Source organism: Pantherophis guttatus, chromosome 5, assembly GCF_059756535.1.
Source record: "Pantherophis guttatus breed Tessera chromosome 5, ASM5975653v1, whole genome shotgun sequence".
Lineage (NCBI taxonomy): Eukaryota > Metazoa > Chordata > Lepidosauria > Squamata > Colubridae > Pantherophis > Pantherophis guttatus.
Genome location: NC_142067.1, coordinates 31841303 through 31945985, shown reverse-complemented (window position 1 = coordinate 31945985; position 104683 = coordinate 31841303). Strand labels below are relative to the sequence as shown.

At 36.8% G+C, this 104683-nt stretch overlaps 5 protein-coding genes across 9 annotated transcripts; 3 read left to right on the top strand and 2 right to left on the bottom strand.

The window, feature by feature from the left end:
- Positions 1-31457: 31457 nt before the first annotated feature.
- Positions 31458-46811, bottom strand: CD200R1 (CD200 receptor 1). The gene is made up of 6 exons (XM_034411924.3): positions 46281-46811; positions 42899-43201; positions 39037-39279; positions 37702-37816; positions 36850-36907; positions 31458-33007 (listed from the first exon to the last, which is right to left on the bottom strand). Exons 1-6 carry the CDS (start codon positions 46363-46365, stop codon positions 32924-32926), a joined length of 888 nt encoding a protein of 295 aa, XP_034267815.1. The 5' UTR covers positions 46366-46811; the 3' UTR covers positions 31458-32923.
- A 5253-nt stretch (positions 46812-52064) lies between these two features.
- GTPBP8 (GTP binding protein 8) lies at positions 52065-62054 on the top strand. 4 transcript variants are annotated; one of them, XM_060686286.2, is made up of 8 exons: positions 52065-52186; positions 52736-53001; positions 53715-54125; positions 56045-56143; positions 58660-58790; positions 59278-59377; positions 61439-61557; positions 61881-62054. In XM_060686286.2, exons 3-8 carry the CDS (start codon positions 53775-53777, stop codon positions 61960-61962), a joined length of 882 nt encoding a protein of 293 aa, XP_060542269.2. In that variant the 5' UTR covers positions 52065-52186; positions 52736-53001; positions 53715-53774; the 3' UTR covers positions 61963-62054. The 4 variants fall into 4 exon arrangements, with proteins under 4 accessions (XP_060542269.2, XP_087750953.1, XP_087750954.1 ...); XM_087894828.1 differs by having other exon boundaries at positions 52117-52186; positions 52736-52773; XM_087894827.1 differs by lacking the exon at positions 52736-53001 and having other exon boundaries at positions 52074-52186.
- A 1880-nt stretch (positions 62055-63934) lies between these two features.
- Positions 63935-69542, top strand: TAF13 (TATA-box binding protein associated factor 13). Its single transcript, XM_034411912.2, has 4 exons — positions 63935-64079; positions 66100-66178; positions 67368-67465; positions 68085-69542. The coding sequence occupies exons 1-4, from the start codon at positions 64053-64055 to the stop codon at positions 68253-68255; spliced, it is 375 nt and encodes a 124-aa protein (XP_034267803.1). The 5' UTR covers positions 63935-64052; the 3' UTR covers positions 68256-69542.
- Positions 69543-70015: 473 nt separating this feature from the next.
- Positions 70016-80939, bottom strand: RMP64 (ribonuclease MRP subunit p64). 2 transcript variants are annotated; one of them, XM_034411891.3, is made up of 9 exons: positions 80795-80939; positions 79581-79735; positions 78897-78973; positions 77244-77375; positions 76858-76935; positions 75459-75682; positions 74673-74740; positions 73317-73570; positions 70016-71843 (listed from the first exon to the last, which is right to left on the bottom strand). In XM_034411891.3, the coding sequence occupies exons 1-9, from the start codon at positions 80892-80894 to the stop codon at positions 71471-71473; spliced, it is 1461 nt and encodes a 486-aa protein (XP_034267782.1). In that variant the 5' UTR covers positions 80895-80939; the 3' UTR covers positions 70016-71470. The 2 variants fall into 2 exon arrangements, with proteins under 2 accessions (XP_034267782.1, XP_034267777.1); XM_034411886.3 differs by having other exon boundaries at positions 75459-75829; positions 80795-80938.
- Positions 80940-84989: 4050 nt separating this feature from the next.
- Positions 84990-103565, top strand: LOC117664011 (protein spire homolog 1-like). Its single transcript, XM_087895656.1, has 12 exons — positions 84990-85094; positions 86869-87033; positions 87524-87649; positions 88303-88359; positions 89445-89591; positions 90239-90368; positions 92228-92403; positions 93379-93510; positions 94560-94621; positions 98110-98137; positions 101873-102009; positions 103176-103565. The coding sequence occupies exons 1-12, from the start codon at positions 84990-84992 to the stop codon at positions 103351-103353; spliced, it is 1443 nt and encodes a 480-aa protein (XP_087751782.1). The 3' UTR covers positions 103354-103565.
- Positions 103566-104683: the final 1118 nt, after the last annotated feature.

Below are 104683 nucleotides of genomic sequence, written 5' to 3'. Positions count from 1 at the left end.
ATCAGCTGCCATCCTCTCAGAGTATGTTAGTTCATAGACATACTTTCTTCACCTGCATTTCCAATAATACCAGTGTAGTCAAAAGTATCACAAAGTTGCTCCATATGCTGATCCTACCCACTGCTGAGCCACAATCATGTAGCGCCCATAGCACAATATCACAGAGCTAGCAGAGAACTCAGAGAGCACCAAGTGTCCCACAAAAAGTCATTTGATATGGCAAACCTATTCCCATACAAATATGCCTTATCATTGTTTTTGGCATGTCTCAGGCCATGTCAGTTATGGACATGCAAAGCTTGCAGGTATGTTGTCTTTGATTGTACTGATATTTAACTCCTTAAGCAAATAGAATCCATAGATAGTTACTAGCTATAAAAAAGTATCTTGAGCTTCAGCACATCAGGGTAAAGCAACATGGACAGTAGCAGATGAGGCCAGAGAGGCTATTATGGTCCACTTCAGACCAATGCTAGCTCCTACCTCTCCCATCCAGTATGTAGTCTGCCTTGTCTGATGCTATTGTGCTGCTGTCTCCAAGCATTATGGAAAAATGTAATGAAAACTGAAAGTCTATGGAGATTCTCAGTCATCCAGGTCATGGTTGTCCCAAAAGTGTTTTTAAAGGAGGCAACTGGGCTTCTTTTTCAAAAGAAAAAAACTCAAAAAAAGTATAGTTGCCTCCTGAAAAAGCCCTTTTGGGACAACCATAACCTGGACAACTGAGAATCTCCATAGACTTTTAGCTATGCACTTTGGGATGAACGCCCTTCAAATGGTATGAGAGTATGAACAGATTTCGAGAAAAATTGCAGACTATATGAACAATCTGCACTTCAGTTTGAGATGCAGACTATACAGACTCATCCCCAACAGCCTATGCCTCTCTTCAACAGTGAAGGGACATAGGGCAGAAAATATCCTGCAGCCAAGAAGGCTCCACACCCATTTGCACTACTCGGGTGACCCTGAGGACACAGATAAACCTGCAAATGGCCTCAACAATTCTCTGAAAGAATGCAAATGACCAGCTGTCTGCAGTGAATATATATCCTTCCATTCCCCACCATCCAATCAGAGCTGAAGAAGCTTCTTGGATGAGAAGTGAAATCTCTTCAAAAGAAAAAACAAAGTCCAATTGCCTCCTGAAAAAGCACTTTTGGGGGTAATGAAAACCGCTTGCCAGGGTTTGAAATTGTGTAATACAGATAGTGGTGAATGCCTTATTTAGCGATTGTTCAGTTACAATACTGTTTAAAAAAGTAACTTTATGACTAATCTTTACACAACATTTTTACACGTATGTAAAACAACGGAAAGCTGATGTAACATCGTAAGCACAGTTGCAGTTTCATTTAGCGGTCGCTTTACTTAATGACCAAATTGCTGGTCCCAATTGTGGCAGCTAAATGAGGCCATTAAAATCAAGCCAACTTTGCCTGTTTTGTCAAAACTGAAGCTATTCATAAACATATTTACCTTTGTTTAATTTTTTCCCCTTTCCATCCCCTCCTTTTTCTATTACAGTGTTTTGGTTCTTCTATGCTGTTAAAAGCAAACGTTACTGGAATGCTGAGACTATTTATAGATGTTCATGATCTATTTTTCAAATGCCTGGAGAAGAAAGTGTGATGTGAACATAGTATTTAAGCAACATCTGCAAGAAAAATTATCCCAGCCTCTAGAATACCTTTTTATTTTCATTTTCTAGCTATGGGCAAGAAATGAAGTACACCCTAAACAACAATGTTCTGCTAATTATCTTTAAAAAAAAAAAAAAAAAAGATCTTACAGCATTTGTATTTTTAAGTGCCTTTGGAGTGTTGGATGGCTGTTGCTATTCAGCTCCTTTATTGTTTGGCCTCAGACTCCAAGTCATGCATTTCTTTTTTGTCTATCCACAATAATGTTCTCTAGTTTTTAAAAAACCCTATGATTTAGTGTGGAATCCGTAACCTGTTATCCCTTCACTTGTGTAGAAAAGTTACCTCAAGGCATTAAAAATGGGATACTATTTGTGTTAAGATTCTACAAATGTTAGTGTTTTGGGAACTTTGCATAGAATTAAAAGAATTATCACAGCCCTAAGTATATTGCAATCTTATTTTTGTAATAATCTCTATTCAGGCACAAGGTCACAATGTTACCTTAGATTTTGGAAAGAACAAAAATAACCTTAAATTCAATTATTATTGAAATCTTGTAAAATATTTCATATATCATCAGCAGATATCTTTTTCATTCTTGAAATGTTTATACTGCTTACCCAAGTGTTCAACTTTTCATCCCAATCATGTATGTCTCACCCTTCCAAAAAACTCATACGATGCACAGCACAATACGAGAATTCACAGAAATTCCTCTGTGTTAATCGTACATATTTATGACTGCAGCCTTAGAATTGCATCCACAGTTTCACTGTTGGGAGGACATTATATGGTCATCATGCCATGTTAATACGTCTCTTCCTTTACATATTATCTACCGAGCTACCGATGAGTTTAGCTGTAAAGAAGCACCACCAAATATGATTACCCAAATTGACCTGGTTTCATTTAAACCCAATAGCCCCCTCCTTTTATTCTCAAAATATGAATTATTAACTAAGCCAGTGCAACTGAAGTATTAAAAACACTTCTACATGCTTCTCTGCCAGTTTAAATTCATATCTGGACTGCCACGAACCTGCAACGTTAGCACTATTTAAGGGTGGAGTGCATTTATTCCTGGCTCAGCTGCAGGTTTTTGTATTTTTTTGGAAACCACAGTAAAAAGCTATTTTTGCACAGATTGGGGTAAGACAATTTTATTTTTCCATGACTTACTACAGTGAGCAGTGATTCCATGCTTCTTGTTTTCAAGGCTATGAGGTTGGTGGAAGAAAAGACAATCACAGAGCATCTTCAGGCTGCTCATATTATGGTACAGTTCTTTCCTTCATCCCAACAAGAGCTGGGTTTCATCAACGTTTATAGGAAAGTTCTGCAAGTACCTTATAAAATCTTAGTGAGCTTCCAGTTATTGAGTTGTCAGTGCTATCTTTTCAAATGCAAAAATGCAACTAGTCTGAATTTTTCATAATTAATAGATTGTATTTAAATGTCCTCCAAGTGGCCTCAACGATTCTCAGAATGAGTGCTAATGATGCCCAGATGACTGCAAGAATATAAATCCTTCCATCCTCCACTATTCAGTCAGAACTGAAGAAGCTTTTTGGATGAGAAGCAAATCATTTTCAAGGAAAAACAAAGTCTAGTTGCCTTTTGGAAAAGCACCTTTGAGAAAATTATGACCTGGATAACTGAGAATCTCCACAGACATTGTATTTAATACATTGTATGTATGCTCTAAAGGACTCAGGTAACAATATAATAAATAAATAAATAAATAAATAAATAAATAAATAAATAAATAAACAAATAAACAAATAAATAAATAAATAAATAAATTTATTTCTATACCGCCCTTCTCCCGAAGGACTCAGGGCGGTGTACAGCCTATTAAAAACACAAAGACAGACATCAGTTAAAAATAATTAAAATTATTACATAATTTCAGCTCAGATTTAAAACCCCAAAAATTTAAAACACCCCATTTAAAAAATCATTACATTGATAGCCCGGCTTGGCGGAACAGCAGGGTCTTGAGGGCACAGTGAAATACACGGAGGTCGGAGATCTTACACATTTCCGGGGGCAGTTCATTCCACAGGGCAGGGGCTCCCACAGAGAAGGCCCTCCCCCTGGGTGTCGCCAGCCGACATAACTTGGCTGATGGCACCCTGAGGAGACCCTCTCTGTGGGAGCGAACTGGCCGGTGGGAGGCTGTTGGTGGCAGAAGTCGGTCTCGAAGGTACCCGGGTCCTATGCTATGGAGCGCTTTAAAGGTGGTGACCAACACCTTAACATATGAGAGAGTTATCATAAATTAATTCAGAACTACAATTCCCAAGTTCAGCCTCCCCCAATCTAATCCTTGTAGATGCTATGCTAGTCAGAAATTCTGGAAATTGACATAGACACATTTTGAGGGAAGACTGCATTAGCTGATCTTTAATGTGATCAGCTAGCAGGGCCATGAATAGTTGGCCATAATTTGTAACATAGTATGAACTATTGGCACACTTCCCTCATTAGCTTGCTTAGAAACTTTCTTAGGTTAATTGTATATGTTGAAGATGGGGTAGTGTGGTATTTGTTGTTGTTAGTTGTGAAGTTGTGTCCGACCCATCATGACCCCATGGACGTTCCTCCAGGCCTTCCTGTCCTCTACCATCCTCTGCTATGCTCACACGTACTGCTTCAGTGACTCCATCCAGCCACCTCATTCTCTGTCGTCCTCTTGTTCTTTTGCCCTCAATCTTTTCCAGCATTAGGCTCTTCTCCAGTGAGTCCAGTGAGTGTGGTATTAGGAAGAGGAAAAAGAAGATGACTGGCCATAACTCAAATTCCATATGTTGATCTTCCTTATGCAAGACACACTACCTACTACTTTTCAAATCTTTACCTTTCTTTGATATATTTGTTTTTACTGGGTCTTAGAATACCATCAAAACCATGCGGTTTTTAACAAGAATACAGATAGTGGCTGGTAACACTAAGTCAAAAGTGGAAAACCAGGCTACACTTACAACAATGTGCAAATTTGTGTCTTTTCAAAATGAATTAATAAACAACCTACTTGAGACATTTAAAACTTTTAAAGCCATTTCAAGTCTTCAAAGTCCCAGGGTCGCTTAGCTGAAAGTAAGAAAAACAGGCACAAAACATTTATTTTAGAATGTCAGCATTTAAAAGTTCTCTGCCTTAAGAGGTATTTGAACTAAAATTAATGCAACATTCTTTATTGCAGTCATATTTCATAACAGCCAAGCAGAATCAAAGCAGCATTTCAAGCCTGAAACAAGAGGTGCTTTTTCCTGCTGTTTATTTTTTTCAGGAAGTATTTGCTTTCAGTATTAGGCTAAAATTATACCTACTCACCCAGCCCAAATTCTGGAACCACCTAAGAAAGAAGTGAAGATTTCTAATAGCCAACAACTGAGAATGCCAAGCCTCAGAGTAAAATTAAATCAGTGAGCTCAGAAGATCCTGCTAAAGAATAACAAGCCAGCAAAATTACAATTTGCCCATCTGGAGGATAAGCACAGCTACCTTATTTATTTATTACATTTCTTTATGTGCTTTTTTTTTTTAACTCTTGAGTTGCTAAGAAATAGGGATACTGTGACACTCTTTACTGTTGACCTAGAAGGGAAAGGATAAAATAAACCTAAGTTTAAACAGTAGATGTATTTATTATTTTGACCATGAAGTCACTCTCCCTGGTTAGTACTCATTCTCACATCCTGCGTGACCTGACTTGAAAATGCTCCACCATTGTTTGTCAGTGACATGAATGCACAACATCATGTTCACCCCACCCTGGCCCACCATAAGACTGGCCACCACCCATGAGGGGTTCCACATCAAAATTATTTTTTTTTCCAAATTTCTGCTAGCAAAAGTGGTCTTTCTGTGACACTTTATCTGGTTATGGTGGGATAATAATAGGAGTTTGCCAAGAGTTTTCCTATGTGGTATATCTATGTGGTATAGATATCATAGAGTAATGCCAGATAAGGTGTCATATGTTGTTATTACCTATCAGATATGACATATTACATAATCCTACTAAGGAAGCTTGCTTGCCAGCCTCAAATTTAATGGATCTCCAGCTCTCTACATTCATTGCAAAACATAGAAGATTAGAAGGTAAACATTTCTGATGTATTTTGTTCAACTGAAAAAAGGCTTAAGGAATCAGGTATGTAAATGTATGAGCAGAATAGTTCATTCTTTTCTATTAGGAGGCATGGGATGATTTAAATGCTGATGAGTTTTTGAACCATATTGAAGGCTTGTCACAGAGCACTTTGGATATGTTTAGGGTGTTACAGTTAATTGTGACCATTGTTAAAAATGGTCATAGGAAACTAAACTCCACACAGTTCAGCCAAATTGGCCTCTTTGATTAGAGAAAGGTCATTGTTCATATTCATCCATGAATGGCCTTTTTGTGTAAAAAAAGAAAATTATTTTATGATTTATGGCTTTGATATTTAGAAAGAGTGGGATATAGAAAAAGGGAATTATGATGTAATCTTTAGAGAGAGAGATTTGGTTGGGGTTACATGTCAGTGGTGGGATTCAAATAATTTAAGAACCAGTTCACCCAGGGTTAGGTTGGCTGCTGTGGGAGGCATGGTCCAACCTGACCCTGAGCAAACCAGTTGTTAAATTACCCCCTCCCCCATTATCAAAGTGGATCCTGGGCTCTGAGCTGCACTGCAATGGAGAAACAGGCAATGGAGTGGCCAGCATGAGGGAAGGAGAAGGGGTAGGGAAAAGAAAGAGGGAAAGCGGCTTCTCCTTCCCTCACAATGGATGCTCTGTTGCCTGTTTCTCCATTGCAGCGCAGCTCAGCACCCAGGATCCATTTCAGTGGTGGGTTTCAAAAAATTTTACTATCGCTTCTGTGGGTGAGGTTTGTTGGGCGTGGCATGGCTTGGTGGGCGTGGCTTGGTGGGCATGGCAGGGGAAGGATACCGTAAAATCTCCATTCCCACCCCACTCCAGGGGAAGAAAACTGCAAAATCCCCATTTCCTCCCAATCAGCTGGGAATTGAGAGGCAGAGAATAGATGGGGGCAGGGCCAGTTGGAATTTTTACTACCGGTTCTCCGAACTCAAAATTTCTGCTACCGGTTCTCCAGAACCTGACAGAACCTGCTGGATTTCACCCCTGGAAGGAGGGCAAAAATAGCTAACTAGTTCTGAAAAATCTTGCCAAGAAACTGCAGGGACTCAGGCTAAAGATTTATATTATCTGAAGAGAAATCATAGTTTGATTTACATTACAATAAAAGAAGAAAACTGCAGGGACTTGTAGCAGTTCCCAGGAGCCAAAAACTGACTTGAAGGCTAAAAAATAAGATTAAACATGTTTCATTTTTTTAATTGCAGAGGAGAACATATGTCTAAGTAAGGTTAAGATTAAATAAAGGGCAAACACGGGATCTTCCCTCTTAATATTGAACATGCATTCTTAAGAAAAGAGCTAAAGCTGAAGCAAAGATGGATTAGTGAAGTTTCAGGATTCAGCAGAAACTGAAGCAAATGGAAGATGATAGCTGGGCCCAAATATTTGCATGGTTTATATTGTAGAGCAAACAGCAGCAAAATATTTTTTCAGGCTGTCCCATTTGTTTTTCTGCTCCAACTGGACAGGCAGATTCAGTGCACTGAGAATAGTCATGTTATTCAAGGTTATATTGGTGACAAACCATTATGGCTAGGTGAAGAATCCAGTTATGGGTCAGGTCTCCTATATTCCAGATTTATAGCTTAACTGTGCCAACTCATATAGTTTGCAGTGTTCCAACCTGTCATCTCTTCCAGCATCTTTATAAAAAAAACAAACAAATGAGATTTCATGAGAATAAAGGAAGGGGAGGAACTGAGAGGAGCAAATGGGAACAGTTTTAATGTAGAAGAAAGCTGGCCTGCTTTCCACATCACTAGGCAGAGTTTTGATTTATGTGTCATTTCATTTTTACTGTTATGTAATTATTTCATTCTTACTCAGGAGGGTTTCATTTCAACAGTTACCAGGGAAAGTGGATTTAGTTTACAGAAGTCTATTCTCAAACATGAAAACATTTTGGCAGGTTCATAATCCCAAATGTACGGCCTTTTTAGAGTATAATACATTCCAGTAGCATGAAATATATTGCCGAGAACGTGGTCTGCTAACCATGAGAGATTGCCAGCCACGTTTATCTAAAATCCTTGATTAATTGTAAGGAGAATTTAGTTAAACTATGTATGTACAATTTAAATTATCCATACTGTTTGTAATAGTAATCAGAGTTGTATTGCTGCATGCAAGGGGCTAATTAATATTTGAGTGATTGAGCAATTAAGTCATAAGGTAATTTACTTCTTCATCCTCAGCCCTACTAGATAGATCACACTAGGAAATCAATTTTATAGGAAGGCTAAAACTATTTCTATTAAGATTGGCTATAATAACAATCTTACAAGTCTGTGCTTTTCTCTCCCAGCTCCTCCTCCTTTTCTTCCTTTTTCTCCTCCCGTGAATTTGAAGTGTATGATTAAGTAGTTTATGAATTTTTCTTGTTCTGGATTTTAAGAATATTTTGGCCCCTTTTTTGCCTAGGTAGCAATTCCTACATATTTTTAATTGTCTCAGAATTGCTGGTCCAATGACATCCACATTGGGATAGACTTTTTAAAATTGTTTTACATTGTTTGGTGTAATATTATTAAATGTTCCAATATCTAAGGGGTTTCCACAAAGAAGAGGGAGTCAACTTATTCTCCAAAGCACCTGAAGGCAAGACAAGAAACAATGGATCAAGGAGAGAAGCAACCTAGAGAAATTTCCTGACAGTTAGAACAATAATCAGTGAAACAACTTGCCTCCAGAAGTTGTGGGTGTTCCAACATTGGAAGTTTTTAAGAAGAGATTGGACAACTGTTTGTCTGAAATGGCATAGGGTTTCCTGCCTGAGCAGAGAGTTGGACTAGAAGATCTCCAAGATCCCTTCCAACTCTATTATTCTGTTAGAAGTATAATTTTGATTCATGTACTCTTTGAAAAAATGTTTTAATCAAATGGTGACATCAGGTTAATAAAAATATATTTTAATCTATGGTATCTTTATGTTCCAGGTAGCTATGGATAGTTAAGGAAAAGGAGAATTTAAATCAACTATCAATTCTTTCTGTATTTCACTTTTGTGTAGCTATCTATATATGCCAAACTGCCTTGTCAACTTGGGCTCTTCTGTATAATTTTGCTTTGCAGTCACAGCTACTATGGTTACAAAGCTGACTTCACTGGCTAAGAATTATACAACACTGTAATCTCTTGACATTTACAGGCATTTAAGGCAATTGCTCTGGAAGAGTACTATATTGGGGGTTTGGAGGAATAGGTAAAAAGGCAGAAAAACTCTTCTAAATCTATTTTAGCTTTTGCTAAAAAGTTATTACTGTGTGAAGTCAGTTCCATGAATGGTGAAAAAACTGCAAACTTCTTCCTTAATATATCTGAAATAATCACGGCTGTTAGCTAAGAGATTGGAATATTCTCACAAAATGAGTAGAATATAAATGTAGATTGCCTAGTATAAGTTAAAGCTTTTAACTGAGGATATATTAATGAAAAACAATATAGGTTTATAAAAGTTAAAGCAAAAAGTCTCTATCATGTTTACTTTATGTGTCTTATATTTATTTACACAAAACCAGCAAAGTTAGGTATAGAGGTAAAGAGTTATGAATGAATCAATAATAATTACAGAATCCCATATCTATAGTAGTTTTCACTACTATCATCTACTGTTGTTTTGTACAGAGTATTCAAAAATAAGGAATCAATAGTTTTCTGGTGCTTTTTATTCCTTCATTGATTTTTTCATTATTGTGTATTCACAATTTCTAATCTTCTGAATGCAATCTTATTCAGAAGAAAATTATGCTTGCTAATATAGTAAATTCTTCTTCCTAAATAAATATTCATAGAATTGCAGTGCCCTCCCCAAACATATATTATAATGTATAATATAGCTCTGATCACCGGAAAACACCTTGGTTATGAATTATGAATTATAATATAGTTAACAATGTATATAGAGACCACCAGAGTATTGGTTTTTAAGTTAAGATGACTAGCAGAGTCCACCAATTTGTCAAACTGTGAATAAATCAAAGATATTATCAGGGGGAATGCCTCAATATATTTCTATGCTTTGGACATAAAATAAAATTCTTACAAGCTGAACAAAAAGGGGAAAAAATCTACAGAGTGCCTATTGAATTTTTATTTCTAAAGACTCACACTGCAGTTGGCAGAATTCCTTCTGGTTTAATTACCTCATACCACAGAAATCTGACTAAATCCATCTGTGAGCTTAACTTTTCTTCTTTGGGGGAATAATATATTATAATTACAACAGACACCAGTTTTACAACTTATACCCTACCACATATCTATGGCAAAAAAAAAAGAAAAAAAAAAGAGCTTATCTCTAAATAAGCTGACCCAGGCATACTTAAGTTGAAATAGCAAAAATGTGTTAAAATTTCAGGAGCAGCTGAGATAGATAGCTAAAAAGAATAACATTTGGACAAAATGGCCTTCTCTGTAAAACATGCATATGCTTTTAGCACAAGAATGACTAAGAAAAGTTATTTGCTGTTGCCTTCCTCCCATTTTTTTGAATTCGCACTCATTTTGCATCCAAATCCAAATCCAGATCCAAATCCAAATCCAGATCCAATTCTGCTTAGTATCTCAACTCAGATGCTACCATTTGCAGAAAGTGTTATGGTCCTTATAAGGACATCCACTGGGGATTGGCTAATCTTCCGGCGGGAAATTCAAAATGCTGTCTCTGGGCGGTGCGACTTGCCGGGAGCGCTTAAAAGGAGAGCTCCGGCAGCGCAGCAGCCAGTCTTGTTCTCACTAAATAAAAGTGCTGAATGGACCACGCTGGTCGCGTCTTCTTTTTCTGCGCCTGATCTAACACTGGCGACGAAGGACACAAAAGGAACCACAGCGACGATTTCAGGGCACAGCGCCAACCGATTAGAGAGCTGATCTTGAGCTGGAGTCACTGAACCGAAGCCGACAGAAGCATGGCATCGCCGCAAGCTCTGCTCATATCGCTTGCCCCATTCAACCCCGGGAAGGAGAAATGGAGATCCTACATGGTCCGGTTTTACCAATTCCTGAGGGGCAACAATTACCAGGACCGGAACGACGACCGTAAAAGAGCCCTGTTCCTGGCTCACTGCGGCTCCGAGGTACTGGAGATGGCCATCGACCTCGTGGCCCCAAGGGACATTGAGGAAATGTCTTGGACTGACCTGCAAGAAGTACTCCAAGAACACTATGCCCCAACGGGCACCCCAATCGCCAACCGCTTCACCTTTCAAGAAAGGGACCAGCGGGACGGAGAACCGATCAAAGATTTTGTGGCAGCCCTACGCCAAATCGCAGCCAATTGCAAATTTGACAATGTGGACAATGCCATCAGGGACCGCATTGTATTTGGCATGAAAGACGTGGCTCTGCAAAAGAAGTTTCTGAGCTGAAAGAAGATAATGCTCAAAGAAATCGTTGAGGAAGCCATGGCTGCGGAGACTTCAGAAAAAGTGGCGGCCACAATGATGAAGGCTAAAGCAGTCCACATGATACAGAAGGCTGCCCAAAGTTCCACTGATGACTACACCGCTGCATCTGAGTCCGATGAGGAAATGGCCGTCCACAAGGTCTCCAGACCCCCAAGGCGGGAAACTGCACAAAATGATGAGCGGGGAGAGCGCTGCGGCAGCTGCAGAGGAGACCATGCAAGGGCCACTTGCCGATGGAGAGATGCCACCTGCAGACACTGCCTGAAGAGGGGGCACATCGCAGAGGCCTGCAGAGCCGCAGAACCGGCCCCAGAGCCGCCCAAGCACCAGAACCGCGAAATTCAGAAAGATCACCAAAGGTCATCCAAACGGTCCTCTTTCCAACCCAGACGCGGTGAAGATGAATTCTTCAGGAGCGGGGCAGTCCATCAGACGACTATCGCTCACACCAACGACGACAGCGCCACCAAATTCCATGTGACCGTGCACATGGAAGGGAAAGTGCACATGGAAAGAATTGACAACTTTCTCCTCACTCAGCACATCACGCCGCATGCCACCACCCGCAAGAGCCCAACAGAACTATTGATGGGCAGAAGACTACGGTCATCCCTGGACCGGCTGCACCCCCAGTACAACCCAGAGGTGCCAACAACCGCCAGCTGCCCGCTTCGCGCCTTCGCCATAGGAGATCCGGTATTTGCCCTCAACTTTCACGGTTCTCCGAAATGGCTGAAGGGGAAGATAGAAAGCATAACTGGCCCAAAGTCCTACAGAGTGGAGCTGGAAGACGGACAGGTCTGTAGACATCACATCGACCAGCTCCGGAAAAGATGGGGGGAAATAGGACAAAACCAACCCGACGAGGCAGACCTGCAACACCCCGGTGAGGTAGACCTGCAACACCCTGGCGAGGTAGACCTGCAACACCCCGGCGAGGTAGGACTGCAACACCCCGACGAGGTAGGACTGCAACACCCCGACGAGGCAGGACTGCAACACCCCGTCGAGGTAGACCAACAACGATCCAGCGAGACGAGCCAGCGGCGTTCCCTGGAGATAGACTGGTGACATCCTGAAGGGGGTGAACCGCAACACCCCCGCGAGACTGGCCGGCGACCCCCCAGCGAGGAAGACCATCATCACAACAAGGCAGTAGACCGGGGACATCCGGAAGAGGGAGTCCCGCAATGTTCCGGCGAGGTTGGCCTGCGCCACCCCGGCAAGGGAGACCTCCACCACCGCCTGACAGTAGACCGGGGACACCCGGAGGAGGGAATCCTGCAACACTCTGGTGAGGTTGGCCTGCGCCACCCCAGCGAGGGAGACCTCCACCACTCCATTGAGGCAGGCCCGCTACACCCCAGCAAGGGCAGTCACCACCACCCCAGCAAGGTAGGCCGACGCCACCCCGGTGAGGAGGGCCTCCACCACCCAGGCGAGGGAGTCCTGTACCACCCCGGTGAGGTCGGCCAACAACAACAACGACCTGACAAGAGTCAACAATAACAACGACCGCAAACAACCGAGAACCAACGACATCAAAAACAGTCACAGCAACGGCAACGGGAACAGGGAACCCAACCGGACCCCACCACCTCGAAAGCTGTCAAGCTGAAAGGAAACACCAGAGACTTACTGGGGTTCAGCAGTTCCCCACCGATCAGCGCCGATAGCCAGCAGTGAGACACCCGACATCCAGGTCAGGAAGAAGACCAGCATCACCAGCGGACAGAGGTCCAAGACCCAACTGGAGGTGCTGGGACGAAGCCCACACACTCGATGGCCGAGTCCGGTCCGGTTCCAGGGAGGGAACCGGGAGACACAGGAGCTCCACCTATCCTGGACGGTGGCGAAGCTCAATTGGGACTGCACAGGTCAACCAGGACTACTAGACGTCCAGCATACCTGCGTGAGTATGTGATGCTAATTAACATTGATGGACAGTTTACTAACTAGGAGGGGAGGGGTGTTATGTTCTTATAAGGACATCCGCCGGGGATTGGCTAATCCTCTGGCGGGAAATTCAAAATGCTGTCTCTGGACGCTGCGACTTGCCGGGAGCGCTTAAAAGGAGAGCTCTGGCAGCACAGCAGCCAGTCTTGTTCTCACTAAATAAAAGTGCTGAATGGACCACGCTGGTCGCGTCTTCTTTTTCTGCGCCTGATCTAACACAAACAGTAAAAAAGGATCAAAATATTTCACAAGTAAAGACACTGTGTACTATGCACAAGGTAGTGTTTTCTTAGGTACTCATAGTGAACTAAACCAAATCCAGCTCCATTCACTTATTTTTTTTATTTGGTAATTAGATTCATATCCTATTTTCATTCAGGAGCTAAAGGCAATGTACATAACTCTTTATTTGGAATGCAGAGCCTTAAAATCAAATATTGTCTGGTTTTTAAAGTGTCTTGTTTAGTTTTTGTCTTGGACTGTCTTCACAACAGCAGTCATTCAAATGGTTGTGTAAATTGTAAATTGCCTGCTTCTTTGTGCCCCTTATCCATTGACAAACAGCTAGATTTAACTTATTTATTTCCTGATTTTGGCAATTGACTTCAATCCAAGCCCTTTAAATCTATGATCCTTAGGAATCAAAAAAACCAAAACATCGTCTCCAGGAACCAACCCGTAGATAAACAGGATTAATACCAGATAAACAATCAATCAGAAAACAATACCCAATCAAGGAACTATTCAAGGACAAAACAACACTCCAACAACCCTGGCAGAGCAAGCTACTGTACAGTATATAAACAGGAAGCAAACTCCATATTCATAACACTGCTGAAGTTATGTAGTTGGATAATTAAATATCTGCAAGCAAACAACCAAGCTCAAAGAGCACCAAAAAATCCAAAGGGAAAAAAAGCAACACCAATATAAAGCAAGGAATAATGGTGGTTGGAAATGCATTGTTTTATTATTGTTCTTCATATCCTCCTCTTCTCTGAAGACAAAAGGAATCCACTACATCATACTTAGTGGCCCATCTTCGTGAGAGTGGAATAGAACAAGGTGTTCTACTAGCTGTCAAATTATTCTGGAAGGTCTATATACAATAGTTTTCCCCTGTATAACAAGCCCCAGATACCATACTATTTGGCAATGCATGCTTGAGAAGGGAAGCTATAATTCCCTGTTGTATTATTGCTCGGGAAGTAATATGTACAGACTTGCTGTTTGCTTTTTAAAAAAGGCTTATTCAGTTCTGTTTAGCATTCATGTAGAGTCTAAGAGTCAGTCCAATTTTGGATTCCAAGAAGAACAGAAAATATAAAGCATCTGGAATAACTTGAGATGTGAAGGAAATACTAAGTTCATTTCATTTGGTAAAAAATTTTTCTTAAATAGTGAGATCATAAGTGTTCCTTATTTTTCACAATTCAAAGTTTTTTCTACTGACATTACAAAATAATGTAGCTATCATGTAGATTGTTCTTTTCAGTAAGCTATACACTTCCTATATACTTATCAAATTTGTGGATGCAGCAAATTAAGGCAATGTAGAATTATTTAGTACCGATGGATTCTCCTTCAGATGACGTAGCAATAGCTCACCTATTATGCTGCAAGAACTAAAGTCTAGGGATACTGAACTGTATCTCCCAAAAGCCACAGCATGAACAACAGTGAGGTACAGGGATGGCAATATCTGAGAGCCACTGATTCCCTCTCCAGCAACATGACAGTTTATCCTGAACCTCCCAAACTTGCATTAATACAAGGGGTGCCTCTGAGTAGGAAAACTCTTCTTTCTTCCTATTTAGTTAGTTAATTAGTTAATTAGTCAGACCGTCAGTCAGCTATTCCATGCCTAAAATCCAGGAAGACTCTTCTTTTATTTCCATGTTGTGGGGTTAAGTAATGCATTTCTGAAAAATGTTCATTGACCTGATCAATTTTCAGCTGCCTTTGCATTACAGAGCCTTCATTATTGTACAGTAACTGTTTCAGTTAAAGGCTTCTGAAATTTATGTTCATCTGTTTTTGCTTATAGCCACTCCGTGGTCATACTCTCATATTCATGTTTTACCCACAGAAAGGGAGATGATCTGGACTCTGGCATGAACATTTGAAAGAGAATGAGAATACAGATGGTTTGGCTGTCAGGCACGCATGTTTTAACCACAGAAATGAAATCATAAATCATATTAAATTTTTGAAAATACAGATGGCTTTATATAATTTTTTTAAACTTGCGAGAATGGAGATGCTCTATCATAAAAATACTTGAAGAATGAAGTTATGGGCAAAATACACATTTAATATTTTCCAAAATGCCTGCCAAAATGCTATTGCTATATTTCAGAAGTAGTAAAATCAATAACCTTGAACCAAAAATTCACCTCTCTTTCTCCCTGAATTTTGAGAAGTCTGATTTATTTTTTTTGCTACTTAAAGAAGGAAAATAAAAATACTTAAAAGGAATTTGTTGTTAGTTACGAAGTCATGTCCGACCCATTGTGACCCCATGGACAATGTTCCTCCAGGCCTTCCTGTCCTCTACCATTCTCTGGAGTCTATTTAAGCTCATGCCTACTGCTTCAGTGACTCCATCCAGCCACCTCATTCTCTGTTGTCCCCTTCTTCTTTTGCCAACAATCGTTCCCAGCATTAGGCTTTTTTCCAGTGAGTCCTTCCTTCTCATTAGGTGGCCAAAGTATTTGAGTTTGATGATCTGGCCTTCTAAAGAGTAGTCAGGATTGATCTCCTCTAGGACTGACCGGTTTGTTCGCCTTGCAGTCCAAGGGACTCACAGGAGTCTTCTCCAGCACCATAGTTCAAAGGCCTCAGTTCTTTGGCGCTCAGCCTTTCTTATGGCCATACATTGCAACTGGGAACACCATAGCCTTGACTATACACATTTTGTTGGCAGGGTGATGTCTCTGCTTTTTAGTATGCTGTCTAGATTTGTCATAGCTTTCCTCCCCAGGAACAAGCGTCTTTTAATTTCTTGGCTGCAGTCCCCATCTGCGGTGATCTTGGAGCCCCGGGAAAATAAAATCTTTCACTACCTCCATTTCTTCCCCATCTATTTGCCAGGAATTGAGAGAGCCGGATGCCATGATCTTAGTTTTCTTAAAGTTGAGTTTCAACCCATCTTTGCACTCTCCTTCTTCACCCGCATCAAGAGGCCTCTTCACTTTTTGCCATTAGAGTGATATCATCTGCATATCTGATGATACCTGAGGTTGTTGATATTTCTCCCGGCAATCTTAATTCCAACTTTTGATTCATCTAGCCCCACCTTTCTCATGATGTGGTCTGCATATAAGTTAAATAGGCAGGACAACAGTATACAGCCTTGCCGGCCTCCTTTCCCAATTTTGAACCAATCAGTGGTTCCATGTCCAGTTCTCACTGTTGCTTTTTGACCCGCATATGTTTTTCAAAAGACAAATAAGATGATCTCTTTAAGAACTTGTCACAATTTGTTATGATCCACACAATCAAAGCATAGTCAATGAAGCAGAAGTAGATGTTTTTCTGGAACTCCCTAGCTTTTTCCATGATCTAGCATATGTTGGTAATTTGATCTCTAGTTCCTCTGCCTCTTCGAAATCCTGCCTGTACTTCTGGTAGTTCTTGATCCATATACTGCTGGAGTCTAGCTTGTAGGATTTTGAGCATAACTTTTCCAGCATGTGATATGAGTGCAATGGTGTGATAGTTTGAACATTCTTTGACATTGCCTTTCTTTGGAATTGGAATGTAAACTGACCTTTTCCAATCCTGTAGCCACTGTTGAGTTTTCTAAATTTGCTGGCAAATTGAGTGTAGCACTTTTACTGCATCGTCTTTTAAGATTTCGAATAGCTCAGCTGGAATACTGTCACCTCCACTAGCTTTGTTATTGCTCAGATTTCCTAAGGCCCATTTGACTTCACATTCTAGGATGTCTGGCTCGAGGTCAGTAGATTTCTCACTTTTGAATCTAATTTTTATGACATATTGTACAATTGTACAAATGTGTGTCCACAAATTCCTCTTCTCTTTAACTTAAAGAAGCCACATGTATTTTCTACATGTATTTCTTCATTCATCACTTTATTTAGGAAGAAGAACCATTCTAGTAGATAGATTTTTAAAAATAAATATTTTGGAGTGTTGGAGTGGGTTTAGAGTAGCAAAAAAGCTAACAAGCTGCTATGACAGATCATCTCCAAATTCTGGCTTTCCTCTGCATAACCATCTAAACCATATTTTTATTAATTTTTCTGAGTTTTAGATTCAACGGGGAATAAAGCCATTTTTCAACTGAAAAAAAACCATAGTAATAAAATATATATAGAGAACAGAGATATGTCACATAGCTCTGCAACTAGCCTTGAAATATGAAAAAGCCCCCCTATCATGTCTATATATACTGCAGAAATACCTGTAAATTGAGTTATTTGCATAGCCAGCTATATGATAGACAGTATATGTAGCAAAACCAGGTGACACATTAGAGAGCAAAGGTAATGCAAAGAACAAAACTGAAGGATATCTTGTTATGTAAATTACTGCCATGAAGTATATGAGGTGGTCTTTGAAGACCACTCAAAAGCTACAGCTGATCAGAAATGCAATAGTGCAGGTTTTGTTGGGTACATCATAGTTACCTGCACTGGGGTGCAGTTTAAGGTGTTGGTCATTGTCTACAAAGCCCTTAATGGATCAGGGCATGAATATCTATGGAACCACTCCTCTCCAATTATTTCTGACTATCCTGTAAGATCTGGAAGGATTAGTAGATCCTGTCCAGATCCTGTCAATAAAGCAATGCTTTTTCATGACATCTCAGAGTAGCATCTTCTCTGTCCCTGACTATATCTAGAATTTCCCACAAAGTCTGCAGATCCCCAACCCATTAATTTTTCAGAATGCTCTAATAACCTAAAATTTCTAGCAAACCCATATGAAATGTATGATGTTTTAATTGTTTGTATTTCTTGACATGATATATTGTTCTTTCTTTATATTTACATTTAAAAAAAAATGTTGCATGGACTTGCTTTGTAATTTGTTGCTTTATAAATTGAATAAAATAAATAATGTATGGTCACACTCATGTGTCAAGGAGGTCAGACAAGCTTGGTTAAATTTTATGACACTTCCATCACACTAGGAACTTTACTTCCTGTGCACAGTCTGAAGCCAACCTTCAATCTCTCATCATCTTTATTTCCATAGGCCTCAAAATGCTGAGAAGAGATAGAGAGCATTAAAAGCCAATTGGGACTCTTTCAGCTGACTAATAGGAGAGGCAGAGAAAGTGATTCAATCAGTGCCATAATCTAAGTTTCATTGGAATAACAACTCCACATTCCCATTCTATGTAGGAATTATTATATCTCATTTTGGGAGATGAGTTTTAAAAAATCCTGACTCCTATAAATGGAGCTTTCTAGTTTCAGAGCCAAAATACCTCTTGCATTCAAAAATCTGTGATGGTGAAATTACAGTTTGTCAGCAGTCATTTTTGTGATGGCATGTTATCTGGGTTCCAGGAGGAAGGGAGTGCATTTCAGAGGAGTAACAGTGCAATTTAGATAGTTCATGCAGGAGACAGAGGTGAAGATGGCTCCTCCTCCCTAATAGTATCCCAAAGTATATGCTTGGGAAAGTACAAGTAGTCTGTTTTAGTTTGGTACGGTTTCTGTCTATAGGTGAGGAAAAACCAAGGAAATTGCTAAGAAGAATCTCAGTGTGTTTTTCTTGGTTTTGGAGCCTGACAATTCTGTAATCACTGTAGCCATAGTTGATTAAATATTACTCAGTGGATGGAGTAAGGAAGGAAAAGATAAATTCTAAAAATACCTTCAAATTGGCTTTTTGTATACAATGTTCTGAATCCAAGGAAGGGAAAGCTGAATGAGACAAGAGTTCCAGCCAAAGGAAATAGACTACCTGGTAGAAGTCTGAGAGCCAAGCCTTCAAAGAACAAAAAAACCCTAGTTTTGGTTTCAAATGCATGATGAGCCAGAAATAAATTCATCCAGTTTTCAAAAGCAGCTGAAAACTTGTGATCTGCCTAAAACTAATTCTATATTAGAGCAGGGGTGAAATCTACTTACCTTCCCAACCAGTTCGGAAGTGCACACGCCGTGCGTGCGCACTTTGCTTCATGCATGTGCGCATCACGTGCACACTTGGACCTTCTGCACATGCGCAGAAGGTTAAAAAACAGGTAACTTCCTGGTTAAAACCAGGAAGTAATGACAATCAGGTGGATGGGCGGAGCCTCATGCTGCCATCTCTACCAGTTCTCCGAACCACTGGCCGCTTTCGCTACTGGTTTGGCTGAACCAGTCCGAACCAGGAGCATTTCACCCCTGCATTAGAGTAAAGAAGTCATAATGTAGAAGTATCCTTTGAGAAACTACTGGTAGTCCTTGACTTATGACCACAATTGAGCCCAACATTTCTGTTGTTAAGTGAAATATTTGTTAATTTGAGTTTTGCTCCATTTTACAACTTTTCTTGCCACAGTTGTTAAATGAATCACTGAAATGGTTAAGTTAGTGACAAAGTTGTTAAAGTGAATCTGGCTTCCCCGTTGACTTTGCTTGTCAGAAGATCACAGAAGGTGATCAGGTGATCCCAGGACACTGCAACTGTCATAAATATGAATCAGCTCTGAAGCATCTGAAGTTTGATTATGTGACATGGGGTTGCTACAATGGTCATAAGTATGAAAAACGATCATTTTTTTCAATCCCATTGTAACTTCAGACAGTCACTAAATGAACTGTTGTAAGTCGAGAACTACTTGCATGAGAAGCTCTCTCTTTGTTTGAATATAATTGATATAACCATACTGTTCACATTTTCCTTGTGTTAATCTTTTGATACTTTGCATGGATCCATTGATATTGATGAGGAAATAAATGATTATCAAGTTCCAATGAGATCTATTTCCAAGGTATATTCATAATGATAAATTTATCTACATGGTTATGAAAACAAGACTTCTCGGTTTCTAAGATAAAATTGAATTCTCTAAACTCTCATCAAGAAATGTTTCTATCTTGTGAAAATTGAATGGGAACTCAAACATTCTCTGTATCTAGCTCTCGAAATAATTTAACAAATACTTCAGTCTACATCTCACTTAAGCTACCAGGATTTAACAGAAAAATGCATTAATCCTCAACCACTAGATTGGGATTGTTTGTCTGGCTCTTCTAAAAGGCTTTCCAAAATTTAGCATGAAGCATTAAATAAAGTTCTTTGGTTTTTCTTTCAAGCAGAACGAAAGTATAAGCATTATTCTTTCTTGGCCAGAAAAATGAAAATCTCTCACACATCTGTTTTCTAGACACCTTCTTTCATGCTGGATTTGAATGAAGCTTTTAGTTTATTTAGTTATCATCATCTAGGCTATACTGGACTGGGTTTTTCTGTCAAGCCTTCTTTAGTTTATTCAGATATTGTGTGAGCCTCAGCATGATTTGTTTGTTACCAGTACATTTTGAATCTGTGATCTTATAAGTCTCTGCACTGAATTTGCACTGCATAACAGTTCCTGTTTATGGAGGCTTCCAAATGAGCTGCCCTCCTTTTATACACAGTTGGAGGGGGAGGGGACCAAACAATAAAATGTCACCTTTCATTACTGTATATTTTATTTCCATACAAAAAATCTTAAGGAGTAAATGGCTGAGTAGTTGCTAATAAATAAATGCATACTACAATATATTTTGAGTTGCCATATCAAGGCTCATAACTCATTTGAGTTATCCCTCTTAAAGCACCCTAAGATCTTCAGTCTTCCCATTTTGATAGTATCATCTTTATTATGTTGTCCCAGTTTCAATCAGCATTCCATGAATATGGGAAGATCATAGGTCCTTTTGGTAGAGTTTTTTCTTCTGTCATCTTTGGATTTACCAGATTATATTCTTCAACATAATGAGCATTTCCATCAGTAGTGGGTTTCTATTAGTTCGCCCCGGTTCAGGCAAACCGGTAGTGGCGGCGGCTTGAGGCTCTGCCCACCCCCCCTGGACGTCATCATGGATGTTCTGTGCATGCGCAAAAGTGCCACGCGTGAGCGAAGCAAGCACACACGCACTCACAGTTCTGAACTGGTAGCGAAAGTAAGTGAAACCCACTACTGATTTCCATGTATGTGAAGCCATTTCTCCTCAGGATTTTTGTGAAATTTGTAGATACTTGGCCATTCCAGTTTCCTATTATTTATTTCAATACAGCAGAGACATGAAATTGGAGTAAGTTTCAGAATAGTTAAGAAGTAGGATGAAAGTTAAAGGGGCTCCACAATTTTTTTTATTTTTGTACATTCCTATATTTATTTTTATTAATTTTCAAATTTTAAACTTGCAAAATGTACATATTGGATATACTTACAGGAACTATTCATACTTCAAAAATGAGTCATAATTTTTTTTGGGAATGTGTGGGAGTGGAATGCTTCTGTAAAATAGACACATACTTTCCAGGTCCCTGTATGTACCTGGAAAAAAAAAAAGTCCTAAACACTTGAATGAAACATGTAGCTGCTTTAATGAGTCATAGGATGCTTAGCTCACATTTTACTTACTCAGTTCTCAGAAGGTGACAGTACAGAAGGCGTTAAAATATTTAAATATTCTGATTATCCACTATCTCAGAGGATAAATGAGAATATAGATTCATTAGTATATAGGTCCATTCACAAAGGAAAGATGTATTTTTATTTGTCCTTAAACTATTAGCTATAATAGTTATGTAGACTTATTTAGAAGTATGAAAACAATAAATTTAATACAGTTCAGTCAGTTACAATAAAGCAAAGCCATCTATTATTAAAGTTATTTATAAGACAGCAAAAACTAGATTTAAAAAATAATGTTTTCTCTGTTGGCCCATTAAAATGTAGAAACATAAAGCTAAACTATGGTCTCAACTTTGATAAAAACAAAATATTTTTACCTCAGTGATGCAACAGAAGATGAATAAACAAGCTAAATTTGATATCCTCTATTCTCTTTTGGAAAATAATGAAATGACAAACATATTTTATGCTAAAAGTGTTCTGGTGATTTCAGATAATATCACTGAGCAAAAAATTGTTAGAACTTCCTCTATATTGTTTACTATATTTTTTTATAATTAAAAAATCTAGGATGATGAACACATCTGCTGAAATGAAATACTTTAAAAAATAAGGAAACACAACAATATTACTTAAATACAAACTAATAAGATTTGAAAAAAAAAATCCGTTTACTAAAGAGTGATTTTTAGAATTTTTAGTTACCAATGTTTACATTTGTTTCAGAAAAAAACATGTATATGTAATACAAAATTGTGAAATAAAACCATATTGTGGTTATAAAATAAACACTAGCAGTTTTTTTCTTTACATACGAGGCATTTTTATTTTATTTTATTTGTCTTCCCCACAAATCTTCCACAACTTTCCACTTTTCCTTCTTTCCCTGAGACGAGGATGTGACCTGCTTCAGACAGTAGTCTGTATACGGGTGTTAATGGTGCAGAGGAAAACAAGACTTAATGCAAAAAAAAATGTTTAAAGCATTAGCCCTACTCAGCATGATACAGGAAATGTTCTCAGCAGGATGGGTTTTTGAGACCAGTCTACCATAAATTTTATGCCTCTCATAGGTAGCCTAAATGGGCTATACTCTTTAATTCAGATTTTTGTTTAGTATAGATTTGGAATATTCTAGAAATTTTTGATAACCTATATTAAAAATTTTGCCTTTCCGTCTAAAAGATGTGGGAAGTTTATTGTTCTCAGTAAATTTTGGGATACCTAAAAAAGGAATGGCTAATGAATAACTATTTTGGATATATAATACTGTAAGATTTATTAATTACATCATCAAATAGAAATTCAAGATGTAGATCTTCCTAGTCTGTTATAGAAGTTTCAAAACCCCTTTTACATTGGATATTCTAACAAAGTTATATCTACCAAGTAATGTTGCATACTATTTAGGGCAGTGATGCAATTCAAATTTTTTTACTACCGGTTCTGTGGGCGTGGCTTGGTGGGTGTGGTTTGGTTTGGTGGGCATGGCAGGAGAAGGATACTGCAAAATCCTCATTTTCTCCCCACTCCTGGGGGAAGGATATTGCAAAATCTCCATTCCCACCCCACTCTGGGCCAGCCAGAGGTGGTATTTGCCAGTTCTCTGAACTACTCAAATTTTCCGCTACCGATTCTCTAAACTGTTCAAAATTTCCGCTACCGGTTCTCCAGAACCTGTCAGAACCTGCTGGATTTCACCCCTGATTTAGGGCCATGGGTTGCTTAATGAATGAAATAATTTCTGTGCAAGACATTTTTAAAAATTCTGGATATACTTCCCTGAATAAACTGCTGAGAATTATGAGAATAAGCAACATCCAATATACAAGTGACTATACAGTATATAAATAAATAAGTGTAATCAGATATATTAATACCAAGGCAAGACAAGAATGAAACAGTGAACCCTATGAAATAGATCCTTGTATAACTTGTCGACTTTGGGATTATGGAGAAAAAGGATAAGATATAATTTTTCAGTTTTATATGAAATGCAAACTTTTTAACTAAGCAATCTCTACTGAAGACTACCTTAGATTTACAGACATGAACAGACATACTAGCTAGTGTTCTAGGTAAGTACTTGCTAAATTTGGTGGGGGTGTCCATCTTTGAGAAGAATATTTTAGTGCATCTGAAATTTGATCCAGAAATAGACATTCTTGTATGTGTGTGTATGTGTATGTGTGTATTTCAACATTATTCTTTTTTTTTCAACAAGGTGCCTTTTAAAAAAAATTAAATTATAATATAATTTACACATTTGAATTAGGACCTTTTGAGTTCAATTTAATTTATAAACCTTGAAATTGGAAAGCTTCATCTTTAGATAAACCAGAACTCAACTCTGCTTATAAAATGGCAATAATATTGGTTTCCTTTACAGAATGATTTTAAGAATGGCCGAAAAACATTTTAGTGGATTTTTTTGCTAGAACACAAAGTGAGTCAAACTCCCTTTCTTTTGCTCCTTATAACTAAAAAATAGACATATATACATATTCTATGCTTTGGTTAGTTAGCTCTTGATATATACAGATACAGTATTTTAATTATTTTAATTATCAAATGTATATAGCCTATGGGCTCGGCCATGCATTCAACTGTATTTTTGTTACATTTTGTTATAAAATGTGCTAGAAACATTTTAAACAACTGTCTTTAAGAGTAGATCTCATCCAACATGATGGTATCTATGCTTTTAGGCCTATCATCTTTAAAAAACCTATTTATTTTGTACCCTTGTAATCTTATTTGATGCATTTAGTGAAAAAAGTTACTTTTATAAGGGGATTCAAGACTGTTCGTGTCACATTTTAATGGTCAAACGTGACATAATTACACTGTTGGAAATTGCTATTACACTTCATCCCATTCATCTTTCAAAATGGGGGGACAGAGTTTTGGTTTTCTGAGGATGAAACTGGGTTTTCCTTGAGAAATATATTGTCTAAAATGTAGAAAACATATTTCTGTGCAGTGCTCAAAATGAGTTGCTTTCATTTGAAAGGAAGTCAGGCTGTGTTATTACTGTTGAAATGAAATGGGTGGTATGAGGTTCCCTTGAAAAAATAAGTGCAATACTCCAATACACCCAACATTATTTCCAGCACTGCTCTATTTCTTTCTACTGCTAGCTTATATACTCGCAAACCAGTAAATTTTCCAGAAGTGTCATCAATTGCCTCAAGAATAAAAGAGTGAATGTCTTCCAACCCTTCTGGTTAATAACATTAATTACGTGTTTCACCTTGACTTATACACAAGCTCATATTAACTGAAATAACTCTTTAAAGAAAAATAAACTTTTCTTCTAAAATTGTAGATTTTTCCCCCCTGAAGAAATGCGATTAGGCATCAAATATTACCTCAGCATGTATTCAGATACTGTTAAAATAAATTGTTCTCTTTCAAGTAAGACTAAGGCTTATTCATCCCCAAATGATGATGGAGGATGGAGAGCTATCCCAAAAGATTTGGGGAAGAATTAGCCTATTGTAAGTTCAAACACTAACTTAATTTAAAATTGATTTATTTGACAAACATGGCAAACTAACCTCCAGGAGGATATAAAAGAAATGGATCAACATGGATTTCACTTTCAGATATTTCTTTAGAAGAAGCAGTTGTGTTTCTAATCTGGTGATGAGAATAATAAACTGTTCAGGGAATAGCCTTATTATACGGTTTGCATATTTTGTATAAACAGAGATGGGGAACTTGTGGCTTTACAGAGGCAGTTTTATCACCTCAGGCCATTATCCATGCTCTTTTGGATTAATGAAATTGGATATCCAACGACATCTGGAGGACGAAATTTCTGCCTTTTCTTGAGCTAACAGAACTGTAGGAAAAAGTCAAAAATATGTATTGCTGGCTAAACTTGCCAAAAATGTTTCGTCCTTTTTCCCCCCTGTTATTTGTGGTAGATACAATAGTACTACTATTGTAGTACTATAGACAAGAAATGTAGACTTTGTTTAATACTGGACATAGATGATATGTAAACATCTCTCTCTAAAATGCAAAAGAGTCTGCTGTTTAAAATTATTTTGTTTGTTGGGTAGATTACTTGTTTCAGAGTGAAATTCTGATTGTTGTTATACTACATTTTATTGTGAAGTGCTTCTAACCACCCAAGTGCAAATAATGATACTTACCGAGGAGCATAGATTGATGTGGAATGTTGCGAGCACACCAATCACTTAAAGAAATAAAAAAGGCATTGGAAGAATATCTGAAGGAAAATGAAGAATATGCAATTAAGTAGTATACCATGAAAGACTACTGAATATCAAAGAGACCAGAACGATCTACAAGAAAGACCAAATAAAGAGTAGAAAAGAGATATGGCAAAGCAAAGCGTTACATGGCCACTACATTAAAAAGAAACCTAGCAGGCCAATAACAACAAAACCTGGTAACGGCTAAAAGGAAGAAAATTGAAGAAAGTGATGGAGAAAGGGAAGGGAGAGGGATGTGATGGTGGTGATGGAGAGAGAGGGGGTAGTGAAAGGAATGATTGGTGTGGAGGAATTGAGGGATGAGAAAGACGATTTAGAGCATGAGCCTGATCAGAATTGTGAAGTTGGATTGCATTTTGGAACTCAGACTCTTCAAGGGTTTGCTTTTCTTTTAGCTTTATTAGTTTATTTCTGTGCTTGGTTGCACTCATGTTGGCAGGCATTGTACGAATGAGTGTTCTCACAGCAGTGGTTTGTTATAGACTGATAAATTATCAGTCCCTTCCGATTAAATAATTCCTGGATCTGTACTTCATGTGAGTAGCTCTCTCAATCTGAATGTTATTCTGTGGCAATACATCTTAAGACATTCACTCCTTGCCTTCCTTCAACAAAGAATCCTGCTTTCCGGCAGCTGGCCTTCCGAAATTCTTTTCAGCATCTGCATAGGTTTTTCCCAGCCAGGAATGGACCGGGAATTTTCTTCCAACAATAGTAACAAGGGCAGTTAACTGCAATTAATCTCCTTGTAATGTATTCACTGAGAGCTAAGAGGCTCCAGTAAGACATTGCTAATGAGCAGAAATTACTCATCCTTTCTTCTCCCACTAGACAGGGGAAAGAGTGAATCCTTTTTTTGTAGCAAAAAGTCACCCTCTTAGGGATGGTGACTCAGAAAAGGAGAAAGAAAGCTGACTTTGTTGAAAAGGCAGTAATGGTTTTTTTAAAAAATACAATCAGGAATCTGTTGAAATATTAATTGTGAGAACATCCCTCACATAGTCAGTCACCTTGTTCAATACACATGCTATAAAAACACCAGGATTGTAATCCAAATTCACCAAACTATTACCTAACCACACAGATTAGGTTCATAAAAAAATACAAAGCTGAAATATAATTGGCTAATTTGTGATTCAATATGTCTTGCGAACCAGCCACCATATCTCCAAAGATGAAAAAATGAACCTCAGATTAGGATTTGTAAATCTGAATATTTTTCTATTCAGTTATGAGGTATATACCATAGGAGGGATTACAATTTTTAAAACAGTTTCAGGGAAGTCTCTTTTCACTGTTGTTCAAACCAAAAATTGCATACAAAACATTATATTAAGATGTAGACAAGACTTTATATAAGTATTAAATAAACTTTCAGATTTGGTCTTTGAGTGGGAATTGGTGATCACATATTTGTATAATAGCACAAAGAGAAGCATAAAAGTGGCAAATACCATTTGGAATTAGTCTTAAAAAGCAAATAGATTTCTGCAATTATAAACATTATCAATAGATATAACACTTATAGGCTAAAATGTTAGGAGAAAGTATATCAAATGCAGCTTTATTAAATTAATATTAAGCACAGATCTCTGAGTGAGTCTTAAAGTTACTATTGTTCTATTTCTTCCAGACAGTATTTTCTGTTTGTTACTTTGTTTGTTTATTTGTTTGTTTGTTTGTTTGTTTGTGGTATTTTTACAAGGAGGATATGTTATTCTTTTATGTGTAGTTTATCTTAATCACTTTCACTGATCCTACAAATTTTCACAACTCTGTACAAAATCAATTTTTTCAAAAATTGCATGAAATAATTGAAGAAAAAAAAAAAACACCTTTGCTTAAACTTTAAAAAGCCTAGCATGTTTGTGGTATAGCTGTATTAAATACTTTGCAGGCTGGCTTCAACCTTCTCTGGCATCTACTGGACTAGTCATCTGAATTTTACTTATTCATACTGTAAATCCAGAAGGCAGGAAAGCAAGCTGTGTTAAGAGTTTCTGCAGCTGTGCACTTAAAAATATGTAATGGCAACACTCAGGCAAGAAAAGGGGAGTACCATCTTTGCTCACATTCAGATTTATACAGCCATAAATTCCACTAGGGTAAAATGTCCGTGTCCAGAATAATTCATGATGACATTTTTTTTACATCTTGTGTGTACTTAGGTCTATGTGTTACCTCTGTGTTCAAACAATTTCATAAAAACGGTTAATCTTTGCAAGGATTAAATTTAGTGTTCTGTTTTTCAAAAGGGCAACAGTCTTACTGAGATTTCACAAGGTTCTGGATAGACTGCCTAAATAAACTCATTTGAGCTAAGGAAGAGTTTGGCGTCAGTGAATTACTTACAGCTTTCTAAAGATTTCTTTTCATGCTTTGCCAGAGCCCAGAGTACAACAAATACACATTGCTACCTTTAAAAACAACTTGACAACATGCAATAGACTCCGGGGGATTTGATGCACAAAGTCTTAAGGAACAAGCAAGCATAATGGCATCTATGTATAAGCCAAAAAGCAGAAGGAAGGCAAAACTCCCAATAATTTCTGAAGTGCTCTAGTAGGTTATCCTAGATTTCAGTAATTGGAAGGCTATGGCTAATTACACACTACATGCAAATTAGTCAGAGGCCACTTTTTAATAAAGAAGATATCAGATATATATTGATGGTCGTGTTCATTTGGTTCTATGAGGAAGTCATTTGGTCAATACAGCTTCAGGTTCAAAAAGTTGTTTTTATTATTTACAAATATATACATGCATACGATAATGAACAGGATGCCCTGTTACATTTTTACCCTAACTGCATGACTCAGATGTTGAGAGGAGAGAGAAGTCCAAGTGTTGTCTCACTGAGAGATAGATGAGAGAGAGAGAGAGAAAGGGGAAGATGTCCAAGTGGTTTCTAGGTAAGAGTCCAATAAGAGAGTTCATTGGTTGATATAGTCACATGTGATGTCTTTAAAGACTTAACCCCTTCTAGTCTCTGGTGCATCATATGCAGGCAATATCTGACAGAAGATCTGTTTTGAAAGGGAACCTTTGAGGCATAGAGTTGTAGAAAAGGATACAGTGGAGATACTAATCTTTTAGGTTATAGGGTTGTGTTTTTTATTGTCCTTAAACGTGAATTTATTCTAATTCTACAGTTTCAAAATATGTAATTTCCTCTTTAAAATTCACAGAAAATTGCCATGCAGTTCTCCAATTTAAAAGGAAACAAAGTACTAGACAAAGTACAGGGAATCCTCGACTTACCACCACAATTGAACCCAAAATTTTTATTGCTAAGCGAGACAGTTGTTAAGTGAGTTTTGTCCCATTTTACAACCTTTCTTGCCCCGATTGTTAAATGAATCACTGTGGTTGTTAAGTTAGTACCATGGTTATTAAGTGAATCTGGCTTCCCCATTGACTTAGCTTGTCAGAAAATCACAAGAAGTGACCACATGACCAGGGGACACTGCAACCTTCATAAACATGAGTCAGTTGCCAAGTGTCTGAATTTTGAATATGTGACCATGGGGCTTCTGCAATAGTCATAAAAATGAAACACTTTTTTTCAATGCTGTTGTAACTTTGAATGGTCACCAAATAAACTGTTGTAAGTCGAGGAGTATCTGTACTGAAATTTACAGAAAATTGATGGGTTTCAAATCACAAAGAGCCCCAGGTTGCATTTAGTTTCATGTTTCATTAGGCAATGGGATCTTTTCCATGTGCTAAGTCTGAAGGATGATCTTTTTTTCTTCAAAATAATTATATGTAGATGATTGGGAGGGGTGTCTAATTAAGAATGATACTGTTGAAAGTGCCTGAATGGGCAGGAAACATAAAGTGGCTAAGATAAGGCAGAGAAAGTGGAGAAACTGCTCATTGCTTCAATGGGCATGACATTTACCTAGAAATCTGATGGGAAAGAGAGTACAGGTAGTCCTTGACTTACAACAGTGCATTTAGTGACGGTTGAAAGTTACAACGAAAAAAGTGACATGACCATTTTTCACACTTACAACCACTGCAGCATTACCCTGGTCCCATGATTTACATTCAGATGCTTGACAAGTGGTTCCTGTTTATGACAGTTGCAGCGTCCCAGGGCCATGTGATCATCTTTTACGATCTTCTGACAAGCAAAGTCGATGGGGAAGCCAGATTCACATAACAACCATGTTACTAATTTAACAACTGCAGTGATTCACTTAACAAATGTAGCGAGAAAAGTTGTAAAATGGGAAAAAACTCACTTAATAAATTTTTCAGCAACATAAATTCTGGGCTCAATTGTGTTACTATTCAGAAATGGGGTACATGCTTGTAATATCCTACCTTTTGTTTCACAAAAAAATCTTCAAACTAACAAGGCAATGAATGGATTACAGTGTAAATGATCTGGACACCTTTGGCTGTCACTTATAGTATCTCTTACTATTGGTTACTCTGTTAAAACCTTAAGCTCTGTTTAAGGTTAAAACCCTTAAAATATCTTTCAGGTTCTAATGAATATTTGGGTATCTATAGGCCCTGGTTCTTCCAAAGATATTTGTCTGAGTTTAGGAAAACCACTCGTCATTTATTTCATTTCCTCTAAAAAGTAAAAACAAGAAAAAAAGTTCAATGTCAATTTGCGGTCACACATTCTTCTATAAAGCATAATGCTTAGTAATTTTGCAACTGCAAGATATTAATTTTTTAAAAAATCAACTCAATTTGAAACACTTTGGTTTCCATGAAAAACATATAGCCATTCACTGATTATAGCGATAATGTGAATGATCACTGCTGTAATCTTCCTACATCACATAGGAGAGGTTTATGGATTTGCTAACTAATACCATCAAAGAAATGTTGCAATGTACTAATAACCAACATCACCATGACTAAAACAAAGCTACTTTCTAAGTTCTGCTTTCATAGCCTAATGTGTCTAGGACGCCATGGAAGGAAATGATGGTGAAGGGGACAAATGTTGTAATTCCTTTTCAAAAGTTCTTTAGGAAACATTTTTCCCAGGCTTTCTACATGGAGAAGTTCCCACAATTTAATTGAGCTTTAGGCTAATATGCCATCTAGTGGCTCCTAATAATTTGAAGAAAGGAAGGGAGGGAGGGAGGGAGGGAGCGAAAGAATTCAGATTATTTGTGGATAGAAAAAATAATCTCCTTTTCAGTCAAATATGATATACAGTGTTGTAGAAAGTCAAATTTGAATCCAACCACAGCAACAGTGTTTTGGCAAATAATGTATTTCCATTATTGTTTATATAACAATATTCTGGCATCTCAAAGGGCTGTTTTTCTCTTACTGACTTCTAACTTCACTGAACTCTAACTTCACTGAATTTTGTATATTGTTCTTTTCATGCGCCACATATTCTGCCACTCTCCTTCCCAGAATTCAAATCTGTATCTATCCAGAAGGGCTTCAGAAGAGAGCAAGCCAGTGGCCAGTAGTCATTTGTGGAACCATTTTGAACAGTTTATTTGAACAGTGGAGGGAGAAAAGTACGGGTGGGTGAATCTACATGCTTTGTTTTCTTTTGATTTTTAATTTTTCCTCCTATAAATTTAGATCATAGATAGCTGCACATTTATCATGTGGATTGTATGTGCAATTTTCCTTAATGTGTGCACTTTTTGCAAGCAAATTAACTGATTCCATTTTTATACTGATTGCATTTTTATACTTCTTTTATAGTTATGCATCTGTTTGTGAAAATGTTTTTCTAATAGACTTTCCTTTCAAATTGGTGAGCTACTTTGAAAAAAATCATTTAAATTCCAAATCCAAACAAATCTCATTGTATATCCTCCCTTAGAGCTCTCTGTATAAACTTTCTGTACATTCAAAATCACATTCTGTCAAAACTGATCTCACTTACAAAAGGTGGCAATTAAGGTTTATTTATATGTGTTTGCATATAATGAGTAATTGGCCCAAGCCTTCCTGTTAACCTAATTTAGTTTTGTGTAATTATGTACACTTCAAAAATGCCAGAAGAAGACCAAACATCAAGGAAAATATTTTGACCAAATTCTGCTTTCTTTCCACTATCTTCACTTATTCTGACTGTAAATGTCAAGTCATTTAGAGGAGTATACTGTGTGCTTCTTGAATCACTTAAAATAATAGCAATCTCACCCACTGTAAAAACAACAACAGGCAGTCTGTCAAAAAGTCTACAAAATCTCGGTAAGGCTTTTTTTTCATGCCTTTTCAAAGACAGCAAACTAAATTTAATGCTTAGAAATTGCAGATGTTTGATTGCAGTGCGGGAGTATAGAAAGCTAGACATATCCATAGAGAGGAAGTAAACCAGGTTTCAATATAAATACTTCCTGAATAATCGTCTTGTAGTTACTTGAGTCCCAGAGCTCTTCAGATTCAGCTCACTCATCATTCAGCAGAATGATGGTAGAAGAATATCCACTTTTTTATGACTTTCATATCAGCTTTCTAAACTGATATTTTAGTCTTTGTGAGAGAAAGTAAGTGCCCAGTACAGAAGAAGCCAGTAGAGATCTTAGAAGAATCTGTGGTGCTTAAAGAGAAATAGATATTTATTTAGGCAAATGTCAACATGTTCAGTGGAAAGATTGGTTTAAAGTTACTGCCATTGCCATTCACTTTGAGCTGGTCTGATGTAGTGGTTAAGGCATGATGCTAGAAACCAAGAAACCGAGTTCTAGTCCTGCCTTCAGCATAAATTAGCCAGCTTGGTGATCTTGAGAACATGAAAACAGCAAACCACTTCTGAAAAATTTGCCAGGAAAACTGCAGGGACTTGTCCAGGCAGTCTCCAAGAATTGGAGAAAAAAATAAGTTGCCATTCACTGTAATTAACGCATTTTGCCCTTACATACTTCTCCTCTCAGTTCAGATCTGATGCTGTCTTATGTTGAAAGTGAAAGATCATAGGTATTAGCCTGACGAGAAATTACATGCTTTATCATATATTACATTTTCCACTTGCACAAAGGTAGCATATGGTTCCACATCATTTTCCTATAAAACAAGAAAACATTTTGAGAAGAAAAGGCATGACATCTTCTGAATAAAGTTTTAAAGCATTCTTTTAAAAAGGAAGCATTAATAACCCTCTCTAATTTTTTTTCTTTCATTCTATATGCACTGTTTATATTTCACTTATACCTGATGGGAAATATAGGGCATCAATTCCTTTACATGATTGGATTTTTCCATTACATAACACACTGAGTTACTAATCATTATAATTGGTTACTGAATCCATGTTTTATAACACAGGTGACATTTTGACTTCTCATTATACATCCCCCAGCCCTACAAAACTACACCCCCACACCTTATGTACAAGTATAGTTACATATTGTGGGTAACAGCATACAAATTTCAATTTTGTTTTCTTTTTTTACCAAAAGAGGCTTATTCTTTCTTTCGTTCCTTTTTAATCCTAGTATTCTCAGATCTAAAATTTTGTTTGGAATATTTGAAAGTATAGCTATCCTGAAATAAAGTTGTAAAGGATTTTGAAAATGGCACATTTACTGGAAGATACTAGAACATCTTTTAAATATAAAAAGTCTTCCGATTATTATTTTCTGTCACAGTGCTTTGTGGCAGATTAACTACAGTGGATGGCAGGCCTGGAGAAATAGGGAAGATCCTTCTAGAATTAGAGACAAGAGTTAAGCCATGGATTCCTAAACTGGGACCCCTTTGCTTGTTATCTAAGATTGTAACTAGGTTCAATTAAAGTAACGGTAGACCATAATCCTTTTTCTTTTTTTCCCTTCTTGGGGAGATGCTCTCATAGCCTGTGGGGATTTTATTTTGGAAGACAGCCCAGTCATCTAATTGAGTCCAGTACTGCTGTGTTAGAAACAAGTTTTAGTTTTTTTCATTTTTTTATATGGAGAAAAAGGGAAAATTACAGCAATAGCACTTAAGCTTATATATCACTCAAAGGTGCTTTACAACATTCTCCGAGCAGTTTACAGTGTCAGCATATTGCTCCCAACAATCTGGATCCTCATTTTACTGACCTCAGAAGGATAGAAGATTGGGTCAGGTCGAGCCCCGTCAGAATTGAATTCCAGACTGTGTGCAGAGTTAGCCTGCAATACTGTATTCTAACCACTGCATCACCAGGGTTCAGATATGTATGACTTATTACATGATTAAAACATTGGAGGATAGATTTATATATGTACTGTGCCCACCAGTTTTGACTTGCTGCGGTACTCATTTTCTAGTAGAATACAGTTTCCATTGTTATGGCAGTGATAAGTAAGAAACTTTGCTGACTGCTGTTGTGGGCATGCTTTAAGCACAAGTTGTGGTAAAAGTGACTATGTTGATTGAATAACTAAACTGAAAAAAGTTGAATCCAGCATTCAGAGTTGATCAGGGAGTAAACATATTGAAGAAACTTCAACACATAACATTAATTAGTGAATTAGCCGCATCTTAACAGCTTTCATGTACTAATTTCATGTTATTATTGTTTTATAGCTTGTTATACAAGCATTTATAGCTTGTTCAAACTGTTTATTATTCCCTGTTTATATGCTGATATATAAAAATTAAATTGGGTTCCCTATTGTATGATACTTCAAATACTGTCCTGCTGATTGAAGAGGTATTATTGGGATAATTATCTGATTTGCTTTTTGTTTGTTGTAAAGGGCATTACTACTGATAATTGGTGATTATTAGTGATTATTAATTAGTAGGAAACTAGTGATCATTAATGAGCAGGGAAACATTGGATGCAAGAACTTCCAAATTGGATGGAGAGAAAAAGGAGAAAAGCCAATAAGAATCAAGATTGATATTTCATTATCTACAATGAAAGTGTTAAAAGTTATTCTTTCAAATCAGATGGAGGTTCTTGAAAGTAAGACAAATAAAAATTATGGCATTGTCCAACAAAAATTGAAGCATAGCAAAGAAAAAAAATGCAAAAATTGTTTACAGCAAACAAGAAAGTACAGATATTTAATTACAAGATGATTTTGGAAGGGAAAGTTTACTTGACAATATGAAAAGACAAAATGTACAAATTATCTGGATTTTGATGCAGATGAATTACTAGCGATTCAGAAAGTGTTTAGAATTAATTCCATTGTAGACCAAAGAGGAAATTTAGATTTTAATAAATAAAATGGCTATAATATAATTGATATTGCAAACTAACTCTGTTAAAAGTGAGTGAAAATATTAAAATCATTATCTTGTGCTTAAGAAAATAACATGTGCTTAAGAAACATAAAGACTTGACATTCTTGACATCATATTTATAAAGCATAAATAAAAGTGTATGGCTACATTCCATTTGGAAATATTGATTATGGAAAAAAAGTATTCATTTATTCAAAGAAAGATGTTAGCAAGGGTCTACTAATTATGATAAACAGTAGGGAGCAACCTCAAAATCAGAATAAGTAAAATCAGAATAAGCAAAGTCAAGTCTATATAACTGTAATCTCTAAAATACTCAAACTGTAAATTAAGGATAACATGGGTTAAACTAAGATGTCAATAAATATTAATAACTTGAACAATTCATTTAACAGGAAGCTGATTCCTTTAAAGCTTGTTGTTGATTATTCAGTCTTGATTGCTTGTTGCACTTATTTCCTTTATGAAACTTGGGTTGACAAAGCATATCAGATTCTGTATTTAAACTTGAAAGTTGTTACAAGAATTAAATAAAGGATGTTTCATTAAAAAGGAAGGAGGAATGGGAGAGAATATTAAGAAGAATGTCTAAAAAACAGCTCATAAACATGGTATGATAATTAAGTCTATTGTTTACTAACATAACTGTAAACTTGAGTCTCCTTGTTGTTTTGGAAAGGGCATCGTCTTGCCAAATACTTGTTTCTGCATGGGTGCCACTACAGTTCTTGACTTACGACCACAATTGAACCCAACATTTATGGTGCTAAGTGACAAATTTGTTAATTTGTCACTTTTATGACTTTTCTAGCCACATTTGTTAACTGAATCGCTGCAGTTGTTAAATTAGTAACACACCCTATTCTTGTTCATTCACACTTGTTAAGTGAATATGGTTTCCTTACTGATTTTGCTTGCCAGAAGGTTGCAAAAGATGATCACATGACCCCGGGACACTGCACCCATCATAAATATGGATCAGTTGTCAAGCATCCAAATATAAATCATATGATTATGAGGGTGTTGCAATGGTCATAAGTATGAAAAATGGTCATAAGCCATTTTTTTCGGTGCCGTTGTAACTTTGGTCACTAAATGAACTGTTGTACTGTAAGTCGAGGACTAACTGTAGATCTCTGACTCAGAGAAGGCCCTTGCATCTTAAGCCTTACAGTTTCCTTTCTTGTATCTCACCATCAGTGATCCATCAGATAAGGCCTTTAAAACTACAAGTATTCTATTGACTGAAACTGTATTGCTTGCAACTCACAGAGGTGGCTGTGACTCAGCAGCTCCAGGCTTTGGTATTAGAATTACTTGCATACTACCTGCCATAAGTAGGGAATGGCACTTTGTTTTCAAGCCAAGAGTCACTTTTATCTGTTGAACTGCATTGCTAGACACTGTATTCCAAAAAGATGGCTAGGTCAAGGCGTAAGCAAATTGTGATTTAAATTAATTTACAGTAAATCTAAGTAAGTACTGAAATTAACTAATTAATCATTAAAGATATTTAATAGTCTTCTCCCCTGAATCTTAATATGATGACAAGCATGTATAAATCACAGCCTGGGCCTCCTAAAAGTTATTGTGAACTTTACAATGCCAACAATCATTTAAAAAAAAAACAAAAAAAACCTAAAGGCTAGTTTGAAACAGATCAATTATTGTTTCCTTGGTCTTACCTGGACGTTTTGTCCTGAAACTGTTTCTATATTTGTAGTTGCACTGATTTTTCTTTTGCTGCGATGACAGGAGGAGGAAGGAAAATAGTCAGATCCCCTTCTCTCAATAAATGCCACAGCAAATGAGTTATGTTAAATAAAAAAAAAATGGCATTTCAAATTTATACCACTTACAACAAAGTGTTTTTTCAGTTTAACCATCCTTTCCTCAGAACAAAAGATGCAACGTTTGCAGAGTTAAAATGAAGGGACAGTTTACCACTTCCTTCATGATTCTGAATCCTATCTCCTGCTGTACAATTACCATCATTCTGCCATAACTCCTTCCCCTTTTGCTTTTCCCTTCATTTTACATTTCATTGCACAAGCAACACTGCACCATTTCAAGTTTAATGGTTTCACTACTGCAGTAGTACACCGAGCTGATGCTCATGGTGTTCCAGCAGTGTCTGCAAGGGGGTGGGGGAAGACCAGGCAGAGTGACATGATACAAGCGCCTCCCCTTTTGTGTGGGTTCTAAAGGCTTGTATTGCAATGTTCTGCCTGCCATCTTCCCAATGCCTCTACTTCAGGGGTGGGTTCTACTTATCTTTACTAACAGTTAGCAACAGGACCGCGCGCACACCTTGCTTCTACACATGCGCAGAAGCTTCTACGCATGCGCAGATCAACTATGACGACATCCGGAGCAGTGGGCAGGAACTCCCGCTGGTTTTACTACCAGTTCTTGTGAACTGGTCCGAACCGGGGACAACCCACCGCTGCTCTACTCCCACAAATGTTGCCGTGACCAACTCCAATAAATAATGAAAGAAACATGAGTTGATTTAAGTTAAAACTTGGCATACATACCTTCTACAGAACCTCCAGAGATAGATGGAAAGTGAAAATCCAAATATTCCCAAAAGACCAGTAAGACAGCTATAGAGAATTATCATGGTAGAACTTTCCTTTTTTTCATTTCTACCTGAGAATTTGTAAAGTGTGAGAAATAATAAATAGGAGAGATTAAAGCCTTGTTTTGTTTATATTAAATAAACAAAAAGGGGTAAGAAAAGGAAATAGAATGACTAATGATAATTTAGATATGTTCCTAGACAGATTCATGTTTTCTAATTAAAAAGGTTATTTAAGACTTTGGATACAAAGACACACAAGACTTTGTATTCATTGTGAAATCTTTATTGCTTTAATGGCAAACCTTTTTGGCACTGGGTGCCGAAAAGGGAGTGTGCACGTGCTTACACGGCACCAAGTGCCAAAAAGGGAACACTTCGCACGCGTGCTTGTTACGGCCGCGACCAGGAAGAAGAGTTGCCCAGGGAACATGTTCGCACCGGATAAGGCACTTCCAATTTCCGGGAAGCAAATGCTCACCGGCCAGCAAGTCTTCCAGTTACTGCCACGCATGTACATGTGCTTATCAGCTGGCCGGCGCGCATTCACATTCCAGGAAACGGAAAACCAGCTCTTCTGGTTTCTGGCACTGCCGCACACACAAAGGCTAGCTGGTCATCACGTGCGCATGAGCACCAGAAACCCGGAAGAGGAATGGGCGATGCTGCGTGTGATAGATGACATGACTCTGCAAGCCATTTTGGGCACGTGTGCCATAGGTTCGCCATCACGGCTGTAAGAAGTCATAGCAATAAAAACAAATAGGAATGCAAACATCCAACCTTTCCATAAAAGTAACTGGAATTTTCAATCTGTGCAATTTAGGCAGAAAGGCAATCACTATCTAGCCACCCTAATTGTTTGAAGAAAATATTAAAGAGTACTTTATTGTTAGTATTAAGAGCATTCATTATTCTTACTTTCTGAAATAATTTCATAAATAGTACCTATATCAATAGTTTAATAATAAGCACAGCCTTTCCTCAATTCCCATGGCTTAAGCAAAGAACTAGAGAAAAATGAAAATCTGTTTCATTAACATGTGAGAATGATTGAAGGAGGATCAGTCCAGTTAAGGAAGGACCATAGCCCAGTAGTAGACCATGTGTGATGATAGGAAAGATTCTAAAAACCTTTGTCCATCAGAGTAAATAGCACTGAGCTAAAGAGACAGTCTGATGTATTACTTATTCACATTTAAAATGTCAGCAAAGAACAGAGACCTCCCGATTACTGTAAACCGAATGTGACTTAGCTAGTGAAACTGATGATTAAATGCTTAAATTTTACCTGGTAGAGTTAAGATAAGTGACATTCCCCCAGTAGGATGGGAGATGACGCATGTAAGCTTATCCTCATTAACATTTTGCACATTATATGTACTGGTAATGGTCTTTGTGCCATTTGGCAATATTTCAGTCACATTTTGAGAGTCTCCTGGTGGATTCCAGGATATCCCTGCAGCTGGTTTTCCTGCAGCCGCCTTGCACACGGCAGTGCCATTGGCATGAGTCAAGGACACTTGTGGAGACACTAAAATGAAACGGGACATATAAGAAATAATTAATTACATTTACCAAGATAGCACCCATTTAGTGTGAGAGGTATTTTATTATCAGATTTCCAGCCACATTTACTCATCAGTAAGCACATGATAGAACAAAGAACTAAGAACACACCAAATAACCTTGAGAAGTAGGAATCACTAGAAAAAAGCATGTATTTGAGCAATCAGAATAGCAGAGTTGGAAGGGACCTTGTAGGTAATCTAGTCTAACCCCCTGCTCAAGCAGGAGACTATACCATTTCTTTTTTTTATTATTATTATTATTTTTATAACACAATATAACAATACAAGACATAGAACATTTATAAACACACTCTCTTTACAGCTATTGCATGGTGATCTTCTTTGTTATTCACAATTTCCCCTTCTTTGTATTATTCCGATTTACTACTTGACCCCGACATTTTAATTACTATATATACAATGTATTTCTCTCATTCATATTTATTTCCTATTTTTTATACTTTAACATATCCTTTCTGTCTTTTTTAACATTTCTATCTTTCCCCCCTAATTTTCTTCTTCATTTTTCCTTCCCTCCAACCACTTATACCACTTGTGCCAAGTCCTATAGTATTCTGTATCCTCTTTTTCTTTAAGTTCTTTTGTCAGTTTGTCCATCTCGGCACATTCCAAAAAACTTTTTATTAACTCGTCTTCAAATGGTACATTTTTTTTCCAATTCTGGGCATAGACTATACGAGCGGCAGTTAAAATATGTAATATTAAATATTTTACTTCCTTTGTAAATTTTTCTGTGAATATCCCTAGTAGGAATATCTCAGGTTTTCCATTTATCGCTTGTTGTATTATTTTCTCAAACCACTTTTTGATTTTGGCCCAAAATTTTTTTGCCGCTGGACATCTCCACCAGAGGTGAAAACATGTTCCGTAATTGTTTTTACACTTCCAACGTAATGGGGATTTATTAGGGAACATCTTAGCTATTCTTGCCGGTGGTAAGTGCCATCTGTGAAACATCTTCATCTGGTTTTCCTTGTATGCCATCGACAGTGTCAATTTAATATTTGTTTGCCACATCTTTTCCCACTTCTCTAATTCTATTGTATGATTAAAATTTTTCGCCCATTTAATCATTGTAACTTTTACTATTTCCTCTTCCATTTTATACCGTAGTAAAAATTTATATATTTTACTAATTAGTTTCTGCTCCGTCCCTTGTATAATTTTATCCAATTCATTTTGTTCCAATTGTACCTCATTCAATTTTATGACTTCTTTGTATTTTGACCGAATTTGTATGTATGTCCACCAATCTATTTCTCTTTTTAAATCTTGTTCTAGTTCTTGTTTTATTTTTAATTTTCCTTGATCTTTTAGAATATCCCTGTACCTAATTATCCTGTCCCATTCTATTAAATTTGGATGTATTAATATTTCTGTAGGGGAAATCCAAATTGGTAATTTTGTATAATGGTGTTTTTTAATTTTAGTCGAAATCAGTAGCAATGCATTCCTTAATATATGTCTTTTAAAATATCAATGTGTTTTGTATTTATCATCCCACAGGAATGCATGCCATCCCACTTGCAAGTCATGCCCTTCAATTACTAATATTCTTTGATTTTTCAATTCCATCCATTCTTTCAACCATACTAGGCTTGCCGCTTGGTAGTTTATCTCCCACTCTCGCAGTGCTAGTCCTCCTCTATCTTTAAAATCTTGCAAAGTTTTTAATCTGATTCTAGGTCTTTTTTCCTGCCATATAAATTTTGTAATTGTTTTGTTTAATGTATTGAAAAAGATTTTATCTAATTTCACTGGTATAACCTGGAAGAGGAATAAGACTCTGGGCAGGATATTCATTTTAATCGTGACAATTCTTCCCATGAGTGAAATTTGTAAGTTTTTCCAATTATCTAAATCTTTTTAAATTTGTAATAATAATTTATCATAATTGTCATGTTTAATCGAAGAACTTCTTGCGGTGAGCCAGATGCCTAAATATTTTATTCTTTTAGTTGTTTGAATCTTTGTTATACCCAGTTTCTGTAACTGTTCTTCATATATTTTAGTCTCCAGGCCCCTAATCATCTTTGTCGCTCTTCTCTGCACTCTTTTCTAGAGTCTCTCTCAACATCTTTTTTATAATGTGGTCACCAAAACTGGATGTAGAATTCTAGGTGTGACTTTACAATCAATAATATATATGTTTATGTTGCTGCCACATACTTAGTTTTGCATGAGTTTTTCTTTTCTTAGCTTGGTTTTCTGTCTATGAATGTAGAAAAAAGTATGGCAAGTGTTCCCTCCCTCCTTTCCATTCCCTCCTCTTATCAAGTTTTCCATTCTTACAACATCACAAATTAATCATCAGTCAACCCTGTGTTAATCCCCTCGGTCAATTGCAGTGCTGATAACAAAATTGCTCTATTGCTCATAAAAACCATCACGGAAAGCCTCTCCCCAGATTGCTGAAGGAAAGATGGGTTGGAGGTTTTGCCAAATGTTCCATGTGTGAGCATTGCATGAGTAATAAAAAGATAATATCTGTGAGATCTAGCCATGCTTCAGGACATGATGGGCTGATAAATATAAATGTTTTATGATCCCAAAATATTCTAAGAATACCTATAGGAATTGGAATGATACAGCAAGATTGAAACATTGATAAAAATGTTCTAATGTCTCAGAGGCTGCCACAAAGAAGAGGAAGTCAAGCTATTCTCCAAAGCATCTGAGGGCAGGACAAAAAGCAATGGATGGAAACTAATCAAGGAGAACTAGAACTAAGGAGAACTAGAGGAGTTCTAGGAGAACTAGTTCTCCTAGAACTAAGGAGAAATTTCCTGGCAGTGGAACAAATTTCCTCCAGAAGTTGTAAATGCTCCAACACTGGAAGTTTTTAAGAAGAGATTGGATAACCATTTGTCTGAAATGGTATATGGTTTCCTGCCTAAGCAGGAGGTTAGATTAGAAGACCTCCAAGATTCCTTCCAACTCTTCTCTTCTCTTCTCTTCTCTTCTCTTCTCTTCTCTTCTCTTCTCTTCTCTTCTCTTCTCTTCTCTTCTCTTCTCTTCTCTTCTCTTCTATTCTATTCTATTCTATTCTATTCTATTCTAACCATGACCCACTAACTGGTTAAGATTTGTTGATGAGTTATAGGAATATTGCATATATATGTTGGCATTTGAAAAATATGGAAGATGGAACTTCAAATTCTTTATGTTTTCAAAAATTAGCAATTCCTACATTTTGTCAGGTTTAAATGAAGATAATAATCGGCTGATACTCCATAACAATTTGCAGTTATTCCTCCACACTTCTGAAAGCAGAAGAATGGTGGAAGATAACGGATTGCAAACATTAGCAATAAATGTAAACAAAGACTGTTGAAACACCTGAGGGAAGCCTACCATAATAAGTGCCATCTTAAACTAATAATGCTGAAGGTATCACTGTGCCTTAAACACATTAATGAAACAGGATATTACAAGTTTGCATTTTAATATTTTAAACTGTTTTGAAATATCCTGAAAAATGACATAAATGTATGAAAAAGGACTATAATAGTTCTGACTATAACAATCCAAGACAATGATTTTAAATATGTTGTTTCTTACCTGATAAAGATACTTTATATTCATGGTTTAACATTCCTTTAGCAGTAGCAATGAAACACCTATATATTCCTTCTCTGGACATTTGAAATGATTTTATCCTAACAGCAGAATCTTCTTCCGGTCTAGATACCCAATCCATGTCCATACTGCAGTTTCTGGCTATGGTATTGTTCTCTCTCTTAAATGATAAATGGCAATGCATTCCATTGTTAAAGTTCACCTTCCATACTGTCAGATTATATCTTTCTGGAGGACACTGCAGTACAATGGTTGTTCCAAGCTTTGCATATCTACTGGATTTATCTAGAAAGATATAGAAATAAATGTTATCAAGAATTATTATAGGTAAACATGGTTTTCCACAAAGATGCCTTTTTGGGTTTCCCCACAGGAGGAAACCCACATTTTAGAAAAGAAATGGTGACAAGGCCAAACGGTGGATCTATAGTAAAATAATATCTTTTAATTTAGGAGCTCCTACCCTCAAATCTAAGGAGGAGTTAGAATCAGAAGGTCATGTTTGTCATTGGTTTACATACTTATAAATGAAAGAAAGATTTAAACTAGATAAAAACAAATCATGGGTTTAACTTTGTTAAAAATAGATTGGATACTTTGCTGTGTGGTAGTGATGAACATATTATTGCAAAAGTCTATAAAGTGTAATTGGATTTACATCTGGAAAATGAACAAGTAAAGCATTGTATGATTCAGTAGGCAAGGAATTTTGGATATAATATAATGCTTGAACAGTGGGAGAATATGTGGAATAAAGGTTTAAAGTTTACATTGAGCTATAATTTAAAAGAAAAATTTTATAAGATGATGTATCGTTGGTATTTAATTCCAGATAAATTGTCAAGAATGTATAAAGGTACCCTCAAATGAATGTTGGAAACATAAATGTAAAGAAGGGACTTTTTATCATTTATGGTGGACTACTGCCCATTGGGAGACTAAGGAGACTAAGATAGATCTATTTCGGACTTATAAGCCCTCATCAGTTAGCCACACCTTCAAATTGATTTATATGGCCACCCATTTAACAAATGAAATTCTCAGAGCCTAGCAACACATTAAAAACAATGGTTAACAAATGGCCTAATCCTCCAGTGACCTCTGAGAACCCAATGCGTTATATCCTATCAGTATAAACTAAATTATGCAAAGCATAGAAAAATATTAAAAGTACTGAAAAGATAAATTAAAAAAAGAAAAGAAACAGAAGTCAAACTAATTGAATTTACCTCAAACCATCCACTATACTTCTCTCCACTTTTCTACGCCGGCAAATCACTCTTGCTTCTCTCACATTAATACACTGATTCATCACTGTCATTTTGTCCATCAGCCTTCTCACTCCTCTTTTTCTGAGGATCTCTCACCCATTCTATCCAACCATGGTTTTCTCTAGCAGCCCTTTTTCTCAATCCATTCATTCTTCCCTCATTTATTTGCTTTCAAGTGCAATTATCATTCGATCCCTTTATATGGCCAAACCACTTGAATGTACTTTTTTTGCACTGATCATTCACTTTTGTATCATTTATTAATGATATTACATCGTCTAGTTTTACCACATAACTAATTTTTCACCATTTACCATATATATAACTTCCAAGTTTCATTTCACATTTCCTGTCAAAGACAACTGCCTTTGATGCATTAATTTTGAGATTCATGCTTGTGGCATTATACAATGTGTTCTAACATTTCCTAAATATCATTCAGGTTTTCAGTAACAAACATATTATCTACATATAAGAGAATACAGACATTTGTTTTCATGATGTCAGGACAGCTGTGGCTAGAAAGTGTTGTTTATCAATGATGCAACCTCTTTCCAGAAGTGAGACTGCTGCCTTCCATAATAGCTTTCCAAAAATCACCAAAGGCTAAATTTATACAGAGCGTCTACGGGACATAATCCTTCATCATCACCCCTTTTTAATTACATTTTTTTTATTTTTATTGTAACTATTAATTTAGGGCTTTTTTTTAGTTCTTTGTATTACAAAGGTTGGGGCATAATTTCTTATTTTTTTTATCACAGCTGTTTTATTATTTGGTTTTTACTATGAAGGATGTTTTTATTGTGTATTATTTTGTTGTAATGTAAACCATTGGACATTGGAATGATTTGGTGGCCTATGTATTCAATAAATATTCTCCTAACATTTTCACAAACCATCTTTATACATTTATCAATAAATAAATTAAAAAACCAAGTTGAACTAGAAGACCTCCAAAGTCTTTTCCAATTCTGTTATTCCTACTTTTTTCTATAGCATGGGTTGGCTCAATAACTATTTTAACAAAGGAAACAGATGATTTAACATATAATAGCATGCTTGGCCTACAGAATTAATAAATTTTGCATTACTTCCTGCAAGCAGAATAACACCTTGAAGAACATCTTTGATCTAAATAAAATGTTTGTAAAATATTGTACTCCTTTGAACAATTTCTCCTGATAGGGCTAGCCCTATAAAACTTATAATATGGAATGTATACTCTTTACTTGATGTCCAAGTTATACTACAAAACTGAATAAATTATTGATTTGGCAAGTAGCATTCAGAAACGTATTAAACAAGGCACCTTATTTCCTAAGGTCAAATTTGAAAGTGGCTTCCAGAATCATTCAACTGGATACTGTAGTTTGTACATTAAATCGTCATGCATTAGGCTTGTATACATAGCGGTGTAAAGTCAGTATGGCATAGTGTTTAGATTAGAACAAAGTGATACTTTTTAATTACTCACTGTAAAGTTCATAGCATAAGATGGCCATTTCCCATATATTAAGATAGTCTGGATGGCTATGGATATAAAATGTGTGAAGGAAGACCAATATGTGCAACTCTGAACTCTGGAAGAATTATGGAATAAATACATACACAAACAGTAATATAAAAATAATAAAGAATTAAAATAAATTACTAAGTATCGTGTTTCCCCGAAAATAAGACCCTGTCTTATATTTTTTTGAACCCTGAAATAAGCGCTTGGCCTTATTGCCATACGCTCAAAAGCCTGATTAGGTTTATTATCAGGGGATGTCTTATTTGGGGGGAAACAGGGTACATATATCACTATAACCTAGAATGATTATCCATTTTTCTCACTCTATCATTATTCTTCAGGTTATAATATGAACTTACTTTTATATAATAATGCCACTTAATTTCACCATGATAAAGCAAGGGCCATTGCTTTAGGAATATAGGTGTTGACAACTACTTACAAAATATTCTATTTTTAAAAATTGTTTAAATATATCCCAGATCTTTTGCAAAATATTTTACTCCTTTCCAAAACAGAGAAGCAAATGTTCCAGAGAAAAACAACATATTTACTTACTTTAACATATTGAACTTACCAGATACTGCCATGGCCATCATAATAGTGAGAAGGGTCCCAGCACCCCAAATCTTCATAATAAAATCACTGCATTTTGCTTCCATGGTTCACACAAGTATTTCTCTATTTGACCCATTCTATTGTACAACTATTTGTTGTTCTAATGAGCATCTTTCGGTGAACATTTTTTTAAAATGCCAGATGGCATCTTTCTCCTCCTTTTAATATCCTTTCATTTCTGCAGCAACTGATTATCAATTTTGCTTCTGTCAACTGTCTTTGTACTGTGCAAGACTTCCTGTGCTTACAGTCAAAATGTGATCACTGAGGAAACAGATCAAGCATTTTTCTCATTTGTTCCCTAAACAAAGCTGCTGTCTTGTGAAGATAAGTTTTTCCAATAAAATTCAAAGAAAAAGAAGGCGGCGGCTAGATGAACCCAGGCACTGTCTCAAAACAGAGACTGCTTCAAGCTTCTCTATTTCATATCCACAAAAATTTTCTGTCATTCTTTTCATGAAAATCGAAAAGCTGTTACATAACAAATTGGCTATGATTGAATACATAAAAACAGAGAAATCAATCATAAATTTACTGGCCATTTAAAAACAACATTAGAACTATTGAAAACAACTTTAAAAACCAAACAGATAAGAAGCAATTACTTTCTTTTCATTTTTTTTATAAAATAATTTTTATTGAGTATTTTACATTTTAAAACCAAACACACAATAGCAAAAGAAGTCAAGAGACAAAACACATTCACACACATACACACATCAGACATTAAAATACAATACTAACATAGATATACAATTTTACAACTTTCTGCATCGACTTTTGTCTTTACTCTTAGCTTTTATCCTCTCGCTCCTTCTCTTTATTTTTAAATATTCATAATTAACTGTTTTGTTAGCAGGATCATTATTTACATTTATATCCAGTATATTAATTTAAATTTCACTTTATATTCTTATTTCTTAATTTGATTTCTGTTTTCCAACCATGTATAAAACCTATTCCACACTTTATAATAATCCGAGTCTTTTCTTTCTTTGATCTCCATCTTTAATTTATCCATTTCGGCGCATATGAGGATTTTCTTTATTATTGTTTCTTCCAATGGTGTATTGGTCGACTTTCACATTTGTGCTAGAATAATTCTGGCCGCATTAAAATATGCAATATAATAACAACAACTTTAGAACAATTGAAAACAACTTAAAAAACCAAACAGATAAGAAGCAATTACTTTCTTTTCTATTTGATAGGAAGAGGGGGGGAAAGCCCAATATTCTCAAAATTTGATAAACGACTTGATTTACTGTTCAGGACTGCCCCTACAATTAGGCAGAGTTAGCCAAATCTTCAGGCAAACTGATGCTTGAGGGCAGAAATAGCAAAGCCCTCTAAGGCTGTTTCTCTTGAGTTCTCTACCTTGTCTTCTCTGTTAAAATGAAGAGCAGGACTTGCTTTAAGCTCCCTAGACTAGCTTGCTGCCTTGGGTGTGATGTTATGGATGGTAAAAATACCATACCATCAATTGTCTTAGTCAAAAAGCATCACTGTTGACAATTTTTCTTACATCTTTACAGTGTAGTAAAATAAATGGTTAACTTTTTAAAAATCTACAAGCTTCCCCAGTATTATATTTTGCAGTTTATGAACAAAAACTTGAAATAGGACAATAAAGCATGAGAGAAAAACAAAAGCAAAACCAGTGCTTAAATTGGTAGCTGAGGATGGTTCTATGCTTTTGGTGGGTGTTTTAAGTTCAAAATAAGTTTACACAAAGGAAATAAGTGTATTAATTTCCACTAATGTGACTCAAAATGGTACAATAGTTTAGTTTTCTAAGAAATGCAGCGTTTCTGCCAAGGTACCCTTTAATAAAAATGCATGTAAATAGCAGATGCCACTAAATGGGAATTAAAATTAGTTTCTACAGTGTTCGCTCTTGCCGATTTCTGATCCTAGTATGTTAAAGTATGTTGTTCATATGATAAAACTTCAATTTTTATCCATTCCCAACCCTTTTTCCCTTTTTTGTGGAAAATGATGCTGATGCTGAAGATGCAGACCAGATAGAATAATTTATCAGGAAGCATTCAGACACCTGAGGGAGTTTCAAGCAGGGACATTGACAGGGGAAGTCAAAAAGTGATGAGGTTTGAGTTGAAGTTGTGAATATAAATACTACATACCAAGGGCCCATATGCTGCCCAAATTCATTAATGAATTTGCTCCCATGTTTCTTATTACCTACTAACCTTTGCCCTATTATTTACATTTGTCTCTATTAATCTTCTTATTTTAGCTTAGTTCTCTTATTTTTTTAAAAAATGCTATGAATTGTCTTTTAAGATATTTGTTCTTCCACTTATTTTAAGCTGGGTGCTGCATAGAGTATGCCATGAATGCTTCTTGTTTATTATATCCTAACTGTAATTATTTATGTAATGAAATTGTTCATGACTGAAATCTAATACTAATAATATTGCTATTATATATGCTTTGGCTTTTATTTTATTTGCTCCTCTACTTATTTTAACCTACCTATTTGCTGTCTACAGTATCACCAGGTTCGTTCACTTGGATTTTAAAATTAATAAAAATACTTCTAACAACAATGTAACTTCTGTTTCACTTCTGTCTCCTTTGATCAAGCTGGATTTATTGTATTGCTATACTACAGTTGTGGTAGATATCCCATCCAATCATATATGCCTTTGTATTCTCGTGCTCTGTGAATCAGTATAAGTTAGTAAGGATCATGAACTATGAGTCTTTTTCTCCTGATACTTTGTTGAGTTTAATAGGCCCCATGATTCTCATATCCCTCTACAAGAATCAAGGCTTTATCAAAGATCCTTTACCTTCTTCTTTCATCCCCACAGCATTCAGTTTAAAGCCTTCCTAACTGAGCTCACTGTCTTTGATCAAATACAATTTTATTAGTCCTTGTGAGACACAACCCATTAGACATTACTTGCTTAGGCCCTAAGCCTGGATAGATATTATTTATTATTATACGCTGAGGCAAAATGGATATCTGAGGTTCAATTTTGCTGAAACCAGAATCCTATTTTTTGTTGTAGATTGAGCATTCTACATAACAAAGATCTACCTCCTTCAGGCAAAACCATTTAATTCCCCTTCATTGTATCACCCAACAAGATTCAACCAAATTTAGCATATAGACAACTTACAAAGCTAGCCATGACTTCTGACAACAACCAATTAGGATACTCTTCCTGTGCCCCAGGAAGTTCAAAGCCAGAGAGGGTATAAAACCCAGGGACTCTCAGCATCTCTTCCCTTTTTTTTGCCCAAGATCTCCAAGGCATGTGATCCTGTTCATCAATAAACCTTCTTTCCAAGCAACTTCCATGAATCCAGTGTTTTTCTCCACTTGGAACTGAACCCAGAAGGATATTTTTTTCAACACCTCCAAAAAAGGCTTCACACAATTAAAACAACCCACTCTACCCCAAACAGAAAAATCCTGGTTGTTTACATACATGACGAAACCCTGCTCATTTTGTAAGACTACTCTGTCCCTCTTTCCCATCCCTTCTCCAAAACATCAAATATAGCCTTTAGCTTTTGCCTGCCCCTGCCTTGCTCTGATGACTAAAATTATACCATTTCCCCCCCCTAGTCTGTATATCAGAAAGCATTTCCATTTCACTCAACCTGGGAATGTCAACTGACATATAAATGTCTTGAAAAACACATTTCTGTCTCTCCCTCTCTTTTTGGGAGGGGACGAATGGTTTTTGTCTTGTTGGTAAAGAGTTCAGACATTCAAAAGGTTGCAGTAACTTATCTTCAGTTGACTTATTATTATTGGCTGAATAAAACCAAAAAAGCCCTAGAATTTCATGTATTTTTTACACAAAAAGTTTAACCACAGCAGCAAGGAACATGGGCCTGCAAGAATTGTGAAATTTAAATCTTGTGTAGCCAGAGCTGAAGCAAAGATATACAACATAAACATTACTGCTTCATCATGTAAAAAGCACAGATGTTTTAAAATAATTTATTCTAAGAAATGTTCATGTAATAGAAAGACATAATTTATTTTTTCCATGAGACTTACAGAAGCAATTTTCAACAAGAAACTAAATTTATTATCTGTTTGACAATGCTTTTTTTTCCCACCAGAATCTGGCTTCTATATTTGCCATGTCATGCCTGTGTCATCAGCCTATAATTAGAAATTGTCTGAGAAGTTATAAAAAACAACCAAGACTTACAGGCAAAATTCCTCTTTTTCATTCCCATACATACTGCATGCGTCAGTAGAAAAATTCTGTTCTCAGAATTGTGGCTTGTATTGAGGCTCCAAGCTTTAGAGTTTCTCAACCCAAGCAACTTTAAGATGTATGGACTACGACTCTTGGAATTCCCCAGCCATTTGGAGTTGTAGCATTATCAAATAGATAACAAATTTAGCCTCTTGTAATTGCTTCTGTAAGTCTCATGGAAAAAATGTATAAATTATAAAAATTATAAATGTATAAATTCTACTCACAACTATTAGGAACATGGTGGATTTATGTTATCTTTTATTAGATAGATATTTTATTAGAGAAAATAGTACATGCACATAATTTAATACTAAATATTAACATTAATGACAAATATTTAATATTAACTTTATATTTCTGAAAAAATATGTCTTTCTTCTATTCTTTTCTTGAATATTTATTCACAAATGTAAACCAGATTAAATTTACTGCATAATTAATCATTGTTTCCTCTATTTCATTGTTCCCTCTAACATCCCAGTTCTTAGGTAGCTAAGTGGTGTTATTCCTACTAACAGGCATATTAACATGGTTGGATAAAGCCCAAATTTTGCACAAGGACAAAGCAGATCCATAATAATTAAAAACACTTGAAAGATAAAGGACCTGAAAACTTTTTGTGACTACCATCCAAATAGTGTTTTTGATTAAGATTTGCCATAGGGGAAAAAAATAGGCAGCAAGCACAAGCAAAATAGATTTGAAGGTTTGGATCAGGCCAATTGAGAACTAGACACAAACTTTCAAACTTTCACAACTAACTTTTTTCCTTACAATAGGTACATTCCCAGAAAAATGCTTTTTTGCCTGTATTGCCACCTAGCTGCCAAACAATAAATTACGGTATTATTGTGTTACTGCTTACAGATAGAATGTCAGGGACTCATAAGTGTTTGAAACCAAACATTTTGTTCTGACAGCTTCAAAATCATTATCAGCCTATTTTAGGGCTGATAAGCCCTAAATCATATTTTGATATGTTTGGCTTAGTGTGGACATGATACATGAGCACATCTGTTTTGCTTGAGTAATAAAACTCTGAATTAGAGTTAAATGTGAACACATAGACTTTGATAAACTACTTGCCGAGCATAATCACCGACTGTAGGGAAAACACCCTGCACATTTCATGTTAAACCGTTGTCTTGTTAATGTTATAAATGTTCCAAGACTTCTGTCTACTCTTGATGATTTCCTATTGCTTATATATGGTATAAGTTCATTTTTAACAAACGGACCTACCTATGAAGCTGCTTACACACGAAAAGCCACAAATTCCTCCATCAAAATATATGGTACTCTTATTCTATCACCTCTTTCTTATGGAGTTATCCATTGTTTGATGGATAAGCCACAATGATTAAATTCACACAACATGCCCACGCAAAAAACACTAACCACGTTGTGGCTGTTGGAAGAAAAAGAAGCCTTTCCCTTTAAGGATTGTTGGAAGGCAGAGCTTTCCCTTCTTGAATTCAAAACTCCCGGCTGGGAGATTACTTGGAAATGATTGAAGGTCAGCTGCTTGAGAGCAGAATTAGTTTATTGTTTATAGGAAGGCAGGCAAGAAACAAATACAAGCACAGCATTCCGAGGTTAGCCTGTTTGAGCTGTAAGAAAAACCCTTTTTTTATATCCTAAAAGGTCTTTTGATTTTTCTATGTGACCCTTTAAAGTCTTTTGAAATTCTTTTGATTTGGCATGTGAATCCTTTGATTTGTGTGTGTAATTGTTTGATGGTGTTTAAATCTTGCTTTTTTGTGATTGGGTTCTTCCTTCCTGGATCTGACAAATAATTGTTTTATAGTCCAATCTCTATTTTTCCCAGCCCTTTGTAGTTGTTTGTTCCCTATAATTAATCAGTTTGTTATTACTGTGTTTTAGTGAATATCTCCTTTTCTCATGTGTTTAAAATTCTAATTACTTTGGCTTGATTTCTTTTCCTTTTTGGTGCTTTTTTCTGTGTCCCGTACCTGTTTGGATGTTGCAGGCCCCTATAATTTTGTCCTTCCTTTGTTGTGGAAAATAGGGTGGCTTCAGCCTCTTAATGGCCCATTGACAAAGGTGGGGGCTGAAACTCTGCCTGAGTTTCTGCTTATTTTCTTTTAGGGGAACTTTCCTGCTCTTTTAATATATTTTGAGTTTCTTTTCCTTTTTCTAGGAGTGAATCGTATCTTCCAACATGGCTAAGAGCAGAAGGTGAATCAATCTAAAGCTTAACACAACTCGTAATCATTGCCAAAGCCAAATTCCCACAACTGTAAAAATTTCGGAAGGGAACTGCTTTTTAATTCATTCAGGTTCAATCACGGGTATACAATGTGGTTTGTTTTTTAAACTGCCTTGCGAGGTCCGTCATCTGTTTCTATCTCTATGTTCTCTGGCGTCCGGGTCAAAGACTTCAGAGCAAGCAATCCCGGCTTCCGGGTAAGACATGCTGGCTTTCCGTACTGATAGAAGCGTGAATGGTGAGACCTTGGTTTCTGCTGTGGTTGTGCGCGTCTTCTTTTGATCCCCGTCCCTGCAATCAGATTGCGTTAAAAGTCTCCTTTCTGTGTTTGGGGAAGCAACTTTGCCGCCTCAAATGCATTTCTTTAAATAAATAAAAAAATCACTTAGCTGTTCTAATGTATGGATTTTATATTATAATTACTGCTGCACCGTCTTCCAGATTATCTTTTGTTTATTGCTAAATCTTTATTGCAGCTTTCCTTCCCCCCCCCCCAAAAAACATCTGCCTTTAAATATCCGATTTTATCTAGCAAAAGGAAATCATTTTTTTGACGTGATTGAATCTTATTCACTAGGAGCAAATACAGGATGACATGATGTATTCTTTTAGCCAGCATCAGTTAAAGAAAAAAAAATGCGATAGGGGTCAGGAGTAAAATGTTTGTGGTATTATTTAGTTATTAGATTTGTACAGCCTCCGTTTCACTGTTTTTTTAACTACCTACGGAAATGATCCCCAACCCAAATGCTCTCCAGATATTTGGAATGATAATTTCCATCATCCATTAAAAATAGGGGACTGATGATGATAAGATTTGAAGGCCAATCCCTTTGGAGAGCACCAGGTTAGAGAAAGCTGAGTTAAAGCAATCATGATTGCTAACTTTTTCTTCCTTTTTTCTCACTAGAAATTTGGACTTGAAACTTCCTGTTTGAAGATACATATCTATAGTTACTGAGTTGCCGTGATGATGGAAAATATATGCGTGAAGGTGCATCAATTGTCAAAATCTAGCAGATATATCAGCCTACTACAGAAAAGGCTTATGACCCGAAGCAGGACTCCTGTACAGTATGCTTCATTTACAGAAGTTCAGCAGCTCCCTGAAAAACAGTTTACTGCCATAACATTTCCTCTCCAAGATCTGGCAAAATTCTTTTCTCCTAATGTGGACAAATCATCCCTCTACATTTTCAAACCTAACCAGAAGGACATCCAGACAGCCGAGTTTTTTTTCATTCCATCACATCAACATATCATTGATTATTCCACTTCTGCGGTCCGGATGGCTCATGCCCCAGAAATGTCTGAGCCTGAGGTGGGATCAGTGAAAAGGAGGTTCCATTTTTATTATTTAGGTTTAAGAGGAAGAAGGACAAATGGTATCAAAATTATGCTATTTTGACATGTTGAGCAGAGGGTGGGATACAGAAGAAAAAAAAAGTTTCCAAAAGTCCAGGTTGTAGAAATCTTTGTATTTTTTAATTGCAGAATATCTCTATTATTGTAAACAAATTTTTGGTCCTTGTGATGTGAATGCTGCCCAAATAGCAGACTTGCAAAGGTAACCTGGTGGATGGACCAATAAGGGATTAAATATCTACTTAATAATTTATTGTCTATGAAGATTCTCAGTCATCCAGGTCATGGTTGTCCCAAAGGTGCTTTTTCAAGAGGCAGCTGAACTTTCTGTTTTTTCTTTGAAGAAATTTCGCTTCTCATTTAAGAAGAAGCACCTTTGGGTAATCATTGTTTATAAATGACTCAAAGATAAACAGAAGCTGATTCATACTATCTATCTCTTTCTATTTTAAATCAGTGTTATCGTTCAGGTACTTATCTGGTTTTGCAAGAAATATAATCCAAATTCATTTTGTTGTAGCTTTGGTTTTTAAATGGGAAGATCCACAAAACAAAATGATAGCCACTATAAATAAAGCTAATCTTGTAACATTGGCAACTCAATAAAAACAATTGTAGTTCAGGAGTGAAAATATTGTTTGAATGCACAATTTCTCCCAGTTTTTTCTTTCAACCTCTGTATATCAGTATTACCTTCGTCACAGGAATTTGGGAACAAGCTTGAAACACTAAGATAACTCCTACCGTTTTATTGTAGTTTAGCAAGTTTTGTGAGCTTGAATTAAAAAATATTGATCCCGGCTAGCTAAAACAAACTACTTTGGCTAGAAAGTTTAAACTCTCAGTCTTAACTCTACCTTTTACAAGAGAGTAAGGACTTCTCTTTGGCTTCATTTTAGTTTAATTAAGTGAGAGAAAGAGAGATTTAGGAATGTTATTGAGAAGGATGGAAGAAGAGTCATAGGGAGGAAAATAACACAAGTATTTGCTTATGTGCAGCAGCAAACAAGAACAAGACTCCAGCTTTTTGTTCACAATAACGTCATGAGAAGAGATGGATAGGTGGGTAATGGTTGCAGATTGCAGAAATCCACACAGGTTGCAGAGCCATGGAAGCTCTCATTTTGTAAAAGAAGCAAACAATGAGCATGACAAGTAGACAGCTTATATTTTAACTTGGGGGGGGGGATTTTTCTCACCTGATTCACTGCTCTTTCTTGAGCAATACTAATTGAAGGTAACCAGAAAAGACTTGGAGCTCAGGAACAGCTACCCCCCTCAAAGTGGCATAAAGATGATCAGTCAATATACTACTAGGTAATCAGCACTTACGGCTGTGGTTGATGAGGAGGTGTGGATAGGTAGTAGGAACTGCTTGGTTCCAACTATAGTGCCTTCCAAAACACATACCTCCCTTCCCTAACAGGAGTCTGCAGATGGTCCAGGATTGATCTCCAAGTGACTTTCTATCCAAGTATTAACCAGCGGACAGAGATAGAGGTAGCATCAGAGATCATGAGGAAGGTTTTTCCCACCCTAGGAGAAGCAAGACACGTAAGCAGATCTGCTGCCTTCCCTTCACTAAATGGCACGTACTAAGAACAGGAACACAGAACTAAAAGAGTGGAGTAATCCAAGTCATACCTTGTCCTGGTAGGGTGGTTTCATCAGGAATTCCATCTGTATCCATTGCTGGACCCAGGCCCCCTTTCAAGAGTCTGCAGATATTAGGTTGGTATTAAAGACACCAGCTTCCTGATACTAACCAACACATCTGGAAAGCCCCAGGCTACTATCAATATGCCTTGTTTAAATTATATATTGTTTATTGCATCATGAATGGAATAGTGAAATCACTATAACTTTCTCTTCCAGGTTTGCTTTTTAGGAAGAAGCAATGTTGGAAAATCATCTTTAATTAAAGCATTGTTTTCATTGGCCCCTGATGTTGAAGTCAGAATTTCCAAACGTCCTGTAAGTGTCTTGTGAAGATTGATTGCATTATTTCAAAGTGAATAGAGCATAAGCAAAACAAGTTATATCTGTATTGTAAAACTTTATTTCTGAAACAATATAGTTTTAAGGTCAGGTAAATTTTTTGAATAAGTGCATCATACACTTATTGGTCACAATTTCATAATTACAGGGTGAAAATTTTAAAGTGTTAGGCATCTATATTAATGAGGGATTACAGAATATACAAATAACACGTATGTTGTTCCGTCCAGTCAACCTATTCACATTTTATTCAACATAAATATATATTGGACTTATACCAAACTTTGTCATGCTTGAATTTGAGTAGAATACTCCATGGGATTTTGCTTTTATCAGGGTTTTTAATTATGGGCAAATGTTTAATTTATATCCCAGAAAACTTAAACAGAAATTCTGCTTGACCTGGGGAGACTGAGAATTTACATGACAGACCTGTAAATACTACATAGGTATATTCCTTTATTATAGTGAGGTCTAAAATATATATGTATAAAGTTTCTGTTAAGTCAAGAACAGGTTAATAGAAAAACTTAGTGTTCTCACGATATTTTGGATATGGCTCCAAACTAACCCCATCCATTGGCTATCCTGACTGAAAATACTGGTTGAAAACTGAAACTACTTCAGTTTTTTTAATAGAATATCAAAGTGAGATACATATAAATAGACACTTTTTATTCCATTTTAGGTGTTTTGCAGTACGCTGCAGTACTGTTTCAAAAATGAATCTGCTGTACAGTGGGGCAAAAAAGTATTTAGTCAGCCACCAATTGTGCAAGTTCTCCCACTTAAAAAGATAAGAGAGGCCTGTAATTGACATCATAGGTAGACCTCAACTATGAGAGACAAAATGAGAAAACAAATCCAGACAATCATGTTGTCTGATTTGGAAAGAATTTATTTGCAAACAAGCAAGATTTCTGGCTCTCACAGACCTGTAATTTCTTCTTTAAGAGGCTCCTCTGTCCTCCACTCATTAGCTGTATTAATGGTACCTGTTTGAACTTGTTATCAGTATAAAAGACACCTGTCCACAACCTCAAACAGTCACGCTCCAAACTCCACTATGGTAAAGACCAAAGAGCTGTCGAAGGACACCAGAAACAAAATTGTAGACCTGCACCAGGCTGGGAAGACTGAATCTGCAATAGGCAAGCAGCTTGGTGTGAAGAAATCAACGTGGGAGCAATAATTAGAAAATAGAAGACATACAAGACCACTGATAATCTCCTTTGATCTGGGGCTCCACGCAAGATCTCACCTCATGGGGTCAAAATGATCACAAGAACGGTGAGCAAAAATCCCAGAACGACACTGGTGGACTTAGTGAATGATTTGCAGAGACCTGGGACCAACGTAACAAAGGCTACAATCAGTAACACACTACGCCGCCAGGGACTCAGATCCTGCAGTGCCAGACGTGTCCCCCTGCTTAAGCCAGTACATGTCCAGGCCCGTCTGAAGTTTGCTAGAGGGCATTTGGATGATCCAGAAGAGGATTGGGAGAATGTCATATGGTCAGATGAAACCAAAGTAGAACGGTTTGGTAGAAACACAACTCATTGGGTTTGGAGGAGAGAGAATGCTGAGTTGCATCCAAAGAACACTATACCTACTGTGAAGCATGGGGGTGGCAACATCATGCTTTGGGGCTGTTTCTCTGCAAAAGGACCTGGACGACTGATCCGTGTAAAGAATGAATGGGGCCATGTATTGTGAGATTTTGAGTGCAAACTTCCTTCCATCAGCAAGGGCATTGAAGATGAAATGTGGCTGGGTCTTTCAGCATGACAATGATCCCAAACACACCGCCCGGGCAACGAAGGAGTGGCTTCGTAAGAAGCATTTCAAGGTCCTGGAGTGGCCTAGCCAGGCTCCAGATCTCAACCCCATAGAAAACCTTTGGAGGGAGTTGAAAGTCAGTGTTGCCCAGAGACAGCCCCATAACATCACTGTTCTAGAGGAGATCTGCATGGAGGAATGGGCCAACATACCAGCAACAATGTGTGCCAACCTTGTGAAGACTTACAGAAAACGTTTGACCTCTGTCATTGCCAACAAAGGATATATAACAAAGTATTGAGATGAACTTTTGATATTGACCAAATACTTATTTTCCACCATAATTTGCAAATAAATTCTTTCCAAATCAGACAATGTGATTGTCTGGATTTGTTTTCTCATTTTGTCTCTCATAGTTGAGGTCTCCCTATGATGTCAATTACACGCTTCTCTCATCTTTTTAAGTGGGAGAACTTGCACAATTGGTGACTGACTAAATACTTTTTTGCCCCACTGTATATGTCTTTTGAGTTGCAGATTATCTACAATAATCTACAGATTTATGTTTTATTTAATGTTCAGGATTGACAGATAAATTTTTAGACTTTGTCATGAATTTATATTTTTAAAAGTATATTTTAAATAAGTTCATAGATTCCATAATGCTTTATCTGAAAGAAGTCGGGAAGAAAAAGCTCCTTTTTTTCCAGGGTCACACAAAGAAAATGAATTTTTTCAAAGTGGGAAAATTCTTCACTTTGGTGGATATGCCAGGGTATGGGTTTAAAGCACCCAAAGATTTTGCAGAGATGGTGGAGCCTTATTTAACTCAACGCACAAAGTAAGATTGAAAATTATAATTTCTTGGAAATTTTTCTGTGGGATTAGGAGAGGGGGAATAGAGTTGTAAAATTTAGAGAGATGCGCTTGGGCATACAAAACAAAGTTTAAGTGAAACAACGATTAAATTTGGATAAAATACAATGCTGTTATAACCACTATTTAAACTTTAAATTTTAAAGTAATTCCTGAGGTATGGGTGAAGCCATATTGCTCTAATTTGCTGAGTCACTTCAATTCTATCTGAAACAGCACATTTTCTCAAAAAAGCAAAATGTATCTTCACTCAAAATGGTTACCTCCGTTGTTCTGCCAAAGGAGAATTTACCACATAATAATGGTATAAATGTATGGTAGAATGATAGAATATAAATATTTCTGAACTTAAAAATTAGGAATAAAAAAACCACCTATTTCTCATGCTTGACTGTTATTTGTTTTCCTATTATATTTGTGAGAAGTTGTGGCTCTGTTTCTATTTACTGCAGTTTGAAGCGTACATTCTTATTAGTAGATGCTAAAGAAGGAATTCAGGAAATGGATAACATTGCTGTAGAAATGTTAGAAGAATTTGGGATCCCTTATGTTGTAAGTAGCATACTTACCTTGCTTTAAAATAATGAGTGTATAATATTAAGATTCTCAAAAAATCATATATAGGGGACGTGGTGGCTCAGTGGCTAAGATGCTGAGCTTGTCGATCGAAAGGTCGGCAGTTCAGCAGTTCGAATCCCTAGTGCCGCGTAATGGGGTGAGCTCCTGTTACTTGTCCCAGCTTCTGCCAACCTAGCAGTTCGAAAGCACGTAAAAAATGCAAGTAGAAAAATAGGGACCACCTTTGGTGGGAAGGTAACAGCATTCCGTGCGTCTTTGGCATTTAGTCATGCCGGCCACATGACCGGAGTTGTCTTTGGACAGCGCCGGCTCTTCGGCTTTGAAACGGAGATGAGCACCACCCCATAGAGTCAGGAACGACTAGCACATATGTGCGAGGGAAACCTTTACCAACAGTAACTGGAAAGCATAAATACCATCTAGCCAGACTCTATTAATTATGTCTAAGAAAGCATTTCTCAACTGTAGAATTTTGAGAGTTGAAGTCCATACTTCTTAAAAGTTGTTAAGGTTAAGAAACATTGGTCTATGATAATTTAAAAAAAAAAACTTGTGAAGAAACAGAAGCAGCCAGTTTTTTAGGAATTATATTCCAGTTTAGTAAGAGATGTGCATGCAAACAATAAAATTTGTAATTAAAATGTTGCTCTCACCAACTGGGTTTTTAAAATTGTACTAAAAATGTATGAGTATTTTAATCGTCATATTCATAGAAATTAATGTGGAAGTATAATGGCAAAATGAATATAACATTTCCATCCATTTTAAATAAGTTGCCTAATCCTGACATAAACCCTTTTGCTCCAACATAATCTATTCTAAATATTAGCTTAAAAAAAGGTGTTACCTGTAAGAAATGCATTTTTAAGCCCTTCATTAAATTTATATTATGTGCCTATATTATGTGCTTCCTTTATCACTGACTTGTGGACTTCATTCCTTAAGAAGTATACAGTGGATATTAAAAGTCCTCACACCCCTGTTCAGTTTGCTTTTCAATTCAGTTGTATGTGTTATATGTATATTAAAAATGAAAAAAAAAATTCTGAAGTGATTTATCTTGGTCTGATTTTTTTTACATCTCAAAAAACTTATTTTCACAGGAGTGTATAGACTTTTTATGTCCACTGTAAATACACAGAATTTGACCCAAAGTTACTGTATTTTTCGGAATATAAGACGCATCTTTTTCCCCCCTAAAAGGGGATGAAAATTTAGGTGCGTCTTATACACCGAATGTAGCCCCGCCCACCCATTGGCCCCCACCCTTTGGCCTCTGCCTCGCAGCAGTTACCTCCTTGCAAGCAAACAGCAAGGAAAAACAGCTCCTTTCAGGTTCAGCATAGGCTAATTAGCACAAGTTGATTGGATTGGCCTCCCGACTCTCAGCTGATTTGCTCTCAGCTGTTTTGCGCAGGGCTCTGCTGCTTGCTGCAAAGAGGTAAATTGCTGGAGCAGATTTTTTTTTCTTGTGCTAATCAAGCTGTGCTGAAAACGAAAATGAAAGTAAAGCAGGCTGTTTGCTGTTTGCTGCAACGAGGCAAAATTGTTCAGAGGCAGAGGGAGATTTCTTTTTCTTTTTTTCCTCACCAAAAAAGGTAGGTACGTTTTATACTCTGTTGCGTCTTATACTCCGAAAAATACAGTAATTCCATTTGACCTCACAATTATAACTTACTTGTTCTAGTGCACGGGTATCAAACTCGATCATGTCACATGACATATCACAACCTTTTTTGTCTTTGCAGAGCGGGGTGGGTGTGGCCTGCGCGTGATGCATCCGGCCTACGGGCCGCCAGTTTGACATCCGTTAGGCCATGTACTTTGTAGGTAGAGATAAAAGCTGTTAGTGAAATTCAGATTCAAAAAATATATCTCAAAGTAAAAAATGTTGGAAGAGGAAAGGTCAAGATCTTATTCTTTTAAAGAACAGCCTGTGAGGATCTTTAACCTAATTCGTTGCTGAACTTAATTTAAGGTTTCAAAAACTTGTTCTAAGCTATTTTTGGTTGGTATGTTTTTGTCTTTTGACAGCTTGTATTAACCAAAATTGACAAAGCATCAAAATCAGCGATGGCAAAAAATGTGCTACAGATTCAAGACTTTGTAGAGAAAAATGCTCACACATGTTTTCCTCAACTTTTTCCTATCAGGTAACAGCTAACAAAGTCATATGTTGTTTTCTTGGAATAATATGAAGTAGTTTGCCATTGCCTTGTATTAAAATGTGAGTTGCAGTTGCTACTTGATACCATCTACAACCTACAATCTTGGTTTCCCATCCCAATACTTACCAAAGCTGACTGCTCAGGATCATGAGATCAGCCAAAGTTGACTAGGTGTTTCCATCTAGCTGAACCTAAACTCTAAGGAAGAGTTGTTCCTCAAGCAAAGGCAGCAACAGCAAGAATAGAGAACAATTCAAATTTATTTTTATGAGACTGCTAATATAATATTTCTGTCTTTGTTTCCACAGTTCTTTGAATTATACTGGAATCCATGTATTGAGATGCTTCATAGCTCATGTTACTGGAAATCTTCCATTATCCACTGAATAAAGCATTATATTTGGAAGTATCATTTCAAACTTCATGCTAGATGCTATATAAATATAAATTATTTTGGAACAATAAATGCCATGTAAATTCAATATTGTTATATATGTACATACTGTAAATACATATACATATATACATACACACTTATGTTGATTAAATGTGAATTTCAAAGATTAAATGTTATGCTTAGAAGTAGGAAAAGAAAGATCAAGTAAACCAAATTATGAGAAATGAAAGACCCTTGAGCAGTGTTGGAATTTAATTTTTTTTTACTACCGGTTCTGTGGGCATGGTGGGCATAGCATGGCAGGGAAAGGATACTGCAAAATCCCCATTCCCACCCCCACTCCTGGAGGAAGGATATTGCAAAATCTCTATTCCCATCACATTCTGAGGCCAGCCAGAGGTGATATTTGCCGGTTCTCCAAACTACTCAAAATTTCCGCTAATGGTTCTCCAGAACCTGTCAGAACCTGCTGAATAGCACCCCTGCTCTTGAGTCTTTTTAGGTTTGAAAGATGATAGATATGACAATCAGATCCTGAATGGATAACACACAAAACCTCAAAACCATTTTTCTTTCAACTCAAGATTGCAAATCTCAAAATAAAGAATTTAAGTTAAAAGACAAATTCCAGCAGAAGATTTAAAAATACATTCAATAATAATTTGACTGGAATCAATCACAAGTGAGGTAATAAGCCTCAAATGCACAACTTCTCTAATTAGCAGAGGCATATGATAGGGCTAAAGCATCCAGATAGCTGATGCTTCTCAGTCTGCAGTTCTAAATACTTTCATTTTAATTTCCAATCCTCTTCCCTATCAAGCAGCCTACTCTTTGTTTCTTGAAATTAAGATCAAATGCAATAGTTAAATGATTTAGGCAGGATTTTTCAGAAAGAAGTCCAGTTTGTGAACTCAAAATGAGCAATACAGAAGCAATTCATATTTACATTCATACAGAGCAGTGGTGAAATCCAATTTTTTTTACTACCGGTTCTTTGGGCGTGGTGTGGCTTGCTGGGCGTGGCAGGGAAAGGATACTGCAAAATCTCCATTCCCTCCCCACTCCTGGGAGAAGGATATTGCAAAATCTGCATTCCTACTCCACTCTGGGGCCAACCAGAGGTGGTATTTGCCAGTTCTCTGAACTACTCAAAATTTCTGCTACCGGTTCTCCTGAACCTGTCAGAACCTGCTGGATTTCACCTGATACAGAGGTAATATGCATTACCATGCATACATTCATACATGTACTCATCACAATACTAATTTTCCAGGGTATACAGCATCTTAATGCATGCTCGGATATGTTAATTTCATGAACTCAAAATACTTGGAATATCAGGGAGGACATAAGTATTCCCCATATATGTCAATATTTGAAGATAAAATCATAAAGGATGTTTATTCTGATAAAGAGTAAATAACAAGCTTTGATGCGAGTCTATAGTTTTTATTTTTTTAAGCTTCTGCTACTTTGGCAAGACTGAAAATGGCAAATAAAGTAGTGTGGCTGTATTTACATAACAAATTAAGCTGAATTTCTTCTGATTTATGTAGGATTATTACATGAGCTCAGTTTTGATGTGTACGGTATTCCCTTATTAAGCCAAGCATAGCTTTGTATTTATGAAACCACCCTGGACGGCGGTATCTTAGGTGGAGAAACAGCAAATCTGACTTAATTTATCGATCATTGTTTAACATTTCAAAGCTACTTTTCTCTTTCTACCTAAACACTAGGGCTATAAATCAGGGCTGGAAAGATCCAGATGATCACAAGAAAGCAGCCCCGAGTGTGTGTTTTCTGTATCTGTTCGCCGCTCTAAAGCGTCCGTGGAGATGCTTCCCAACAGATGTGGAAAACCCCTGGAGAATACCTTCTGGCGCCGGCCATTCTCAAGGTTGCGCATGCGTAACTTGTCCAATGAAGCCGGTGGAAAAGTAACCGAAGCCCTGTTTAGAGTCATTTGCTCAAAGGAGCATGCGCAGTTGAACGCTTGCCTTCCGTATTGAAGCGGAGGGGGAGAGTTGCTAGTCAGAAGCGCTCTTAGATTTTTATACCTGGAAGGAGGTGATTCCTGATGGCCGACGAGGAAGAAGATCCACCTGTAAGTGAAGCCGAAACATAAGGTGTTGCGTAGCACAAAAGATGTGAACCGTGATTAAAAAACCAACTCCCGCCTTCTCAAAATTTCCCGGGGATGCTAGAGACAATCGCACCCATCGATTCGAGAAAATTGAAATTTTAACCCAGGGTTTATTGGGTATTATTCGCATTAAAAGTTACATCCTGTTGGTTGATAGCAGCGCATCATTTTGAATAATGAGCAGGGAAAACCTTTAATAAGACTATAAAGGCTATAAAATAAGTCCAAATGAATTGTTTTATTCGCTCTGGATTTCGGAGTGTAGGATTCCAATCTAGATTCATTTTATGCAAACAAAACTGGTAATAAGATTCCCTGGGCATTAGGAGATTTACAGGTAGATAAATTTGAATTTGGTTTTACATTTTCTGATGTAATCCTGTAAATACAAGGTAATTCCCAGTAATCTCATAGAATCATAGGTCTGGAAGGGAACTCTGAGGTCTTCTAGTCCAACCCTCTACTCAAGGCAGGAGCCCCATAGCATTCCAGTTAAATTGTTGTTAAGGAAGTTTATTGTGGAATTAATGTGTACTAGATGTGGGCCAGCAATGTACCCCCTATAGATTCTAAAATTCTGCTTTCTATTATTCTTTTTCTACTTTGCATTAACATCTTCTTAGTATTTCCTTCATTACTGACTATGGACTATGCTGGTACATCTGAGAAGAATCACATTTCATAGTGGTATGGTGCTTTACAAAGTAATTTCAAATGTACAGTCTCCCTCATTCAAGATGCATACACAATAAGATTTGCTCCATAGGACTTCCCCTTGGTTTAATACAGCTGTATGTGTTTGATGATGGACTTTTTTTTTCGTGGATTCATGGCATATAAATGAGGTTGTAGAGTTAAACCTTGATTCAAATTAGTTGAAAGGCAAAAACACTATAAAGCTTGTTTGCTTATAGAATTTGCAAAAAAAAGTTTGTAGAAAATATTTTTTAAAAAATTATCTTTTCTCTTTCCCCATCACTCAAAGTGTTAATTTTGGGTGTCTGTGAGAAACTCAATTTAAGGAAACAGAATGGAATGCAATCCCCCCATAGTTAGCATATTTAATAGCTGTTAGAAACTACTAATTTTTCTAATTAGTTTTAGAGCAGCTCAAACAGATCAGTACCTTTACATGCTGAAATATATTAGAGTAAAACATCTGTATTCAGAGTGGAACAATTGATTGGGAATACATATCGACAGTTATGTTGCATCTTTTGTTACTGGCATTTTGTTAATTCATATGCATCTTTTTGGGAGTTGCACAGCAAGATGCAGCTTAAGGAGTTGTCAATATGTGCAACACAAGTACCAACATGTGCTAAGAATCACTTTTTCTCCTTTCATTCCAAATTGCTGCACAATCTTCTGCTAAGAATTATGAGTATATAATTATGAGTATCTCTACTATGAATTATGAGTATAAATGGATACTATCCATTTTCTCATAGTATTCTATTTTTGCTCAGTTCTTTTTCTTACTTATCAAAATTTTCTCTGAAATGAGTTACTCCAGTTTGGTTGTCATTTAGATTTCTCTTCTAGGTTTCTAATATCATTTTTAATGTACTGTGGACAGAACTGTATAGTATTCATATATTTTTTATAAAGGCATTATTGTACTGTTGATAAAGTTTGTTAAATTCTTCAAATGATACGTAGCATGGAATATGCCTTTTGCAGTTGCCGTACTTGATGTTTTTGTGAACTTTGCTTGTAGCATCCCAAGGTTCTAGCTGAGATCTTATCAATTTGGTTTTTTATGTAAGCATAATTTCATCTTTGTTTACAGTGAACTTATTTTCATATTGTACTGTTTATTTCTCCAACTTCAAGAGATCTTTTTAGAACTCTTTGCTGTCTCTTTGCTTTTAACCATCCTAATAATTTTATTATTAATAATTTTAAGACTCCTTGTTTCTTAGCTTAATCTTAGGGTATGCCTCTTTTTTCACCCAAATGTTGGATTTATTATCTATAGTTTGAAGAAGATACTGAAGACGCTGGAGGAGGGCCAGATGGTGGACAGGGAAAAAGGAAACGGTTGTTCTCCAAAGAATGTAAGTTGATGTCAGCCTTACAAGTAAGAGTAAAGTAGATTATTTGCATGTTAAAATACCAAAGAAGTACCATCTATTAGTATAAGAAATAGAGATATATTAGTTTTAATGACCTAATTTTTTATAAGGCAGCTTTCTATGTTTTCATAGGTAATGAGGAAGCTTAACCCTTTTATAGTCTCCACTTTTGAAGAAACTCTTTGTTTATGTGGTACACTTTTTGAATGCCAGTATTACTGTGAATTATTGAATGATTTTTGTCTAGCATCTGTATCCTATCAATCTGCATTACTAAGTAAAAAGAAATTGAGATGGTTAAGTTATACTTAACATCATTTCCTTCTGAGGTCAGTAGAATGAGGACCCAGATTCTTGGGGGCAATATGCTGACTCTATAAACCGCTTATAGAGGGCTGTAAAGCAGTGAAGCGGTATATAAGTCTAAATGTTATTTACATTTGCTCATGTGTCATTTGATACAATTTGTAGCACAGAAAATGAAATATCCATTGAATAATATTTCACATTTTATGAGTCATATGTCTCTCATTGCCAGTTGGTCTTGCAGTGAGTTAGTGATGAACAATTGTGCATCAATTTATTGTATTACTAATAAAATACTTAATTTTTACTACAGTGCAGTATATTTGTATTCTGGGCTTTTGCATTTGCTAATACTTCCATGGCAGTTCTAAGGGCAGAGTTTGCTTTTTAGCCCACTGTTTTAACAGTAAGGCAAACGCCTCTCTTAAGTAGTTTCATTGTAAAATATCATTTCTATGAAAACTGTTGTACTAAAGCTTATATAATGTAAGTGGTGCAAGTTTCCTAAACTATAAATTATAAACTATAAACTATAAACAACTGAACTTGTTGGCTACTTTGTTCATTTGGTTTATAAAAGTGGCAGTTTTTCTAAGAATATTCCTCTTTCAACATGTTCTATTAAAATGATCTTTTAACCACTGATATTAAAGTTACAGTAAGTATTTTTATACTTATAGTATTTGTCATTGTTTTCCCTTACAAGTTTGAACTACACTTTCCCCAGTAGACTTATTTTAAAAATACTAAACATTTGCTTGAATGGAGAATTTAGAAGACTGTGAATAATTATGTAGATCATAAGTCTTCCAGGCTGCTCCATTTGGTGCCCTCCTGCAGATGATTTTTGCTTTCTTAATTCCAGTGAGATGTATGATGTATGGATTTGGAGATGATCAGAATCCTTACACAGAATCTGTGGATATTCTTGAAGATCTAGTCATAGAATTCATCACAGAAATGGTAGGCTCTTATAATACGTTACTACTTATTAGACATTTGATACAACAGATGGTATATTTGGGCTTTTGTTTCCTTGCAGTTCTATGTTTTATGTAAAACCAAGAAGAGTTCAGAGACGTGTATAAAAGCTATTATGACACAACCATCTAAACTTCCAATAACAATTTGTTTTACAATTTTTCATACACGCTCTTTATTTCTTTATAAGTAACTCAAAGCAGCAAACATATCTAATACTACTTCCACCTCCCATTTTTGTCATAACAATCCTGTGAGATGGGTTGGGTTGAAACTAACTGGCCCAAAGTACCCCAGCCGGATTTAATGCCTAACGCAGAACTAGAACTCAGTATCCTGTTTTCTGGGCTAATGCCTTAATCAGTGCACCAAACTGGTTCTCAGACGATTAATGAACCAAATAGCATAGTGATTAGTGTTGGACTAGAAGCAGAAATATCCAGGTTTTAGTCTCCCCTCAGCCACAAAGTCAGTGGATAATCAGCTTTTAGTTTCTTTTTCATAAGCAAATACATTGTCTAAATACTGAGCAACTCAGTAGCATCACAGAAAATGTCTTTAATTGGATTTAATTGAAATGGATTTTCTTTTTGTCCAATAGACCCACAAAGCAATGTCGATTGGCCGACAAGGTCGAGTACAGGTTGAAGATATAGTCTTCTTGATTCGTAAAGACCCGCGAAAATTTGCTCGTGTGAAGGACTTGTTAACAATGAATGAAGAACTAAAACGGGCTCGAAAAGCATTTGATGAAGCAAACTATGGCTCTTGAGGCCTTTTTTTGAGCTCATCTCATTTTTTGATTCACCCTTTGATTCATCTCATTTGTTGAGTCTTCCTTTCTATAAAAGGAGGCTCTGTGAAAAATAATTCAGAACACTGCTGCGCATGGAAATAATTGTGGACTGTTTTAAGAGATTCCTTGTATTGTGCTGCTTCTCTTTAAAACAAAATGCTAAAGTATTCATTCTTGGATATTATTCCCTATTATATCTTGTATTTTTTAGACTGCAACCATTTGAGGGTCATAATTCTTACTTCTTATTTACATTCTTATTCTTACATTCTTATTTAGTTCACAATTTTAACTAAAAATTTCTAAGGCCATATAGCTATTATCTTTTACCTCTGTCCCATCAAACCCTTAGTTTTAAAAAAACATGCTCATAAATCTCAATACTTTTAAATCAGGGGTGTCAAACTGGCGGCCAGATGCATCACGTGCAGGCCACGTCCACCCCGGCTCCGCAAAGGCAAAAAACATTGTGATACGCCACGTGACCCGATCGAGTTTGACACCTGTGCTTTAAATTGATCTTTCTTTTCTCCATGCTTCATTCACAGAAGAGTACAAACATTAGCAAGCATGAACAGTTTAATTTGATTGAGCTAATCTATCAGGAAAAAATGGAACAAATGGAACTAAATCACTAGCTCAGAAATAATTATTTACTCCACCAAAAGCATTAAACCATAATTTTGAAACAATGAGGTCTCTTCTACAATGGTAATCTGCAGAAATACTTTGGGTGCTGTGTGTTTATCACTTTGCATTAAAATGAAACTATATATATTTATGCATTATGTCAGTGATAGTTGCTGGACCATCAAGGCCGAGTCATCTATATGCATAGCAACTTAACATAAGAAAATGCAAGAAATTGGACTTCTGGTGAACACGTATGGCAGATTAAACACCTCTGAAAGAGTGGAGAGTGCAGCAACAATGGTGGCCAGACAGTAAATTCAAGCAGTCTTTCCAGAAAAAGTTGTTTGTGTGCACCCAGTTGCATTCTGGACAGCTGCTCCTTGTGAATAGATTTCAGGAACTGAGATTTTTGTGATAAGCTTGGGAGTTGAACAGCTGTTAGCTACGTCCACAGCTGTAATGCAGTTCATATGGACAAAAGGTTTGCACAAGCTTAATTTTTAAATGCTTTTGAATATAATTTACAGCTAGAGCGATTTTGTGAGTGATAGGAAGAAAATTCCACTTGTTGCGTCAACAATTTTTCTGGATTAAAATGAAAAGAATAAAAGATTTTAAACTTGGCAAAAAGCTTAACAGAGTGGTTATAAGAAAGTTTAAAACAGATTAAAGGTTTTAAATCTTTAAAAGATTTTTCAATGAAAGCGCTGGGGGGGGGGGAGAAATGGAATTAAAATGGACAAATGAACCAGACATTTGTGGGAATTTAAGTGCGGATAATTGGGGAATTTTATAAAATATAAAAAAATGAGCCAGACTATGATGCTGACTTTAACTATGGCGTGCCATCTAAGATTAAAGAATTAAGGGTCTGGGAAGGCAAAACAATGGAGAGGGGGCGGACTTGCTTTTTAGTCTTTCTCTTGCAATTGAACCTTTTACTTTGGATTACAATATCACAATGGCAACCGCTAGAAAATCAGCAAAAGTAGCAGAGGGGAGTAGAGACTCGTTAGACTAGAGCAACTTATAGAGAGGAATTACATCAAATTTATCAGAAAATGTTTTGAGGAATTAAACAGTAAATTAGATGAATCACTTGATACTAAATTGATAAAAATGTATTTGTGCTCTTTGTTACCAATTGAGGTTACATTCTGGATGTATGTAAGAAGAACAAGATAGATATGAAAAAAATTGTTATTAACAAATTACAGGTATTTACTGTATTTTTCAGAGTATAAAACGCTCTGGACTATAAGACGCACCTACCTTTTTTGGGGAGAAAAACAAGATACACATGGATGCATGGATATGGGAAATAATATGAAATTTTACCAGTTTGGAACTGTTTTTTTCTTTGCATAGATTGGTATTGTAATCAGAATCAGTAAATTATTCAGCACGCAATGTTAGATGTAAAGCTTTTTCCCCCTCTCTTTTATTTTCCTTCAGATAACATTTTAATTAACTTAGTGAAATGCTTTTTAAATTCCAGCTAATTGTTGATTCTAGACAAATTTTACAACAAAAAGAAAATAAGACTCATAAAACACTCACAATAACTGCCTCTGCCTCCCAGCAATTTGCCTTGTTGCAGCAAGCAGCGGAGGCCCATGCGGCAATAGACAACGGCAATCCCTGCAGCCTGAAACAGCTGAGGGTCGGGAGGCCGATCCAACCAACAATCAACTGCTTGTGCTAATCAGGCTGTGCTGAAGCTGAAACGGGCTGTTCGCTGCAGGGAGGTAAATTGCTGGGAGGCAGAGGCCAAAGGATTGGGGCCGGAGGGGCTACATTCAGTGTATACAGTATTCAATTCATCAGGCACTTCAATAGTCCAAGTAACTCTAGGCAAACAAGCATAATAAAACAAAAAAGAAGACAGTCATAAACAAACTCTGTTTCACTGTATTCTATGTGCTGTCATAGAAAGGATAACCATGCCATACATAACTTTTTTAAAAATGCAAGCTTTCCCCCTTCTTCAAAAAATAACAGTTTTTTTCTTTCTGAGATAAAACATTAACCTGGGACACCTCTAAGTTGTCCCGTCTTAGGACTGGCCATCAAAGCGTATCACTTTAAAGAATACTAAGTATAATTCACAGCCATATTCTTATTATTTAAAAATGGATAGTTCCTGCAACCATCCAATATTGCAAAGTGACCTTTTGGTTCCAGGTATTTGCTATAAGGTCTGAAGGCACTCCATTTTAGCTCTTTGGTGCTTTTCCCCTCCACTGTCCATTCACCTCAAAGAATTATTTAAGGAAATTGTTATTCAACTATTCTTAGCAGCATTTGTTTGGCACTGTTCCAATTTAAGTTTCATATGATCTGTAGCAACACTCCTACAGATATAAAAGAGTAAAACATTGCTATAAAAATAAGTAATTGAGGGATGATTCAAGTTAGTCCACCAACAATTACAACTTGCTTTTCAACAACCTCAAGGAAACTTCAAAACCTAAAGGCAGTTGCCTGCATTTGCTATAATGGAATAGAAATAACATTTGAACCGAACATATTTTTTGATTATTTAACATAAAGTAGCCTTAGAGACCTATAATTTTAAAAATATCATCAATGTCATCTTTCTGTTCAGTGGCTTCTTTCTGTATATGGGTAGGATGACTCTCCAACACTGCAGGGGCAGAAATATGAATACTTTCCTCAAAAATCTTTGTACCACTGGAGCCCAAAGTCTGAAATAGAAAGCACTGATTGAGGAAAGGAGACTGAGTTCCTTTGAAGAGAGGACTCCCTCTATGTACAGAAGTAGTCTGTGAAAGACAGCTCTGCTTCCGTGACAGTCTACTACTTCGCTGGGGATTTCCTCTAAGAAGTTGCACGGGTCTCTCTCTGCAACTTTGGAGTGTAAGGAATTTACAGATAGTGGCTTTAACACATCTAAGTTTCCGCTGCAATCTGTAAGAGAAAAAAGATTAGCAATTAAAGCAGCAAAGAGCAATTGTTTGATGTAACAGTCTGTAAAACCAAGTGTCATTTATTTTGCGTAATCCAGTTTTTTCACATATCAAAGTTCTAGTGAGCTTGGAAGAGCTTAATCGACTCATCAAAATCTGAAACAGGTTACAGAAGAAAGCTTAACAGTATGGATGCAGATCAGTGGTGGGTTGCTCCCGGTTCGCACCGGTTCACAAGAACCGGTAGTAAAAATTTGTAGTAATTCGGAGAACCGGTAATAACATTGGCTGGCCACGCCCCCGAACCGATCCCCCGCCCAGTCGCCACTCGCTTACCCCGCCCACCTCATCAGAGGCTTTTTTAAAAAAACTTTTAAAAGCATTTTTTCTACAACCTTTTGGGCTGAAAAAATGCTTTTAAAAGTTAAAAAAAAGCCTCTGATGATCGCGCGGCTCAGCTGGGATCATCAGAGGCTTTTAAAAGCATTTTTTCTACAACCTCTTCAGCCAAAAAGGTTGTAGGAAAAAAAATGCCTTTAAAAGCCTCTGGCAATCCCAGCTGAGTTGCCTGATCGTCAGAGGCTTCTAAAAGCTTTTTTTCTTCAACCTCTTAAGGTTGTAGAAAAAATGCTTTAAAAGAAAAAAAAAAGTTGACCACATACACCCAGTCACATTACACACCCACCAAGCCACTCCCACAAAATAAGCCATGCCCACAGAACCAGTAGTAAAAAAATTTAGAACCCACCCCTGATGCAGATGCATGCTCCACCACCATTCATGCGGTTTAATTTTATTAATATGCACACTGAGAAGTTTCATCATTTCCATATTACAAATATGGAAATACTTTTAGTTTTCAAAATTTCCAGGCCTCTGAATTATGGGAAGACGCATGAACCCAAAAACACTTGGTGAAATGTGTCTGAGACAAGCAGACTGGTGGGAGACAGCTACAGGCAGACACCGCTGGTAGGTATCACAAATTATGCCTATGTGGAGACTATGGAGCATGGGAGGGCGGATGTTGCAGGGAAGCGTCATGAAGTATAGGCATGTGGGTGATGTGGGCAAGCACTGTATCAGTACGGATAAGACTCCCATACTGCTCAGGGGCTCCCCCCCCCCCCAAAAAAAGGCAGAAGCAACTTGCAACCTCTGCCAGCTTTCCCACTGACTTTGCTTGTAGGAAGATGGCAGGGGAGATTGCAAATGTCAATATGTGACCACAGGACACTGCAGTACTTGTAATTGAGAGCTAGCTGCCATCCGCCTGAATCCCAAACATGTGACCTTGGGGATGCTGCAATAGCCACAACTATGAGGACTGGTCCTAAGTCCCTTTTATTGAGTACCACTGTAACTCTGAACAGTTGCTGTACAAGTGGTCGCCAAGGAAGGACCACCTATATTTCAGGATTACACAGAGCCTGTTTAGAAGATATGGAAAGACAAGGACTAACAATCTACACACCTGCAACCTTGGGCTTCCACATGCTGCAGCCTCTTGCTTTTTAAAAGCTTCATTCCTAAGAAGAAAGCCCCTGATCTAAATTTATTGTTTTTACACCAGATGACTGTTGTTTTCAGTGTTTGAGACAGTTCTTCAAAGGATTGTACTTCTTTAAACTTGGACACAAAAAAGTGAAGATGCCGAGATCTCAGGGCTTTAGAAGAAATAGATGTGATTTTCTTTGACTCAGGAAGTATATTACTAAATTTAGAATTCTGAAATAAAATAGTAAAAAATTAACACTGGAAAACAATTAAAAAGCTAAAGACTCAGAATAAACTTTAACACCCAGCATCCTTGGCTAAAAAGTTCATAGAAGTTGAAAAATTAAATATTTGGCAGTTTTAACCACTTTAAAAGATTTAGAGTTAATACAAGGCAAATTTTAACCATGAACAAAAATCTCTTTGGAGTCTTCAAAATTTGCTTTTTGAATGGCTTCCTAAAATGCATATCACAGTAGTTTCCAAAACAACTGTGAAATGTTATCTCTTCTTCGTATTAAAAAAAAACAGCACTATTTCTCATGACCAAGAAAATTCCACAGAAGACCTGATTAAGTTATGAAATTGTCTAGGACCAAATTACACAATTGATTAGTGCTGCTTAATTTAATGAGTAGATTCCCTCAAAGGTTTCACATGTTCTAAAGATACCGAACAAGAATGAGACAGGAATTAAAATTAAGCTTTCCACATGAAAGTGTGTTTCTGACCATCAAATTATCAACTATTCCCAAATATTCTTGAGATCCTATAAATCCATATTCAACGGAATAAACTTTCATTACACAAATTTAACAATTAAATCACTAACCTTATTTACAAAGGAGAGTGATAGATTAATATGTTTATTCATATACATAAGAAATTACAAAGCAGAGTTAGTGCTTATGACATTTAAAGAAAATCAATACAGACTGTGCCAGCTGGATGATTATGGGCCAGATATTCTTTCTATAGGGTTGTTATGGATAAAACAGGAGACAGGAGCATTAGTTATATAATTGCCTTTAGCTGATCCAAAATAAATGTGTGATAAAATTGTTTTTCCTTCTGCTCAGTCATGTCTGATTCTTGAAGACAGCCTGGACAAGTCCCCACCGTTTTCTTGGCAAGGTTTTCAGAAGTCATTTACCATTGCCTTCTTCCTAGGGCTGTGAGAAAGTAATTGGCCCAAGGTCACCCAGCTGGCTTTGTGTCTAAGGCAAGACTAAAATTTATGGTCTTCCAAATCTAATCTAATGTCTTAACTTTTACATCAAACTGGCTATCAAATATAAATAAATACAAGCCTACAAGAATAGAATGGACAAACCTTCTGTGATACAGGATTAGGATATTTGCATAATGTCTTCAGGTCAAACTCCAACTTCTCTGCAAAACCTAAAAGAAAAGGCACAGAGATAAAACTAAAAACAGGTAAATAATTTTGAACAACAATAGATTTAAATCAGTAAATCTGCTATGTCAGGCTGGCCACTTCAATCTTTCAGGATCAGCATTCTCCAGGTTCCTTTCATCAACGAATATCATCTATTGGGATACCCAAAACATGCTTTTTCTGTACCAGCACCTGCCCTCTAGAATGAGCTTCCCCTCACGATATCTGCTATTTTTCACAAAAGCAAAATTGGCTTTTCACCCAGGTCTTTGAAGAGGGACAGTGAGACCCCTCGCTTCATTTTATCTTATCTATAATGCTTGCCATATTTTAATAGTTCTATTGTAATTTTTTAGTTGTAGGCTAGGGCACAGTTGTTAAGGAATTGAATATGCAAGTTTAATAAATTATTACTTTGTACATTAGATAGTGTAATCTGCACTGAATTTCTAAATAGATATCCTGATTTCCCACCAGTAGATAATTAATAGTCTCGTCCCAAAGAAACATCTAAGCATTTGCAATTTTCACCCCTCCCTACTTTTTGCCCATCTTTTTTTTCAGGCATTCTCCACACTATTAAGAGAAAAGGTAATCAATACAGATCTTCCAACTTAATACAAGTTATAAAAGCATAAAAAATGTATACAATGCTGTAATATAAGCATGAGTGTGACTGTTACTAATATTGAAGTAAATTAAGCAGCCATTACTATTTACCTTGATTAGTTCTGTTGATCAAAACTGGTTTTCCAATATCAGAAGTATTTTGGGTACCTTTCCTCTTTTTCTTCTTTTTTTTCCTGACTGCTGGAGGGACTGCTACACTCAGATTCAGAGGGTGGGATATGGTCTTTTGTACCGAAAACAATGTATTTATCCATCCAGTGCCAGTTTTCCTTTCTATAAATGCTTTAGGCATTTTCTTCTTAATATCTAAATAACTGGTTTCCAGAAAATAATTTATTTCAGAAGGAAAGACAAATCCTTTAATATATGGCCTTTGGTGAATTTTTGCTACCTCTTGAAGCAATTCAAACAGATCCTTATATAACGTACTAAGCTTTTTTAATACTGCTTCATAAAGAATCCTAGAATAATAAAGGAAAAACACAAAGAGAGATGTATCACTTGATATTGGCTAACATAATTCTGTGTTTGCTTCTGATTTTTACTAAGATCTCCAATTCAGTATGAATTAACCAGTACTGACTCACAATAAACATTGGCAATAAAATTAACAGTAATCCTGAAGAAAAAGTCAAAGAGGTTTGTCACTTGAAAGGAGTGAGTAGCTTCTAAATGTTAGGACAGCATCCCAAGATTTTTGAAAATGCTAGTTACTAGTATAAGGATGTGAAATGTTATGAGCCTTACTTAAATAGACAAAACACATGCACACACAAAGCAGAATTTATATTCATTAATCAAAAGCAAAGAAGGATAGATGGATAGAAGAATGAGTTATCTACTTTGCTCAGAATGTCTGGTACATTTTATTTAACTGAAACAAAGGAGATCCAGTTGCCAGATAATGGAGCAATTCTGACACAGTGAGAAAGACTACAGTTTCATCTTTGGAAAAAATGAATTCCAATGGTTGGGCAGTACATATGGCCCAAACCCATCTGTATACCGCTAAAATTTTATTGGAATTAAGATATACAACCTGACATTATTTTGCATAGAAGGAAGATCCCAAATTGAGTATTTGGAAAAAGGGATCTGCATATAAAACCCATTACACATACAGTGCCCACAACCAGGTCTACACTAATGGCATCTGCCATATTTAAATTTCTTCCACTCAAAACCAATTAGGGAAAAATAAATAAAAGTTTATAAAAAAGTACATTCCTTTTTCCCATCCCAACTGAAACAAAGCTCCAGAGTTTCTGAAGATGCCATTTAATCTCCTTTATCCACCACTTTTCCTGGATCCACCTTAGCAATAAATGCAGTTGGAACTCTATAAATTGTGCTGTGGTACAATACCCATTGGTATGCCCCCCCCCCCCAAACTAATTGGCAAGAAACTGGCTAAGCAAAATCTTTATTATAAACATGTAAATGAATAACTAGAAATGAAACAATAAAAATATTTAAGAGGTGTACATACCATAACCGACTCAGCAACCCCAGAATCAAAGTATTGAACAATACATACTCTTCCAAACACAGATGTTTAACAATTAAACTGAGAAACAAGTAGGTTAAGGCTGAATAATATTTCCCAAAAAGCTAGAGATCCAAGTTAAATGTCTATTTTACAGTTACTCAGCTCAGTGTGCTCAGTCCTAAGACAGTGAAGAGTAAAACACATTTACTTTTTTGTTATTTACATTTTTAATTCAATAAAAATCAAAGTCATTTATACTATATTTATGATGCTAGAGAACTGCAAAAAATTAAGACCAGAAAAATTATGCACCACAACCAGTAATGATAACATTAGATTGTAAACAGGATAACAACAACTACAGAATTATCTTTTGGGAAGGATACCTAAATGCCGTACAACAACATTCAAGTAAACGTAGTATAAGCTTGCAACTACCCAGTATCTTCACCAGAACAACTTCTATTACAGGCTGGCTGGGCACCAAGGACTGCTCAGAATTTTCAGATTTCTGTTTTCTGTTTAAAATAAAGAAGTAAATGCTTGAATGCTACTCTCTCCTGCTTTGTCACATGCTGATATGGTAATAGTGTTAATGAGACTATGCAATACAACCTGTCTGCAACTCTTTAAATCAAATGAGTTGTTTCTCGATCACATGGTAGCTGCAGACAATAGTCACACTGTACAAGGAGTCTTCAACTTATGACCATAATTGAGCCCCAAATTTCTGTTGCTAAGTGAGACAGTTAAGTAAGTTTTGCTCCATTTTACAACCTTTCTTGCCACAGCTGTTAAGTAAATCACTGCAGTTGTTAAGTTTATAACATGGTTGTAAAATGAATCTGACTTCCCTGTTGACTTTGCTTGTCAGGAGACTGCAAAAGGTGATCACATGATCCCGCGACACTGCAACTGTCATAAATATGAACCATTTGTCAAGCATCTGAATTTTGATCACATGGCCCTGGGAATGCTGCAACAGTCGTTAAATGTGAAAAATTGTCATTAGTCACTTTTTTTTCAGTGCCGTTGTAACTTTGGTCATTAAACAAAAGGTTGTATCTGTATTGGGAAAATCTGCTTTAAGGAATTCCAGATGAGTGTGGTGTTTGGACTCTGTGAAGAAGTTTGCAAACTCTGGATGGACTGCCTTCCCCTTGCTTGCTGGGTGGAAAGGAAGCTGAAGGACTATAGGGACCCCAGAGAAAAGTGGAGCACAGGGTGCCTTGGGGGTGGAAGTAGCCTTCAGAGGCTCAGGGCAGGCAATCTGTATAGGCCACCAGGGCCTCCCCCACCCGAGGCACTGTGCTCTATTTAACAATTCTCATTTTCATTTAATGATTACATCAGGAAGAGTAGTAAGCAGGGTTGATTTGATTTAAATCAACTCGATTTAAATCATAATTTTTAAAGAGCAACTGTCATCTCTGTCCCACAGGGGCTCCTGACCCGCTGATGACTCACCAACAGTCCCATTCACTTTATTGGGATGGCTGGTGATGCGGCAGTGAAGCAACAAGGTGAGGGACATGGTGGGCTCCAGGTGAGTGGATGCCCACTAACAGGCCCTGCCATGATGGATCTGAAATGACAGGTGCTCTTTAAATGTAAGGACTCATTCTTGCTGGTAGTTAGAATCTTTAATATTATTATTTGCAAACAAAATGAAGGTTTCCTGTTTAGAGTGCATGTTAGCTTGCAGAGCTTGGGTTCATTGAATAAGTTTAACAATAATGTAAATATTGTAGAATATACAGCCTCATGCTACATAATGCTGAATAAACTAAATTATTAATGTATCTTAAATAGAAAACTATCTTTAGATAGATTTCTACTCCAAAAGCATTTTATTAAAATAAATATGATAAAAATTTAAAAAATCCAATTGAAATAATCGATTTTTATCCACCCTGGTAGTGAGTGGGGTTAAGTGATGCTGTGTGACCATTGTGACATGTGCCCATTACAGTCATATTTCAAGGACAACCTCTATTAATAAAACTATAGAAACATGGAAATGCTAGCAAGTTACTTACATGGGATCCATCTGAGCAATTTTTTGAATCGACTTTTCAAGATTCATTAAATTTAAACGTTTCAAGCACTGTTCTACCTGAAATTATGAAGATAAAAAATGTTGCTTACTGGTCTATATTAAAAAGCAAGCAAATTGATAGCATTATTTCCAATAAATATGCTTAGTTCTAGATGTAAATGAATCATTTTTTTCATAACTCATATTAATTATAACCAGATTCTTCATATGCACCATCTCTCTAGCATATATACTTGGGGGCACTCCTAATTCGTTCAAAATTAAGTTTCAATGTAGTGTATGTTTCAATAAGTGAACAGAAAACAATCTACATGTCCCAAAAATTAAGCAAACATACTTTCTGCAGAACCAAATGCATTCTATATTATATATAGTAAATGCAGAATCCTTACAGTCAGTATTACATAACCCATGGCAAAAATATAAGCGTCTAAGTGTTGGGCTATAGCTAGCTAAGTCTTTTTAAATCTTATTTTTGGAATTTTTTTCACTCCTCCTTGAAGAATTCCTCTACTAAAGATGACACAATGGGCAAATTCATCATTTTTGATTATGGAAGGCCTTATTCCATAAAGCAGAATTGCTGGATGCCACATATGCATGATTCCTACAGATTAAAATGATTTAATCAAGATTTCCAAAAAGATCACAACATTCTACCAACCTGTTTAAGACTCCCATATGCCTTTTGATGAATCATCTGATAATGGTAATTATAAATGATTGAATGCAAAAGGCTCTGTTCTGCAACCAGCATTTTGCTGTTTAACATGCTGTCAACAGTCCAACACCTCTTCAAAACAGCTGAAAGGCATCTCACTAGAAAATATAAACACATGCATCGATAGGAAGATGCAAAAATTCACTCAATAAACCAGTAACAAAGGAAGTGGCTCTCAAATTCCAGTGTCAGTTCAGTTGCCACCACACCTCTCTTTAGTATAAATTTAATGTACATCCCCTTAATAAATCATCTGAGCACAAATAAAGAATGACAATAAAATAAAACTTTGGGAAAGGTAGATTTATTGTAACATTGTACAATTAAAAAGTTATTTCCATCTTCCTCACATATTCTGTCTATCTCTTCAAGAGAGGTACACTTGATAATTTGGGAAACCCAGAGTTAGTTATCTGCAGCAGATTAGCAAAGAAGCTGTAGTAATTATGAATTATAAGGAAATTTTCCTTTTGGCAATTCATTTGGATTATGTCCAGGATCTTGTATCCTTCAGCTACTTTGCTTACTTCTTGGCATGGAATTCCAGATACTCGCTGCATATATAGCTGCTGTTTTTTGCATGGCACATTTATGTATGTTTAATTAAACCATGGTTTATTCAATTTTACAATGAACTACAATCAAAAGCTGATTTCATGCAGTAGGATAGTAGAATGTGCTTAGGGTTTTTTTTCCTCAGTTGTGCATATTCACAAGTGTTTATCCCTCAAGTTAAGTCCAGTTTAATCAATTATCCCCATATTAATCATCGTTTGAAAAACCTAAGAGTATTAAGTCAACGAAGTTAAACACTTCTAAGACACAACTGGTTTAACATTAAGAAAGGAAGATGTTTCCACTAAAATCAATCAGAAACAAATTACAATCCTATATAAGCAAAAATGTAAGTTATTTAACGGAATGAGCGATCTCCTTTTTTTATTTTACAATCGCACGCGTATATTTTATAGGATCAAGATCAAATCTGCTGGATAATAATTTAGTCAAAAGTCTGTCAGTTAAACGACGTTTCCTAAAAAAAAAAGACAAGGCAGGAAAGTTCGCAGCTTTATCTATCACTCAAATTGAACGCGGAATGCAAAGATGTTCCGCTTTATCCAGAGATCCTCGTTCCGCATTGAAATCTCTCCGTTAACCTGAAGCATGTTCAGCCGGGACCACTTCGGCCGAATTACAAGCAGGCCAAGGCACGTCCCACCGGTTCCACACCATCTCGCCGCCTCCGGGCGCCGCCATCTTGCCTGGCGGGGAATCCCGAATTAAAAGAAGTCACCGGAAGGAGAACGACTGACGGACCCGCCCCCCTATCGGGCAAGGGAGAAGTGGGGAATCCTTTTATTTCTCGCCTTCTGATTCGCTATTCCGTCGGAGAGGCGGGACCTGGAAGCGCGCTTTAGTTTGATCCACGGGGAAGGCTTCTCTTGCGTATTTTCTCCTCGTTTCACGCTCGCCCTTTTTCCTCTTAAGTCAGGGGTGGGCAAATGTGGCCCTTTTACAACCTGTGGACTTCAACTCCCAGAATTCCTGAGACAACCAAGCTGTCTCAGGAATTCTGGGAGTTGAAGTCCACAGGTTGTAAAAGGGCCACATTTGCCCACCCCTGTCTTAAGTATTTCTATTCTTGATAGCTTTAAGACAGAGATCTTCAAACTTGGCAGCTTTAAGACTTGTGGACTTCAACTCCCAGAATTCTCCAGCCAGCCAGCTATGCCAGCTATGCTGGCTGGAGAATTCTGGGAGTTGAAGTCCACAAGTCTTTAAAGCTGCCAAGTTTGAAGACCTCTGCTTTAAGACGTGGGGACTTCAACTCCCCCAAAATATCAAGAGTGGAAAATACTGCTCTGTTCATTGTTTGATTGTAAACTAATGCTTTGCTGCCAGCTGAGATGTTTTGCATCCAGATATTTGCAACTCACAAATAGCCCGAGATTAGTATTGCTGTACATGTATTTTTCTAAAAAGGGCACCTTAATCGGTGCATAGCAATTACTGTAGAGTTTAATTTTACTCTTCCCTGCATACTTAAGGTTTAGCTTCAACAGTGCAGCGATAAAGGAGCAATAGTTACACATCATAAACAGATGAAAGAAGAAAAAAATTAGGAAAATTTCATTAACACGTACAGGGAGAAATTGAGGAAGATGTATTTATGTACAAATCAGATTGGAGAAAGAGAATCCTCTTTCCACAGTATTTCTCCAAAGTGTAATGACTGCAATTCCCATTATTCTAGGGCTGATTTTGTATGATACGACATAAATTATGAGATCTCTGCAAAGTGCCAAATAGAAGCTGGCTCAAAGGGCAAACAGCAAGAATACTGAAATTTGGCACCAATTTTTGGAGACTAAAACATACATTTCAATATGTAATCTACAAAAAGAAATGCTGCTCTGTTTTGCTTTGTTTCTTTTAAATTTATTATAGAGCAGCACAATTCCTCTCTGAAAGCAACTATACTAGAGAGGTTGCAATCTGAAATTCCTTTTGAAATTACAAACCTTCCCCTTCCCGCAACTTCATAGCATCTGTTATTTATTTCAATCATAAACTCTGATCATCTTTCCTTGGCTATCCTGCTAAGTCTTTAAGAGCTTTATGTACCAAATTTTTATAGAAACCACAGCATGTCCATTACCGCTAAGGGTTCAAAGTGTGGAGATGATGACTATGAATAAAATCAAGGAAACAAGGCAATAACCAAGTTCCCATACTGCCATGGGAATGGAGAACTGAGCTTGATAATTACTGTACTTCCTCCACAATGCTTCCTCCCCAATTTTCTTGCCACTTCACTGAATCCTAGCAGCCAAAAATTTGTTGCCAGCCAGTTCACAGGGAAACAGATCTACCCATATAAGGCCAATAAAAACTGGGCAGAACTAATCCCTTGACTTCATCTTCCCCAGCACCATCACAGAAATGTTGCAAATTGCAAAGTGTGTTTAGATAACAGGGAAATGTTACTTTAAACTGAGACAGCTTACTCCAAATACAAGATTTCTTTACAATGGGCTGAGGATGAGATATTCTATGAATTTCACCTGGTTTTCTACCTGCCTCCTGAAGTGGTATTACATGGTCTTCGCTGAGTTTCTTTTAAAGTTCTTTTCTCTCATTTAAAAAAAAAAATTAAGTAAACATTTTATTATAATTATACCTGGGATTTTGATACTACGACATTTTTGCTTCAACAATAACTTCTTAAACACTGAATAAATTTCTTATTGTAGTTCATGGAGCATAATAAAATCAGTATCCTGCATGTTGAACCATAATTTGTTGAACAAATTGCAATTAACATAATCAAAGAGGCTAATATATAAATGATTTATTTATATATTTAATATTATTAATTCCCATAACATTTTAAGTTACAAAGAAATATGTGATGTTTGAAATTAGATTACAAGTATGTATGCAAATTAATGTAAGAAATTTCAGGTGTTGGATGAATGTAGAGTTTATCAACACTAAATTATTTTAATAAATAAATATTTTTGTAAGATACGTCCAGCTAGCTATCTATTCCTCTATAGGAAACTGTTGCAGAGTATTATAAATAAATTTAGCTTGATTTTTTTATCCAGGCAAAATTAATACTGTCTAGAGTAACACTGTATGGAGTTACTTTCCCTTTAAGACATACATCCACATTTTCTCTAAACTAACTAAACCTGAAAGGACCTTATCAAAGAATATAAATTAGACACAGTGAAAGTACTTGCTGAGTTGTAAAGATTTCACTTACTACTATGAAGAGGGGAAGAAAGGACAAAACCAGCAATTACAATGGTTAATACAAAGGATATCACTAAGGTCTCTCTAGCTCAGTTTCTAAGATTTTATAAACAGCCCATAAGTGAAGAACAAGCCTGGGCTATTTGCTTTCACTGTTGTTGTAAAATGAATCAGATATTAGCTCAGGGACTGGATTCTGTAGTACAGATGCAGATTTCAGATATTGATGAACTCTATATTCATTCTGACGGTAGTATATCTTTCCCTATCAAACATAACTATGGTAAGAAATTGAAATTAAAATTACTAAAATGGTGGTTTCTTTCCATTTACAAGTATGTGTTTCTACAATTTCTTATTTCCCTTAATATTTCAATGTATTATGAGTTACCCTAATTAAGATGTTAATTTTAAATGTACTTACCTGGAAACAATCACCTCACCATCTGTGGTTTGTGAGTAAATAATGGGAACTAGAATAAGTCATAGAATTTAAGATCATTGCAAATGTTTCTCTGTGACTACAGTTTATGAAAATTTAATATAGTAGTATTTACTTTATATCATCTAAATTGATGGTGCTTTCCTTTCTAAAATAAAAATTCTAAAATCTAATTCTGTTGAATTGTTAATAGAACTAAAGAAAAATTAATGTATTTATAGTAGAGAAAAAATGCTTATTAGATATGAGCAACTCCTGTTAATTCAGATTTGAATATTTGACTTTAATGTAATTAATGTAATATAATGTAATGTAAAGTTGATAATGACAAGCTGTTGTTTGAAGGACACCACTGAGTAAACAGCAGGAGAGTTTAAAGTATTTTAAAAACCTGATTTTCATTTCTTCTCTTAAAATGATAGGTATCTGATAATTTTTTCCCTTTGAAAAATACCTCTAGAAGGCTTGAAGTTTTATATATCGTCTTAAATCAAAGGAACAAATTATACCAGTGATGTTATATAAAAACTTTAATAAAACACTGGAGTATGCACTATATATTGAAACATTGGAAGTCTATCATCACACTTAAAAGCTAGAAAAATGTGTATATTCTGATAATGTATTTATGCTGATTTATAGAAATAATGATTACAGAAATAGAAGTATAGTACACCTTCCCATAATAACTGGGGAATATGTGCCTATCCGATCTGATGGCCAAGTAAATTCAACATCTCTCTTCTGAGATCTATCTTTAAACCAGACTCTGTAAACAGAAGGTAGTCCTCTATAAAATACATGACTACCTTCATCCAGTTACTTTTTAAAATATTATAATCCTATATATCAGCCTACTTCAACCTAAGTTTTCCAGATGCATTAGCAATATGGCCATGAAGGGAGAAAGCAGCAGGTAAAGAAAGGATGCTATCTATAGTCTAGAGGAAATGATGAATGTTGATGTTATAGTGTTTCCTCCCTCCCCCCATATTCCATTTGACAAAAGAAAGGTTTTCCCATCTATCCACAGTGGAATATTTTCATTAACAACTAGGGTTATGATCCACAGAGTGCTGTTCAGCTGTCCTTATTTGACAAGTTTTTTTAAAAAATAACCAGGAATCAATCTATTATCAATATCTCCCATGGTCACCCTGAACATGCAAATTAAATTTAAACTGAAATTGACAAAAACATTTGTTTCAGATGGTCACATAAATCAACAGCCAAGAGAGATTTTAGAAGATAAGGTAAGATTATGGTGCTTGACACAATTGATGGCATAGTCTTGACATTAGCAAAATAATGTAGTGATTTGGAAGTGACTATATTTAGGTTTGGCTGTTAGATAATTCATTTAACTTGGATGGGATTTCGTTCTTCTTGTAAACATGAATAAACATCTGGGATTTTCATAGACTTGTCTTCATTAGTGATGGCCCATGTAGCCTTTTGGCAAAAAAACCTAATAGAATAGCTAAAGCTGAGAATATTTCCACATCCATAATGTTTCCACTCCTCTACTTTTATAAAGTAGATGCCAATCATTGTTATGTTCATCGTCCTCAAATCCAAGAAATATCATCTGATCAGCATCCTATCCATACTTACTACTGGTGAATAAACCACCACCACCCCACTTCATCCTATGCATCCTTTTGATCTTTTTCTCCCATCATTTTGATCATAAAACATGTTTCAGGAGCCATGGTGGCACAGTGGTTAGAATGCAATACAGCAGGCTAACTCTGCCCACTGCCAGGAGGTCGATCCTGATCAGCTCAAGGTTGACTCAGCCTTCTATCCTTCTGAGGTTGGTAAAATGAGGACCCAAATTTTGGGGGGCAATATGCTGTTTCTGTAAACCACTTACACAGTGTGGTAAAACACTATGAAGTGGCATATAAGTCTAAGTGCTATTGCTATTTCATGTAGCATATAAGCATATTAGTTTGTAAAAGGAAAAATTGTCAAGCCATCATGTCATTATTCTGTTGCATTTCAACAAAAGATAATAGCAATAGCAATAGAAATAGCAATCTTGATTGATGCCATTTCCCAGCTCCTGGATTCAGTTTAGCGTCTTTCCCACTCTTCTAATAATGTATAATAGCACAGATATAGAACTGATTCTGAATTGTCATAAAGTGCTCATGAAGAGGTGCATAAGAGTTCAGCCAATGATTTCGTATATAGGTTATCTCAAGACTGAATTATTGTAACAAGCTGTATGAGAGATTGCTCTTGAAATGATTTCAGAACAGGCAGGTTACTCAAGGCGATTCTATGCTGTATATTGAATACTTGGGCTAGTGGCACTGTACCTGTTCCTTAATCCTTTCTGAATATCTTCAAGACATTACTGCTGTCTCATAGCTTGGAAGTAGGGATACAAAAAAAACTTCCTTCTAGTTTAACCAGTGGTGAAATTCAATTTTTTTTACTACCAGTTATGTGGGCATGGCTTGGTGGGCGTGGCAGGGGAAGGATACTACAAAATCCCCATTCCCTCCCCACTCCTGGGGAAAGGATACTGCAAAATCTCCATTCCCACCCCACTCTGGGGCCAACCAGAAGTGATATTTGCCGGTTCTCCAAACTACTCAAAATTTCTGCTACCGGTTCTCCAGAATCTGTTAGAATCTACTGAATTTCACTCCTGAGTTTAACCTTAATGTGTGGCTGATGATACTCTTTGGCAGTGGAGTAGATGGGGATCTCAGTGAAATAGTTTTCTCCCCCAGTTGATATCAGGATTATCCCCATGCTCTAACCGTTTTCTAGTTTTAATATTGTCAGCTGCCTCAAGTTACTGTACTAGTTAATGTTTTATTACTTTTAGTTTTGTATTTGTTTTTATTTATAATTTTGTTTTAAAACTGTTTTTAAAATGCCTAGAGACAGATGAAAATAGTAGCTAACTTCTTCTAATATCAGTCATCCAGGCAGCCATTTGTATATTGATTTTGACAAAACTCTCCTAGATTTTCAGAATTGACCGATCACTCAGTATTTCCTTTCTAGTTGACAGAATCATTAGGAAAATTGATCTACAAAGCTCTAGACTGGGGAATCGAGAGCCATATGGAGAGAGAGTTGAGCGAGTCCCTGGCAAAGCTAATAACATTTATGCTCAAACTGAACGCAGAGACCTCAAACACCGCAGTTGCTTTACAGGATGTAATCAAGGTCTTGTATGTTTCCCATAATTTATATTTTATATCAAATTTATAGCCATTTGTTCTAAATGTCCTTTGGATGAGTAGAAAAAATAATGTTACACATTCAGTATAAAGTATGTTTAAGGAAGAACAGAGGTGGAATGAATCTGTCTATATAGGAAAAATTTCTTCCTTCCCTTCCTTCTTCCTTTCTTTCTTCCTTATGCTAATCTCCTTTGAATGCATTTAGTTTAAAGTGCAACTTTAAGTTAATTGTTCATTTAATTTTAACAATTAGTTTAAATACTTTAATTAATAGGAAACTTTTAAATACAGTTACTATAGAAGTTCATAGGGACATGGTATTATTACAAGCTGTTCCCTGAGTAGAGAGAGATTCAGTGGAAATGGAGCAGGATTTGCATGTCAGGTCTATAAATTCAGTAGTTTTTTCAGTAGTAGTTTAATGAATTTAATTGAATATGTGTCCAGAGCTAATAACTGTTTCTCCATTTTAGATCTGTGAGGATCACTTTCACAGACCATCCGAAGCTGCCAGTCATTATACAACCATCTGCCAAATGCTGTTCTCTGAGTACATTGAGCTTCAGAAACTTACATTAACCATACAGAGTTGCAAAGAGGTATTTGGGGCAGTGGTGAAATGTAAAATTTGTTACTACCAGTTCTGTGGGTGTGGCTTGGTGGTGGGGGTAATGTGATTGGGTGGGCATGGCCAACTTTTTTTTTTTACTTTTAAAACCATTTTTTCTACAACCTCTTTGGCCGAAGAGGTTGTAAAAAAAATGCTTTTAAAAGCCTCTGACGATTAGGCAACTCAGCTGGGATCATCAGAGGCTTTTAAAAGCATTTTTTCTACAACCTCTTTGACAATCTCAGCTGAGCCGCACGATCTTCAGAGGCTTTTTTTTTTTTTACTTTTAAAAGCATTTTTTTCGGCCGAAGAGGCTGTAGAAAAAATGCTTAAAAAAAACCCTCTGATGAATGCGCGGCTCAGCTGGGCATGGGGAGGGGGCAGGAATTTTTGCTACCGGTTCTCCGAACCACCCATCGGCATCGCTACCGGATCAGGTGATCCAGTCTGAACCGGGAGCATTTCACCCCTGATTTGGGGGATGCGAGAACACAGTAACAAATTTTTCTTTGTCACTACTTCAGTATCTTCATCACATCATAATTTTTCTTTTGAAATTGGAGGGAAAATGTGCAGAAGGTTGGAAAGGCAATCAAAGGGTTTACGCTGAGCAAACAAAAAATTCTTTTAAATGTATTTCAGTATTTGGGAAGAATGGAGGTAGAAGACTGTTCTGCCACACAGAAGACAAACAATTGGGTAGGGATAGTCTACTTTGTTATTTTCAATACCAGTTTTCTTTTTCTTTTTATAGTCATTATATTAAAAATTACAATTCAAAAGATAAAAATTAATACAAACTAAAAATGAATAAAAAATGCAGAAATGAAAAACAGAAAGAATAGAAAGAAAAAAGTATATAGTACAGAAAAGGAAGAAATATAAAAAGCAGTGACCCCCTTTGTCACTAGTATAAACAATTTTAGTAATTTATCACTTCATAAAATACAACAAATGATCTCTTTTTTTCATATCCCATCTGATATCTAAAAACAAATCCATAAAACAACATTGTTCAGCTCTGATCAGCAGCAAAAGTCCATTAAGAGATAGCAACACATATGTTTTATCCTTGATCAAATAAAACAACTTTTTATTCCTTCCTTTTACTTTTAACAATCTTGATCTTTAGTCCCTTCAAATAATGTCCTAAAACTTAATTTCTTTTCATTTTTTTTGTCCCATCTCATAAAATTCTTCAAAGCTTTAATAAGTCTCTTTTGTAAATCCAATATAGGAAAATTATCCAGGTTCCTCTCTTGGTTTGTTATTTGTATATCCCATTTAACTGGTAAGACAAGGATTTCTTTATCTCCCAGAGCTCTAAACCCAGTGGAAACCACTGTCTTGTAGTTTTCTCACAAGGAGCAAGTGTATGGAGCACTTGTGGACACTCCCAAGTCCTCTCCTTGTTCAGAGAGAATTACAAAAGGCCTATGAACTTGCCAGCTCTTCCTTCCAAGCCTTGTTCAATACTTGATGGATACAAGAAAAAAAAACTTCAACCCTGCACTTGCAGGAAAATGCTAAGAAAGAAAAAAAAAAGATTGCATTATGAAACCCTAAGGTCAATGTTTTTGCTTGTTTCAGATTACAAATCCCTTCCCATTTTAGCATATTATATCAGTGGAAATTCTGAATATTATAAGCTGGTCTGTACAAGAACATTTTTTAAAAAAAAATACGCACAACTTGTATTTTAGGAGTCATACAATATAATACACCTGCAGGCTAATATGAATCCTTCAGGCTGGGCTTCCCCATTTCAGGATGGTTTGTGGTAGGATGTATTTGATTATTTACAGAAAAGTATGAGACTGCAGAAGGTTATGGGGAAAACTCTGCACAGCATTCCTCCAGGAGAAGGTATCCTTTCACCCTACAGTATGGTGGTGGATGATATCAAAAACAAACGCTACAGCCTCCATGCAGTAAGTATTGGGTCATATCAGATTTAGCTTTTATTGTGTATATGTGAGACATATACAGTATATGTGAGAGAGTGGTGAAATTCAATTTTTTTTTTACTACCGGTTCTGTGGGCGTGGCTTGGTGGGCGTGGTGTGGCTTGGTGGATGTGGCAGGGGAAGGATATTGCAAAATCTCCATTCCTTCCTCACTCCTGAGGGAAGGATATTGCAAAATCTCCCACCCCTCTCTGGGGCCAACCAGAGGTGGTATTTGCCAGTTCTCCAAACTATTCAAAATTTCCACTACCGGTTCTCCGAACTGCTCAAAATTTCCACTACCGGTTCTCCAGAACCTGTCAGAACCTGCTGGATTTCACCCCTGATGTGAGACTCTCTCATTTGTGAGACATCTTCTATCAATGTGATGAGGGCTGAAGAGGCCCCAGGCAGGTAGATCCATCGGACCACCACCCATGTGCCAAGTCTTCCCTCTTCAATTTTACTAGCTTCTTTGGCTGACTATGTTCTCTCTGTCTGCACTTTCCTGTCATGCCAGTGAGTGGTTTTCTTTCCTTTTTTGTGTGTGTGGTGCTGGGCTTGACAATCTTTTGGGCTGCAAGGCCCTAGATTCCTGCCATCTTTCATTTATAACTTATTGTGTTTGCTAGGTATCAGTATGGAAATTGAAGGAGAAGACCTGTCGAAAATTCAGCCTGCATGAGCAGCTTATGATGGAAGTCAAAAATCCACCTAAACTTCGACCTATCTTTGAACAGAAAAGTAGCAACAATGATAAGGGTATGTTCAAGACATTCTTGATCATGTAGATGTCTTGGAATTTTTGGTTTTTTGTGTACAATTTTTGTGTACTGGTTAGAGCTTCAGGAATTTTCAGCAGACTGAAGCTGTTGAACTTTGTTTCCAGTCAGTGGAGACTGGAAATGAAGTCAGTGGCTGGAAATGAAGCCAACTTAAAAAATCTCTTACTTTGGTTTAGCCATAGTTATGTCCCATCCATAACACATTTATGATTATTCTGATTGATGGATACTTCTTTTCCCACCATCCTGAAAAATAACACCATTTCAATATTTTTCTTCTCACTTGGGCTAAAAGGGTAGAAAGGGGCAGTGTTCCAATCTTTTTCACCTGTTCCTTTGTTTTTTCATTTTTTTAAAAAAATCCCTCCACTGTTAATAAACTTATTTTTAAGATCTATGTTGTAATTGTTACACCAATAAATGTGTAAAAAAAATACATCCATCATTTTGCTTTTTCATCAATGAACTTTTCTTTTATAATCAAAATTAGGGGTAGAAATCCCAGCATATCCTATGCATATTCAATGGAACATTTCTATTTTTTCTCTCTATCTTTCTACTCTTGGTTAAGAACTTTGTTTTCATTATAGCTAGCATATGCAAATATTGTTGACGAAGGTTCCAATATAATGATCTGGTATAAAACAAGGGTGATACTTACCAGATCCTCAGATATATAGTCTTTATAAACAAATGCCTTAAAAATGGAATCATAATTTAAAAGAAGCATGTAGAACTTTGAATCCAGTGCCCTGTTCAATTCAAAAATCCAAAATAAAATATTTCCAGTAAATGACTGTACAACCTCTGTTGAAAAACGTACAGTGAAAAAAAATTCACTACTTCCTTTGGTAACTGGTACCATGTTCAAATTCCTTTCCTATGCTCAACCAGAATGTATGCTTAAATTGATATACTTTAGGGCCGTAATTCTATGTCCTGGACTCTGGGACAATAGAGACTTGATCATGGTTATCTTCTGCGTAACACCCCTTCAGGAATTTTTGATGCTATTACCAAGCCATGCTTCGGTTTCCTTATACTTGCACATTTTATTTCTTTTTCTTAGGAACTTTGCCTATATCTCTGCTGAATTTCACCCTGTTACTTTCAGTTCACTTATATAGCCTATCTAACCTATGTAGATTATTTTTAATTTTGTTTTTAGCTTCTAGAATATTAACTGTCCTATCCATTATTTTAATCTTTGGAAATCAAATGCAAACCTTTATTATCTCTACTTCTCTAAGTCATTAAAACTACAATTATGGAGAGAAGTCATGGAGTTCAAGCATATATATATATATATATATATTTCAAATTAAGTGATACAACAATAAAATTACAATATTCTCATACGACTCAAGTGTCAGTTGTTGGCTAGTAATGAGAATAGCTTTCTTGCAGTAGAGATATAGTTTAGATACCAGGATCTCTAGTTGGTTAGTTAAAAAGCCAATTAGCATATACCTGAAAAAAATTATATCCATTTGATAGAATTAAGTTCCAAAATGCAAATAATAGTTTATATTTATACAGTTCTCCCAAATCAAGTATGTAACCTTGTTAGAACAAAATAAAATAATAAAATATTAATAAAGGATTTTTTTTAAAAAAATGGTTAATCCATATGGAATCCTGGAAGAAACATAAGAGGATCTTAAATAACAGAAATGAAATGAAATATTTGAACCAGACATATTGTACATCATTACGTCATATATTCCCTGCTGTAGTGAAAACTAACTGTAAGTATTTTATCATCTCTGAAGAAAGTAAAAATAGTTTAAAATTTCTATTTACATTTTTGATTCTGTATTGTTGTTTTTTGTACAGGAGATATTCAGAAGTTCGTCTTGGATTCTCCACATAATAGTATAATCGCTGAACAAAACATCAGTATTAACCTCTCAAAAGCTAAAAAAACACGACCGAGCTGCATTCACTCAGATTTGGAACTAAAAATAAAACTTAGAGAGTTATGTGAGGATGGCAGGGGATCAGAAACCAAGGCAAGAACAAACGAATGATGCTTATCTGTTCTTTTTCAACACGCATTCATTTATCCAAATCTTCATATTGAAAGGGTAGAGAAACTTCCAGTGGTTTGGGGAATTATTGCTGCTACTGCTCCTCTTTTTTTGGATTTGGCTCTGAAGCCACACAAAACCCTACAATGCATTGTGTTTTCTCTATGTGCACATAATTAAAGATGTGCAAGCCTTGGAATTTAAATCTAAATAGAGGGTATTAACATACCATTACTTTAGCAGTTATTCATTTAGTATATTATAAAATAGAGAGCCAATATAGTCTAGTGGTTATGGCCAGGAACCAAAAGACTGTGAGCCTTAGCCATGAAAGCCAGTTGGGTGTCTTTGGGCCAGTCATCCTCTCTCAGCTCAGTCCACCCCACTTCTTGTGAGAAAATAGGAGAAGGAAGAAGTATTAGAAGAACCGTGGTGGTGCAGTGGTTAGAATGCAGTATTGCAGGCTAACTCTGCCGACTGTCAAGAATTAGATCCTGACTGGGTCAAGGTTAACTCAACCTTCCATCCTTCAGAGGTCGGTATAATGACCCAAATTGGGGGCACTATGCTGACTCTATAAGTCAGCTTAGAGAGTGCTGTAAAGTATTGTGAAGCAGTATATAAATCAAAGTGCTTTTGCGATTGCTAAGTGCTATTGCTATTAGGTATGTTTGCTGTCTTGATTTATAAAAAATAATAAAGGCAGGAGATAAATAAATACATAAAATTTCCTCTATTTAGGAATAAATATGAGAGTTATTTAACTTCCTGAGTTTATAATAATATGGCTGTAGCTGGTCCTCAGTGGTGTGTTTGAATTTCTTATTTTTAAGCTATTCACATCAAACTAAAAACTCTTCATTAACTACTAAGTTTATCTCTAAATTCCAGAGGACTTTGTTTTATTACAAATTTAGCATAAAGAGCAATTTCTGAATGTCTTCATTTGATTTATAGTTGTCACCTACTTACAATCGGACATGTTTAAGATGGTCATTACCAAGCATTGCAGATTTAATGGGAACAAGATATTTAGAAATAAAAGATTCCTGCCAAAGAGAAACAAGTAATCTTCCTTCAAGGGCTGAGGTAATTTTCTAATAAGAGGATTGGTTGGTTACAGGGGTGGTATTCACTTACCTTCACTACCGGTTCGCAAATGTTAGCGCACGCACCACCTGCACACATGCGCAGGGCCTTCTGCTCATGAGCAAAGCATCAAAAACGGGACATGATTATGTCCAGGCGGGTGAGCCTCCCGCAGCTGCTGCTACTGGTTCGCCTGAGCCGGATAGAATCGGCTGAATACCACCACTGGTTGGTTGGTTGGTTGGTTGCTTTGTTTTTAATCCTCCTGCCAATAAATCAGGTTGAACAATGTGTAGATCATAGGCTGTCTCCACCTCTCCTTTTTGTAGAATCCTGAAGCTTCTTTCCTATAATTGCTTACCATCTACTCCCCACCCCCCATAACAAATAAATATGTTTAATGCAGTGGTGGGTTGCTACCGGTTTGCACCGGATTGGGAGAACTGGTAGTGGTGGTGGCGGGAGACTCTGCCCACCCACCCATACACTTCTGAGCATGTGCAGAAGCGTTGTGCGTGAGAGCGCGCCCACGAGCAAACTGATGGTGACAGGTTTTGAAACCCGCCCCTGGTTTAATGTGCCCCATTTTATTTTTTAAAAAAACCACCCACCATCTCAGAAGAGAGGAAAATGAGATTAAAAGTTCCATTCCCCTTATTATCCTATTTCATTTTTATGAATTCCTATTAGTGTTTTTATATCGCATACAGGTTTTTCACTCAGATTAAGCATACAAAATAATGTAAATATCCTGGTGGAAACATTTTGAAGAAGGCAATTAGTCTAGCATAGGATTTTTTGTTGTTTTTGGTCTTTTTCTCATTTTACATTTGTGTGCAGAGAACGCTTCCATAATGCAAAGCCTATTCTCAGTCTTTTCAGTGGTTGGAAGGGATGGTTTATGTAGCTATAAGATTACTGCAGAAACTGTAGCCCACATTTTAATCTCCAGACATTCTTCATTCTTTGTGGGAGTGTTATTACTTGCATTGATTTTTATCATATTATAAAAAGAAATTGGACCATTTGTCACAACTTTCCATCTACAGCTTTGTCTCCTTTGTCACAACCAATTCTTTATATGGCCTTATGTGTGTCATCTCTGCAGCAGGTAAGTAAACAGCACCTTTTTATAATTTATATACTTCTTATAATTTATAATTAAATTACTGTGTAAGACAAAAGCAGTCCTTTTTACCTATAATTTGTGTGGTTAAGTTTTTTTTGGGAAAAGTCAAATGCCTATATTACCCTGGGTAGTAGTTTTTACATCAGGGGTGGGTTCTACTCACCTTTACTACTGGTTTGCAGCAGCGCTGCGCGTGTGCACATGCACAGAAGCGTTTTGGTGACATCAGGGTCGGTAGGCGGGGCCTCCTGCCGGTTTTACTACCGGTTCTATAGAACCGGTGTGAACCGGGGCAACCCACCACTGTTTTACATGTATTTCTTCTCATGTCTTTCATTATTATCTATTAGGGCTGTTAAATGCTTTGGATTTGAGGGATTTGAATGTGTAGTGGTGCCAAAGCAACCCCTGCTTCCTACTCATTAAAGTAGCTATGTCATTTTCCAGGATTGCATGGCTGCTGAGAAGAAGCTTCCAGTCTTGGCAAATGAGTTATAAGTAGGTGCTGTGTTCATGTTCACTTACATTCTACCACTCCTGTATCTGAAACAGGATACAGCTCTATCATTTATTGGGGCTATGCAAAGCATTTAAAAAGAACTGGGGAAAACTTTAAAACACTTGCACTTAAAACATATGACAGTTTTAATCTTTCAAGAAAGAGTGTCTCCCCTACAATAATACATTTTAAGAAGCACCCTTTCAAATTCTTTGTGTCGCCCTACTATGTACTGATACTGCTTTGCTGTTTTAAATGTTCAATTTTCTAATTCACCTAGATTTATTTATTTATTTAGCATATGGCATATTATACATGGACTCACAATATATATTAACATTTCATCTAGATTATTAAAACACACTAAAATATAAATGTTCAAAATATATAGGTTCAAATACCAATGTCTAGGTCTAGGCCATTTAACCATTGAAACACAGCATCATTTATATTAAAAAATCAGATACTGGACTGGTATAAGCCCTCAATTTACAGCCAGTCATGATATGTTCTACAATTTGACATTGGACCTCGCAGTCACACTGAGGGAGGATTCCAGCAGACACCATGTGAGATGCAAATCTTATTCAGGATTCCGTATTGCTGACGTGATAGTTCAAAGCCTGGCAGCTTTTTTGTGGGGTCTTTTATATGTCTTCCTATATCTGGGTGTTCAGCATTGGCTGCAATTGGGAATCAATGTTAAAGTTGTTGGGCAGAAGTTGTGCAAGTACCAGTGGGGGCTTCCTGGATTTGAGTCTTCTGACTGATAAATGAGGAAGATCGGCATACAAATGTAGGAGTGAGTTGTTCATAGTTCACTTAGAAAACTCTACTAGAAGGATTAAAAAAATGTTAAACAGAGTTCATATTCTGTGAATTGATTTAGGATTGTCAGCCTGCCAGCAACACAGAATTAGTGGTGAAGCATATTACTTCTTCTCTTAGACAGTCTTCTAAATATGCAGTTCAGGAAGTCTCTCTGAAATGGAATTTCAGGATGAGGGAAATAAAGCAAACTTCCATTAATGAAATGGAAAATAACAAAGGCAACTTTAAGATGTGTGATCATCCAAAAGTTCAACCAATGATGTTTCCTTCCCATGTCTGAGCCTGAAACCTAACTAGAAGAGGTCCAGATAATTTGCCTTATTCAGAATCCTCTGGAGCTGCAATGTGGCCAACTTCTCAATGATCATCCCTAAAAAGGAAGATGAGAGACTGCACTAAAATTATCCAGAGCAGTAGGGTCTAGTTTCTTGAGGAGGGAGTGTAGCATCACCTCTTTAAATGGTACTGGGAACACTTTCTCAAGAATGAATTAATTGTCATTAGGACCCACTCACATGTCATCTCTCAGATGAATTTGACCATCGTCATGTATGCAGTCCCAAGGAATCTGTCCACTTCCTCGGGTCCCACAAGATCAAATCATTCCCAAATAGCTCGATAAGAGCGTTCTCCAAGGATTTCCAATGGATTGCCCCATGCTTGGTCTTCGTCTGAGAATGGATCTGAGCAATTTTATCTCCCAGGTTTGTTGAAAATGCCTCAGCACGGCCCTGAAGATGAAACTCTTAGAGTCCCTTTACCAAAAAAGGTATTGGGTAGCCCTAAACAAGACTGCCAGGCAGCACTCTGAATATGCAATAACAGCAGAGAAATATTTACCATGCCTGTGCTTTTATTTCCCAAGGGGGGAGTATTTGGAGCGCATCAAAGTACAGGTAGTCCTTGACTTACAACAGTTCATTTAGTGACCATTCAAAGTTACAACAACACTGAAAAAAGTGACTTATGACCATTTTTCACACATGACCTTTGTAGCATTCCCATGATCATGACCAGACCATTTGTCTAAAGTGGTGTAGGGTTTCCTGCCTAAGCAGGGGGTTGGACTAGAAGACCTCCAAGGTCCCTTCCAATTCTGTTATTCTATAAAAAATGTGACCAAAATTCAGATGCTTGACAACTGGTTCATACTTATGACTGATGCTGTGTCCCAAGGTCATGTGATCATCTTAGGCAACCTTGTGACAAGCAAAATCAATGGGGAAGCCAGATGCACTTAACAACCATGTTACTAACTTATCAGCTGCAGTGATTCACTTAAGAACTGTTGCAAGAATAGTCGTAAAATGGAGCAAAACTCACTTAGCAAATGTCTCACTTAACAACAGAAATTTTGGGCTCAATTGTGGTCGTACATCGAGGACTATCTGTACACTCCCAGCCTCGATCTGCCACTCTAAAGTAACCAAGACTTTAGAAAAGAAAAATCTTGGCTATTTTTCCCAAAACAGCATGGTTACCTTCTGTTATGAAATCTGAAGCAATTCTTCAACTGAGCAGGGATTGGATTCTGTGCTCTAAATCTGGACATCAGTGCCCTTCAACTGGCTGGGAGATTCTGGGAGTTGACATTCATACATTTTAAAGTTGTCAAGTATGAAAAACACTGCCTAAATGGTGTTTTCCAAACCTGTTCTATTATTGTATTTCCCAGAAAATTTGACACTCTCTTCCAGTTGTTTCAAAGCCAAAAAAATAATTGTTTACCACTGCAATAGCAAATACTATTTTTATTGTTTGGTTTCCCTCAAAATAAGCCAAGATTTTCATTCCTGAGCACATGTTGATTAAATTCAGACTTAATTGCAGTAAAGCATTTCATAAAAGACTTTGCAGTTGTGGCATTTGGGATCTTTACTTTGTGGGAAAGCCTGCAATTGATCATGCAGGCATAAGGAAAAAATAACAAGCCAATTTCTCAGTCCTGAAACTTATTTTGTACCTTATGTTTGTGGTTTATTTTGTAACTCCTTTGTTATTTCTTTCCTTTTATTCAATTCCTTTTTTATTTTAATTTTGGTTCAATTCCTTTATTATTTTTCTTTGTATTCAATTCTCTTGTTATTTCATTTTATTCGATTGCTATTGATATAATTCAGGTATTACCTTTTAATTTTAGTGTCATCTGCAAAGATTGCTGCATCAAAGTAAGTTATTTTCTTTATTTTCTTTTTCATTGATTCTCTTTGTTTGATTGACCAAAAATAGAATAGAATAGAGTAGAGTAGAGTAGAGTAGAGTAGAGTAGAGTAGAGTAGAGTAGAGTAGAGTAGAGTAGAGTAGAGTAGAGTAGAGTAGAATAGAGTAGAATAGAATAGAATAGAATAGAATAGAATAGAATAGAATAGAATAGAATAGAATAGAATAGAATAGAATAGAATAGAATAGAATAGAATAGAATAGAATAGAATAGAATTCTTTATTGGCCAAGTGTGATTGGACAGACAAGGAATTTGTCTTGGTGCATATGATAGTCATAGGGAACAAATAAGCAATCAAATCATATTAGGAAACAGTCAATATAAATCGTAAGGATACCAGCAGCAAGGTTACAGTCATACAGTCATAAGTGGGAGGAGATGGGTGATAGGGGCGATGAGAAGATTAATAGTAATGCAGACTTAATAACTAGTTTGATAGTGTTGAGGGAATTATTTGTTTAGCAGAGTGATGGCGTTCGGGAAAAAACTGTTCTTATGTCTAGTTGTTCTGGTGTGCAGTGCTCTATAACGTCATTTTGAGGGTAGGAGTTGAAACAGTTTATGTCCAGGATGCGAGGGGTCTGTAAATATTTTCACAGCCCTTTTTTTGACTCGTGCAATATACAGGTCCTCAATGGAAGGCAGGTTGGTAGTAATTGTTTTTTCTGCAGTTCTAATTATCCTCTGAAGTCTGTGTCTGTCTTGTCGGGTTGCAGAACCAAACCAGACAGTTATAGAGGTGCAGATGACAGACTCAATAATTCCTCTGTAGAACTGTATCAGCAGCTCCTTGGGCAGTTTAAGCTTTCTGAGTTGGCGCAGAAAGAACATTCTTTGTTGTGCTTTTTTGATGAGGTTTTTGATGTTAAATGTCCATTTCAGGTCTTGAGATATGGTAGAACCTAGAAATTTAAGGTCTCTACTGTTGATACTGTGTTGTCTAAGAGGTGGTAAGTATGGGAGGGTTTCTCCTAAAGTCCACCACCATTTCTACGGTTTTGAGTATGTTCAGTTCCAGATTGTTCTGGTCGTACCACGAGGCTAGTTGTTCAACCTCCTGTCTGTATGCGGAATCATCATTGTCTTAAATGAGACCGATCACTGTTGTGTCATCTGCGAACTTCAGTAGTTTAACAGATGGATCGTTTGAGATGCAGTCATTGGTATATAGAGAGAAGAGAAGTGAGAGAACACACAGCCTTGTGGGGGCCCTGTGCTAATTATACAGGTATCTGATGTGATTCTGCTTAGCTTCACCTGCTGCTTCTTGTCTGGTAGGAAGCTTATGATCCACTTACAAGTGTGTTCAGGTACCGCTAGCTGGTTTAGCTTCCTTAGAAGAATGTCTGGAATGATGGAGTTGGATGCTGAACTAAAATCTACAAGAGGACCCTTGCGTAGGTCTTTGGAGATTCAAGATATTGTAGGATGTAGTGCAGAGCCATATTAACAGCATCATCTGTTGATCTATTTGCTCGGTATGCAAACTGCATGGGGTCTAATAACGGATCCGTGATGGTTTTCAAGTGGGACAGCACTAGCCTTTCAAAGGTTTTCATAACTACAGATGTTAGAGCAACTAAGACATTGTGTAAATTTAACCCATATTATAAAGTTTTGTTTAGGAGCCATTAAGCAATTAATGTATAAAACATTTATCAAATTGCTTGATGGTACTTCGTATCTGATTGATGTTGCATTGTCCTATTTAATAACATGCAGCTTCATTTTTTATTTAATACTAGCTGTACCTGGCCACACGTTGCTGTGGCCCAGTCTGGTGCTTCCAGTGGGCTAAAAGAGCAAGGCTGAAGTTCCAAACTCTCCACGAACATTTGGTGGGCATGGCCAACTCAATGTCACTCACTTTCATCAGTCACATGACAACCCCCGAGTCACGCCTAGCCAGCTGCTGATTAGGGCAGAGAACCGGTTGCTAAAAAACAATGGGAACCACAAAATCCTCCCTCTCTGTCTCCCCCTCTCTCTTTGTATCTGTCTATGTCTCTCTCTATCCCCGTCTGTATCTCTCTATGTCTCTCTCTCTCCCCCGTATCTCTCTATGTGTCTCTCTCTCTCCCCCTCTCTCTGTATCTCTATATCTCTCTCTCCCCCCTCTCTCTGTATCTCTCTCTGTCTTTCTCTCTCCCCCCTCTGTATCTATGTCTCTCTCTCTCCTCCCTCTGTATCTCTCTATGTCTCTCTCTCCTCCCCTCTGTATCTCTCTATGTCTCTCTCCCCCCTGTGTATCTCTTTGTGTCTCTCTCTGCCCCCTCTCTGTATCTCTCTCTGTCTCTCTCTCTCCCACCCTCTCTCTATATATCTCTGTATGTGTCTATCTCCCCACCCCCCGTCTCTCTGTATTTCTCTATGTCTCTTTCTCCCTCTCTCTCTGTTTATCTCTGTCTCTGGCCCGGCCTCTTCTGCATCGCCCGCCATCGCCTTTAGCTTTTCAGGCCAGGCCTTCGCAGCTCTCCGCACCACAGCAGAAACTCGGGGGCTCCCTCCGTCCTCCCTACACAGATGTTCTCTGGGGGCTCAACAGGGAGACGCATAGCAGGGAAGGGAAGGGAGGGAGGGGGTGCTGCGGGGGTTCGAGGCTGGTTTGGGGCTTCCTGCCCGAAGGAAGAAAGCGAGGAGCCACGCACACCCCACTGGACCCCTGTGCAGTTCTCCTCCCCTGCCTGCCAAGGGCAGGGGAATGATTAAATCCCCCGCTCTTCCAGGTGAAACGAAGGAGGGCCGGCCATCCTCCCTCCTGGCTGTTTCCGCCCCCCGAAGCCTCCCCAGAGCCCCTTTTCTGCCAGAGGCCAAAATTTTCGTGTAGGCTCCGTGAACTGCCAGAGCGCCCACCTGGGAATCAAAGGCGGTGCTGGTCAAAGGTGACCCAGAGGGGGGAGGCTCCAGTTGCCTCCATCTCCCGCTCACCGACCGGATTCGCATAGCCCCGGTTAGCAACTGGTCTTTCTGACCTCAGGGCCCGTGGTAGCATTGGGCTAGGCACGATTTGAGCCAGGCGAGGGACAGAGGGTTCCCACTCGGCGGACCCAAGCAGCCTCATTGCCAGGTGTTCTTTGGAGGGAGCCCCGAGAGCAGCTGGCGAGGGGGATGAGCAGCAGCGACGGGTGAGGCTAGTTCGCGGGGTGGGCGGGGGAGGTTGGAGCCAGCCCTAGAAGCGCCGGCTGCAAGGGCTTCCCGGTGGGAAGCCGGCTGCCTACCTGCCGAGCCTGGTGGCAGGATATGGCCCTCAGGCGTCTCTGCCTTCCAAATGCGCAGTTTCTTGGAAGCAATATGGAGAGTCTAAATATAAGGAGCAGAAATCTGTTGAGCGTAATCAGGGCTGGGAGGCTGCCATGTTGGTTTTACGTCCAGCAGATGACACTGTTTTTCAATGTTTGTCAATGTTTTTCAATGTTTTCCAATGTTTTTCATGTTTTTACCTGTCACAGGTGTAACATGTATATAATATAGGTATATATAAACATGTCCGTAGTCGAATGCAACGTTGTGTCAAAATTTGAAAGCAATCGGTGAAGAACTTTCGGAGATGTGCAGTTATGTACAAATGGACATTTACATTTTTATTTATATAGATTAATAGTGAACGTCCTTTTCATTTATTATATTAACTGATTTAAAGGATTCGATCGATGGGTTAATTATCCCGGTATTTTTCTCTAGATGTCTATGCCAGTCAGACCTTGTGCACGCCTTCCGCTTAACGTCTTTAAAGCAATACAACTGGACAAGGAAGATGATCAAGGCCTGCACAACCAAAAAGCTGCACAGCTTGAAGTAGAACAGTGGGATTCATCAAGGTGAGAGTTTGCCATGAAGATGAAACTACATTAATAATACATTCTCTTCTCTAGCTCTATCTTGCCAACTCTCAAATACTAGTCCATAATAAACTTGGGTTGATAAGATGATGCTTCTATGCTGAGAAAATGACTTCCACATTCCATGATTCATAAATCAGAAAATTATGGTATTGATTCATTTTTTATCTCTATAGATGAATATATTATTTATTATCTATTTTTCTATTAATTTATAATAGAAAATAAACTACTGTGCCAGCCTCCCTGTTACATAGCAACCTTTCTACCTGACTTGGTGGAGGCCATCTCAGGGTTCCCAGTGGAGTTCCCCAGATTCATTGTCCTGGAGAACCTCTATCTGTCATCCCTTCACACTTGACCTTGACCTTCACGCTTGAAATTGCGTTCTGCGCAGAACCTTATAAAAGAATCACAGAGATCAGATGTGAAGTATGCATCTATGTTTCTCTTTGTGACAGATATTCTATCTGGTAGCATGAAAAAGTATTATTGTGAATACTTAAAAGATCCAGTGGAATATTTAAAATATGACTTTATATCATATCATATAAAGCCTGTGTTTGTTGAATAAGCCATAATGGCCTGGCTTACACATCATGCTATGCTATAAATTATGGCCATAAAGGATCTCCGAAAGCGTCCAGAGACTCTCCAAAAGTTGGCATCAAATAGTAATTTTAATGAGGTAGGAAAAATTAGTAACTTCCAACTATTTCATCTGCCTTCAGGAAATTACTAATTTTAATTTACTATTTAAATTTAAATGTGATGTTTGTTAAATAACATCTATTTTTATCCTGACACTATCATTTATTTGTTTTGCTTCCACTTTTTTTGCATGTCCTAAAAAATTGAAAGTTTTGTGCCCTACCATAAACCCTACATTAGAGCTACAGTTGCCGAGTTCCCAAGTTGTGCTGAGTCTAAGCCAAACAAGCTTATTATAACTTAGTGTGATATGTGAAGACAGTAGCTTTTAGTTCCTATCATGTTGCAAATTAAACTACAAAGTAGAAAATTCACTCACACATTTCTTCAAAAAACATTTTTTTAAATGTACACCCTTACTAGGTGTTCAAAACATATAAAGGTATGAAAAAGGCATATTTGAAAACAATCTGAATTCTTCTCATGACTTCCAGAGTACCTCTTGTGTTTGAACCCCATTGCTTAACACCACCCTTTGCCGGCCGCATAAAAAGTATGATGGATTGGCCTTCCATGGACATCTGTATCAAATGTGAGCAATACCTTCTGGAGATGCTGTCCCATCATTCTCCCTGTAGAAAAAGACGCCTGTCATGGACTGAATTGGAATAATGGTTTTTACTGCTGTGCAAAATTGGACAAATGTAAACCAGTGATCTTACAGACTGAAATGAATTGATCCTTGTTATTTTTTTATTTTTTCTCTTCTCACCCAACGGGACGAATTCTATTAACCTGATCTGAAAAACTATACTTATTAAAGAAAAAATGAAAAAATCATATACATCTTTTTACATGCAATCAATAAATACTTTCAAAAGCCATGCTTTAAGTCTTTTTGTCACAATTTAAATCTATATATTTAATGTTAAACCTACATGGTTGCAACTATACACTAAAAATAAGGGACTGTCATCAAGGAAGGATATAGAAGGTTATAGTGTAGTTAAATGTACAGTGTCTCTTTGCCTTTCCTCATTTGCTTGGATAAGAGCATCCAAAATTAAGGCGAACTTGTTTTATCAGACTGTATTAACTGATTGACTTTAAATATGTTACTGTTAAGTTGCTCTGATGGACTGCAATATGGATTTTAAGAAATTGTGTATTGCCTCAAAGTACGAACATTACATGTTACATGATAAATTAGTACATGTTATCAGTTTCTATGCAATGTTTTCTAATTTATTTGTAATTAGGGTTAGCAAAGGGGGAAGGAAGGCTGAAACAGATTCAGCAGATATCTTTGGGGCACAGGCTCCAGTCTTCCTTTTGAGAAAAAATTCTTAGACAACCTAAGCAGACTGAGTTTGGTGATTAGACATGGGGGGAAATATCTAGCTTAATTTATTCCTCTGACAGGTTGAGAATCACCTCTTGAAGATTTAACCATGGTGTGCTGAAGAGAACAAATTAAAATTATTTAACATGCCATGAGGGGCCTTTTGATACAGTTTCACGAACCTGTTTTCAGAAATGCTTGATGTGAAGTCTCCACAAGAGGGCAACAAATCCTGAAATTTTCATTTCTGCTATTTAGGGCCTTGTGATCTCTTTTAAGCAGTTCAGCATCTAACATATTAATCTAGACCTGTTGGTCAAACAGCTGCTAGAATTTTTTGGCAGGCAGCAAATTAGAAGACAATAAAGTTGATTCATTTGTGCCCATCAAAGTAGATGTTTAAAATAGGCTTTTGATATTTGTTTCAATAGGAATGTAGTTTTGAAATTATCAATAACTATTGTATATGGCATATATCGAATTAAAATATACTGAACAATAGGCAGTCTTTTGAACTACTTTTGAGATTAAATCACACGATACATTTCTACACAAGTCTTATATCAAAGGAAAAGGAAAAGGTTTACCAAGAAAAGCATTTAATAAAATTATGTTACTATACTTCACTCAATATTTTTGTTTCCAAAGAACATGTGGAGT

What these genes read in the sequence shown, in the direction of transcription:
- RMP64 (XM_034411886.3), bottom strand. Translation starts at nt 80,894, where the DNA reads ATGGCGGCGCCCGGAGGCGGCGAGATGGTGTGGAACCGGTGGGACGTG. An exon ending in CATATGGGAGTCTTAAACAG is followed by an intron (nt 78,974 to 79,580) that starts GTTGGTAGAATG and finishes TCATAATTTCAG; the next exon opens with GTAGAACAGTGCTTGAAACG. An exon ending in TGTTGTTGTACGGCATTTAG is followed by an intron (nt 76,936 to 77,243) that starts GTATCCTTCCCA and finishes CTTGTTTCTCAG; the next exon opens with TTTAATTGTTAAACATCTGT.
- CD200R1 (XM_034411924.3), bottom strand. Translation starts at nt 46,365, where the DNA reads ATGGAAGCAAAATGCAGTGATTTTATTATGAAGATTTGGGGTGCTGGG. An exon ending in GATGGCCATGGCAGTATCTG is followed by an intron (nt 43,202 to 46,280) that starts GTAAGTTCAATA and finishes ATATCTTTCTAG; the next exon opens with ATAAATCCAGTAGATATGCA. An exon ending in CTCTGGAGGTTCTGTAGAAG is followed by an intron (nt 36,908 to 37,701) that starts GTATGTATGCCA and finishes CTGTCATCGCAG; the next exon opens with CAAAAGAAAAATCAGTGCAA.
- TAF13 (XM_034411912.2), top strand. Translation starts at nt 64,053, where the DNA reads ATGGCCGACGAGGAAGAAGATCCACCT. An exon ending in ACGAGGAAGAAGATCCACCT is followed by an intron (nt 64,080 to 66,099) that starts GTAAGTGAAGCC and finishes TATTATCTATAG; the next exon opens with TTTGAAGAAGATACTGAAGA. An exon ending in ACGGTTGTTCTCCAAAGAAT is followed by an intron (nt 66,179 to 67,367) that starts GTAAGTTGATGT and finishes TCTTAATTCCAG; the next exon opens with TGAGATGTATGATGTATGGA.
- LOC117664011 (XM_087895656.1), top strand. Translation starts at nt 84,990, where the DNA reads ATGGTCACCCTGAACATGCAAATTAAATTTAAACTGAAATTGACAAAA. An exon ending in CACAGAAGACAAACAATTGG is followed by an intron (nt 88,360 to 89,444) that starts GTAGGGATAGTC and finishes GGTTTGTGGTAG; the next exon opens with GATGTATTTGATTATTTACA. An exon ending in GCAAAGATTGCTGCATCAAA is followed by an intron (nt 98,138 to 101,872) that starts GTAAGTTATTTT and finishes ATTTTTCTCTAG; the next exon opens with ATGTCTATGCCAGTCAGACC.
- GTPBP8 (XM_060686286.2), top strand. Translation starts at nt 53,775, where the DNA reads ATGATGGAAAATATATGCGTGAAGGTGCATCAATTGTCAAAATCTAGC. An exon ending in TATTTAACTCAACGCACAAA is followed by an intron (nt 58,791 to 59,277) that starts GTAAGATTGAAA and finishes TATTTACTGCAG; the next exon opens with TTTGAAGCGTACATTCTTAT. An exon ending in AATTTGGGATCCCTTATGTT is followed by an intron (nt 59,378 to 61,438) that starts GTAAGTAGCATA and finishes GTCTTTTGACAG; the next exon opens with CTTGTATTAACCAAAATTGA.